Here is a 121,306-nt window from a genome sequence, read left to right on the forward strand (position 1 = left end):
GCTGCTCCACACGGCAACTGTGAACACCCTGACATACTGGATAACCAACTGTCAGCAGAACCTGCTGAAGCTAATTCACACCTGCCTCGCCAGATGATTCCAGATGACTTCACATCAGATCAGCCCATTAATCCAACATCAAAGGAACACAATAATTAACACAGGCACACAACCAGACAACACGCAGACGTGTCCTGTGTCTGTGGATAATGTGTCCCCACAAAGCACAGAGCCCCATGTGCGCGCATTTCCAGGAAATCTAGCACAGTGAATTCGAAAGACACCAATTAAAGCTTTTAAAATGACCTCTCATAAATACAGCCTGTCTGTCTTTCTTTATTTTCTTTCTTTCATTCTTGGGAAAAGGATGTTAATGAATAATATATGTAATATCTGACTGAAGTGTGTGCACATTAGAATATATGACCCAAACCATAGCTCTGAAATATCAGTAAAATAACTTTATTGTGTACTTATAAATCCATTGTGGTGTCCATGGTGCTGAGGAAGCGGACAGATTTATAATTGTGCCTTTTTCTCTCAGGCCAGCCCGACTGTCAGTTGTGTGTTGGATCTATGATACTGTCTAAACTCTATAAATATTAAACTCTATCCTATATTGTAGCCTATGTGCTCTACGAAGTAATGTCACTTTCATGATCAAAGTGACAAGTAGTAGCGTGTAGTCGCGGAGGAGCGGGAGGATCACAGAGACGCACTGCTGCCTGTAGCATTAATATTAATATTTATTTTAAGAAAGTGAACCTTGTTGGCATTGTAGTGAATATAAGCAAGGTATTTTTCTTCACATTTTAAGCTCATGTGCTCAAACAAATAAAATGCTGTTGAACTTCAAAATGTGCACTTTTCATTTCCATCATACATAAAAAAATAATAATAATCTAGCTTCCAGTGGTTCAAGATTAAGTTACAGTTTAGAAGCTCCAAAGAACCTCTGGCATGTTTTCGAATGTGTGGGTGTCCAGAGTTGATATAGACATTGTGCATATGCATCTTGTGCATATATTCCTCAGCAAGAATATCAATTTCTGTTCTTTTTTTTAATTTACCCAGTACTGCTGAAGGTGTTATGTGTTCATCTGCTTGGCTAGCTGTTGTTTATGGCGTATGCTTCTGCTTGTTTGTAGCTTCATTGGTACTATGCTCAGAACAGAGACGTGGGCAGGATTTTGATTACATTTTTAATCTCATATAATCAGTGTAATAGTAGAACTATTAGTGGTAATAAAACTCAAATTCACTACAACCTCCTGTGGTAAAATAAATAAATAAATAAAACTTCAATTGATCTGACTTTTACGGTAGCTATCTTTTAAATTGCATCGCATCTCTCTCACTTATTCTTTTCATATCACTCCCCCCCCCTCTCTCTCTCTCTCTCTCTCTCTCTCTCTCTCTCTCCTTCAGTGTGTGCTGAATTGTGCTCCAAGCAGACACACATATGAGTTCACCTTACTCGCATAAAACTGCTGCATAATTCATGCCTGATATTGTTTTAAACATTGCATAAATCTTCATCATGTCCACACATTTATAAAATGCTTCCACCATACCATACCATATATGCATTAAAACACACTGAGGCTTGACATTTAATAAGTGTTTAGGCATTCATTTATGTGGGAAAGCACAAAAGACTCAAGGAGAAATCACTGAAGAAAGAAATCCATGAGGGTGGATTTGTATTGGTGTGATTATTTTTCTTCAACTTGCTTTAGGAAGAAATATCCCACGACCAGTCTTCTGGGTGAGCAGAGACGTACCTTTTTAATAAATAGGCAGAAGCATTAAAAAGTTCTCGCCAGGGAAATGCTGCCTTTTCTTGCCTCCACTGTGACGTGACAGGACCCCACCCCGTCACCTCCAGAGCAATGCAAAGTAAAGGTAATTAAAAACAGTTGCCTCAGCCCCACCCGTCCATAAACATTGCAGACTGCATGCACTATGCTACATTAATATGCAAATTGCAGTTGGGGCTGTGATCACGACGCTTTACCGAGGCAGTTATTAAATTAATTTCCCCGAAACAACCGGCAGGAGCTGCTGAGGTAGTCAATGGGTTTTCCCTTTATCTGCGCATATTCATGAGCCTTTATCAATTTTGCATTCATCCCGGCAAGAAGATGGAGGGGACGGTGCACACTGGCACCGACGCCCCTGTGGCAGGCCACCCAGCTCTGCAGTCACAGCCATTCACAGGGTCGTCCATCACCAGAGCAACCCCTGGACACAGAGGGACCAGGCTCTCCATATCATCCTGTTGCCGTCCCCTCATAAGCCCACTCTCGTCTGTCTGGCGCTCCTTGCACTGCTATGCACTGGGATGACATGATCAAGTTGTTGCAGTGACAGCAACAGGTGATGTCACACAGCAGCCAAAAATGGTGCAGTCTCTGAGGAGCGGCACTGTCAAGCCGCTGAACGCTGGTGAGAGCAGCAGGCTGCATTTCAGCGTGAATTACACACACACATTATTCAAGTTATTGCCACCTTGTCAATGGACACTGACACATACAAGAAGAAAATAAGTCCCAATTGTACGGCAGTGACACTTTGACAAAGAAAATTAAAATGACAGGCTACTTTTATATTGTCTGACAAATTGTCACAAAGACACACAAAATGGACAACCATTAAACCAACTTTTCACAATATGAAGACAACTGACTTCCAATCATCAAATCAAAAGAGGACAGGAGAGCAGGTGAAATGAAGGTTTTCTGCCGAGTGCTGTGCGGGAACGATTCAATTGTTTGTTTTACATTCCTTCCTTTATTTGTATCTGAAGTGACCTTGGGCAAAGACTAGAGTAGGGGGACATTAGAAAACCAGCAAGCATCGTTACAGCAATTACTAGGAAGCCAGAGGGCCACAGGGAGCAATTATGTGCTTTGTGTTTAGAATTGTGCATAGGAGAGCGATGGGGGGGGCTCAAGCTCAAAAAAACTGAGCTTGCAGCAACTAGGAGAAAGTGAAGCGAGAGTGCAGGATGAAGAGAAGAGACAAAGAAAGAGCAGGCTGGAACATCAGCAGAGGCGGCAGATGAGGAGGTCGGCAGTGATGTTTGCGAGAGGATAAGAGGGGAACAGGAGCGAAGAGGAATTTCAATGGCAGAGAAGTGGGCTCATAAGTGTAATTGAGTGAACACTAGTGAGGAAAAGCGGAGGAACAAAATAGCCAATAGCTCTTCTCCAGTCTCCAGAGCGTACATTTTCTGCCACGGTGATAACTTGGATTTCTAATACGGCATCTTGGTCCTCTGAGGCATAAATTTCAAATGGCTCTGTGTCCCCACTGTGGCTGCCCACACTGCCAGATGTGAACGGTGAAGAGCTGGCCGGGCGACACGGCCAGGCTGAGTCTGGGGCTCGGCTGATAACAGTGAGGTGGAGGAGGTCACTGAGCTCACTGTATTGAGACATAACCGCCGGTCAATTCAATTTCCTTAAGGACACAGGAGTCCAAACTGCAATCAGAACATTTCATATCACAGCTAGGCTCCTCTTGCCCTTTTCCCAATCTCATCGGGGGAGAAAGGAAGAAAGGTAGAGGAATGAGTGAGAGAAAGCATGGAAAAAAGAGAGGCGACAGTTGTCTGCTAGGGTGGGAACTTTGGAGGTTACTGCAATGGCCCAGAAAATCTTAATTTCCTGACTGTTATTGTAACCAGTGATTAAGCTTCAGCTGATCTCAAGAGGGAACAAGGGGAGGGGGAACATCAGAGAACACATTCACAAACAGATTCAGTAAAGCTCGAGTGCTCAGACAAACAGGCTAACACTGGAGGGATGTCGGGTTCTGTAGAAGAGAAGAATCAGCCTCTCCCTGGCGCTTTAATTATTCATATCAGTGTGTGCTTGACTTTCAGAAGAGAGAAGGAGCAGTACACATACAGGCCACCCAGTGGATCAAACACCATGCCGCCTGCAACAGTGGAACCAGCGACAAAGACGCCAAACCACTCTCTGATGCAGAGACAGAAAGACTGCAGGATGAATGGGAAGAGCTGAGGGAAGGACCGAGTGTACACAGCAGCAATCTAAAATTGACTGGAGACTTTCGGCTGCCTGTGGACACCCACGGACCTTGAACAAAAATAAAAGATTTAAAGTTTGCATCCTCTGCCTACTTAGAGCAAACATAGTCAAGATGTTACTAACTCCACTTGAATTGTTAATGGAGGCAATGGTCACACAAAGCTGCAACCTTTAGCACTCATTCAGCGCCGCTAATGATCCTCCAGATGGGATTTCTATTAGGGCTGCCATTATGACTCAATTAAGCCAAAGCTTAAGTTCGAGTAACATGATTAAACTGATGAAAAGCTCAGTGGCAAAGACTGGTTTACACAGGTGCTGACTAAACAAACAATAGAGGTCAAGATCTTGAACAATGGATCTATGAACTCTCTGTGGAAAATGGTGATTTATCACATTTTAATTTAAATATTGAATTTACATAGGAAAGTGCAAGGCCTGATGCATCACATTTCACCAAGAATCTGGTTTAAACGTCTCCTCTGGATGACACCGAAATGATGTGACAGAGTATTTGGCAGATAGATAAACAGTCATTATTTTGGACAAGGAAAATTAGTAAATTGAGGAGATTTCACCGCCTCACCCTCAGTTTATTTAAATGTGTGTGTGCATATGGAACCATTTTATAATGTGTCCTCGTGGACGCACAGAAGACCCACTGTGTACATATGTTCATAATGCATAGCTAAATATGTGTCTCTGTGTGTAACAGGTAGGAAAAGAAGTGTGAGGCACAGTTTTGTTTGCAGTAAAACATTTTCTATCAGCAATCCACCTGTTAAATATTCCAGTGACATTATCTTTATTTCTTAGAAGAATTTTAGTGAAAATGCAAATAAACTGGAGACTCTGAGCGGATGTTCGCCTGGTAATTTGTCATTTCATAAATCATGCAGCCAAGGCTGTTTCTGTGGTTCCTATCGTTTGTGATATGCTGTCAGGCCGGACAAACAAGGAGTTCATGCAAGTGGGCAGCTGAAATGAAACTTGAAATAAAGAAAGCAGATGCTGAGAGAAAGTAAACAACTCCTTTGTTGCAGCAGCAAATTCATCAGCGCTGAAAATGCAGACCATGAGATGAGAGGGGATGAAGAGGTTGTGATGAGCAGCTGAGCAAGAGAAGAGCGACTGATGAAATGATTAGTGTTTAGAGGTACAGAGAGACAAAATGCGAGCTCAATCAAAGGCCGTGGAACCAAAAGCAATCATACTGTATGTCTGCTTATTTAAGCTGATTCAAAAACTCAGCCTCTAGTGGCAGAAATCTGCAAAGGCATTTATCTAAGCAATCTGTTTCCCTTTTCGCATTCTGTGTCCTTCTCTCTATCTACAACACACATTTATCTGGTCAAATGTTTCTGTTTCATAGTAGAGGGAAGCTCAAGGCCGGCAGTTCCTGTTGAGATGCCACATAGATAATGTGTTAAAGATGACAGGCGCAGACACGCGAGGGTCAAAGTTAAGCTTCTGTTGTGTTTCCCGTTGGACTATAGTTTGTCCCAGGGACCATTAACACTGCTCTGAAGTCTGTAGGACACCAAAATGATCACCACTATTAGGCGCAGTGTGTTCCTAGTTCTCACTAGAGGAAAAAATATAAATACAGAGAAAGATGAACAGGATATGAGACAGCCAACAATCTCTAATAGCGTCACTCTGAAGAGAATCTCTGGAGCTTTATTACCAGATTTCAACAGCGACAACTCAACCATGTGAAAGCATACATGCTACACTGGCTTTTCTCATCCGCCTCCCTTTCACCCCATACAACTCTCCTCCCTGCTCTCCTTGTCATCTTTCTCCCATATATATGACTCCCAACACCTACTTCACCCCTGCTTGGCCAGCCCTCTGATTGACTGCCTTATTTGCTCTCTAATGTTGTCGGAAATGCAGAAACCCTTCTGTGGGTCACTGCTTTGAGACTGAATGTGACTCTCACCGGCTGACAGAAGGGGGAGGAAGGCCAAAATGGGAAGCAGGGAAAGTAGCAGGGTTCTTTCATGCCCCACAGGAGGGAAAGATAGAGAGACAGAGGGAACACGGGGGCAGAGGAGGGGGAGAGAAGTTGTGAGTCTCACAGCGCACCTGCCATTTTGAGGTCTTCACAAAGAGAGAAGAAAGACAGACAGAAGGAGACTACTCATACAAAACCACAGCAGGCTCCCGACTCTTTTACACCGTTCCATTGCACCAAAGTGCAGAACCTGACAGCAGCTGATGGACTCCACAGCAGGACGTGTAGCGCACAGGAGCACGCAGCGCATGTTTTCTGTACATATGTCTCGCATGTGCACATCCAAGCATGAAATATGGTTTCCAGCTGCAGACTGAAAACGCGATGTATAATTAAAATGCTGCTGTCATTTAAGATATAATTTGCATTGAGTTTTGTTGACGTCATTTTAAACTGACACGCATGCTCATCTTGTAACTGCTTGTTTGTGTATGCGCATGTTAAGGAAGTCACGAGAGGCGTGACAACTGTCAAACTTTTAAATGCACCCTTAATGTATATGCGGGAATGTATCACATCCATATGAGAGAGGAAATAGAGTGAGTGATGTGGATAGTGATGTGCGAACGGGGAGCTCTCGTGATGAGTGAGAGATTGAGGTCATCCTGCATCCAGATCTTTGTTACAGATGGAGGAGGTCTTTCCAAAGGCTGCCACTTCACAAAGTGAAGCTAGCTATTTAATCACCCCTCTATCTCCCACTCATTTAAAAAGAGGTGACATTATTGGGACAGACGTCATTGAAACCAAAGACCTGAATAATTCCATTAAGAACAATGAGGTGAAAACAACTGTCTTGTTTTTGATCTCTGAATATCATCATTAACGGTGGAGAGTTGCTATGTAAAAGATGCTAAATAGGTTGCATGCTGTTACAATTTCTATTCTGTTTCTGTGGCTCAAAAACAGCATATGGACTAGATCAGTAATGTGGGTGTGGTTCTGAATTATGTCCTCCTAACTCTCAGAGTCACAGCAAAGCACACATTCTGTGCCAGAAGGACAGGAAAAAAAGGGCGAGCTGAACACAAGGCGTTTCCATGTGATTTTGTGCAGTAATTATTTGATTTATGCTCCCAGACCCTAATTTATGTTTTTCAAGAGCTGCACTCGCACCAGAGAAACATCACACCATCCAAATGAAGCTACATGAGTGCACCACTGCAAACTCAGATCTCTAATTATAGACTGGGCTTTTGATTAACATGGCCTCTTTAAATAGGTTTTGTCCCACTTTCTGTACATATATAATATATAGTGTTTCTTATATAAGTATGCAGGAACACGCATCCAGATTCAGCAGGGTCCAGAAAAACAGAGAAATAGATAGCAGGTGTTACTGTATGTGATCTGTGCATCTGTGCCTCATAGGACTCCACAGATTTAATTAACCTCCCAGCTGTCCTGTTTCCCTCTGCACATCAGGTCATTCCAAACATCGTGCATGGATGCATGCCAATAAAAGATGTCCACATTTGTTTTTCTCTGCCATTAATTTCAAATAGTTTGCAACTAAAATAACTAAAGAAGAAGAAAGAAAAACAGATTAAAGTTGCCGGTTGCCAGTAATTAAGAACAAGTACAAGGTCATACCATTAGAAAAAAAACACCCAGGTGAATTTTAATTCAAAGTGGACATGAATAATAGATTAAATGGATCCTTGAAATTCTGCTTTTGTGAGACTTAATGCAATTGAAATGAATACAAAGCCTTATAAAACTCCTCTTACGTGATTGTTCCTCACTTTGGCCATAAAACCAGACCATTCGTGGAAAAAATAGGAATAAAGGTGTCTCTGCAAATGCATTGTGGGAACTATGCAGGAGATCCTTGGCAATGAAGCAAAGACCACTTATCCAGTTTTCAAGGTATACTGTTAAAAATAAAACCAGACATCTGTATCTGTAATTGTGCTCTACATCAATTTCTCCCTTGGTTCAAAAGCAGTGGAATTCCAGACTCTCTCTGAAGCAATTTGTGCCAGCATCAGATGTGATGTCAACAGAAGAAATAAGGAAATGATTTAGCAGAAATACACTGAAATGTTCAAACAAAAACACTCTGCCACTAAATGGATATGTGATGTTAAACTTTCATTTTATCTCATCTTCACTTTTATAATGTTTGTTTCAAAAGTGTCTGCAAGGCGATTTGGCAGACACACATTGTTTGTTGTCAAGCCACTGAGGCTCATTTGAATTTCAATTTGGTATGGACGAAGGCAATAAGAAACGGGAGAGGGAGAAATGTAAGGTAGTGAAGGGCAAGGCAGCAACAAGTCCAATCACTCATAGATGAGAGCCATTTGTCTCAGTCTGAGGGGCACTCATTCAATTATTCTTTAACTGTTTGCTTTGAAGCAGAGCAAAGTATTGATTCACTTCTCTTTACACCACATCAAGAGAGCAGACTCGCACATTGAATAAAATGTTATCCCAAAAGCCTCTGCAAGAAAATTTTAAAAGATCATATTCTGTACTAATACAAGAGTAAAACGATTAGCGGTGTAAGATCTCACATCAGTCACAACTCTAAACTCTATGGCTGACAGTCTGAGCAAATTTACCCTACTCTTTTATTTTAGATGGAACAGGTTTAATACAAAAGCTACCAAGAAAGACCCTGCTATGATTTCATCAAAGCCCAAATACAGTTCAGATTGTGCCAAGAGAGACAAGGTTGCATCACTGACCCTGTCACACTTAAACAAAATCGTGTGACAAGTGGTCGCACTGAAAAGGCACCAACCAAGCCATTTTGGTTTTTACACAGGAGCCGTCAAAGTTATTCAAAGCCTGAAAAATCAGCTTCTGTCCTCTCAGTCTGTAGTGAGCATAATGTGAACAAGTATCAGGTAAACACAGGATGAAAAAGCAACAAAAAGGATTTAGGCTCCCCGGAGCAGGCAAAGCTCTGCTGCAACACGGTTAGTCCTGGAGGATGAGGAGGAAAGGGAGGGTTTATTCATTTCTGTGCAGAAGTGAGTTGGATGCTGGCGACAGAAAAAGCAATGAAAATAATGCAGTTTTTGCTGGTTGTTCCATGTGAGAGCGAGGTGAGTTTGTATGTGCGTGCATGAATTAGACATATGTGTGTATGTGTGTCAGTATGCATTTGTTAGCAGGTAAAGAGTGCATGTGCAATATGCACACGAATGAGAAGAAGGAGAGAGAGGAGAAAAGTGAGCGCCAGCAGAAAAGAATTGCTGTAAATTGTTAACGGTGAGAGCCGGCTGAATTGCTGACTCATGTATGCCACCCAATTACACCCCAGGAATGCCTGGCAACCCCACAGTGATTGAGCTGCTCTTTGGGTTTTTAACAGCTATTTGTTATTTTGAGTATTTTTAATGTTCTCATTTCTAAAGCAAGAATTTCTAGTGCAGAGGGACCAAAATATTGCCCCGTAAAGCCTTATTTTTAATTTTTCAAACAAAGCCATTGTTCATACTGACTTGTTATTTTGCCCCTGAATGCTTTGCTGATTTTGTGCCCTTGTCTCATTTCCAAAATGTTTCCACCATTTCCCATCTGTTGAAAATATAGCAAATCTCACAAAGACCTCCTTGCCTCTCATAAAAAGCTATTAATTTAATGCTTCCCCCCCCCCCCCCAAATATGGAAAGTTTGAGATTTTCTCTACAGAGAAAAATCAAACAGCAGAGGAAATTTTTGTTTGGACCTGGAATCCATGCATTTCAGGCATAATGGGACTACAACTGCAGAGGGACTGTATGTAAATAAATATATAAAATGCTGCCATGTTTGAAATTGAAAAAAAGCACTTAAAAAAATCTCAATTAGCAATAGCTTCAAGCAGCACATAAGTGGTTTCTGGCAGAGAACATGAAGAAAAAAGAGTGGGATTAAGTGTTAACAAAATAATAAATTGTTTTGAGTCATAGCAATGCTATTTAAACGCTGAAGCTTGACAGGTTAAAATATGGATATAATATGGAAGCACTTTGGTCCAGGCAATATATACACAATAACCCCAAGCACAAACTATAAGTTGGAGTAAATTGCCACCGTAACAACACTGCATTATAAGTCAGGCTGTTAAATTGGGCGACAGTCTCCACATATTGTCAGTGTGGCTAGATAACCGAGCTGAGCGCAGTCACCTAAGATGGAGAGGAACGTAATCTGTTGAATGAGACAAATCTTCAAAATAAAACTCAGTTCTTTCCCCTTGGCATTCTGCTTTGTCTGCAAAAATGAGGATTTGCAGTGCCTTCTCAGACACTCAGGGCCACTGGTGAGTGAAAAGAGTTATTATTCACATCACAATAGTCCATACACGCACATGCCCGCGCGCGTACACACACGCACACACACACACACACACACACACACACATACACACACGTACTAGCTCAGAGGTCCCTTTGCTGCACTTTCTTATTCATTGCTATTCACCATCTCCTCCCGCTTGGTCCTTTATGACTCCCTGAGCAGCTCTTTGACTGTGTGCTTACAAGAGGTACAAGACTGCCTAACTGTCCCTGCATATTCAGAAGACCCACATAAAAAGAGGAGCAAGAGCAGTCAGACAGTCTGTGGGCAATTCTGACATTCACACTCCTTCTCGACTCAGTGACTCCTGAACTCCAGACATGGGGGAAAAAAAACAACACCAAAAGAAGAAATTAGGTCCAGATTGTCTGTTTACTGCATCTCTCATGGTTTTGGTTGTTAGTTTTTGCTGTTTCCTGTTTTATGTGGAAAGTTGGCCTCATGTGTTATCTTTTGCTTTACTTCCTGTGTTTTCCCGCCTTTGTAATTGTTGATTTGTTTCACCTGTCCCTCATTTCTCTCACCTGTTCCCTCATTAATCTTCCCTCCCTGTTTCCCCTGTTTGTGTGTCAGCTCCCACCTCTTCTAGTGATTCCCAGTGGTTGCAGTGTTTTCTGGACTTTGTTTGTTTTGGGGGTTTATGGATTTGTTTGCCTGTTTGGACTCTTTGAATCAGCCCTGTTTGAAGTGCACCATATCTGACTCAGTAGCCTGCATTTGGGTCCAACCCCTTACTTTCTTGTATTCCCCGTATGCATAATCATGACAGAGTCACATTATATACAAACAGTAACCCATAGTATTTATGTATATATTGCAATATAACTGCCTATTGCAACTGTTTAACCTGGATTTTACTGTTATTCCTAGACCATATAATTTCAGCTTCAGAAAATTGTCATAATCACAACCTTAAATCCTTTAAAGAAACGCTTTTTGTGGTTTCTATATTTAAACTATGAGATTTTGCTTTTGCAGCCTTTCTTGAATGCATATCCTGTCAGTGTGTGTCCTATTTATCAGGAGATTGGCACAATCACAGAGAATGAAAAGGGCAAGCGCATTCACAAAATCGCTAATAACTTCCTGGAATAAAAAATATATGCTATATTTAATCTGTCATAAGGAAAAGGCGTGTGTGTGGGTGTGTATTACTCAGGTTGTGGGGACATGAATCGGTTTACACAGTAGGGAAGCCCCTTTCTTATGGGGACAAAACGCAAGTCCCCATTATGTAAATCATTACATTTTAGTATGAACACTTAGGTGTGTGTATGGGTGTGTAAAATGGATGAGAATAACAGAAGAAAATGTGAGAGCGGAAAACCAGGAATTTTGATCACCAACCGATATGATATGACTGATGCATTATGATGCAGAGGAGGGCGACTGGCTCTCTAAACCATCTGCAAGAGCTGTTAAGAAGCAGAAGACATGAAGTGATGAATTAGCATATGGGTTTATGGATTAATCCATGTCATAATCAGGAGTAACTTTCAGTAGAGGGCTGTTTAATTAATGTCAAGAGGTTTTTCAGATGAACTGCAATAATTCACATAATTTCAGCTGGACCATTTAGACAGCAGTACCAGCCCCCAGGGCTTCAGGGCCCCCCTTCTTACTAAACTCAACATTATTTAGTGTATTTCTGAGTGAGCGCAGACAAGAACAGTATCACCACGGAAACCACAGTCAGCTGAGAGGGAAAAGTATTACCATGGGAGCTGAAAACTAAATAATTAGGCCTATGCAAAACAGCAGTCGACTAAATATATAAAAAAACTACATGAAGTAAAGCTTCAATGAGACCCAGGTTCTAGGCATCTTTTTGAGTATTTTAGTCATTGTGAAGGTTTTATCTTTTTTATTATCATTATTATTATTACTATTATTATAATTATTATTATAATTCCTTCTTGAAATCTATAAAAATGACTGCGAGGAAGACAAATAATAATTGCAGCAATGCAGAAACTGGAAAATGTGTGTATGGGTGTGTGTGTTTGTGCATATGAGACAGAGCACGGGGGAGAAAAAATGTCCCACACTGTTCGGCATAACATGATGGACCTCACTGGAAACACAAACTGACAGGCGTGTTTAATTTCCTTGCAATAACGGAAAATTGAACATCGTTGATAAACACTGACAGGGCTTTTCATCAACAGTAAATGCTTATGATGAACCATCAGATAAAGCAAAAACATTAGTTTATAGATTGTGGAGCAGAGAAATCACTTGCAATTAATGTACACACTTACATTTATTGATTTTTACACCAAATTATATTGGAATTTATCATTTCAATTTGCAATGATAAGATTACAGTTAAAGGTATGTTTTAAAGTTTAAAAATGTCCTCTTTGAACTTCCATAAAGGATATCCTCGTCAGTGGTGCCAAAGCATGTTTGTAATGTGATGTCCTGTGATGTCATTAAGCAAAGACATCTCTAGAAAATGCTGAAAATCAAACAGTCGTCATCCATTTTCCCTGGCTTTTCTTCCAGCTAAATAGTGAAATGCGCTTAACTACTCTTGAAATAATAACCACTTAGAGTGGATCCTTAACAAAGTTAATCCTGCTGCAGACACTGTCATGCTGTTCACAACCCAAGAGTGATCTATTTTCTGAAAGTGCAAATGTAGATGGATGAAAGTGTTTCAGCTGTTGATGCAGAACACTGAGGAAGATGAATATTTATACAGAGGCACACATGGGAGCACTTCACTATGCAGCTGAAAGCCAAAAATGTAACCAACTCATTCTCCTCCCTTCTTCTGTCAACCCAAACAGCCCCTCAATCAATTCTCCGCTAAAAACCCAAACACACCCGTTTCTTCCTCCGCTGTGAGTACGTTGTGCGTCCCGCTCACGCATCAGAAGTAAGGAGACCGCTCATATTCACTCCGCCTTGAAAACATTCTTTGAAGAGGCCAAAAAGCTCAATCCATCCCTGAGTTTGTGTGAGCAACAGAGAGCCCATGTGATCCGTGGAAATTCACAGCTTGCCGTTTATCCTCAGACAAAAGCGCTGGGCAGAATGAAAGGGAAATTGGAGTGCTTACTGAAGCTGCTGAGAGGGCCCCTAGCCGAGCCACAAATTGCTTCCCTCCTCTTCACTACACAGCCCTAACATGGCTGAAGCCATACATCAATTACCAGCCACCTCAATGGAATATCTGTGCCACTGCAGTACCTTTTCTGGTTTACTGCCAAATGAGTGCCGTCTGTACTTCACATCACAGAAGTCAAGCAGGCAATACCGAGACGGCAGGTGTATTATAAATCTGCTGCCCATCCTGAGGAACTAAGTAGCTGTTGACAGGTGCCGGTGGCATCTCAAGTAGTGAGGGAGAGAGCTGACAAAGGTCTGTGAACCAGAGTCTGACACAGCTCACTGACTTCACATTCTGCCTTCTAATAGTAATGATTAGGTTTTGAGGCTTTTTGAGCATCCAGCTTGCCAAGCAGTTTGCATTTTATGATTGCTCTCTGTGTTCATCAGAGAGAAAAAAAACACATACCCTCACACCAGCCCCTTTGCTTTGAACGAGCTTTGTGCTTTTACTCCAAACCCCCATTCCCAGAAACAACTTAGTTCTGGGCAGCTGTCCATTAGAGTCCAAGCACAGAGTGAGAGAGAGAGGAGAGAGGGGGCACACAAGTACAGCCATTTTGTCCAGCTTGCTACCTCCCAAGCCCTCATCTCTAGCCTGGTTGCCTGCCAGGCAAACCAGCAATCGCAAGACACGTGCTGGTCTGTCCTCTTTCGGTATTAAAAAAGTCCAGTGAACGTACCCTACTCCATTTCATCACAGCTACAAGCTTTATCTACATTTGGACATTTTGTCACTGCCACAAGCTTTGATGAAGTCCAAGCTGGGCAAACAAGAGGAGAGGTTGAAGATATTAAAAATCTGTAATGTATGAGGCAGCTGGAACCAATGTAGGGAGGTAAATGATTGATGGCTCACTCACTGCACACACATTTATGCTAAGTTGGTTTCAATGTTTTTTTGAGCACAGAAGTAATGGTGCTTTGGGCCTCTGGGCAACCACACATCTTGTTCTCTGTATGTATCATGCGTCCCTGCATATCATGCATGAGCATGATAATGGAGCAGCAGAATGTCTGGGGGTCTGACTAGAGGTGGGAGAGCATAGCATATACTGACAGAGAAGCCAATTAGCAATTTCAGCAGTTGCTTGTTGAACCGGCACGGTGCAGAGGTCTCTGTTAAATTAAAATACAAATGCGAACTTGCCAAAAGGGGGCCAGAGTGCTTGTAAATCACATCACAGCCACTTTAAGCAATCAGACAGAAGACAAGGCGCAAAGAAACATTAAAAAAGTTTTATAAAGGAAGAGGAAGACCATGTCTTCCTCAAGAGACACCTAAAATGCTAGCCAAAGGCAATAAAAACATGTCACGATTTAGCTCTCACATTCTGGGGTTTGATCTGATTCCTTCACTGGAGACTTTTGTTTAATTGCCATTCGCATGGGATATCACTCAGCCCTTGGGCCAATGAGCAGGAACAGTGCTCCAAAATTTGGCAGACACACACACAGAGACGCACGCACAAATTCACACCCTCGTGCTCTCATACCGGTGAGCTATCCAGTTCTCACTCAGCTTTCTGATTTGCTTGAACCATAGCCCGAGAGGAAATGAATTTGTGTAATCCAAACAGTGTTTAATCTAATTGTTCTTTTTTTTCCCTGAATGCTGCTATTGCTCTGCAGTTCCTGCGAGTGTGAGGACATGATTGAGATATTATGAGACTAAAGAAAGGCAGCTACGCTGGGCGTGATGCAAGAAAGGCATTTAGCCAAAGGCAAAGATCTAAGCCACTGAATCTGCAGAATGAATTCCAAGAGCAAGCCTAGATTAAGTGAAAAGAGGGAACTAACAGCAGCGGTCTAAATTGTGTTTACCACACTGTTGTGCTTGAATGCTGACTGTTGTCATGCTCTCTGGAACGTCATGTCTCTTTGTGCTGTAATAGGCAAAATCCCAACTGCGACTGTGTTAGTAAACGGCAAGTTTAGTGCCATTTTATGGATAACAATGTGTCTATTTTCAGGATACCATTAAGCAGTCATTTCCCCAATACTATGTACTCACTGAGACTGCATGAGATGGTGGAAAACCTCAACAGCATAGTTGTTCTCAGCTGATAGTTTGACCTAATGCCCTAAGCCAGTCTCACTATGCGTCCATCTATGTACCTTCATATCTGGCTTGTGCATCTGTCAGTCTGCCTGTCTGTTAAATTGTCCTCCCATAAAGATTATGTGCTGAGGATGGAGCCTGCACTAATTTGTCTGACCCATTCTCATATGAAGAGATTCACTGTAGCTCCAGTGGGGGTGAATCTGCTCCAGGGTTGACATTTAATCCATGCCAATTTATCACTACTGCAGCCCACAGCAGTGGATACTACTGGGTGGTATATTGCCTCAGAGTGGACCTCTGGAGCAGACACAGACCAAATGACAGGTGTTTTTTCTTTCATTTGTTTTTGTGCATCTGGATGGGGGGACTGCTTGTGTTGCATAAAGGTGCAAGAAGGGCAGGTTTGTATTTGAATAAAAAATAGGGGGTGGTCATAAAGGAAGCCATTGTTTGCACCTTTTATGGCTGCATGGAAGCTGGCCAAGTTTGCTGTTGTGCAGAGATATAGTCATGAATCTTTCCAAAAGCTTAGGGAGGAAAAGGAAATTACAAAGTTTCTTGAGAGATTCATTACCATATTTGCTGCATTGAGAGAATAGTTAATGATCACTTTGGCTTTAAGTGTGAATGGCCAAGTGGAAGTATTCATTATTTGTTTATGAAAGAAGTTCACATCAAGAAGCCAAGCCTAATAGGAGCTGTCTATGTTCACACGGCTAAACCTGTCAAACATGATATTTTCCCAAAATCATTGCTATTCCTCAGGAGCGTCCCCTGCATCTCCTGTGATAATAAAAACACAGATTATATTATTTTCTGTCAGTTTCCCCACGCTCCCTGTGCATCATTGTGATTGATTTTCAGTTAATTCACTGCAGGAGGATGATCAAATATGTGTCCCTGAAAGGTGGTACACCAATAGATTACAACAAGCGCTGCAGTCTGTCTCCCATACAAAACCTTGTTTAGCGTGATGTTGACACTCAAGCTGTCACGCACTGAAAGAGCACATTGACTTTATTTTCAGGATTCCTGGAGTGAATGCAAAATAATGAGCAGGAACGAGAAGCTGACCAGCATTCGAGCAGAATTCAGCCTCCAGTTTCACGTGTCACGTGAAAGTGAACAACAGGTTTTATTGTAATATTTTTATGTTTGATAGAGAGTTGACTCTCCCAGGTATCCCTTCATCTCAATCTGTGTACTGCGCACACTAATCTCCATCAGCTGAGGTTATAAATGGTTAAAGTTAGGTTAGGTTCACTTCAAATATTCTTTGTGAAGGTGGAATATTTGTAGATTGAGAAGAAGTTTTGCCTGGAAAAGTCAAGCCTGAGTAATTAAGATACCCGAGCGTAAGAAACAGCTATTTCTGGCATGTGTTACTACTTTATGTGGAGCAAACCATAAATCTGATGAGTTCATGCTGATATTCGTGCAGCTCATCTTAAAGAGAAGGAAAGTAGTGTATTCCACCGTAGTCACAGAAAATAATACATAGATATATATAATACACATTTTGCTTTTTCCCGTACTCCCACCTCTGGCTCAGCCCCCTCATCCTTCCCTCCCCGATCTGTCTTCTTACTTCCAGCTCTGGGCTCTCTGAGGCCCATGACCCATCAGTTCTGCTAAGACCTCTAAGGGGCCATCCATCACCAGGGCCACGCTGTAACCTGGGGATAGATTTCTTCTCCCCTTGCCCACTCATCAATCACCAGGGGCTACTGTGCATACCCAAGCAGGCTGCAGAAGGTGGGAAAGGCCAGGCAATGTCACTCACTTGGCCAAGTAGGCACTTGTAGAATGTTGGAAAAAACAAGTCAGGGAAATGACAATATCGCTTTTGCATTTGTACTTCAGTTGAGAAATAAATCTATGAATCTTGGAATGTGTATAAAAACCTAATTACGCCATTCTTGAGGTTTTTCTACAGACAACAGCATTTAGCATCACTATGCACATACTGTGCCCTTCACAGGAAACAGCCAAAACACTTGACTTAGTGGAAGAAATTCACTGAGATTTTATATTGTATGTTTTGTTCAGAAACAAATCATAGTTAATGAGGGAACATTTATGAATAGTCTTGTTGATTTGTACCAGTAATGAGCAGGAGCAGCGAGACAGCAATCATGACTAACAAACAAGAGGGCTGTGTTGGAATGTGCATGTTGGTTCAGGTCGTGATGCACAGTTGTGTGTTTGCCTGTCAGCCTTGGCTGAAACAAGAGCTGCACTCTCCCAGAGGCAAATTGTCATCTCTTGGAGTTCTCTAGAAAGTCATTCAAATATACAAGTAGTTTGTGAATCGCACATCACTAACTTGATGATATTTTAAGGGGGAAACCGGTAACGATTTGTGCGGATGGAGGTTCTGTAAGCAGGGCCCACGGTGACGCAAAACAATGCAAGGAACAAGAGGAGAGACCCCAGAGAGTTGAGTATATGGGGAGGTTAATCACTCACACTACAGAGGAAAGGAGTGGTGATGCAACAGAGAAGAAAGAGTAATAAAGGGGAGAAAAGGGAAGAAAAGCAAAGCTAGTGTTAGAGAGATGGGGTGCAGGCACCTACAACAAACAGCGTTGCATGTCACTAACACCTACACATAGAGGATACAGTGGTGGTTAAGGCTTTTGTCATGTCGATATAGCAGAGGCTGAGCACAGTGGCTGGCGGAGTTGAGTCAGCCGTGCCAGGTGTCCTTTTGACATGGGTACCACTCCCCTTAATGACTGGCTGACAAGAGAGAGAGAGCGCCTGCCACCAACACCCTTCCAATTAAAACCTCTAATTAATCAGAGCTATTTAAAGAAGCCCATTCATCCCCAATGGCAGGAAGCACGCCGACGAGAGAAAAGATAACTGCACATCTTTGCTCTGATTCACCTTTTCTCAAAGCTGCCCTTTGGCGTTGCTACTTTCAGAAAATTTCCATCAAACTGATGAAGAATATATATATTCTGTTTATTTTCTTTTATATGTAATGTGAATCACTATGGACTGATGTTTCATGATGTATGTGATGTGTGATATGCGGCTCGTAGAACAGCTTACCAACCTTTCTCATTAAGACCTAACAATGCAAGCAAAATTTACGTCTTCCCTCAAATATAGTGGTAAGTGAGCAGGTATTTAGTGAGTAAATGTGAGCAATGTGACACTAAATTTACAGACATACTATCAAAACCTTGGTCACAAAAAACAGATGTGTTTTCATCAATATATTTAATATGTGGAGTATTTTTAGGGTTATTTAGAGATAAACATTTGCTGTGACATTTATATACTTGTTTATATCATTCATGCATTCGCAACTCAACATTTCTATGTTTCCGTATGGTTAACTCGTAAGTCAACAAAAAGTTGGTCCAGTATGTAAGAATTGGTCACCTGTCAAATTCATTCTCTAAGCAGATAGGGGGCAGCATAGCACCAGACTAACTGCTAGCGAAGCAGTGAGCAGAGGTGGCACACAGGCTCATTCTGGTGCTACACAATTAATTAATCATTTCACTTGCTCCTACAAAACTTCCCTGTGACTTCCCCACATACACTGCTCGCACAGTGACACCAACTGCAGATTTACTGGTGCTACTGCATAACAATGACACTGGCAATGCGTAATATTGTGCCCTAAATTCTAACTACAATGAAAACTTTCTCCTCATAAACGCATACCATGTAAACACATAGGAAACATACATATATAAACTCTCTTCACTTACATTACATCTAAGAAATTATTCTGTTTAATATTCTGCACATAACCTATGATGCCACACTAACTGCTCTTACTGTAGCCGCTATCTGCAAGCTGTTAGCTCACTTAGCTGCACAGCTAGGGTCCTATTAGCAGACTCTGCCCAAATAGGGCATTAAATGGTAAATGGACTGCTTTTCTAGTCTATTGACCACTCAAATTGCCTTATAACACATGCTACATTCACCCATTCACATATTCACATGCACACACCCAAGGAGTAATGAACAAATGATGTTCTGTAACCTGTAAGCTGGCATTTTCAGCTCACTGTATAAAAGCAAGGAATCCAGTGTTAAAGTAAAGCAAAACAAGTAAAGAGCTCGTCAGAGGTGATGACCCCACCATGTACAGGCTGGTGTCACGCAAAATATTGTGTCTCTGTCAGAATTTCCCTGAGCCCACAAAAGCATTTCATCATAGTCGAAACTATCTGGAACATAGAGGTAAAACATTTTGGCAGCCTGCATTTTCTTTTTCTGAAAGGAGCTCATTAGCTTCTTTTGCCCTCAGTTGAGCTTCCCAGACAGACCTTCCTCTCATGCTGAATACAAATCCCACCACCTTCACCGGCGTTGGGACACCCAAACCATAAACATAGCCATAGCCTGACCATCTTGAACGTAAATCAAATATAACCACTTATTTAGTTGAACATTTCGGGGGCACTGCATGGCCGGGAGGGAAGCTACCTTAGGGGATCAATTCAAGACGGAAACACTCTCTCTGAATGAAAATGTCTCCTTCCTTCCTTTATCTTGGGCTACAAAGCTGGTTATTGCCAAAACGTATTGCAGTAGGTGCTTGTACAAAGTTTTTACAATATCCCATGGGTCAGAAATTCCTGCTGCTCCAGACCTCGATTTAGTCTGCTCACAAACTACAAGAGGCAAGCTCAGACAGAGAAAGAGAGAAGTTTTTGAGGCACATCCCACCATATTGAGAATGTACTCAGAGACAAGTGAAGCCAAAATGTTCAACACAATATGTTTTCATGACCATAAAAACTGGGAAAACATGTATGACTACATTGAAAATGATTAAAATCATGCTTTTAAACTTGTCAGTTTAGAAATAAGCACAGATCTTTCCACCTTATTCAAATGTTTTGGCAGCTAAATTGCCTCCCACAGTTAATCACTCCCATTTGCATGTAAAATCTGAACTCTGTACACATTCATCCATTAAGTACCTGGCAGTTTGACTGAGGAGCGATTAAACTGAATCTCCTCTATTGCACAAAAATGTGAGATGGGATGACCGCTTTTGTGTGTCCTGTTACTCAATTAAGAACAAAAGTAAATGACACGACCTGGCATGAACAGCTTGAAAGCTTCTTGGATCTGAAGCGATACTCAACTCAACATTTTTAAGCAATGACTAAAGGGTCTTCATTTTCTGATGTCAAGTACCGTAGCAAGTACTGCTTATCAACCATTAATTACATTTTACATTATTTAGTGCTCTTATGTGAAAAGTCATCAAAAGAACTTGTGTGATTAACACAAAAAGTGGCTAATTTCTAACTACTCAAGTGCACATGTTCCTTTTCTAAATAGACTAACCAGTGCTGTCATCAGACCCAATTTGAAGGAGAGAATCACGTTTTTTCAAGTGTATCTTAAAACTATACTCAGGTGCCCAAATGCACATTGAAGCAGGTCTTGCTTGCTCTTTGCTCTGCATTAAGAGATCCAGTCCTGATGCTTTCAATGTACGTGATGGGGTTAGACAAAATCCACAGTCCTCGTTCTTTGCAAAAATCCTTTCCTATCAGAAGCTTACATGAGGCTTCACAATTAAATCAAGTGCATATCTTCCACAGTTACATTCTTTTTAGTGCAAAATTGCCTCTTTGTGGTTTCGCAGACGGTTTCCTTGCTGAGCTGCAGTGGAGAGATAGAAACACGCACAGGAAATGTTGTCCTAAAAAGACTTTGTAACTTTATAAGATTTCCACTTGATTTGATTAATTCAGACCGCTGAAACCTCATATTAACCTAAGATATACTTTTGGATATACTTTTACACAGAATGGGGATTGTGGAGTCTCGCCTTGCTTCCTCTCTTTAGATTCTACCATTGGTAGATAATCGGCCATGTGCAAAAATATTGACAGAGCTGTGTGAGATCATATATTATGTACATGCATATGTGAGTCTGGGTAAGGGTCTAACTTTCACATAAGTCTTTTACTGTTTTCAAAGTCTGCTCTGAAATGGATGAAATTTTGTTTTCCACCAAACGGCTGCAAATTCAAAAAAAATCTCAATTGTAATTGTAGTGTATGGTACATGTAAGTGAGTGTTTTGTTTCCATTTAAATGTTGTGAGAACGAGATGAAGTGCATAACCTCAACTCCTTTGATAACATTTGTTAAGATTTATTCATTCAGAGGCAAATCATTTTTAAAAGAAGATGTTTGCTGTGGTGCTGCACTGACTAGTGTTGAATAATAAGACAAAAAAGTTAAATATTATTTCTGTTTGCACAGCAAAACCTTGTGCCAGTGGTACGCTGGCACCTTCCAGATCTTGGTGATGATTATCTGACTTTCTCATTTTTCATCACAATGGTGACTGTAAAAGCTATCTCTTAAGATAAAGCATGGATAAAGATGTTTTTTGTTGTTTTTTTGTGTTTTTTTGTTTTTTTACAATATTTCGGACTTTTCTGAATTAAAAACATATCACCCTAAAATGACACACGAGGTAGTAGCAGCAGCATGATATAGATGATATTTGGATTTTGTAATCATTTTTTTCCATTTTCTGTAGATAATCTGAATGAGGTTGCAAGTCATCATAAGGTCAGATGTAATATGGAGAAGGGCTGGATTGTGATGTGCCGATTGCAAACAAAATGGGATTATCACAATAAATAAAGACACTGTGGTGTCTATTCTAAAGAAGTTTGTTCAGCCAGAATAATGAGTACTTGTGGAAAACAGTTTAATAGAAAAATGTTGTGAATCAAAACATCAAAAGCCATTTTTATCAAGCAAGATAACAATATCATCTACAACAGCAGTTCTGATTGTTTCAATGGAAATGTGATGTTACTTAAATATCCAAGAAGAAAAAGGTCATCTTCTGTCATTTTCATTGGTTTGATTCTCCAGTTTCCAAAGAAAGTCTGGAAACATTGACTAAAACAGATGCATATCCATTTGTTTTCTTAAAATTTTTCATTTCACACAGAAGCAAAGTGAACATTAAGGTTTTTCAGTTTAACATCTGTCTGTCTTGCATGTGAAGTCGATAATCAACCAGGGAGAGGATTGTTGCTGTAAAGGCCTGCAGCACACTGACTGACTGATTGATTCAATGCTTAAAAAGAAAGCGAATCGTCTCTGTTGGGATTTGTTAAATTGGCTATAATAAGGAAATCTGAATCAATCTGGGATTTCATGTAGTCTCAGTTAGAGAATGAGAACGCCTCAATATTACGCTGATCATTATTTACTTGTTCTACATGATCTTCTCTAATGTTAATAAATTAAGTCTAAGTGGTAAAGTTGACAGCTGAGTCTGCAGCAGTGTTGCGTTATTCTTGGCGCTGATGGAGCTGAATACAGCGTTGAAGCTTCAGCAGAATGGCTGTGAGAAGACAGAAGTAGTAACAGACAGAAAATTGGCCTCAAGCTGTGCCTGAGGAATGAACATGAGGCAGTGATTAATCTGAGGGACTTTTATTTCTAAATCTTCAATAAAGTTGCATGAAACGACTTTACAAAGCAGTTGCAAAAGTCACACGGCAGTTTGGTGGGTGCTGCACAAACTCCGAACCTGAAATATTAATTATTCCGTGCCTGTCATACTAATCTTGTGAATTGCCTTTTTGAATGGGTTAACGGTATAGTGAGATCATGAGATGCTACTAGACCACACAGAGGAGCTGAAAAGCTTAAAGGTTTCCCTCCATCTCTGTCTTTTTTCCCGCAGCAACTGCTGGAAGATCAAGTTCTTAAATCTTTAATCACCTGTGGTGCAGCAGGCAGAGAAATAATTGCTTATTTTGTAATAGCAGCACCCACCATAATAAAACGGGTATGATACATGACTTACAGATACAGCTACAGGCACTGGATCCTTTCCAGGCGATGGTTGTTTACAGCGCAGTTTCTATGTCAATTCTACAATAATACTCAACTGACCTTAAAAGGATTGCTAATGATCATTAGGGTGTTGCTCATTAGTGGATCAGCCAACTTGAAGAGCTTTGAAATTAGGTCAGTGAAGTGGAAGGTGAGCACCATAAGCTTTAACACGTACATTTCCTGGAACCCTGAAAGTCTGAGGTCCAGCTTCCAGGTTTATCTTTGGTGTTGGAGACATGTCAAAGGCAGAATTAATCCACCAGCAACCATCACTACACTATGCTCTCAGAGGTATTTCAGCTTTACATTTCTACAGTGAAATCATGCTCAGCTTCTGGCTCTGCAGGGGTGCGTGATGTTTTTTATGCAAGGTGACAGAAAATGTTTTAATTTTCATTGAAGAAAAACCCTAAGCATATCAATTACTGTTTGAAATGTGCATTACCCGAACTCTTTAAAAGTAAAAGTGGCTTATTTCATCCCACTATTCTCACAATGAGTATTCATGCTCATTTGCCGAAAGTTAATGTATATTCTTTATCGTTTTCTCACACAGTAGAAGAAAGTAAATGGCCTAGTCAAATACATTAGCAACACGAAGATGATATAGAGTGACCCTCTGACCATATTAAACATCTCAATCCCATGTAAGAGCTGGAGAAAATATATGAGATGCAGTAAGATGTTATCCTGTGAACGCAATCTTACAACTACGGTACCTACATCTTCTTCCCAAAACATTTTCCCAGACCTTTCTGCAGGATGTATGTTCCAAACCAGCGGAGCAGGTCCAGTCTAATCCCTGCCATTAGGTGTGAGATAACAGATGTTGTTAACAGGTATGGTACCGTGACAGCTGAGGTGAAATTACCTCACCTCTGTTGTCTGTTTTAAAAGGGTAAATCTTCCATGATTCACAAACTGCTGTTGTACCTCTCTGTGTGGGTTCAAACCTCCCAGCATGTTTTTCTGTCTACATCCCAGTCATAATGTGAACAATTGTCGCAGCTTACTGGAGTGTGGCCAGGACTGCAACATGTGATGTATGGCATCTCTGCAGTACTGTATGTTCTGGTGTGATATTGCACATTAACTGCAGTTTGATTGTGCATGTGTGCTGCCATTTTGGCCGGTTCTCTTGAGTGCCTGAGACAGATTTCTCCTAAGTAAGACAATAAAGTCTAATCTAATCTAATCTTAAAGTATGAAGCCTCAGCAGCTTCTGCAGTAGCTGTTTTCTTTTCTAATATAAGCTTTTCAGTGTGGATTTCTCTTTTTAAGTCCCCACCATGCTGAGCTAAGGAGCAAGGATGCAGTTTTGTCTCCCAACTGTAGGCAGGCTAAGGATGCTGGCTGGGTCCAGTATCTTTATTGAAAAGCTGACCTTTAACGCATCTTGAGACTAAAGGCTTTGCATACAAATGATGATCTGCTTCCTCTGTCATCTGACCAGTCAGTCAATGCCACGCCATGCCACTATTGGTTGCTGCCTTTGATGAGCAGAGCTCCACCTTTTCTCCCCAGTGATTTTTAATTTCCATTAGAAATATGACAGAATGATTCAGTTTAAACCTTGTGTTTGACCAAGTTCACTTTCATTGTCTTTCTCTTCACTTGTCTGCTGTTGTGAATAAGGTGAATATGAAAGTGGGGCGCATTCTAATTTGGGGTTATTTAATTAGTCATTATAAACAGTATGGTTTTGAAGCCAGCGCAATTTAATCAGGTATGCAAATGCATGGCCTATATTGAAAACATAATTATGCAGAAAGAGATTGCATATTTATGCCGCTTCCTTAAGGAATGATGCAACAGTGCCACCTACTGAGAATGAGCTGCACATACTCTGATCAGTTAATGGTCAAAGGTGTAGCAGTGAATTCTGGGGCCCCTGAAAGAACTGCCTCATGCTCCTCTTTTTATTTAATAAAAAGACACAATATCATCGTGCACCCCATACCCTGAAACAATGGCAGCCTACAGAAGAGGATGCTGATGCAAGTTAAATTCATCAACCCCGTTCAGTGATAAATTAAAATGCATGAATATAGTGTGTGCAATGTCTTTTTCTTAAACTGGATTCTCGAGCAACAGTCACGTTTTGGTGCCAAAATGCACCCAGCTCACTGGTGAAATTTTGAAATTCAGCTATTGATGTGTTGAGGTGTGAAAACATGTCAGGGGGGACAGGGTTGGTACTATAAACTCTCAAAATCATGTATCACAACAAACTTTTGTCATTAAACAGACTGTGTAAATGGAAATTTAACCTGTAGTGATAGTGGATGAGTGTGGATGATTTGTCTTATGATAAGAGATTACAAAAATTCTGAGGTGTTTACAGCATCTAAAATTGTACCCAAATCATGGAGAAAAAGCATCTTTGAAGTTATTTCTCTGCACACAACAGCTTAAGCATTTGTGAGCTTGCATGACTGAATCTAGAAATCCATCAAGTATCTGAAGAGACAAAGAAAGGATTTAAAAAATAAAGATTTCAAATATGAAAATCATGTTTCATTAACAAGAGTGAACAGTCAATCTATGTCAATGCTCATTAAACTCTTAACTTGAATGACTTTTTAGATCTCAAATAAGCAAAATTCATTGAGATATTGTACAAAATTTGACGGTTTTGTTTCACGTATTTATTTCAGAAAGAAATGACATGACCACTTCTAAATTTGAAATGTGTTTTGCATTTATTAAGTCTTGAAAAAAAAAAAACAACATGCAAAAATGATATATACACAATGCTTTTAACCAGAAAGGCACCAAAGACACAAGTATTTACTGCTTCTTGCTGGCTCCATTAAAAACATGACAAACAGAACGTGTGAAGTACATCCAAACATTATTAGCAACATACTTAGAGATTTTAGTTCTCTCTCACGATGTAACAATCTTTATTTGAATGCTTAAAAAGCTAATAAGACAATAGTGGTGTTGTGATAGCTAAAATATATATTATTTGTTACATAAATACAATAGTCTTAAAGAATGTAGCACATTTTATGTGTGCATTATTTACTCCCTTTTGTGACTACAGACTGTCCACTCTGTGTGCAAGGGGAAAACAACAATGTGAGAACATCCTTAATACAAAGTACACCTTCTGTCAACATTGTATTTATAGTACACATTTGTAATAAATTATTCTTAGAACAATTTTCAGGTCCTAACTATTAGAAAACAACAGCTATATCCTTGTTATTGCTAAAGTTTGAAAATTAACTTAAATTACGATATGGCTGTGATTGTCCGAATGTGAAGTGTTCGTACGGTTGCGTTCATGTGACTTTCCATGACGAGAGAGCTGTCTACACCTTTGCTCTCGCAAATTGCTGAAAACCAAAAGTGACGCTTTCTCGCCGAAACCTCACACTCAAGATCACAAGTCCAACCATGAGCAAAGTGACAGCGCCATATATCATCACAAGTGCTAGTAAACGAGAACTGCATCAGCTCATATGCTTTAGGTTCAGCGGTGCAGTGGACTGCCATGCGTCAGAGCGGGTCAGTTTTTGACTGGAAAAGGTAAACAGGTGAGGTCATTTCCTCCTAAATGTTACTGGTATTAACACTCAGTGTAAAGATGGCAGCAGCACTCATCTTGTTCCTCCTGTTCTACTTCCTCCCTCACGTTCAGAAGATGATGCCTTACTAGGCTGTGGGACGAGGCAGGAACTCCTACGGTGATGGTACCTAAGATCCACGCAACACTTTTTAACCAAAACCAAAAAAAATTATCGTGACATGATCTCAAAACGTATAATAACCTTGTGTTTTAGGTGGCTTCTGCAACTGGGGTTGTAATAATGTCATGTAAGCCATGAGGAACACACTGTTAGCACCATTCCTCTGCCCATTTGGGGCACCTCTCTCAAGATATCAAAGCACCTTATTTGGATCCCCTTCTGGATACACCAGTGGTCCTGCCAATCGTGCTGTGGCTTCTTTTAGATTGGTCCATTGGAAGAACTGCGTACAGTTTCGGTGAAGTGATCATTTCTTCTTCTCTTGTTCCTCACACCAGTCATTTGTTTAGGGAGATGGTGACATAAGATGTAGGTATGTAGCCTTCATCTCCATTGTTCCTACGGACACGGGTCCAGCCATCCCCTTTGTCCTCCTCTACCACGGCCAGCACCTCCCCCTCCTGCATAGAGATGGTCCCTTCACTGGCACCTGAAAGAGAGACCAGCTAGATGGTAGAACATATCACTGCAGTAGATTCTGCATACAAGACTGTACAAGATTCACGGAGTCTGACCACAGGAAAAAAAACTCATCAACTCATGATTTTCTGTCCATAAATGGTTGTGATCGCCCTCCTTTTGCAGGTTTTCCTCCTGAAACGTCACTAAAAAAACTCCTCCACCCGAGGGATTCTTTGCCTAGATAACATCATTAATACACTGACGGTAGAAATAATACTTCACAAGCCATATTTACAGGAACGCCACTGATTTCCAGTAGGACAGCCGAAGTTGAGAGAAAACTGATCTCCGTTCATCAGACATTCTGTGCTTTTCAAGAATAAGAAGAAAGGCAGTCAGCCAAATCAGCTTGTGACATACCAGGGAAGTTGTACATGGCTGTGCATTTGCCAATAGGAGCAGTTAGTTCCTCGTCCTCAAAGTCATCATCAAATTCAGCGTAGATGGCCTGGGAGGGATCAGGAGTGCTTTCATCGGAGTGAGCTCCATCAGGGCTGCCAGAGAGCAAACACAGGTTTCTTAAACAGAACACACAACACATCGCTGAGCCAAAAACACGCCGACGATCAGCAGAACCGAGCGTTACCTGTGTACATCGTGAGCTCCGTTGTTGTTAAATGTGTGGGCTTTGTAGCGCAACGTCTCCCCTCGACCTCCTGCCTCAGCCAGCCAAGTCTACGAGAGAGACAAAGTAAAGAAAATAGCTTAAATACTGTTTGTTGTGAGATGGCAGATACATCAAGCCATGCCCATTTGTAAAGCCCGGTATCACACAGAATGTCTCAAAGGGCTCTGCAGGCAATGGTTCCCAAACCAGCCCACACAAAGAAAACCCATTACAAAAATGTAAGAAAAGTTTTGACGTGTAATTGGCTGGATGGGTACTCAAATCATGAGTCAAAACTAACATCTGAACGCTGATTATCTCATACTGTTGAATTAATGAGGTCTTTAAGACACAATAATAATAATAACAATATGCTATATAGAACAACATCTGACACCTTCATTACTTTATAATACGTTAGAATTAACAACTAAGGGCCAGGATCCCCTCATAAAGGTTAACGATAACCTCATAGTATGAAAAAACAACAGAGGTCTGGATTACCTCATACTTGTTGAGCTCGCCTCGGAGTCGCTCTATATTTTGGGACGTCTGACTGATCTGGGATGCCAGACTAGCAGGGTCTCCCATTTGAGGATTTTTCTCATAAACATCTTTCATTTTCCCCAGGGCCTCGCTGAGGAGAGGAGAGAGAGAGTGAGAGAGCAACAAGGGAGGAAGGGGGAAAAGTGACTTTCAGTAGAAATTGGTTCCCTGCAGAGCTCAGGGCTGAGTAAACAATTCAAACACTCGCACAGACACCACAGAGCTATGCACACTCATGTGCACCGCATGAATATTACATCCACACTCCCACTTCTAACAGAGATGGTTATTAATACACAGAAAGATACCTGCATAAACAAACAAACAGACTCACCTCTGATCTACTTCCTTTTGCAACTCTTTGCAAATTTCCTCTAGTTTCTGTTGTAACCTCTTCCTGCGCTGCTCTGGTGGAAGATGAGCAAAGTCCTCGGTCACTGTAGGCTACAAGAGTTCACAGGAAGGGAGGGTTAACGCTGGACTTTGTCTCACACTGAACAGCTTAATAACCACTTTGGCCTTGGTAAAAGAAACAAGACACCTGAAGAGGAACACCAAGCCCACGGCCTGAGTTCAGCTCAATGATTAACTGACAACACATTAGCTTCAAATCTCCTTGTTACACATTTCTTAGCCTTGAAATTAATGTAAAGCCAGCTCATGTGCAATGGTGAGCTGAACCCAAAGCCACCACCCATGGACCAACAAATTCATTGTAGCACACTCTACTTACTTTATGGTGGCAGATGCCTTTAACTACAAGTTCAAGAATTAAAATCATGGACTGAAAAGGCGACCCAGGGAAGTGCAGAAATGATTAAGGCCATTTCAAAATCGGACTATGAACTGTTCAGTCTTGTGCTCCCAAGCATCCGTCCCTTGCTCCACCACCAGGTGGCCACCTCTTCAATACATGCAAACTCAAGAGCACAGGCGCTCTGCCACATAACATGACCCTGGATGCTGCATGCTCAGTAGTTTGAAAACACAAACTCCAGCAGAGTTATGTGTTATTATGCTGTAATGAAAAGGTGGCCATTTTTATGTGTCACACAACTGAGACCCCCACACCAGCTTTGTTGTCCGCATTACCGTGATCCTCTCTGGAGTAAACTTCTGAGGGAAAAAGAAACAGTATGTGTACAGACACATCTCATGATATCCTTACAAGTGGTTCTGCTTTCCACTCTGAGAAGATCTTCTTACATGTTTGAACATTAATGGCAATAGAGCCATTATGAGCAGTGATATCTATGCTACATGTTTAAGCACTGAAAATATTAACAGACTAAGGAATTCACTCCTGCAGAAGCAGGAACACCAGATGATGAGAGGAGGCTCCTGGCACCCAAACCTGTTCCTCTGGTGACTCACCGATCTCCTGAGTGTCCGGAAGGAAGAGATTCTGGGTTTGACTGTCTTATTGATCTCCTTCAAACAGTACGACAGGGGGTCCCGGCCAAACTTGGGGGAAGGGGGTCCATTAGCGGGCGAGGGGGCAGGGGGTGTGGAGAAAGGTGGGAGCGTGGAGGGAGAGAGCTGGGGTGGGGCGAGACCAAAGTACCAGCACCCGAGCATGAGGTATGCAGGCAGAGGGTGGTGTACAGGATTGGGGGGAGAGGGGGGGAAGACAAAAACAACAGGGTGAAAAGGGAAAGAAAAAGACACCATCAACACCTTAAAGCACACCACAAAGCCAGGAAGACAACACTGGAGCAAACCCAGCACACGAGCCCAGAGAGCATGAAAGCACAAACACACATCTCAGTCTGTGGCTCATACGTAAAAAAAAAATAAAATAAAATACAAAAATAAGACAGCGAGCAACCAACCACAGCTCCGCCAGCCGCCCGACAACCGCTGACACTCCAGCCAGGTTGAGGGTAGAGTTGGGCCCAGCGAGGAGCTGAGGCAGGCCAACTAGAATTGATTAAAGATTTTTTTTTCCTGGCTCTTATTCTCATAGTTTTATCCATTATAGGTTTTGATATATTTCACTCCAGCCTCACTGTAGAGATGTGGTGACACTGCAAACACACAACTTTACAACTAATTTAATAGGCCATCACATCAGCCCCCAATTTTCTAAATGAATGACTTGGAAGTGGAAACGACAATGCAACCTAAAAGTATCACCCAAACTGTACTATAAACATTAACTTTATTGAAGCCCTCAGAATGTACACATTTGCAAAGCAATACACGTGTAATATAATTAACATTCATCTGGACTTTTACTGCTAAAATGGGTAAAATTTGGCTTATCTAAACCCTGACGCCTTGTCATTTCTTGTGTTTGCTATGCTGTGAGGGGACAGTTAATGATAAAAATAGGAATATTTATTTATAGCTCCAGTGTGGTCGAAGCATTCCTGTGTGTCTACAGCAAACAGATGATCCATTTTTCATGAATGGCAGGTATAATGACCCAACTTATGACAATAAGACCCGTGCAATAAAGAAAATACGCACTCAAGCCAAATGAGCTAACTCCAGCATTAGGACTCTGTGTGAAAAAACATGTTCGCAGTAATGCTATCCTCTGACCTATATAGATAAAATATCAATTCATATATCAGTGCAGTTGCTATAAATAGCCTAAGTTAAGCACCACAGTGTCAGTTGTGCTTATGTGTGTGGGGGCTTGATGAATGCCCTGTAGGTTAACTTGAAAACATGCCTGGTGTGAACTACAGTAAATTCTCCCAGTGCCTGCTGTATGTCCATGTGGGAAGGCGGGGGTGGGATCTATTAGCTAAATTACTGTACACAGCAGGCTTCTAGTCTTCAATAGCAAACATCGGAAACAGCCCTATAAGGTCGCCTGTGTAAATACTGAGAGCTGGAAGTACAGCACTGTTATTATGTGAGCATCTACAGCGTAGGTGCTACTTTTCTTGAGAGTTATGGGAATCTAAGTACAGGAGAGTAGTTAAGAATGGGAATGTTTGGAGGCCAGACATAAACCAAAAGCTCAGTCAAGCCAGTATAGCCAGCCTCCTATTCTTACTGCTTCAGTCCTAATTGGGAGAGCATGACTGATGACACAGAGCAGTGTGCCACACACATACACAGAACAGGAAGAGTGCACAGCCGAGCACAGCCAGTAAGACATGCGTAGGGAAGAGAGGCGCTGAGCAAGCAAACACTGCAGGGAAGAGAGAAGGGATCATTTAGTGCTGGGGCAGAGGAGGGGGACCGTTAGCCGGTTAGTGGTCAGCTACTCATATCACCAGCTCAATTTTGGACCTCAGCAAGAGTGCTCCTTTGGGATACGATCCATGAGACAGATTCTTAAGACCAAATACAAAAACAGCAATGTTGACATCCATAGCGTTAATTTGTGTTTGGACGCGATACAATTTTTCTGACCTGGCGAACCTGGTGTCATCCCAACTGCTGGTACAAAGATTTTATTGTGATGAGAGACATAATGCTAGGTTCTGGGCAGTATAATAGCATCAGTGTGTTTGTGGATGCCTGTAGAGGAAAATTCAATGTTGTTTGGGCCCCGTGCTGATGAAAGCACAAGCACAGCAGAATGCTGACTGCCAGATGACCTATTGGAAACCACGCTGCAGAGAAAGGGAGGGTGTGTGGGCAGGGGGCAGGGGGCAGGGGGCAAGGTTTATTCACTCACAGCCAGGAACAGTCATGCAAAGGACCTGTTCTAGAAGTGTTGGCGGGGTGTGAGTTCATGTGTAAACAATGAAAGAGGTTCATGCATTATCACACTGAGCCTTAGAGATGGGAAGGTTGTGCGTGTGTGTGTGTCTGTGTGTGTGTGTGTGTGTGTGTGTGTGTGTGTGTGTGTGTGTGTGTGTGTGTGTGTGTGTGTGTGTGTGTGTGTGTGTGTGTGTGTGTGTAGCGACCACCACAGGTCCATCATGAGTGCTCTCTGTAGAGGGGACTTCCTGGCTCTGCAGCTCAAACGCTAACATTTCCTTTGCCTGCTGCCCACCTGTAGATTTTCAAGTCTGCTGCTGCTGATCATTAACGGGGGTGTTGCTGGTATGTTTACGGCATGATTTCCACAGTGCAGAAAAAAAAACATCTCTTTTAGTGTGAGGTCATGTCACTAGGCTAAATTAGCCTCATGTGCTCTGCCAGCGTGGAATGTCCTACCTTACTCCTTTTGCTGAAAAGCCAAAAGTTTTTGCTCTTGTTCTTTCCCAGGAGGTCCATGGGGCCTTTAGGCGTGCCCAGGCTACTGTCAGACGAGGCTCGGTTGATTCCCTGACTGTAGTCCTCAAACTCCAAATCTCCGGGCCGTTCAAAGCCTGACTTGTTCTGCTCTATTACAACCATGGAGTCCTACATTAGATGCAATTATGGATAAGAGCAACAATAGTCATTTTCAAACAGAAGTAAAGTTAAATCAAGCCAGCTGCTTAGCGCTGCACATCAAAATCCATTTAGTGTTTTTGTGACCAACTCACATTCCTCTCATTAACATTAGTGCCAGCTTTAGTAATGCCTTCCAGGCACTTGCCAATGATAGGCATCACATGCTTCTCTGTGTCTGAGAACAAGATGTAGCCTTGCGCCAACTTCCGTACTCGCCTCTCGTCCAGATCCTGTATTTTCTGGTGAACACACAACAATGGTTGCTCAGACACCGCCATTATTGGGGTTGATACAATAAATAATACACAGCCCAGAATACAATGTGTATCTCAACATCAAACAAGACGTTCAGTTCATTTGTGATTAGAAAATATATTTGTTAATGCTCTGATGACAGCTTTAAAACTGAAACAAACACTGAGGGCAGGGAGGTTGCCCCGCTGCCACAGATGATTCACTTACATTGAAAATGAGTGGCATGTCATTAAAATAGAACTGGTTCTGCTCCTTGTTGTACTTCTGAAGCTGAGCAGCGTAGTCGTTCTTACATTCCTCTGCTACATGTGCTCTCATATGAGCCTGCTGTTTGGCCTGAAACCAGACAGACAGCCAACAGGTTAACCAAGTGCACCCGATTCTGTTTTTGATAATGATGGCAAATAGCCCTTAAAATGTAGATTTATTTCCCCCTTGTTACTTTTTCAACATCCGCCTTTGTGGCATTGATGTCTTGATCAGTCTTCTCTGCGTACTGTGCTGCACGCTCCGCTTCTCTCCATTCCCTCTCAAAGCGCTTTTTACTCTGCAGAAAGAAAAGAAAAGAAAGATGGTGAGGAAAAAAAAAACATGTTCAGTTCATTCAGCTGAGTGAGGCCATTGCCTGAATGAAATATGAGGAGGTTCTACTATTTTGAGCTGAGCATTTTTCACTGACTTTCTAAAAACACGGATAAGGGAGGTTGGGGGCGTTGGGACCGCATCATCTCCGATCATAACTAAAGAGACCTTGGATGGACAATGGGAGTCTGAAATAGGGAATTGCTTTCCACTCGTTCCATCTCTTTTTACTATAGACAAATAACAGTCACCTGACCAACCACACTGAACTTGCGAACATTTGCTTACAATAGAAAACACAATCATGAAACATCAAGAATGACGGACGCCTCCTTTTAGACTTACACTGTCGAGCTGCTTGTAGGTGCTCTCCAAACTCTGCTGGGCCTTCTTGGCCTCCATCAGATACTGCAGACATTTCATAAAAATAGACCAAGTGAGAGGAGGGGGAGGCGGGTCAGATGACAGAGAGAGGGAGACAGCCATGTGTAGGGGCAGACACAGAATAAACAATGACCTCCAAAAAGCCACACGACATAACAGACGAGAAAACAAATACCAGTGTGTCTGTTTGAGACATCACGTCTGCAGTGAGAGCCTGAACACGGCTGCAGTGTTCTGCAGTCCAGTGGGACAGAGCCAATGCATTCCTCATAGAGAAAAGGCACACCACCGCTCAGACCAAACCTCCCCCTGGAGACACTAAGTAAGGCTTCCTTCCTGCCACAACACTGAGGCCTCCACTCCTCCCTCTATTCTCCTCCCACCCTGCAGGCACAGACTCATATCTGCACAATAAGTCATTCAGCAGAAAATTAACCATTTTGATAATTGACTAATCACTCAAGCAAAGTGCTACAAAATGAGACAGTTCCAGTTTTTCAGAAGAGACACTGAGCTGCTTTTCTAGGTCTTACATTATAGTAAATTGAATATTATTGAGTTTTGAACTGTTGGTGGCACAAAACAAGAGATCTGATGAAGTCACCTTGGGCACTAAGATATTGCGATGGTCCTTCTTTACAGTTTTCCGATGTTTTATGCTGTCCATACCAGATAAAGGAGCTTGCAGCGAAATCAAGTAAACAATTGAACTATTTACACTATATCAAAGTAAAGCAAAACCCCATTACAACAGAGGTGAGAGCTACAGATGAAGGTGTGTTAGCGTCTAGTCTCAAACACACCGTTTTACTTGTGAAAACATGGCAAATTCCATTTATTTAGTATAGCCATGGCTGCAAAGATGGACTTTAATCAGCCTGATACAATGCTCTCCTGGTCCGCTCCACATCAAGCTCACCGTCTTTCGTTCCTGCTTTAGATCTTGCAGGTACTTGGTGAGATCGATGCAAATGCTCATCATCATGTTCTCAGCGATTAGCTCCCTCTGCCCGGCGTAGTCGTTCATCTCATTCAGGATGTCCAAAAAAGACTGGTAGCTGGACAACCTACCATTTAAGAGGAGGAGAGAGGAAAGGGTGGAGAAATGTGAACACAGTGATGGGACCACTGATAAGACGATACATACACAGGTTCAAAGAGAAGTCAGCAGTGGTCAAAGACATAATAAGAAGCTTGTGACTTCCTTATTCCTGCTTCCTTCTAGGGGTATTCAAATGGCTCCAACAGCAGCTCCACACCACAGCATGGAAGACACGAAGGATAAAACAATCGCTAACAGTTTGAAGCATGGTGTTGTTGGGTTTGTTTACTGCTCGGTTCTGTCTGAGGCCGAATAAGTACAACTTTAGCTGGCAGTGTTTTGCAGCTAAATGTATTTCCTGAAAGAAAAAGTAAATACTGAGCCTCAAAAATTCAATAACCTTTGCAGCAAAAACCCACGATGGCTCACCTGCACTCTGGCTCATCTTTGCTGCTTCGTTTTAGGTTATATTTCTTGGACAGGTTCCTGTGGAGAGCGAAAGCACATCAAACAAATGTGTAACGAAACTCTTTAAAAAATTCTCAAGATGGAGGGCAGTAAGGGAAAGCTCAGCTAAGTAAACTATTCTTGTGCAACCACTGGCTGCTTTATACAATAGGATTAAAAACATCAGTCCACTATGAACTTATTAAAATAGCTGTTGTTCCTCCTTTCACTCTCCCTCTGACCACATCCTGTCTATCATGTGCCAGTCTGCTCCCACTTCCTCTCCTCTCCAGCAAAGCTCAGCAATACACCAGATGTGGGCCTGCGGACTGGGAGACAACTGGGAGAGGGGGAACCGTGGATGAGGAGAGAAAGAGAGGGAGCGCACGAGCACAGTGCGGCTGGAGAATGAGGCCAGTGTTTCAGAGACAAGTTAGATTCTGTCACAAAGTAGTCATAAGACTCCGCAAACACTCCATAAACAGCCTTTTAACATGTACCCATGCAAACACAAGAAAACACACACAAACTGGCACAAGCTGCTTTGAGCGTGTGAGGCAGACAGCACAGGAGAACAATGACAAAAAAAAGCAAGGCCTACCTCAGCTGTTTGGCATAGTTTTGCTCAATCTCTGTCCTCTCCTTCACAAATTTCACATACTTCTCCACCAGCTCCAGGCCAGACTGTGTGTGCTTCTCAATGATGTCATATTGGTCCTGGGGAGAGGAGCATGAGAGACAAATAAGGAAAAGATATTAAGCCAACGCTCCCCAGGATGTGGAACATGTGTTAACTTCTGGGTAATAACTGGGATGTTCCTCTGGTTGAGTTTGAGGTCATCTAAATTAATCTTGAATGGAGGGCAATAAACCAAGCGCATCAACGTTTGTTCCTGCATGTCGGATTCCACGAATGCTCTCCACATGTGCGCAAAATCTTGGCAGTGGTCTCTAAACTTCCGGCTAGCTTTAAATCAAAGGGCACCCATGTTGTTCAAAGGACACGCAGTTGTAGCAGGAGTCACGGGCAATTCATATACCTCCGGAACAGCACAACCAAATTTGCTGACTTTTCCTGTTGATATCTCACAGTCTGAATGAGTAACATCGTCTGTCTCATCCTCTTTTGTTCTTTGTTTGGCAGAGCACTTTATGACACCTTCAAGCTCAGACAAGTCTGTTAAGAGCGAGAGATGATATCTAAGTCAATCTTGTCTCACTCTACTCTCTAAACAATTCCCCCGAGCTTTCTTTGCTGCTGCCTTTAGTATTGAGGAGGGGGCATGTTGAAAAGGGATTCCTGACAAGCTGGGCCATGTTCTTCTGTACCCTTCAGGTAAAACAAAAGAGACAAAAACCCAAATGAATGAGACAGTGTTCAGCCTAATCACAGAGCACAGGTAAAGGCCAGGACAGAGACCTGCAATCCATCACAATAACATCTAACCAATAGGCAGTGTTAGGGGTTTAATTTAAAGTCATTAATTACGGAACAGAAGTAATGATAGTCAATACAGCCAACTTACAACTACAGATTTTCCAATTTCCTAAGGTGCTTGTGTTAACAACAGATTTTCCTCCCAGACGTGGAAAATAATTGCCCTCTATTTGACTTGCAAGTGGAAATGGTTCAGAGGCATAGTAGCATAACAACCAATTGTCGGGGTTTTAGGTTACTTTTCGCTGCTTCTTTTGCTCAAATGCAGCCTGATAAAGTTTGGAAAGTGATAATTGAATTATTTATGAATCATTTAAATGCAAGCAGTGCATGCATCCAGTACAACCTCACCACATCAACAGAACAAAAGATTGTAGGCTGCAACTGTCTATACTGGCCAAGGCTGAGCAGCACAACCGAAGGGTCTAGGACTGCCATGTGGAAGTACACTACAATCAAATACCATATTCACTGCCAGTTTACTCCCAGAGTTATAGATTCATGGTCAAACTTTGCATCTTTTTTTTTAGGTCTGATGATAGCACAAAAGGAAAGTTATATCCCACACTCGCATAGATAAGTATTATTTGCATATTCGGTCTGTGAACCACTGATCAGTCTATGACAGTGTGTGCACAAAAGGTCAAGTACTGTGGAGAATGATGGCGTGATCAGTAATTATTAGGCAATCTGTCATTGAAGAAGCATCTGTGAAGGCTGAACAGTGGCGAGGTCCCCAAAAACTAACCAGATTCAGGTAAGATATGCTAGACAACTGAGCACTTCTGTATTAAGGATAAATGCATCACAGGCGTCCTTAAACGGTCTTTATGAGGTATACCTGGCATACCTGACAAGGATGTAATTTTGAATCATTGTAGCTGTAATAATTTTATATTTTTATATTTATTTATATTTTTGGTAGGTGGTCAGTGAAGCGTCTCTCTAGAACTGAAAAGGTCAGATTGATCACAGTGTGATATAACTCTACAGTCATTATATCCTGTCCAAGCATTTATGCTGTCAGGAACATTGTGAGGTAGTTGTGTCCCAGTGTAGTGCCAAGAAACAGGTGTTCAGTCTACAGCTTTCACACCTGAGAAGAAGGGACATATATTACTGGACTGTTTTCCTGTTGCTTCTTGCTCTAATTGTAAAACAGCGTTTCAAAACATTTCACAGGACTACGAATGATGGAAGCAGCTGAGTGAATGGAGCCTTCCTATTTGGCCAGCAAGAAAAGATTTTGTTTGTGATTTTATATCAAACCTGTTGGTACATTGATTTTACAAGGGCATTGACAGGCTACACATTAGTTTATCTGTCACTCATCAAACGCATCACTACTACAGTCATCTTATGAGGCCACACTAACTTAAAATCAATTGAAAACTGACCTAAGCATCAACTGACTGCACAGCTGAAGAGACATAAAAACTCAGTTTTCACACTTTGACATTATGAGAAATGGATACTGTGGACCAAACATTAGTTGAAAATTCAAATTATCTATTGACACAAACTGCTGCTGACTTTAGATTGTGGTAACAAAACAATAAACGTGCCTGTGTATTTGAACTCTCTGATATGTTTGATGATGGTAGTTGATAAAGGACCAAGCTGCCCTCAAATGGTCTACCTCCTACTTAACTGACAGGACATTCTCCACTAAGACTGGAGATAAGATCACTTGTGGAGCGCCTATAGGTTCTATTTTAGGGTCAATATTATTTGTTCTGTATATGCTCCCCTTTGGGCTCTATTTTCCACAAGTAAAATGTCTCCTTTCACTGTTACGCTGATGACATGCAAATATATATTCCACTGAATCCGGGGGTTTCCAACTCCATCTCATCCATCCTTAATAGCCACGAGGATGTGAAATGCTGGATGACAAAAAAAAACTTTCTCTAGTTGAACGATAAAACAGAAGAGATCCTCAGAACAATTGTTTTCAACTGATCCACGATCGAGGCTAGTGGGTAAGGGAGATCGTTCCTTTGTGGTGGCAGCTCTTAAGCTTTAGAATAGCCTTCCACCATTGGTTTTAGTATTTCAGTATTTTACAATCTTTCATTTTATATAACTTGATTTTAGAAGTTTAATTCTGTTTCTGCCTTATATTGGTGCACATATTTTGATATTGCCTTGTAACATGAACACCTTAATGCCTTTACATCAATAGTAGCTAGCCTTTTTTGTTGTCGTTGTGCCTTTTTTTTTGCTACTGGTGCTATTTTACTAGCTTTGTCATATCATTCATTTTAATTTGTGTAAACATTGCTACATAAAAACACTTGCAGTAAACTAAGCAGAAAAAGAAATTGTCAACAATAATGGCAGGTGAGACCCATCAATTCATATATAATATACTGTACATGTATGGTTGTATGTTTCCTCTACGGTTGCACATCATATGAATCTCAGGCTCAGTGCAGCATTGCTGATTAAAAAAAATGAGCCTTGGATGAACTCTTAACTGTGCTCTTTCATAAATGGCAGAAAAATTACCATCTTATCATCTTTGTTAATTAACTGTGACTGCTTGATTCAAAACAAGACTGCCCCAATTAGAAAAAAAAGCCAACCTCATTAAAACTGCCTTAAAATCCATCAAAATAGCTTGCAAGGACATAATCATTCTCTTGTCAAACACCAGCGACTGTCAGACTACTGAAATTTATGACCATCCTAAGCCACAGTCAAAATTATCTTTATAGGTCCCCATAGACTGGGTTTGTACTGAACTGATTTGTATAAATCATAAACAGTTTGCTCCTGACAACTTTCAAATCATGCTTTGCATTGAACAGCAAATGACGTGTTTGTGGCCTGCATCCGTAGCATCTTTCCCACCTCCACTCACTTCACCATTTTAATGGGTAAGCTAAATATTATAGTTCTGTCCTGGTAATTATAGAACTTCCAAACAAGGAAAGCCATAATCTCTTTTTATGGCACAGATTTGGGCTGGGAGGTGCAATTAAAGACTGATAGGCTCCACTATGCTTCAAAACTGAGGTCTTCAAAGGTCTTATCAAAACTTAGCAAGCATCTAGCATGACCTTTACATTCCATCTTCTGTGACTTCCAGTAATACCAGTGAGAAAACTGGCATCAAGTGAATGACACATAACTTCTAAAGGAGTCACCCTGAAAGTCAGCGACCGACAAGGCTCGGATAGATGTTTCAGCCCTGAGTCACTCTGTCTTCAAGAAAATTATCGGCCTGGCCCGGCGAGACCTGCCACACTGTAGTTCTCAGGATTGGCCTGGTAGCGCTCACTATCACAACTAATGCCTAGACACTGCTCTTGCACTCTGTAAACTTGTGCCTTAAAATAGCCATTGGATTAACAACAATCAGGGGACAGATGCCACAGAGCTGACTTGGCCCAAGGGATGACTCTAAAGGCAAACATGAAGAGAACCAATTATGCCTGCAGGGTTTCTGCAGACAGGTGAGGCTGCACCTACTGTACAAAAACAGAAGTCAATATTTTCTCAACTTTGAATGAAATCATTTGTGCTTCACTTTGACTAAAGACAAAATACTGGCTTTTGTGCCGAGTTTCCCTACAACCAGGAAAACAGCTTCATGTGATGAACAGGAAAGACTATACAGAGATGAAGCCTCTGATTAATACCGGGGTACGGATGTTTCTCTGACTCAATCAAAGTAGGGCAAAACTAATTAGGCTGTTGCACCAGCACATAGGATGGAAAAGGGACGGGGGAAGAGGCCTAGGGGGAGATTCTGTAATGAGGTCACAACCTCCCTATCCTCATCTTTGCAATGCTCCATTTTACATATTCAGGTTCCCCGAGAATGCGCGTGTGTGCGTGGCTTCATCGCTGCGGTACGGTGCGCTGGCACAAAAACTGTGGCAGCCACCAGCATGTTGCATGGTGGGATTTTTCAGGAGGGTTTGGTTAGATTCTAGATATTGTCACGCGCTTGTTCACAGCACATCCAGGAAGTAGCATCTTGATTTGTTATGACCTAGAAAACAGCCCTGTCTTTTAAAACTACCAGCTTGAGCAGTTCATTTAAATTTAGTATATCGGTCAACTGACTGCAATTAAAAAAAAAACATGTCCTAAAGGATGTATTTCTAGGCTATAAGCACTCCAACGCATAGCCCTGTCACAGATTATTCTCTTTAAATCAGCTGTTTGTTGATTAATCATGTCACTCAGGTGAACACATGAGGCACTTCATCGCTAATGAAAGTTGTTGTCAAGGCAAGTGGCAGCATCTGATTTCATCTCTACGGAAGCAAGGAGTGCCAGACTGTAAACACAGAAACATCCCACTGGGTACAACCCACCTCAGCACAGCAGAATAAATAACTTTCTGCCACAATTTTCAGCCTGATGTCGATTGTTATTGTTAAAAGCGAAACCATAAAGATCCTCAGTGATGATATCTCGAAATACTCAGACTGGAGTTGTTTGTTGTTCGAGTTGCTACTGATAAAGTGCATCTAGATCAGCAGATTGTGATAACAGCACTTCTGTCTGAAATCAGGGAGAGCAGTTTGAATTTAAGTAACTTTACAGCTGTTTGCCTCGTGCAGCGTAAAGTTACACACAGATCCAAACAAAAGCCAGACATCCCATCGGTGTGCAATCCGAGATTACCTGCACTTTATGAGCCACAAGAGCAACATGTTGGCAGTGGGCTTCAGCTCGCCCACCCTTTGTTTCAACTACCAAACGCTCAAGAAACATGTCCGAAAATGGAACCGCATTCGTGAATGCACCGTTTTGCAAACACGAGCCTGCAGCCGCGGAGCCGACGTTACACCGTCTCCTCAGTTCAGACATGTATCCCTCACCACCAGGCGAAACGCGACTTTCTCAGCCAACACTGTGCAAGAAACCGGATTACTGCCGTCCTGACAGTAGCTTTGAACGTTACCACCAAAAGCGAGCCAGATGATGGACTCACCCAAAGCTCCGTGCCCCAGTCCATGTTCAGCTTACTGCCCGAGCTGCCTGACTCTCCCGAATACAAAGAACTTCTCCAAAGTTATCCCAACAGCTCGGAGGACGGCCCTGGAAAGTATAATCCCGAGGTGATAAATCAGTCGCAACCAGCTCCGCACTCCGGTCTGGGAGCCTTCAACAAGTACTGTGATCCAGCGTCATAATTATCTAGGCTAATTAACCAGGGATGGTAGTCGCTGGTCTAGTTCGTCCAAATATTTTTCATAGCGAAGGAAAGAGGGATAAACTAGCTTTCATATCCGCGTCACTCCCAAATCCTAAATCTTAAAGGGGCCGCGCACTGATCCGCACGCGGCTCGGGCCTCAGGACTGTGCCACATCCCGACAGTCAGCGCAGCCTCAAAGGAGCCTTTTCTGCCCACCTGAGTTGTTCTTTATCCTGGTTTACAGGTGTGCGTGAGCAAGGCGCGTACAGGCCTGACGGAGCATGATCAGTCTTTATACATGATGTCTTCAGAAACTGATGCTCTGACACACTGAGTGATGCTGGCAGATAAACCAGCTCACAGTGTCAGACAGGATGACGAGGCTTGTTTCTTTACCAACACTCAGTTTAATTGACTTCTTAAAGAGTTATTTATCTGAAGTTAGAGTAGTAGTACTGACAGGGATGGCAGTCACACCTGTAGTTTTTCCAGTTTATTATGCAGCTGTACAATGATGTTATAAAAGGCGTATGCTAGTTAACATAATTAACATTTTCGTTGTTTTAACACACCCAACATTTCAAGAGGATTACAGTACAAAAACAGTATTCAAGGATACATTGTGAAAGCAAAAAATACCATAAAGATGATTATTGTGAAGTAAACAATGGAGGGTTTCCACCTAAAAACGCATTATCACAGGCTATGGTGCAACTTTATTAAGAATAAAAAAGAAAGCTATATGTTACACTTTAAACCCCACAAATACAAACCCACGTTATAGTACACCTGCTTCCTTACTGGCAAGTACCAACTCACTGATGTAAACCTAAGATTGTAGCTACCAGACACGAGTCCAAATGAAAATACAACATTTACAGGCCATTGTTACCACTCAAGACAAATGACGTACCTGAGTGAGTTTTCAGTCCCCAGGTTGATTTAATCTTACCTATTCAGTAAGTAATAAGCATCCTAAGCTTGCACACCAGTAGACTTAGTAGTCATAGGGATATTTGAACCATTTACGTTGTCAGGGACAAAACTATATTTTCTTTGTTTTTTACGGCGGTTGAAGTAAATGATCGTGCCGATGATGATGATGATGATCAGTACAATTAGCACCACCCAAATGATTCCCGCGAAGGACGCTTTCATTGTAACTGCAAGAAAAACAAGATAAAGAAACATAAATTTAAAGTCACTTCTTGATGCTTTTTTTTTTTTTCTTCAACCTATGTAATTATCAACATCACTGTATACACTTCGCACTTCGGCACATAGTTTACAATGATACCTTGCATAGTCAGTGAGACATTTCTTGTCACGGTCCCAACTTCATTCGTGGCAACACACATGTAAACACCAGCGTTGGTAGACGTGGCTCCTGTGATGCTGATGGTCCTCTGGTGCCCCCCTGTGGTCTCCTTCACATTCACCGCAGAGGCGTACACCCAACGGATCACAGGGCGAGGGTTGCCCTCAGCACTGCAGTTAAGAGTCACATTCTCACCCGGGGTCACCCCCACGGTATCATTTCTCTCCCTGATCCATGGGACATCTGTGGAGAAGAGGGTGAGATTTGAGAAGAAGAAAGAATGTGTGTTGGGGGGGGGGGGGGGGGGTTAGAATCCCAAATCAGTCCCAGAATATTCACTGTCAAAAAAAAAGCACCATTCAAAGACTCTTTAACTTAAAAAACTTCAAACTTACACAAAACATTAAGATATAGGCTGTGGTTGGCTGTTCCATATTTATTGGTTGCTCTAAGTAAGTACTGTCCACCATCATGCCTTGTCCAGCGCTGTGGGATTTTCACCTCTTTTCCATCTTTAATCAAGGTGAGGACAGGCGGAGGCATTCCCGTTGGTTCACACTTACTTTGGAGCTTATCATCCTTTTGAACATCATAGCGATCTTTGCAGGTAAATGAAGGGCTGTCTGTGAACAATGCATCAACATGTTTCTCAGAATAAATTATGGAAAAAGAAGTATTAACATTATCACAACACTTTGTTACAGTGCATGTTGGAATCACAGAAAAAATATGTTTTTATCTACATTGTAATGAATTATACAATCAAGTAAGTGTGATGCACTCACATTCGATTGTGATATTGATAGCAGCAACAGTCCTGCCAAACCTATTTCTAATGTCAGCTGTGTACTCTCCTGAGTGATTCCTGGTGAGAGGCTCTGATGTACTGATCGGTTTGCCCTCATAGTACCACTGAACAGTGGGTGGAGGGTTCCCATCAGCCTTGCAGGAGAGCATATCCAGACTGAACACATTCTCCACAACAGTGTAATGGCCTGGACAAGCCTGGATCCGTGGCTTATCTACAATTAAACATCAGCATAAATGAATCAGAAATGCATTGTTGGATGTTTAGAAAAATACAAGAGATAAGTGGAAAACTCACAGAGCACAACAGCAGTGTGCAGTGATGAATTTACAGTAGGGATGACCTCTGGCCCTTTTGGCCCAAGGTGCAGCTCAGCCGTGCATCTGAAAAGTTCTCCGTTGTAACCTCTCTCAGCAGTGACTTTCAAGTCAGAGGACACACTGACTGGGGTCACACTGGTGCCATTAAACGTTTCTGATTGCACCACTTCACTGCCTCGGTACCACTTCACTTTGAGCTTCTGCACAGGAGCCACATTGATGATGTCACATTTCAGCAGGTACTCTTCGCCCTCCACCACTGGATCACGGGCAGAGACTGACACAATGTCTGGAGTCTCTGTGAATGAAGCAAGGGATATGAATTAGTAGGAAAAATCAAATGTAATGATACTCTTAAAACTAATGTTTTTAACAAGCTTGTTGTTATTTTGACCCAACCACATTTCATTTCCACATAAAAATGGCAACACTTGGATCGGTGCTATTCCAGGTTGTTTTGCACCATCATTGCTTCCATATTACTTTGTGAAGTGGAACTCTGTAAGACAGAAGATAGTAGAGTCTTTAAACTTGTACTAACTGTAAAGAGTGACAGCTGCAATCCGGTTGCACTGGTTGTCCGTCAGAGTCACAAAGCACTTTGGTTCTATGAACCACTCTTCCAGTTTTTCGACCGCCCAGGTGATAGTGGAAACATTTTCAGTCCCAAAGCCTCCAATTACAGCCTCCCAGCCCATTTTCCAAACATCTGTGGCTGATGTGCTGCAGGTCACTGAAACCGGATCTCCATATCTCACCACAACTTCAGCAGGTGTCAGTATTAGGGGGCAACCTGCCGTTCCAAAGCAAGCATATTGAATCAGAGCTTCATTTTGGCACACAATAGATATTAGTGTAAAGTAATGTAAAGCACACAAGGATGTATACCTCCTCGTGTTGATGCCTCAGGGGCGGTCGTGTCTGCAGGCTTTGTTATGGTAGTTCTTATCGCATGAACATTGATTTGCTTAGTTACGTTTCCCAGATAATTGCTAGCTGTGCAGTGGCAGGTTGTGTTGGTTATTAATTGGGCAATGCTGAGGTTATTCATGCTCTCCGTGATATTCAAACCATCACAGTTCCAGTTAAAGACAGGAGGAGGGTTCCCCTCAGCTTCACAGGTCAGGGAGACATCAGCACCCTCATCCACGATGACATCATCAATATCTGTATTGGTCTTGAGCTCAGGAGCATCTGAAGAAGCAAATGTGGTGTTTACAAGGCAGAGAACAACATTAAGAAAATGTGAAATTTAAGAAAAGAGGTTTTACTCACAGTGCACAGAAACGTGCTGTGTGTCATACATAACAAGAGGCTGTGGTCCGTGTGGCCCGAGGTCAAGCTGAGCCTCACATCGAAACCAAGCTCCACTTTCTCCTCTGCTGATGTTGACCGTGAGAGTGGAAGACACATTTCCTGGTGTTTCGGTGGTGGTGGTGCTGGTGACAGAGTCTGCCATGATGGTTTGGTTGTTTTTGTACCACCTCACAATGAGGTTTTGAACAGGAGCGACATTTAGGACATCACAGCGCAGCTCGTAGGGTTCCCCTTCCACCGCAGCGTCTACATGCTTTACAGGAAACATGGAAACCTTCTCTGGATTTTCTGTCAAAACAAAATTAAATAAAGGAGTTGCTTTCCTGTTTTGGATGTTTCCTCCATTGTGTAGTATTTATTTATAATTCAACTTACTGTATATAGTGATTTCAAGGTCTTTGCTGCATCCAGAAGACTCATTCAGCTGTATTCTGCACTCAGCTGTTAGATTCCAGTCCAACAGTGTCACTGACTGTACGAGAAAATTCTTATCTTCAAAATCAAAGTTTGTGTCTCCAACTCTCAAGTCAATCTTTTTGGTATCCTCATATGTGGTTGTGCAGTTTACTGAGACCGATGTTCCATATTCTCCTACAACCTTGGGAGGGTCGAACTCTACCGGGCATGTGCTGTCTGCATCTGCTGATAGGCAAATTGAGATGTTTTTATTAGTGTTTAAAAGCAGTTTTGAATGCACTCTGAGGATTTCTGATGCGCTGCCACGTGCAGTTTTAACAGGCTGAATTCTAGCTGTCATGTTTCCAGTACTGACAGCAGCACTGACACATTGTACACCTGTATGATAACTGAGAGGTAAACTGCACCTGGTCTTCCTCGGATGCAAAAACATTTTGATTTTAAGCATAAAAAGATAAATATGATCCTCTGGCATTGATATACTGTCTGTAAACCGCCTGTGCTGAGACTGTAGTTGGCATGCTAATACTTTTTGATCTTAAAATTGAACACACCCACGCTGGGAACAAACACACAGCGCGGTTTACACAAGCCAACTGTCACAGATAGTGCAGCGGAAGTTTTTACCAGCGGCCTCTTAACACCTGCCTCTCCCACTTGACATCTCACAGTTTCATTTACATTTTAAGAACTCACACTTTTTTTTATGTTGCACTTGTTGCTTAAACACAGGCTGCATATGACAATTTCCACTCTTTCTTGTCTTCCTCTATCTTTATTATCCCTAACAGCAGCTCACTAATCGGAAATAAATTATCATATAAAATCTACTTATGTAGTATACATTTTTCACTCTAATATGTTTTATCCCCAGCCACAGCATAAAATGATGTACAATACTAGAGAGCCACACAGAGCTATTATCGAGCATCATTGTTACTCACCACGCAGTAAAAACATGAGCATGAGAAGGCCCAACATCCTGAGATGCAGCGTGTTGGTCAGCACACGGGAGGAAGGAGGTGGATGGAGGAGGTGAGGTGTTGTTCAGGGCTGTCCAGCTTCAGTGCCTGAATAAGATGAATCCTGCTGCTGGCAGTTACACGAGCTCAGAGGGCAAAAGGAAAGAAAGAAAGTATACAACTCACAACGCCCTGATGAACAGGAAACAGCCTGTAAAACGGAAATGTGTCACCACAACCAGCTAGCTCTTTGTGGAGCAACCACAGATGATATCCCTATCGCCTCCCGTAGTTTGTGTGCGAACATTTGCTTTATCTTTTTTTAAGCGGCATAGTTTTATTGAACAGTACAATGCAAATTGGAAAACATCACATTTTGTCAAGAAGTTGCAACACAGAAGACAGACATGTCAACTTGGTACATGTTAGTCATCATCTGATAATTCACCGACAGCCTATACAAAAGTACGACTGGCCTCTAATAAATGTGTGAAGACATTTTTTATTAAACTGGAGCGTATCATTGAAGGCCTCTACATATGTCTACATCAGTCCATCATCATTCTTTCACATGTCCATAGATATTTTATGTAGGTTTGATCATCATGGAAACTCGTTTCAGAGAGTAGGACCCTCCGTGGAACTCTGCCCAGTAGACTCCGTCCTGGTAGCGGCTGCGATAGTGTCCCCCCCGATACCACACTCCGTTCAGGTTGGAGTGGGCACACATGTGGTACCACCAGCCTCCTTTTTGGTAATGAGCGCAATTACCTGGTGACACAACAGAAAACGAGCTGATTAACAGGGAAAAGTCTAAACACCAACAGGGGGCTGACAAACAGGGCGAGCGGGGCGTGCAGACCTGTGTAGCTGTCCTTGTCTCGATCCAGAGTGGTGAAGGCTTTGTTGTTGTGCCACGAGAGCGAGTCCCCTGCGTTGCCTTGGTACTGGCCCAACCGCAGTCGGTACCAGTCACTCTCCGGTTCCAGGTGGAAGCTGTCATACTCAGCAAACACCTGCCGGCCCTGCCAGTCCTCCAGGGCCACCCGTAGCTTATACTGGGCCTGTTTGGTCATCCAGTAGAGGTGTTCAAGCCCGAGCCAGTATTCTCCATCTAGGTTCCCAAAGCCTTGCTGTAATACACCAACACACCGGTTTGAGCTCATGTGTATAAATTTTCATATTCATGGCAGCAGCGTTGGCTCTAGAATTTGCATGTCAGACAACTATTAGACAGATTGCCATGAAATTCTGTAACACATTCATGGTCCCCAGAGGTTGAATCCTACTTTTGGCAAAAAGCGTGGATTTCCTAGAAGTTTAGCAAACACAATCATGCCCCCATCAGGATGATTTTTTATCACAGTAGGGCTCCCCTGAGTTTTCCTCGCTATCATCAGGTCAAAATTTCAAATACTGTAGTTTATAACTGAACATCTGCAAACTGACAGCATTCCCGTTAGCCTCAACTGTAATTTTGTTCCAACCATCAAACATTAGCATGCATTACCGCCAGTGTGTTTTTGCAGACTTGCAGACGTGTGGAATCACCTTATACTGCTCCCAGGTCCTGAAGAAGTTGACGGAGCCATCCTGTCTCCTCTGGATGACCGTCCACCCTCCCTGAGCCTGACTCTGCTCGCACCAGGCCTGCAGGAGCCGGTTGGCACTCTGTGGGCGCAGCAGGTAGATCCCACTGGTGGTCTCGCCTGACTCCAGCACGTGCTGGCAGTCCTGCCATGGCCCTGAGGTGGGAGAAAAGGTTATAGCAGCCAAGTGAGAGATAATAAGCAAAATGCAGATATATGTTGTAATTATAATCTACATCCCATTTTGAAATTCTTGTTACATTTATAGATAATATTCTGCACTAACTAAGTAGCATGCATATCAGCTCTTTATTAGTCATTACAAAGGACTTATTCATACCTTACTCTGGGGGTTAGGGTTCGTAAGGGTTGGGGTTAGGTTATTAAGGTCATAATTCATCTACAGCAACTTCCTTCCTTACTATCATTAAGCAGTAATTAGGAAGTCATTGAGGAAGAACTCTTAGTTAATGGCCTTCCAGTTGTAGAATATGGTCATGCAGATTAATGCATTAATAAAAGCTTTATAATGACACAGAAAGGGCTAATATGCAGTTTTTGAGGTGTTGAGAGTCGAATCAAGACAGAATGGATCTTATCAACATGCAGATTTCATTTTTTCATGGTAAACCTTTGAAATGGACTCGATGGTGGATGGATTCATTTTGTGTCAACCTCATTGCTTTAAGTCAGTCATGGCAGTTTTGGAGACGTAAAAGAGTGCCGCTCACAGAGGGTTGTGGAATTCTGCTTGTTTCAGTGTCAGGAAGATCTCAGATGCACAACAAATCCAGCTTATCTTTTCAGAGCTGAAGAATTTTTCCCCAACACATGTTCAGTGTCTCGTGTTGCAGTGATAAGATGACCACTGGAGTCTGCACGGAGAAAATGTATACATGGAGGAAAATCTCCCTCACAGAGTGATAATGTCTAATGGTGTTGTGGTCTATACTCGTATTCACACAAACAGCATGTGTCAGCGCATGCTCTTTCATCAGGCTGTCTAGGAAGTGGTGAGTAACTCACATGATGGAGTCACTTTATTTCTGCTGACATGTTGAAAGGACTGCACAAATCCTCTACTTTGTCATTTCAAACATTCCAGTTGTCCAAGTGTAGGGTAGAACTGTCATTAAAAGCTTCAGCAAACACTGCGTGCTTACAAGTGCGTCTTCACGATAAAGTCCTCTCTGTCCTGATAAGAGCTGCTGGCTGTTTTTGACATTGTTTAGGCGTTCCCAGAGAGAGAGGGCTCCCACCAGCAGGTCACTGACTCCTTCGGCTTCTGCTTATCAGAGCAGCTAAATAACTCTGACAGAAGATTGATGCACTTATACACACAGGTTTTGGTCTAATCAAGCACTTCTGTTATAAGACATGCGTTACACTGATGTACCTGGAGTCTGTGTGACAGGGAAACTAATGAAGGGAGGCTCTGTGGGAGTGCTGGCCGCAGTGGTGGGGATGGAATGAGCTGTTTTTTCCTGCAGTGGTGGAGGAGCACTTTGATCCCTTTGAACGTCGTTGGTCATTTCGTTGGCTTCAGAGCTGTAATTAGGATGCACGTTAGACCGGCTTTTTGGTGGGGCAGTCGTCACCTGTGCAGGCCAACACAAAAACAACACAATAGTCTCAGTGCCTGTGTGAAAACCCAGCGTAACTTTGCAACATGAGACCACAGTTTGGTCCCTACCAGAGAGGACTGGGTGGAGTCCCCGCACTGGCACTGCTTCTCCAGCCGAGCAATGAGCTGGTTCTGGGAGCTCATCATGGAGGTGAGGACTCCATATTTCTTCTCCAGCTCCCTGTAGTTACTGGACACCTGCAGCGCCTGCGGTGTTCCAGATGTTTGAGCATATTTAGATGGAGCTTTGCTGTGGCATGAATCAAACCTTAATAAGGACTGCAGCTCTCTGCTCACCTGTGTTGTAGCGTTCAACAGGAGGCTCTCCACCCTTCGCTGCTCCACCGCCTGGTCTTTCTTGTGGATGACTTCATGTAGCAGCTGCGCATAGAGCTGGGCAATGCGAGAATTCATGCTGTTGCTCTCTTTGCGCAGAGCTCTTACCTCCATGGCAAGGGAGCCCTCCTGCTCCAGCCGGCCCCGGAGCTTCTCCAGCTGCTCCTGCTGCCTTATGAGCTCCACCCGCAGAGCCGCCACCTCCGAGTGGTTGGCGGTGGCAGACTGTGTGTTCAAACACAGCGCTCCTGTCAGCTTTTGCTGTGGAACAATGAAGGTGTAGGAGCAACGGCCTGCTTTACCATCTGGAGATCGTGATGAACGTTTCTGGGTGTTCTCGCCATGAGCCGCCTCCTTCTGTCCTCCAGCGCCTGGTATGTCCAGACAGAGTGTTAAGAAAAGAGTCAGACCCAGGGTCAGTGTCTTCTCCATGAATCTGTTCAACCTCTGAGGACACCCTGGTAGTGGAGGAGAGGGCATGGTGAGAATTAGGACACTCATCCTCTCTGACCCTACAGAAAAACATCTGACTCCCCGAAACAACTTCGGTTTCAATGAAACTGTGGGTGTTGAGCCTTGACTGTTCACCAGATGTTTCGTTGCAAACCCTGGCAGGAATTTATTAGCAGGTCAACACTGAAGGGACAACAGTCAACATCAATCATCCAGAATCAACACACTTCGGCCACACAGTCAACAGATGAGTCAGCTCCACATCCAAGCTCAACAGCCACGGTCAACACCGTAAACACATGAATCCAAATAGGTCAATACTGACACTGACATTAAAATCTCCCTCAATGGGACACATCAATGGTACCACGAGTGTAATTCTTCAAACAAATACTTTTTTCTGAACCAACCAGAGTCTGAGCTGATTAACAATCTGTCTCATAATGATTCAATGGCCTAATGATTCATTTGGATGCTATAATCAGTGCAAGTGCATTCCAGTCTGCATTAAAGTGGATTAAACTGACATAGCTTGAGACCATTCCCAGCCCAGAGCTTACTGTAGCAGCCGAACAGTGTTTAGGATGTCTTTGATCTGCTCCGGTGTGTAGCTGCAGCTCCCAGGATGCACAGATGTCAAATAAAGAGCAACGCCTTTTAAAAATCACATGTTCAAGGATTATGAAGAGTCGCACAGACGGGCCACTTCGTCCAGACTGAAAGTGGTTTGTTGATGTGAAGATGAAGGCAGAGGATTTTGGCTCACAAATACATCTCAAGGAAAAACAAAAATCAGAGGACGCTCAGCTTTTGTCAGCAGCCAGACTGCCTCTTCTCCGCCCGAGGTTGTGTCTCAGGATCTCTGAAGAGGGAGACAACTAATTACAAACTTCCCAAATGACGCCGCCTCCCAGTACTCGTTTTTTTTCACTGGGGGCTCGGTGCAGGAATCCCGAGACGTCTCCTCCCTCAGCCATCAACCTGCTGTTCTGTCACAGACTCTGCCTCATAAGGAGCTGAACTAGCATTTAAATACAGAGGCTTACACTAGGGAAACAGGTTAATTGGTATTACGTGATAGCATCATGATTAGGGATGAAATGTGCATGTAGTCTAAAAAATGTCAGAATATAATGAAAATAGCTCAGAGCCCAAAGTGATGTCTTCAAATGTTCTTGTTTTGTCCAATCAACAGTCTAAAAAATCCAAAGCTAGAGGCTACAAACCATAAATGTTTGTCTGTTTTACAGAAGAAAATGAGTAAAACAGTGGACATTATGGCCCCTTTCAGACTGTTGTGTCATGAAAGATATCATAACATTAGAAGTACTCATAAAATGGCACATAAGCAGCATTTTAATTTCCGGTTGAGAGGATGCTACTTTTGATTATTTTCTATCCTGCTGTTTTTTAATACTTCAGTCCATAACAATGCATCATATTGTCTGATCATATGTTTTATATGTGAAACTTTATTTGCAAAGTAACCAGTTACTGACAGACAATTGTAAGGGAGTAAAAGGTACAATACTCGTCTCTGAAATGTTGTGAAATTTAAGTGCAAAGTATGTTCAAACGTAAATACTAAAGTAAATTGTTGAGTTGTGAGTGTGACGCATGACCTCAGTGTTTCGACTTTCATTTCTTTGGTAGAGACATCCACAACTCTAAATGCTTGCAGCTTTCAACCTGCAGAGTAGGCTGCAATGGCTTTCTGTTTCATGTGATAACACAGAAAGAAAGAAAGAAAGAAAGAAAGAAAGAAAGAAAGAAAGAAAGAAAGAAAGAAAGAAAGAAAGAAAGAAAGAAAGAGCTCAGCATGGTCTTTTGAACTTTACAATGCTAAAACAAATGTTTGGTGTTGGCATGTAAATCTGGAGCTGCATCATAGTCAGTGGCCAGGTGTGTCCTGGTGAGTGGAAGCGCACAGTTCAAAAATATGCTGAGAACTGCAACTGACTACAATATAATATCCGTCAAGGAAGTGTGTATACCACAACTTGTGGTTGTGTGTGTGTGTGTGTGTGTGTGTGTGTGTGTGTGTGTGTGTGTGTGTGTGTGTGTGTGTGTGTGTGTGTGTGTGACCAGGTGTTAATCACGTTGTGGAGACAAAAATCTGTTTACACACTCAAATTGTGGGGACCCACCTGCTTTATGGGGACAAAATGCAGGTCCCCTTAATGTAAATCTTTAAATTTTAAGGTGAAGACTGAGGATAGGGTTACGGGTTAGGTTAGGTTAGGTTAGGTTAGGTTAGGTTAGGTTAGGGTAGGGTAGGGTAGGGTTAGGGTTAGGGTTAGGGTAAGGCTCCAGGAAATGAATGTAAGTCTATGTGATGTCCCCACAAGTGATAAAATCACAACGTACGTGTGTGTGTGTGTGTGTGTGTGTGTGTGTGTGTGTGTGTGTGTGTGTGTGTGTGTGTGTGTGTGTGTGTGTGTGTGTGTGTGTGTGTGTGTGTGTGGTTTAACAGCACTGGCCCTGTTGCCTGGCCTTCTCTGCCTGCTCTCTGTTGCCGCTCTTACAGTAAATAAACTTCCAAGAGACAGCTCCCCTTCCCTCTCTTTAACCTGGGCTTATAATTACTTTTAAGCATTTAATAATTGAAACTGCTGATCTTTTTTAGTTATGCTGACTTCGCTAAAATTCGCATGTTTGTCTACACACTGTAGCCTAACTAACATAGACCGACTCATTGAATAGCAACAGGATGTGAAATTACGAGCACGCGTGGTGCTTCCCTCTAGTGGCCATAATGAGGAATTGCAACAATAAATTCGTCAAGTACCGTTAATGAGGACATGAAAGCATACTTTCACTTCCTTAGAGACTACTTCAAAATAAAGTGACCATGCCGAAGCAATGGCAACTAAATAGAAATGATCAACATATGATAATGTTTGCTCCCTCTCTGGTGGTGAAAGTTAAAATCTACAGCTCCACACTCGTTAGGAGGAAAATACAGTGTTGGAAACATATTAGAGAAGTGTTACTCCAAAAAAGGACAACGATATTGGTGATACTCATTATCAACTTCTTCAATTTTTTTTTTTTTTTTTTTTTTTTTTTTACATTATACTTTGTAATAATGCGTTTTGTGTTTCTTTTGTTCTGTTACATCTGGCATTACTGTGCTTCAGTCAGGGCACTTAAGCTAATTTGAATTATGTATCCTACATGGTGCAGGGCCAAAGTGTATATTTTTAATACTATTAACATTAGTTAGTAGTTTAGTGAGGAAATGGGTGGGGGTCTGCGTCGTCTTTGGACTGTCATAGCGAAGAAACCAGAGAGACCACCTCCAGTTTCCTCAATAAAATATAATAAAATATCTCCATTGATAGTTAATATTTTATAAATATATAACATATTATAACATTAGAAACAACATTAATATCAGTAAAATTCCACGTGGAGAATGTGAAGTTAAAAAAATCTAAAACTATTTACATTTCAGATCAACTCCTTTCCGATTACTTCCGATCTACATTAACGAATGTTGTTGCTGCAGTTCCTCAATGTGACCACAAGAGGGCAATGGCGACTCGTGATTCTGAATTTACTTGAATCTTTGGCCTGGACCAAATCAATGTTTGAATGTAAGGAGGTTGCAACTTATTAATTAACATACTGTTTACATTGGTACTAAGAGGACCAAAAAATATTAATTATCAATATATCTTTCATATTTCCACTGAAGAAGGGTTTTTTTTGTTCATTAGTATTGCACTTCCTAAATATGGTCACTGGGGGGCAGTAAAAACTCTTGATTATAAAAACACACAGCTTGACTATGGTTCACATACCAGCAGGAAGAAGACAGGCGGAAGACTCTACAGCTACTTTTTAAATACTTCAAAATAAAAGTATGAGAACATCCAGTGACTCTCGTTGCTATGTTCACGGCTAAGTATGTGAATAGAGGTGGACAAAACGTTCACGGCGTGTCTAGTTTTTAATATAGTAGTTTTAGTATTGTAGTCTTTTAAAATTCTTGCATAATTTCAGGAGTAGTAATTGAAGGAAATGCCACTGTTTTACCGTTGTTTGTAATAACTATGAGCACTTTGGGGCGTTCAAGTCTTCTATTAAATATTCATCGACGAACCATTTGTAAGAGAAACGTCAGTCTGACAGATAAAAGACCTTTTTGTAGACAGCTATCAATAAACTATCTGAGACATCTCACAAAACAACGTTAAAGCTCGTTAAATTAGTAAATAAACAATCTTCAGTCTATCGTGAAGCTCGCTTTTATCAAGGTAATCCAATAAGAAAGGTAAAAGGTATTTGATTTTTGACTCTTTATATGTGTGTAGATTGCACAGGTTACAAGAATCTACTGTACATTACACTTGCAGTATTTCCAGCTCCTCTGCCCGCGGAACACTTCTTTTAGGAACTATTACAAGACCTCTTAGCAACACGGAGACATAAGTGTGTGACACACAGATGCAGAACCATGTGGAAGTCTTCGTGGTCACTTCGTAGTTGAACAGTTTTAACTGTCCTAGATTCTTTTGTGGGCATAATGAACGGATTTATGCCTTTGACATCTTAAATATACTGTGGCGACAGTTAATGTTCCTACGTTGACTGAATTCACCCGCTCCACATCTCGCTGAATAATGGGGAAATCAAAGGTAACGTAAAGCAACGGCCTGTGCTAGCAGATTAGCATCAGCCCTGTGAGAACTTCACGCTGTTATTCACGAGACTGTCTAAATGTTGTTGTGTAACAGAGTGATTTATATTAAATGAGAAAATGCAGTCGACCGTCAATTTAACAGTATTTGAGCATGTCGAGCTCCGTGGTTACATCCTGTAATGTTAACTGGCGTGTTCGGTAAATTAGCTGTGATCTTAAATTGTATTTCAAAATAAACTCACGCAGGAATCTGTCAAATGTCACGTCAGTGTTTCTTTCAAGATTATTAATTATTGGATATGGTGCTTTCAGACCAAGAACCAGAAGAAATGCCGTGTATCAGCCAACCATGTGGCCAACGAGACCTATGGATCCGTGCCCCACTCCTTCGTGTTTCATCGGGGTCAGATTGGGAAAAACGCGGGTCAGCTCGTCCTGGACGTGCGGAGAGTCATGGAGCCATACACTGCAGAGTCTCTGAAGGTCAGTGTGCAAAACTAAGAGCAGGACCGTCCATCTTCAACATAGCTGTGTGACCCCATGTGCCTCCAAGTAACAGCTGGATGAGGCCATGATGTTCACTGTAAGGAGAAAGTGGTTTGTGAGATCCTTTGGCAGTTTTGACTTGCATCAATAGTGTAGATCTGTGATCAATATGAGCTTTATTCGGTTGGTGGGTGACCTTTAGTGCTGCAACAATTGATCACAATAGTTGCTGCCTTGTTTGTCGTATCATTGCAGTTTCACGCTCACTGTGCCTGAAACATGTTTTATTTTCTAAACTAGATTAGGAAGAAGAACGTGCTGAAAGACTTTGTGGCTGTCGCAGGACCACTGGGAGTGACACACTTCATGATCTTCAGCAAGACCACCAGCACCCTCAACATGGTAAGTTCAGATCACTCCATTAGCAAACAGGTCTCGAGCACTGGAGGACTTTGCAGTGTTGCCGTATTAAGCCCGTAACACCATGACTTGTGCTTTCAGAGATTCGCTCGACTTCCCAAAGGTCCCACGCTGCATTTCAGAGTGCTCAAGGTAAATATGTGAATGTGTAAATAAGACTCTGGCACCAGTAGACAGATGGGCTCAGATGATGACAGTTTAAGATTTGACTGTCGGTGATGCTTTCAAAGTAAACGCACTGATGTGCCCGAACTGCCAAAGCCATGAAAAGCTCTTAATTATTTGTGTGATTTTTATTTTCCCATTTTTACGGGGACTTTTTTTTTTCAGTACTCTCTCATCAAAGATGTGGTCTCATCTCTGAAGAAGCACAGGATGCACGAGCAGCAGTTCACACACCATCCACTCCTCGTCCTCAACAACTTTGGATCCGATGGCATGCATATCAAACTCATGGCCACCATGTTTCAGCACATGTTTCCCTCCATTAATGTGCACAAGGTGTGTTTTTCCAGTGAAACCGTTGCAGTGTTGTCACTTGTTTTGACTGGAGATTTGCAGCTATGATGACAGTATAGTCTTCTGAGATTACCTTTGAAGATTTTCGAAAAGTAAACGCTTTCTGATTTCTGAATCCTCGAGTCATTTAGCACTGAGAAAGTTTAACTTTGAGTTCAGGCACAAAGAAACAAGGGTGTTGTTGTTTTCCAGGTAAACCTCAACAATATCAAGAGGTGTGTGCTGGTGAACTACAACCCAGAGTCCCAGGAAATTGAATTTCGGCATTAGTAAGTAAAAATATTCTTCAATATAACATCCGGTTGTTTTCTCAGTGTTTGTAGGTATGTAGCTGCTGTTTAACAAAGTACCGAACTTTAAGGTTAGTTTGAGAGCAAAACTATAGACATGGTGTGATGCCCTTCAGGCCACACCCCCCCCCCCACACACACACAGATCTAACCTTCAGTGAATCAGCGATGGCTCAGATGATGACAGATTGTGTTTTGACTGTTCAGTGATGTATGTTCAAAGTAAACGCACTGATGGGCCTCCACACAAATAACCCGGATTTCCTTTCTTATCGATTTTTAAAATGTCTCACTGATCCATCCGATTGTGTTCCCAACCTGCAGCAGCCTGAAGGTCGTCCCTGTGGGCATGAGCCGCGGAGTCAAGAAGCTGATGCAGGAGAAGTTCCCCAACATGAGCAAGTTTGAGGATATCAGCGAGCTGCTGATAAAGTAAGGTTCTTGTTGAGGTATAATTTTTTTAGTTCCGAGGTCAACAGGCATGTAGTTTGGAGGTGTAGCTGTAGTATCTGAACTGTTCTGTGCTCTCTCTCTCAGCGGGGCGAACCTTTCAGAAAGTGAAGCAGAACAGGACGCGGAGCACAACATAACGGTGCTGCCACAGGCCTGCTCTGGCCGAGGCAACATGGCGTCCCAGCAGAGTGCCATCCGTCTGACCGAGGTGAGTGTGCTGTGGAAGTGCAGCTTTTGGAAACAACATGGCGGCATCGCGTGGATGGCGTCTGAACTGTTGCACTGTGTTGACTTCAGATTGGACCTCGCATGACTCTGCAGCTGATGAAGATACAAGAAGGCATGGGAGAGGGGAATGTCCTGTATCACAACTTCAGTGAGTGCACGCTGGTCCTCATTCTTTTATGCTGCTGCTTGGTATGCTCTGGTGTACATGATGAAAGTACTTGTATGAATTCTATGATTTCTCTCTAAAAGTAAACGCTTACTGATACATCTTAAGAGTACATGTTTTTTTTTTTATGTAGATCTGATACGGATTGTCTTGTAATGGGAAATTGTTATGTGCTGTGTGTGCCAGTCTCCAAGTCGGAGGAGGAAATACAGGAGATCCTGAACAGGAAGGAGGCCCAGCTTAAAGAGAAAGAGGATCGCCGAAAGAAGCAGGAGCAGAATGTTGCTCAGAAAAAAGAGAAACAGGAGGAGAACAAGTAATTTGACCTTTTAGATCATTTGACTCTTCTGTCACATCCACTTTTTCACCTGGTTGAAGTGTAAAACAGTTGTTTTTTGTTTTTTTCCCCGCAGGAAAAAGAGCATGGAAGGCATAAAAAGGAAACAACAGCAGGCTGAAGAGGACAGTGAGGTGGAGGATCCCGGGATGCAGCAGGGTGCAGAGGCCGATGTTGAATCTGATGATGAGGTGGAGTACTACAGACAGGCTGTAGGAGAGGAGCCAGATGAAGGTGAATAGAGCTAGTGTGCTGTAAGCCGTCAGCTCTTGGCTCTTGTTTTGAATTTAGTCATTAACCAACGCTTTTTTTTTTTTTTTTTTTTTTTTTTTTTTGTGCAGACATGTTCCCTAGTGCCAAGAAGAGGAGGGTCTCAGAAAAGACTCACGGACCTGCCAAGAAGAGAAAGCTGTCCCCTGGAAAACCTCCAAGGAAAGACAGAGATGCCAGATCTCCAAAGAGAAACGGTCCAGGTGGACAGCAGCACAGAGACCATCCAGGGAAAGGATGGAAGAAAACCAGGGACAGGGAGAAGCCGTTTGGAAAGAAAGCCAGGCCTGGAGGAAAGACATTTGGAGCAAAAAAGGCTGGCGAGGGGGACAAGAAATTTGGTGGGAAGAAGAAATTTGAAGGGAACAAAACATTCAGCGGGAAGCAAAATAAGGACAGAACATTCAAGTCTAAAGGTCAGAAAGCCAAGCCGGGATTTAAGAAGAAAGGAGCAGAGCAGGGCTTTAAACGGAGGAAAGGAAAAGGCTGAGCTCTGCCTCTTCTCTCTGATTTGGACATTGAATGTGTTATTATGCTGAAGCACCAGAGAGCAGCAAGCATCCATCCACCATCAGTGCCTCAGCCCGTGACGGCTGGGAAGGCTCCAGCAGTGAGCGATGGATGCCTGTGAGACTCTTTATTGTTGTAAATCAGCGGAGGGACGAGAGAGAACAAACGTGCTGTATTTTCCACACTGTGTGAATTAATGTTGAATATGTATTTGTTCAATAAAAAGCTTTAAAAATGATCTTTCCAATGTAATTTGGATTTTGTTCTCGTCGATGCTGCCAAATTTCAGGGTCTTTTATCCGTTCCTTCCTGTAAGATGTTTTTAATTTAACATGACAACAAAAAGACCTGATGTTTGTCTAATTCAGCTCATTCAGTTTGTAGAAACTCACTTGTTTTGATGCAAATGTTCGTGACAGATATTTGTATTCAAAGCTAGATTAAGGGGTAAATTAAAAGGATGGTCCTTTTAATTAAAAAATGTCTTTCCCAGCAGATGTCGACAAAAAAAGGAAGAATTTAGGCACTTTTAAGAATTTGCCCAGCAGGTATTTCCCTTTATCTATGATACATCTGAAGTCCTCTCAGGCTAGAAGACCTAGTAACCACCCCCCCATTGTATTTTAGTTTTCGCTTGCTGAAGCTCCTGAGCGGTTCTCCACCAGTGTCTGAGATGTAAGTAGCATTATCTCAGTTTGAATTCATTTGTGTAAAATGCTTGTTTGGTATTCACCAAACAACTGAGTTACATTTATGTGTCGTTGCTAATTGTAGAATTTTTATTTATTTTTTCATCTCAACCAATAGATTTTTGTCAAGGTTTCAACATGATTAGCATATACAGCTTAGAAAAAGGTTTTGGAGGAAATATCCCAAAACCAGAAGCTCAAAGCTATTATTAGCTATTAGTGAAAGACATTGTTTGTTAAATGAGATTTGAACTGCTGCCCTGCATGCTCTGCCGTGACCTACTGTACCTGTACCTGTACAGGAACAGTACAGTTCCTGTCCTTATGTGCTCTGTAAAACCCGAAAAATGAGTGAACTAACCCAGTGTAGGCTATTCAGCGCCCATTTGTTTTGCAAAAGCATGTGTGTCATGAGGGTTTTGTTTCTTCAAATTGTGAAATCTATAAAGAGAGTAAAAGGAAGTGACCATCGGGTTTGTCAAAGTTCACCATGTCTCACTCGCATTTCTCGCTGAAATAGTTCTGATGGTTAAGACGCTTCACACACGTTCTGTATGCGTATCACACAGGAAATGAACTCTCAGGTGATAAGTTTCACCACAGACCAGTTCTCTGCAAGTCTGCCCTCTGGTAAGTGATTGTTGCTTTACTTATAAATAAATTAAGTGTGTTTTAGGAATGTGACATTTTCTAACAGCTAACATTGTATACAGCACTGGCTCTTCAGAAAATTAAATATTGCTTTCTCTGGATAGGTTTCCTAACTTCCCTGAGCCCCTTCAGCATCAAAAATCTAAATACGAACTGTACTTAAGCTTGTGTCAAAATGTGACTTTTACTCAAATGGATGGACTTTATTGAAGGAATATACTTCACTTTACAGATATTGGACAATGCAAATTGAGTGAAAGCAGCTGGATAACAAAATAACCTTGAGCTGAAGTCAAGATGGAGCACAACTTTTCTAAATGTGAGCAGTTTCAAGAGGACCTGCTGCCCTCAATGTATGGGATCGAGTTCCTTGTGGCCCTGGCAGGAAACCTGTTTGCCCTGTGGCTGCTGCTGGCCAGGGAGAGGAAGAACTGGCACACCGGCATCGTCCTGTCATGCAACCTGGCAATCAGTGACCTGCTGTACGTGCTGACGCTGCCTTTGCTGATTGCCTACTACTCACAGAAGAAAGACTGGAAGTTTGGCAACGCGATGTGTAAAATCGAGAGATTCCTTTTCACCTGCAACCTGTATGTGAGCATCTTCTTCATCATGACCATAAGTGTGAACCGATGTGTGGCCCTGGCGTATCCCTTCTTCACCCGATCCCATGTCATGCCTGCCCACGCCAAGGCCGTCAGCGTCATCATCTGGGTCATCGTGGGAGTCACTTCCAGCCCTGTGTTGAAATTTGCTTCTGTTTGTACGCACAATAACACGATTCATTGCGTGTCCTTCTGTGAGACTCAGGGGGATGAAAGCCCTCATTTCGCTTACAAAATCTTTCTTGCTGTGTTTGGCTGTCTGGTTCCCTTCCTGGTTACTTTCACTTCTTATTGTGTGGTTATTCGGGTGGTATGGAGGAACGCCAGCATAACCACACTGGAGAAACGCAAGGTAGCTCTGTTAGTTGCATCAGTGCTTGTGCTGTATGCCATTTCTTTTGTGCCATACCATGTCTTTCAGATCTATCACTTGTACTTGAAGACCAATGGTAAGGGCTATGACTGTGTGGTCTACAACATGTACCAAGTTTCCAAGGGACTGGCCACTCTGAACATGTGTATCCATCCAGTCCTTTACATGGCTGTGTTTGACAGTATACGTGTAGTTTGTTGTGGTAAGAGCTCAGAGGACAACAGCGGGAGAGAGATGAGGAAGTAGAGCTGTTCCTTGACAACTTTTCTGAGAAGCACATCATTATTTCAGGCTGTGAAACTTGAGCAATTTTTCATACCAGACAGTATTTTGTACACAGGAGGCTTTGCTTTAATTTCTTATTCTTGTGACTGCTGAAATGTATTTTTCTTCTAACTTTGAAATGTGACTGCAATAAAGATTCTTTTGTTGCTTTAATGTACAAAATTTGAACTTCCTGTCTGAACCAGTCTGCATCACAACAGGAAGAAAAGTGAGACTGGAGAACTGTCATTCTATATCTGTTGACCAAGTTTAGATTATGATCCAAAATCCACAAATGCATACGTGATATAATCATGGGCATTTTGCTTCACTGTAGAGGAATACTCACTGTGACAAAAAAAAATCATGTAACAATGAGGATTTTGTCTGTAACAGCACAAACATAAACAGATTTAATAAGACACAAGCAAATAACATTCAAGCTGCATCAAGTCAACAGAAAAATCTGTTTTATTAAAGAATGAGGAAGTGGTTTCCAATGTTGTTGAGAGGGTTACAATGTTGAATGTAATCAGCCACAACACAAAGCATGAATTAGTGGAAGGTAACAAAAACAATTCTATGCATCAGAAATTGTTTTTTAAGAAAGATGTATGGACACACTTCAATCACAAGGCGACCCTTTCACTTAACCTCTCTGTCACCCTGTGTCAAACACCCTGTGTGTCAAACACCCTGTGTCATGCACCCTGTGTCAACTCTGCAATGTCGGATATTTTTATCATAATATAGAGCCAAAATACTGACTAATTTGAAACCGTCGGTAAAACGCAGAATACACGGCTCTTATTTTGAAGATAAAAGGTAAACAAATATGATACTTTTATTGCGAAGTTTCACTCCCGGAAGTGTGAGTGGTGGCGGTTTCGCTCGGGTGGTAGTGTTCGTTCTTTGCTGTCCTGAAGCTAAGCTAGCTCAGAGGATGCCGTCAATTGAATACGACGAGTGAGTGATACTTCAAATATTTACAAGTATCGGTTTGTATAGGGGGTCTTTCATCGATCTAATATTGCATATCAATCTCTCTTCTCCAGCTCCAAGCCCAGCTGGGCAGACCAAGTCGAGGAAGAGGGAGATGAAGGTAAATAGCTAGCTAAGTAGTTAGCGCAATTCGCTAATGCTAGCACATCTCTTGAAGTCTAATGCCCGAGCAGGAGGCCGGTTAGGCGGCTTCCTCTTCCACGTGGTTGTCGGGCGTAATACTCGAGTTAAAAATAAACGTACCTGTGATGTTTCAGCTATTTAATCTTTTAAAAGGCTCGAGTTGTAGGCTATTGTGACTGACATAAATTGAGATATAACTGATGAAATATGTTACCGACATATGGTGTGGCCCATGGGCAGTGACGTAGGCACTGCTAACGTTAAGATGGCTAAATGTTAGCAAGCTGAGCGTTAGCAAATTAGCAAGCTATGTTACAGGTGGCACTCAGACTTCAACTTAATAACGTTAATATGGCTAACTGTACAAAATGAAATACTTCTGTCACAAATACACAAATGTAACGCAATACATCTTCGTTTGGTGTGAAGTGAGTAACGTTACTGGAGCCAGAAAAACTGCAGATGTCAAGATGGTCAAGAGATGAGAAATTCTGAAGTTGCTTCATTGACAGTGTTGACGGCCAAATTAACTTAGTTGTACTATCCTTATTAGAATTTGTCCATGGAAATGGGTCTATCGAGCCTTATCAGGCCTTTTGATTGAGCATTTTCTGTCCATTGTGTAGTGGACCAACACAGTCAAAAGATTACCAAAGTTTCTTTGCCTTTCTGGCTTTTTTTTTTAATTTTTTTTTTAATCCTAACTTTTCTGAGTATGATTTTTTTTTTTTTTCAGGCACACTACCATCCCCCAAGGAAACCATCAAAGGAAACATAAAAACTGTCACAGAATATAAAATAGATGATGACGGAAAGAAGTTCAAGGTAATTTGAGTTTCATTACAGTTAATATGTTTCATTGTTTACAGTGTTGGTTTGTATATGGCTGCCTTTGATGAGCTCCTGTGGCTGCTGTGACACAGGTTCAGAAATTATACTAAGTTATAGTGTATGTTTTCCTGTGCTATGATACCAACATTGGTGGCTTGAAAAGCAATAGATGCAGTCAGCCGCTCTTGGGATTCATTTTCTCTGATAACATTAAATGCTAAAAAAAATAAATAAATAAATCATGAGGTCACAGCACCAGCACTGACTAAAGCTTTGAAAAGACTGTTTCATGGTGCTTCTATGTGCTCATTAGTAGCATAGTATTTTAGAAGTACAGTAAATGTTTGGGCATGTTGACTACAGTAAGAAGCTTTGACTCTGTGAGACACAAATGAATTGTGCATCTGCTGCCTTTTTGTCCTCTAGATTGTGCGGACCTTCAAGATCGAGACAAGGAAAGCTTCAAAAGCTGTTGCCAGGAGAAAGGTCTGCTTTTAAATTGAATTTAGTTTACGATGCATTTGATTTGAAATGAACAAGACTTCAGATGTCATGTATTTTATATCTTCTTTGATTTCAGAACTGGAAAAAGTTTGGCAATTCTGAGTTTGATGCACCAGGTCCTAATGTTGCCACCACCACAGTCAGTGATGATGTCTTCATGACTTTCATTTCCAGTAAAGAGGTGAGCATCCATAGTGAGCTTAAGGACTTTATGCTGCTGCTCATTGATGTGTAGCAGTCCACATAATGCATAGAAACATGCTTTACATGTGGCACTGGTTTGTAATTTCCTCATTTAAGCTCGTGACTGAGTACCTAATTTCACCTCTTGCAGGACTTGAACGCCCAAGACCAGGATGAGGATCCAATGAACAAACTTAAAGGACAGAAGATTGTGTCTTGTCGTATTTGCAAAGGCGACCATTGGACCACCCGCTGTCCATACAAGGACACCCTGGGCCCCATGCAGAAGGAGCTGGCTGAACAGCTTGGGCTTTCCACTGCAGACAAGGAGAAGCCTGCTGGCTCTGGTACTATCAGCTCTCCATTCACATCATCAGATTTTGTTCTGTCTTTTATGGTCCACTGTTAGACTTAGTGGACTGGTGTGACCTGCTTTTCTTCTCTTCACCAGCGGAACCAGAGCCTGCACAGCCTGCGCAGAGCAAGACTGGGAAGTATGTTCCCCCAAGCCTGAGGGATGGAGGAACGCGAAGAGGGGAGTCCATGCAGCCCAACCGCAGAGGTGAGTATTAAGTTGTTGTACTTGGTTGCTATATATCCATTTTTTACTTGACGCATCCTGCAGCTGTTAGAGCATTGCTCAATCTAAACAGTATATGTTTTACTTTACAGCTGATGACAATGCCACTATTCGTGTGACCAATCTGTCTGAGGACACTCGTGAGACAGACTTGCAGGAGCTCTTCAGGCCATTTGGCTCCATCTCAAGGATCTACTTGGCCAAGGACAAGAACACTGGGCAGTCAAAGGTCAGTGCTTGTCTTAAAATACAGGGAACTGCACCTTCAGTGTTTAAGACATTAAAAAACTCCAGAAAGGAGGAAGCCAAGCATAGAGGAATTACTAAAGGAGGTGTTTCAGCTTGTAGATAGACATTATTTGTAATTCTTACACAAGTGAAATGCTGTATATTTAGTGTAGTGACTGTAGTGTTTGGTTTTTTTTTCTCAGCTGCTTTTTGCATTAAAGGTTGTACTTTTAAGTTAATGACTATCTGGCAATGCCAAAAATCTAGTACAGTTGATAGAAAACACAACATGGTCTAGTTGTCTCATCCATCGACTTCTTTGTGTCCGGCAGGGATTTGCCTTTATCAGTTTCCACCGTCGGGAGGATGCAGCCAGAGCCATTGCAGGAGTGTCAGGATTTGGATACGATCATCTTATTCTCAATGTTGAATGGGCCAAGTAAGTGATCATCACTTTTGTCAATTATGTGTTAAAGCTTGTTATTTATTGCTGCTCCCAACCGTATTTAATTCTCTTTGCAGACCGTCAAACAACTGAAGAGTCCATCAGAATTTATCCGAGGATGATGCCAGATTTTATTGTGGTAAAATGTGGCTGTTACCTAAATAAAGAAAATCAATGTTGCTACAATTTTTTTTGTCGCTGTTTTCCTTGTAGTTTGCACGCAGTGTTCACATTTCCTGGCAACTTTTATTATGACCAATTCTTTTTTTAATTGGAGCTACTTTGTCACCAGCTTGGAACATAAAGTGTCAACTGATTACAGATCAAAAGCAGAAGTCTTCATGTACAGATATAAATGCAGGAAATGCTCATTGAGCTCCAATAATTCAAGCCACACTGAAGAAAGTCAGGGATGTACTGGTTGTAACAAGTGCATCCTTGATTGCAGTGAATAATCACCTGGTTGCCTGTGGAGTTTCCTTGTACTTCTATATTAGCAAGCAGTTCTGCTCATTGATTTGCTAAAATTCCCACTGACACTATACAATTAGATTTTAGTTGCTCTTACCCCTCTACATTAAAATGTATAATTACTGAAAACCTGTCACTAATGATAACTCCAGACACAGGTGTAAATTGCCATTTATCACTACGAGATTGAAACAAGATGGATCTGAGTTTCTGGGTGTTAACATAGCTCAGTGTTTCTCAATTCCAGTCCTCTGGCCCTGCATGTTTTAGATGTTCCCTCCTCCACCACACCTGATTCAGCTCATCATCAAGCTCTGCAGTGGCCTGATAATGAGCCACTCATTGGAATCAGGTGTGATGGGGCAGTAAACATCTAAAACATGTAGGGAAGTGGGGAATTGAGAAACACTGACATAGCTGAACAATAACACTATACGAGCTTGTAAGTGCAAGGTGTTAATTTCAACACATTAGATTCACAATAAATTTCATAAGAGCTTTATTTGAAACATTACACATATAAAAACTACGTACAATTTATCCCACAGTGGGTGAACATTTCCCAACAACATCATGATTAAAAACACATTTGAAATAAAACATGGAATGGCACTGCACAGAATGTCCATGTTGGCCACTTAGTGACACAGCTGAAAGTCATCTTATTTAAAAAGAATGATTGCTTGACACGTCAGCATCAGGATTTGAAGAACCGATTCTTGCTGGGAAGGTAACCAGGAACTAATCAGAGACCTCCATTTTCTCTTGTTTGATGTTCTCTGTGGAGAGGAGAGGGGGTTACACCATGTTTATGGCTTTTACATATTCAAGTGTTTAATATGAATCAGGAAAATTATAGTCACCTGATGCTTGCTCTGACTTCATTCTCACCAGGACACACTTCTTAATCTCCAGGCCTATGGCCCTTGAGAGTGGAGGGGGCACAGCATTTCCAACCTGGCAGAAAGCAGAAGACAAATTACATGATCTGTGACATCATAAAGTGGACAGTATACCAATGTTATTTGAGCATCCGTGTCTGTCAAATTTTGTAGAGAAGCCATGTTGGAATTGCTTGTATAAGCACTAGACATTATTTTGGCCACTTGAGGGCAGTAGAGACAAGCTATAAACAGTTGCAAACAGCTAACCAATTTCAGTGATATAAAGTACTTTGTCAAACTTTAACTAGCCAACAAAACAGTGATGCACCCCAAAGCATACCTGTCTGTGTTTGTCCAGGATGTTCCCAAAGAAGCGATAGGTGTCGGGGAATCCCTGAGAGCGTGCACACTCCCTCACACTGACCACTCTGTGCTGCTCAGGATGCAGAACACGGCCCTGAAATTAAAATGCCCCGGTTAAGCTTCAAAAGCAGAAAATATGTTCCAGACCATGGCGGCATCAACTGAATTGCTGTCCTATCAGTATACATTTCTATATATTAAATGGTTCAGAAAAAGTTGATGTACCTGCTTGCCCATAGGTTCAGGGTTGGTGACAGTAGTACTGAAGAAGCCGTCCCACTCCAGCCTGCCGTACAGTCCAGCCCAGTGGTTGTGGCGGTTCCCAGTGTGGGGCAGACACCAAGGGATCAGGGTGTTAAACTGCCTGTCTGCAGGGTCACATGGCGTACCTAAAACCACACAAACATGATCAGAGATGCCTCTACTCTAGAAATCCAAATTCTGTCACTGCCTTTATTCACATAAAAGAACTAGACCTACATACCTCCTGCACAAGTGCAAACACCTCTGAGAGCACCAGTGCTGCTGCGTCCATTCTTTTTATCAGAGTGTGTGTATCGCAGTTTCTTGGTCATGGTGCCATCTTTAAGACGAACCTCAATGTTGGGCAAATCCCTCCAGTCGGATCCTGGAGCCAAGGGGATGTGACGCATCCGACCTTCAACCAGCGCACTCATGTCCTGAAGACACAAAGATATGTTATAAAATACATTTTTTGTGCCAACTGGAGAGGAATTGATCACACCACAATCCCACATTAACATCATACATCTACATCATGTTAATGCTACCACCAAGACGAAAAAATGCAAGTATGAGACAGCTCACCTTGCAGATATGATCTCTGAGGATTGGCTGATACTGTGTGCCTCTGATCTGCCTCTGGAACCAAGACTGAGGCTCTCCATTGTAAGAAATCTCCAGTGCAGCTGCACCATTGCGAATCTCTGGCAGGTCAGACATGGTGTCCCTGACAGTGATGGTTCTGTAGATTCCTCCATTACCTCTGTTGAAGACAGACAATTTAGTCTCGTGTACAGGCAGTTCGTGAGCTGAACTTAAAATTTCAATAAATAGTTCTATAGGGTATGTTTAAATTACCGTGTAACATTACTGACGTATTTCTTCTCATCCACCACCACGCTCAGAGAGCAAGCTCTGGGAGCAAACACATGCAATGGCTCAGGATAACGAGGCAGCTCCTCGCCAGGAGCAGCAGCCAGGATGATTGCCCTGCGACGGGTCTGGGCAACACCGTACTGACCAGCCTGATGAGGAGGGCAGCACTGAGCATGTTAGCGGTCTAGCAAAGCAGATCCTAAAAATACTGGCATGTATGACAGTGGAGGAGGGGCGGAGTCACTGGTTAAACTGCTCATCATGTTAATAGAAGTAGGACTGTAACTGTTGTCAACTGGCATACTCACATTTAAGAAATTCAGGGAGAATTTTAATTTGATAACTGGTGTAATTACTTTAATCAAAAAAGGTTTTGCATTTCCATCATGTTTCTCCAAATTTGAAATGGCCAATTCAATTTGATGCCACTGTTCCTGCCACTGCCAATTACTTATTGGTGGATCTGGGGGACATATAGCCTGAAAGATAAGGAGCTTTACCAGGAGTTTCACACATGCTGAGCTCAATGCCATTCGGCCAGATCCCCAGCCAGAAGCATAATCTGGAATAAATACTGGCAAGACTTGTAAAACAATAGTCAGAAGAGTCAGACCCACCTGAAGGACACCAAAAGTACACTGGTAGCCCATGCGCACTAAACAGCGTAGGGTCAGCTTCAGGACCATTGAGTTTTTGAAGGAGACGAAGTTCCTCACATTCTCAAGCAGGAAGAATTTGGGTCTGTAGTAATCACAGTAACTGCAAGAGAGGAAAACCTATTTTACATGTGCACTTAAGGACAGTAGGGTTGATACTGCAGGAAACTTGCAGCATCGTGTTTACAATAAATCTCAAAGGGGTCAACATGACAATCTACTCTTTGCAGACACTGACCTGAGATATGAGACCACAAGGGAGTTCTTGAAGGCGGAATAAGTGCGAGAGTTGAAGCGGTTCATCCCACTGAACCCTTGGCAAGGAGGTCCTCCACACAGCATCTCCACATCACCCTTCTGAGGCAGCTTCTGGCCGAGAGAATTTGTCTTCTCTCCAGACATGACCAACTTCAGCAAGATGTTGCAGTCCTCAGTGAATACCGTGGTGCCAGGGTTGTTGAGCCTGAAGGCCTGTGCTGCAGGCTCCCACATCTCTATGGCCCACAGAGTCTCAGAGATACCTAAAGGCAACCAGCAACCATGTTTTCAGCATTGCATTGAAAAAAAAAGGCATTTGCCCATACCTGTATGCATGTCAACATTAAGCAGCATTTACCAGCCTGGTGGAAGCCTTCAGACAGTCCACCGCAGCCAGAGAACACATCCAGTGTGCGATATTTAGGCACTTTAAGTGTCTGTGGCTCATTCTGGGTGTCCTGTGGTTCCTGTGCAGCAGAAGCCTTTCCTTTGCCTTTACCTTGGAAGAGAACAATAGGATCATTGGATTATGACTTTCGTGGGCCTAAAACCAATAACAGATAAAGAAAGTATTTGTTTTTTTTAGGTCTGCATTTTCACCTTTCCCTTTGCCTTTTCCTTTGCCTTTATGAACAGCCGAGCGGGCGTGATTTGGGGGGTCTTCAAAGCTTTTTGATTTTGCATTATAGGCCTGTGAGAGGAATACGTACAAGAATAAACATATAGATTACATATTCAAGTACAGACATTATGTTCCTCAAGATTTGATCTTTTGATTCACATTGCCACTTTAGATTTTCCACAAGTTTCCATATCAGACAACTAGCATTATCGTCTTCAGTGGCTCTATTTTTCTCCTTATGCAATGTTACCAACTGTGTGCAGAGGTTTTACACAAAACCAACTTATCTAATCTGAAAGTCCTGCAGATACAAAGTATTAACAACTGTACCTCCAGGAAATAGAACCGGTCAGGTCCACCACTGGAATAGTCCTGTACAGATTCATTCAGGTCTTCTCCGTATTCTACTTGACAGCGGCCGAGCACCTCAGTCATGTCAACAGTCACTTCTTCATCACTCCAGTACAGCTGATTGATATCTGTGTGGTAACTGGCTTTGACACCTTTGTGAGTGTTCTCAGGTCTGGGAGATGAGGGAAAAAAGCCAGTTAATTCTGATTCTGAACCATTCATTACAGACAAACCCTGAATGAAAACCAATTTAACTGTAATGTCTTACCTGTAGAACTTGTAGAGTCTCAGTTTGACCTCTGAGGTGTCACTTTTCCCATTGCTCCGCCTGTGACAGAAGATCTCCTTGATGCGCCCGATGCGGAAAGGCTCTGGAGCATCCAGGTTTGACCCCTTGATGTAGTCTGAGGACTTCCTGTAATATTCTGGATATAACTCCTCATCCACATCATCTTTCCTGTGGGAGCGCTTCACTGGACTGGCTGGTTTCACACTGAGACCCAAACACAGAGGCATGAGTTTCATACAATATCTTTAATATTCAAGAATGAGTAAATTTTGAATCATGTCCCTCACCTGAAATTAAAAGCTTCAGGAGGCAGGTAGACACTGTCTCCCACTTTGAACTGCACCCCCTTAAAGCAGGCTACAGCATACAGAGCCTTGGTGTCGTTGTCTTTGTCCCCCAGGGGTTCAAATGAACGAGGCACTTCCTGTTCCTCTCTCTCTTTAGTCCTAACACAGCTGCCACAGAATCTGAAAGCAAAGGGGAGCATAGCCACAAATAGGTTAAAACAAACAAAAGATCACATGTGCGGTACAAATGCATGTGTGGGTGGCGCTCACTTGAACTTGCAGTCTTCTGATGGAGTGGTCTTAGGAGGTGTCTCAAAGCGGGCAAACTCTGTGTCGTACCAGAACTGATAGAAGAAACTCTTCCCATCATCCTCAATCACCTTGAGGTCAACATCCATGCCACCCTGCCATACAGAAGGTAACCATAGAATGAAGAAAAAAAAATAAAATAAAACAATGCAAATGAACCCGCTGTCAAGTTAACTTACCTCCATAAACCAGTTGTTAGATGGGGCCTTATACATGACATTAACTTTGCCTTGCACATAATTGAGCTGCATGTCTTCACACTCATCCACAATGACGAGCTCCAGCGGATCAGAGGACTCTCCCAGCACAGTGTGAATCCCACGAGTGAACCAGTGGGCATGGAACATCTTTCCATGAATGTCCTCCCACAGTGACGTGATCCTGAGAAGGATCAGCTCATTAGATTTCTACAAACCACTGACAACATGTTGTCAAAGATCTAAAAAAAAAAATGTCCCACCTTGCCAGATACAGAGGAATGGTTGGATCCTCTGAAGACACTGAGACACAGTCGCCCACCTCTAGCACTTCATCATTCAGACAGACCTTCCTGTAGTACTGTCTCTTCCCCTCAGTCTGAAAGGCGTTGGAGCAAAATGTACTTTATGTATAAACACACACAATTCTGGCTTCTCATGCATGACAGCAAAACTTCATAACAACCAAGGATGCAGAAAACAAATACCTGAATAGACTCTCCAATCCATGTCAGGTTGCACTGGGTCTGCTTCTTCCTCTTAGCATGAGAAACCTTTTTGGCCTTTGCCACTGCAATATCTTCTTCTTCAATGTTCTCATCATCTTCAGCCTCCTTTACTGCAAGGTTTGGGCACCTAAAAAAGTTGTATGTTGGCAAAAGAGGAAATAAGGACAATAGACATAATACACAAGTGTGCCATGCCCTCCTCACAGTACATGAAATGAGAACTCTTTCAGGTTTCTGTCACATTTAACATTAGTCCTCATCTTTCCTCCTACATTAGAAAAGCATTTACTAAGCACATGTGTTAATTACACAAAAATCAGTTAAACAGCCTCAGACCACAAAACCTTTGCCAACATACATTCAGAAGGATTAGAAACATCTACAGACTGAACTGCCTGGCCACACACTCACCTTCTATGCTTACAGGCCTGCTTGCTTTTGCCACTTCCTCCAAATTTGATCATGTCCTTGCAAGCTGTACACTTGCCACAATCAGGAGACTGGCAAACCTGGAGAGAGACAAAGAAAATGTATGTATTTCAACTGTTAAAGACATACAGATGACAAATCAAAATGCACATCAGATACTGCTGAATTAGTGTTTAAACAGTGAGACATCACTGTCATAACCACTCACCTCACAGACCCCACAGCGTTGTCTTTTGAGTCCAACACTCTCTTTATCATTCTGTTCTATCTGATCAGAGAAGAAGGTATCAAAGATCTGGTAGACCAGCTTTGTAGTGGTCGCTTTAGTTGGTCCCTTACTGTCCTTTTCTATCTTTGTTGGGTGACGAATGGCCTGTCTTCTGGCAGCTCTCCTGTCAACAGAATAAAGATTGTGTTCAGAGCAGAGATCCATTTGGCTTGGCACAAACACCTGATGATATGTGGAGCGATGGCATTATGAAGCCCCTGGCTGTCAACACACCACAGCATCAGGCCATGCAACATAAGAAACAAGCAAACAAAACCAAAAAGACACAGTAAAAATGTACAATGCAGAGTTCCCGTTAGATGCAACTGGTTGATTAAATTCTTCCCAAACATTCTGGCCTGCACAGACTCGAGGTTTAAAGAGTGTGCTTTGCGCTCAGTGATGCTAAGGAGAATCCTGGCTTACAGAGGTCTAACTAACTTTGTTTTATATTTTCTATTACTGTAATTAATCCAGGGCTTAATACATTAAGCCCAAGGTTAAGGGTCAACAAATCAGATTCATCATCAAATAGGGTTAACATCCTTGTGCACTTAATAACTCTCTATGAGTTATTGAGTTTTAAATTGACAAGACAGTGACTTTTCTTTTTTGTTCCAACAGTGATGGTTCACGTCAGTAATCATAACATTAGGACTATCCCACGTTCAAACTTGCAAGTGTAAAACAACTGTCTGTCAAGGGCTTATTGTAGCATGGATTAAGTGCAGTGAGAAAACCCCTCAGGAGACACCGCTGAAGTTCAAGGCTTCAACTGATCTTCCTTTGAGAGAAGATTTCTGTGTGACGATCAATTACCTTTCGGAGTCACTCCAGCCAATAGGACTTATATGCTGTGTTTTTTAAGTGTCACAAGTACCAAAAGAGAGTTTGCATGACTGCAATGTTGAACAAAAAAAAAAAGGGGGGGGGGGGGGGGAATGCATATTTGAACAAAAAAATTTCATGATTGTTAAATCTAGTTTCTTATACTAAGTAAGTCAGTTTTTTTACATGACAATATACATACGGACATCTTAAAAGAAAACTTCTTTTTTGGTAATAAATTCAATGTCAGCAGACATTTTTAATATATAATTTGTATCTATTGTAACTGACTCAAGATAACTTGTGGACACTGGTCCACACAAATGCACACGCACGCACACACGCACACACACGTGTTATATGGCCAGAATTCAAATATGCCAGATAAACTAAAACAAAAACAAAAGGAAAGCCAAGATGTAAATTAATTTAGAAATAATATTCCAGCGTGAACTTGTATAATGCTCTTTTTGTCCATACAGCTTCTAAATGCTTCACACTAACACACCACCATACAAGCTAAGGATGCATTCACAACAAGGCCTACCTACCAGTACAGCAGCATGCTGCATTAGGAAATGTCAAAGGAATGTTAGACATTGGGGAGAACAAGGAGTGAGGAGCAGAAATACAGGGATACAAGCAAAAAAAATAAATAAATAAATAAAAATCCTGAAGCATTTGTGTTGCAAAGGAGCCGCTGCTAGAAAAACTGGGCGAAGCTGAGAATGGGAAGTCTTCGTTTAAGTTATAGAAGTAGCATGTGGTGTACATTTCTCATGTTTTGCTTAGTGTCTATGGAAAGCTTACTTATATGCTGTATGAACAGCACAATAAAGTGACAATTTCAAGTATTTACAGCAATCCTCCCTGAAGGGCTAAAGGGTCTGCAGATTCACATTCCAGCCACCATCTAAACACCCCTCCTCCCCCTTTTAACTGCTAGTGAAGTGAGGAGATGTGATGTTTACATGGGTTTAAGTGTAAACCTGTGTGCTACACCCTCAAAAGGCTCAGGAATCAAAGCCACTTCCAAAGACTACTTCCAGCTGACTCTGCTTCACAGGTAAGAAGGAACCATATTCTGATCTTTCAGCCGTACCTCTTTCCTAGAGTGACTCCTGCAAGCTTGATCAGATCTCTCATGCAGGGAGTAACAATGATGGGCTGCTCATCCGAGTCACCAGCCTCATCGTAGCTCTCCACCTGCTCCACCACAAACTGGGCATGGCGCAGTAATGTGTCTTCAGTGAAGCAGTTGAAGTTTAGTCCTGCAGGAGGCACAGTCGTCTGAGGGTAGGAGAAAAAAGGGGGTCAGTGTCATGTTTTTTTTTACCTCAGCAAAGTTATGCTCACAAAATACCAGTTGTGTATGAGACTTGTCGAGTTTCTGTAAAACATCCTCTTGAGTGATAGCATTTATAGCACTTGATGAATAAGAAAATCTTGCTTTAACAAATCATGCACTCTTCATAGTTTGTGCAGGTTCATAGTGCACTGATAAGGCAACATGTTTTGCCAGTGTTGTATTAATTAGTCTGTAAAGTGTAAAGATTACTCAACAGACCCACCCTACCACAGGCTCTGACTAAAAGTTGGTTAAATGATGCCATTTACTTAAAAAAAATGACTGAATAATGACTTTTTTGTCAATCACAAATTAACATATTGACCAGTCGATTCTACCTGAAAAACATGATTACTTGTCCACGTCGATTTTTCTAGAAAATTACTGGCTCAGAGCTTCACTGATGACCCCTTGAAAAATGGAACCATGTTTAATATGGCAGCGACTGTTGCGGTCAACTAACAAAAGATAGCGCTTTGTTCCATTCACGCAAGTCCTCACCTCAATCTTGTTGAGAAGGTCCTCATATGTAGCATCACGATTCTTTTGGAGGAATTCCACCACAATCTTGCTCATGTAGATCTTCTCCTGCATCAGTGCAAAGATGGGTGCATACTCCTCACTTGGGTGCATCAGGATGTAATCAGCAAAAGCTGGATGATGAAGACAGACAAAGATACAAACCATTAGTACGACATACAGAGTAAAATAAATGAAAATCTGGAGCAGCAAACGTAGAACTTTGCTACCTGTAGTAAAACCAATTAAAGCCTTTTCTCCACCATCAAAACCAGTGATCCACCAGGCATTGATAGGACCAAGTTTCTTGGCAGGAACACCACCTGAAGAGGGGAGGGAGACACCAGACACAAACTAAGATGAACATCTGCTTGGTTGTAGTGGTTAAGAGAAGTAAGAGAGGGAAAACAAACAAAACCACATATACAAGCTTCATTAAGTTTATATTTTTTAAATGTCGATGTTCATACCATCCAAGCAAGGGTTGTCATCATAGATTGGCTTGACAACACAGCTGAAGTAGAGCTCCACGTTCTTCTCAATTAGTCCGGAGTCAAATGGACAAAGGTGGCCACGCTTGTCATACACACTGCAAGATATTAAGAGTTATATGCCATCACTGACAAAACTACACTTGCAAACAGAAACATTTATTAATGACAATATTTTTTACAAAGACCATCATCGGGTTATTTAACATAAGAAGAGAGAGCATCTTTAATAAGTTGGTTGTACACGTGGAGAAATCAAGTCACCCTATAGGCTGACATCACTCATGGAATCATGCAAAAACCACAGACCAATCAGGTCACAAGTCTATGTGAGCAGCCTCATGATGACTTCTGTTTCGTTGTGTCAACACTATGACATACGCAAGAACGGACATGTTTTTCTTCTGAACTAGGCAAACAAGCAAAGTGTCACCTAGAATCACTTACCTGAAGTTTGTAATCTTGTGTTGTGGCAGGTCTTCATAGCTCTCAAATCCATCCTCATTAGAATCAAACAGGGAGAGGCGCTCATCTGTTAACATTTCTGGTTCATCCAGCTGAAGGTGAAGAGAGCACGATTATTTAAAGGTTTCACTTTCTTCTAGTCAATAAGTGATGACATTACAAAAAAAAAATGGTAAATGCAATACCAAAGACAAGTAACACAGGCTTTCATGTGGTACACTGTATTTAGTTATTAGGGTGAAAAGGTGTACGCAAAATAAACTCAATTCAAAATTATTGAGGTTTTTATAAAGAACACACATAATTACAACAAATTTACAAAACAAACCCTCACCGCATTATCAGGATCCCCCTGAAAGAACTTGAGGTCTGAGTCATCCAAGTATTGTCTGCAGTCTGGACATTTGGGGGGTGGTGTCTAAAATCAAAAAATAAAAAAACAGAAGAAAAGAAAAGACTGAATATCCAGGTCATGTCAGTTCGAAGCATTAATGCTTATAAAAATGTTTCCAGCTACGATACTGTGCTGAATGAAACAACTCACTACCTTTGCAGCAGAAACAGGCTTAACAATCTCACTCTTGGATTCTTCTGGAGCAGCACTGCAAAAAGAAAAGTATTAGTATGTTCAGTTGTGTGTGAGCTCCATCGTCGTCATCAGTAATGTTCAGAAGTCAAAAGACGTACTTTTCATCTGAGTCCACTTTGAGACGCTTCTCCTCCCGGGACTACAACAGATTTGAAAGTATGGGCAGTATTGCATATCAAACATTGTAAATTGCACAGACTCCTGATGTCTAAACATCAACAGCACATAATAATGCCTCACCTCTTCAACATCATTTTCCTCCTTCTTCGGCTCATTTTGGCCATTAGAAACATCTCCATTCAAGTCTTCAGACTTGCGCTTTTGACTGTGAGACAGATTCTATTTTAAAACTGAGTACAAACACTTGTAAATACAAAATGTGATTTTTTTTCACCTGTTGAAAATCAATGAAAGAGTCGAGTAAATGACAAAGTATGACACACAAGATAAAACTAATATACGCACACTTTAGAGAACATGGACAAGATGGATGGCTGTTTCCCACTGTTTCTTGTAACTCTGGTGCTGGCAGGAGACTCTACAAAGAAAAACATACTTGTTTCATATATTCAATTTGTGGGTCATTGCCATCTTGAAATGCAACAGTTACATGATTCATGAAATATTTGTGTCAGTGTCAAACTTACTTTTGGTGTCAGAATTTGCCTTGCTCTTGCGTCCACCCTTCCCTTTGGGAGCAGTCGGTGACTTGACGGCCTCCTCTTCCTCCTGTGCGTCCATAGTTACATCTTCGTTGTCCTCATCTTTGTGGGAACCATTTGTGAAGCCATTTGTTTTCCCATTCTGGTCCACACCATCAACATGTGAGCCATTTTCAAGATGAAGCTCTTTTCCAAGCAAAGCCTTTACGTTAGCGATGTAGTCCTCCTGAGGAAAGTACACAGCATACATTGCATGTCAGAGGAGAAATAATGAGAAGAAGACTTCCAGGATCAGTGATGATTCTGATACCATCAAGAGTCACTAACCATTGAGATCTCTGAACTCTTCATCTTTTCCTCCAGGCTGGTAAGCTGGTCCTGAGCATCAACATGCAAGAAGTCCTGCACCAACTTGAGCTTCTCTTTCACATGATCCTGAAATGGCATTTTGAGAAAAAAGGATAAAGTCAGGAAACCTAAGTTTAACTTACGCAGTTGAGGGTCCAAAGCAAAAGTACAGTAAATTCATGATGTACATTTAAAAATAAAATACTACAATACATGTATTGCTTGACTTTTGAGTGCTGTGTTGACTGACATTATTTCCCTAAAACACATTGCATAACAGAATCAGAGAAGCTACTTGCAGCTGGAAAACTGTCAAAATATGATAATTAATACCTGGTCACCTAATAAATCCTTGACAATATATATTTTAATTCATATTTCTGGCATATTAAAACTTGAAATCCGAGAGAATCATCTCAACTGCATCTTTATTGAGATGTTAGCACATGTTTTACATAAAAATTTATTAACTTGAAAATGACAGCATTAAGGCTTGAACGTATATCTTGATTATATCTTCATGACACTTTGGAAAGTGATGAATGTTTGAGATATTAAATCTAAATCAATTTGCAAACATGCCGGGCATCCGTGGAGCAGCCCTGGGACTTGTTTCTAGATACCATCATCTGTACAGTTCACCTCTCTGCTTTGAAAAGTAAAGAGAGATTCATTCATTAAAAATGAACTACACACAAGAGTTTAGTGAAATCCAGTGGAGGGTGGAGCTTGGCAGTGACGTGACTGTATATTGTAAACCCAGATTCATGTTCAATGGTCCTTGGAGCACCAAACTGAACAGTCATTAGCAACACCAATTAGTGAGCAGCTGGGGTAACACTTTAAGAGACTACTTGCAGGCGTTCAGGTGCAATAGGTAGACACAGAACCCACCTCGTCTGAAAATCCATCCTCATCCAGCACCTGCAGCCTGTAAACAACGCACATGTCAAAACAGCACTATAGTAAGTTAGTTAACTGATGTGACGACAGAGTCTAAAACATCTACGAGCACATTTACAACAAAGGTTGTAGCAATTAAACCGGTTAAACGGCGGGCGAGCAGAAACACAGATGGCAAAACTTCCTGAGTGGCGCCAAATCCCACACGCTGCTCCATCCATTGACAGGCTAAGATGCTAACTGGCTAACGTTAACAGGGAGCTAATGTTAACGCTGTATGCAGGATCAACCCTGACAGTCAAGAGGCAACAAGCTAACGCTAGCTGCAGTTGCTAGTGCAAGCAAAACATAAAGTATGGCCCCGCTCACAACAACGATGGTAAGTCCAAAGCAGTTAGTTAGACGGGCTGCAATGTTGTTTTTGTGGCTTGTGGACTAAGACAAGCTGCATGCATGCTACATAATCGGGGCATTTTTAGCATTCACGTTACTAACGTTATCGTACCTTTTCCTGACATCCTCTGGTAGAGACAGGGAAGTCCTGGATGGCATGACAATTAGCTAGCTAAACGTATAAGACAGAGGAGATAAAACAGCTTTAAAATACGTTAAAACAATGTTTAAACCCGCCGTTGGCGACTACAGTGCGGCTCCACAGTGACTGCCTGTCTTGAGCTGTTTCTTGCAATGGATGCTATAAGCAATTCGGGCGCGCGGGCCGTCTTTTCGCGCGGAAACCCGGGTGTTGTGGACTGTACCACTACATTGCTATATGGGTAAACACTTTCAGTGTGGGACGTAATATTTCGGTGCTTAGTGCAACGTTTGATTGCGCAACACATTCTTTTGAAAGGACAATGTATTTAGAGCACAATTGTGATTGTCATGTGGTTGTATTTTTTAAAATTACTATTTTCTTGAAATGAACAACTAATTCGATCTACCCCTACCATTCACCAGATGTTGTAGACAACTGACCAAGCGGAAGCAATCTGAACGTTTACTAATGAGACATATTAGCAATAAATATCTGCATTTGAGATGCTATGTACTTGTACTTTTGAATGAGCGCATTCGATAGATGACACTGTGCTTCTTTTGAATAATAGAGTAGTTGTGTTAGTGCAGGATAACACCTGGAGATGATTCACTTTCCTGTGTTACTGTAATGTATTTTTATGATCCCGATCCTGGCTGGATTTTTCTTTGTTTCTCTCTTGTACATGTAAGCATAGATGCAAATTGGAGCGATTTATATGATTTGATTTCTTAGATTTGTAGCTAGAAAATAATATTAGTAAAGCGTCCTTCAGATCTTGCTTGCTATATGCCCATTTTAGCACAAGGTGGCACTATGTCATTGATAGCCTGAAAAGTCTTCATTGCTTTTTCGGGTCGAAAAATCATGGCTGCGGATCTTCTCTCTGTCATGTTGTGCATGCATATTCAACCTGGCGATACGTACCGTCAGTTGCCTCCAATAAATTCACCCTACACAAATCTATTTAATTAACGCGGCAGTTCATGCACGTGTGTGTGCGTGTGCGCGCGCACACACACACACACACACACACACAATATTTACGTAATGTAATGTAGATTATTTGCAGGTGTGTTTGTTTATGTCCATGTTTTGTTTATTGGTATAAATGAATCCAAACTGTCCTGGTTTGCAGAGACAAAGCCACTCGGGTCTTGTGTGCCGACTTAGATGTTTTTGTGTGTACAACTTCACCTACAGGTTTCTGAGTCTGATGTCATATCCTGCAGGGTACTGGAAAGACTTGGCCATCTTCCCAGCAGTGCAGGCTCCTGGGGCTGATTCAGCCAACATTCCCACCCAGGAATCCTGGACGTCTGACAGGAAACAGGCCCAACTCTCCCAAGGCCACTATAAGTCAGCCTCTCCCCTCACCCCAAGTCTCCCCCCTACCCGAAAACCTCTCCTGGGACCTTCTTTATGCTTCTCTCAGACAGACTAACTTACAAATAGACATTCTTCTTTACCACACCCCAGTTTCACCCTCCCTGCCCTCTGCCCAGCTTCCCATCATAGCCTGGTCTTGCTTTAGCCTTCAAGCAAGTGAACAACTTTATTAGGTAAGAGAGCCAAGATTAATGCCCAGGCAGCATTTGCATGTACAATTCCAGGCTTTCATGTTGAAACTAGTGTTTTCCTGACCTTGTCAGAGCATGTTTGGATTAAATGCTGCATTTTGAATACTCCTCAGCTATAGGCACAATAGAAAGGCATCTCAGGACCTGCAGGTAAGCTACAGCTGCAATTAAATTACAGCTCAGAATTGAACTCAAACACACAAAATGGGTTCTTTCAGTAATTCATTTATTTTTTTAAAAAGGAATGCAGTTAACAATGTTTATGTACCTACATTAGTGTTTCAGATTGTACCAATTTAACACAGGCAGCGTGCTACTGGACACACAAGGCTATTGCACACGAGACGTTCCATACAACACACGTCATACATACTGTACAAAAGATACATACATACATACATACATACATACATACATACATACATACATACATACATACATACATACATACATACTTACATACTTACAAACATACATAGTTATTCATGTATTTATCATAAAAAAAATCATAGGCAACACAATGAAGTGATAGGTACACAGATTAAAACACCTCTCCATCTGAAAAAACTGGGGTAAAAGCAAACATCACTGAAGCTGCCAAAGTGCTTTTCACCATTTCTACTTGGCCATCTAAATACAAAAGTCAATATAAAAAACACTGAGAGAGAAGAGTTTTAAACGTGTGTCTACAGGAAGTAGGTTAGTCTAACCCTGAACAACAGGAACCGGACAATGAAAAACAGGACTTCCTGGATAAAGGAAGTTGCGTGTTGTAGGATGTCAGAACGAGGATGAAGGTGACTTCCCAGGAGGGCAGATCTCCCCCATGCATTTGAAACCGGATCTTCTCCTATTTTGAAGGGGAGGTGAGGGGTCTTTGCTTACAACTTAAGTTGCACGAGGCATATGGTTAGTGAAACCAGGATGTTCACAACATTTTTTTGTTCATGGTGCCATTTAAGACTTCACAGTGAGAGTGACCTAACCTGTTCATCCCATTCTCTGCTTGCCAATGACTTGGTAATGATCAATAATACTGTCAACAATGGGGCGCCTGCCCCAAACACTTCATACATACATTCAGCCTAATTCCCCAAGAGGAAGGCACAAACAGAGACAGCACATTGCTGCTACGTTTCTACAACACTGTCAGGACATTGGTCCCATTAGTCAACGCTGCTGGACAGCTGTCATTGAGTATGATTCATCAGTGCCAACTCACTTCAGGAAATGTGCTTTCTGATGAGGCCTTCCTCTACGGAAACTGTTAAGATACAAAAGACAACAGTAAAAGCAAGTGGGACAGATTATGAGGACAAATGGGGCAAGGGGTGTTAGTGATGGAAGCTGGAGCTGGAATATATCATACACATCAGCGCTTACAAATAAGTTAGAATTTCATGCATTAAATGTATGCAGATTATGTAAGTTTGCTGTAGTTAATCAAATGGTTTAAGCAAGGTTATATAGGGAATATATAGCCCTGGTTTTGTTGAGGGGGCACTCTGTAATTTGGCTTCCGTGGAGTGCAGTGTTGAGTGAAGTTGATCACTGCCTCCAGCTCTGTAAAGACGGAGTGATGAATCTGTAGGCCTAATATATACATATATCAGTAAGTGAGAGTAATGTGGTTAAACCTTACAAGAGGCAAGTGCAACTTTGCAAGCTTTGCACTGATGCATTTCTCGAAAGGCCCAAAACAACTCACTATAACTACGATATTATGCATGTTAGGTTTCTATTTTTGGCTTTTAAAAGGGGTTTACATGTTTAGAAACAAAAACAAGATGACAAACATCGTGTCACAAGCCAAGACAATAGTTTGCAACTCCATATCAATTACTGAGAGTACCCACGAAAAAGCTATTTTCACATTTCTGATAGTTCTCACCTACAAAATCAGTTCCAACATTGTGTTTTTGCACCTGCTGCACAGGTGAATCGATTGAATGCTGATTGTGAATTCACACAATTTTGATTGTAGCAAGAAAAAGTCTGCATTGTAAATGGCTGTCGCAGCCTTGCCAGGCATGTCAGTCCGGAGTGTGCTTGCTTGTTTCTTAGCATCTATCCGCCTCATCACAGCCTCTCTACATGATCTCATATACACATAGGCTTTCCCTCACTCACATACACACACAGACACATACACAAAAGCACTCCAATGTGTTTGCACCATATCAAACACAGGTGGTACAGTCTTGCATGATGGGTGTGGTCTGGTGTTCATGTTTGTTGGTGCAGTGTTCCAGAGAGCTAGAGCTCTTTAGAGGGACCAGACAACGGTCAGAGGGCCGCCCGCTCTGCAACACCCCCCAGCAGCACAACACACGCAGAAATTCTTTTCTCATGTCTTTGCTGCGCAGTGTGTAGATCACTGGGTTAAGTGCTGAGTTCAGAGTGGCAAAGCCAAAAAATATCTCTGCTTTGGAGAGGATAGGGCAGAGTTGTATACTGCAGAATGAATCTAGGAGGAGGATGGTAAAAGCGGGCAGCCAGCACATGATGAAGACACCCAGCACTATAGTGACAGTTTTCAAAAGGGAATAGGCGGCTGCATTGGTTGCTTCCTGGCGACTGGACCGTACAATCAAATAGATTTTCACATAGAGGATGACAATAGAGAGCAGTATGATGCTGAAAATGGTGACAACAAAGAGGATGTACTTCTTTGAGTAGAGTGGCAAAACAGCTGAGCATTCACGGAGGTTGTTGATGCAGTTCCAGCCGATGATGGGAAGTCCTCCGAGCAGGATGGAGGTGACCCAACAAGCTCCTATCAAAAGAAACATGCGGCACGTTTTGGTGGAGCCATACACCTTGACCTTGGTGATAGCAAGGTAGCGTTCCATAGCTATGGCCAGCAAGCTGAAGACTGAAGCTGCCAGAGCAATAAAAGCTGTACCCTCCCGGATGAACCACTGTATAGGCATCAGATCAAAGGTCTTTGACCCTGATAAAAAAATGTTGGCTATGTAGGCCGAGCCTGCCAGCAGGTCAGAGAATGCCAGGTTGCCGATGAAGAAAAACATGGCGGAGTGGAACTTCTTGTTGCGGCAGACAGCAATTAGGACCAGCAGATTCTCCAGGATGATGATGGTGCAGAGGATCACAATGACAATGTTGAGGGTGGTGAGCTGCTTTTTACTCTCAATATGTTTATACATATCCTGGGGTGTCATGTTCTTAGCAAAGGCATAGTAGGAGTGGATCAGAGTCTTATTGTGGTACTGGGAATACTTGCTCTTCATGGTGACAGGGTGGCAGAGCACAGCGGCTTTACGGCAAAGATTCATTCACACAGTGGAGTTGTGGAGAGTGTCTAAGCCGGTAGTCATTCCTTCTAAGGAAAGGACAGGAAGAGGGCCTTGGCCAGGAGGGAGACTGCCGGTCCCACAGTCACGTGTAAAGAGCTCTAAGTGGGTCACCTGCAGACACACAGAAAGGAAGAGAAGACCTTGGTTACTTGTTGCATTAATGAAATGAACTGTGACAAAGCAAACATACATTTTTAGCAAAGCAATGCACTTGTCTCTAGCAAAACAAAGTAACCAGGCAACAACCAGTTTCTCAGTCTGTACAGTAGAAACATTTTTTTAACTTGATGAAAACTCCATTGTAATGCCCCAAAGTCAAAGACTGGAGGCACAGCAATAGACCAGACACCCCTCATTACCAAATGTCCTTGAGGTGGTCTAACAGACAAACAGATTCAAAATAGAAGAGCTTTGAAGTTTACATTTGAAGTAGAGACCAACAATCACACGATAAAATGAAACGCCTCATCGTGAGAGAACACACTGCGCTGACTGCCTCCATTTGTTACATCCCAAACTGAACACCCACGCAGGCAACAGTCGCAGCTTGTTGTGGCCTAAAAGGAATGGGAAGTGATTATCCAAAGGCTTAGAAGGGAGTTGTACATTCTCATAAAGATCTTCCCATTTTCGGATGGCGAACCTGTGCAGGCAGAGATCATCTTCAGGTAGAGTAATAAATACCCTGTGAGGCAGTGTGCTGGTGCTTAGACAAAGGGCTGCACTCACAGTCTGAAGGGGACATTCCACCAACCCTGTCCGAGCACTCGACTGTCAACACACAGCATTGTTGTGGGGAGCGAACCATTCCACTCCGGTGAGCTATCTCTCGAAACTTCAGAATAGCTTGTGGATCAGCCAGACTTCTTCATCCTGACCTGCCCTTTCCAACCCGTTCACAGACATCAACAGCAAATCAAATAACGTACTCAAGAAGGAAAGGTGGCAGTGCCCCGACTGTGTCAGACAAAGCTTTGTATGATTTAATTGCCAAAAATAATAATAAGAAATTCATCATAAACTATTTGCATATGACATTGCAATTAGGGCTGTCAGTTTAACGCGTTAATTAGATTAATTAATTACGCTGCAAATTAACGCGCTATAAAAATCAACGCAATTAATCATGGGTGGCAAGTCAATGCGCAAGCATTTTAAATTTGGCCCTTTGAGTGACCCGTAGGCTGCATCCTACCTGCGCTACTAGTCAAAAGCAGGGTGACAACAGACGTGGATGCGACACCGGAGAGCAAGGCAAGCCTACTTGGACCTTTGAACGGCAAGTTTATTTATAAAAAGAACAAAGATGGGACTATTAACAAGAACGCAGTGATTTGTACCTTGTGTAAAAAAGAATTTTCCTATCACCGTAGCAGCTCCAGCCTGAATTATCATTTAAACGCTGAACATGTAGTTGCTGCTAGTGCCGCTAGTGCTACCGTGAGCTCACTCCGCCAACCCACACTTGCTGAGTTAGGAAAACGAATGAGCAAAGCCACGACAGAAAAACTGACAAACTCAATCGCAAAGTGAGTTGCTGCTGATTGCAGGCCGATTGCAATCGTGGAAGACGAGGGCCTAAAAGAGGCGTTTCAGATAGCGTCATCTGACTCTAATTTCCAGCTACCGTCGAGAACTACAGTGATGAAAAGAATTCACCAGCTGTAATGTGAATGTCAGTGAATTGTAATGTCCTAGAATTCAAATTCTTTATTTGGGGACCTTTAGCAGATATGAGATTAAAATGCGATTAATTAGATTAATTAATTACAAATCCTGTAATTAATTAGATTAATTTTTTTAATCGCCTGACAGCACTAATTGCAATATAAAGTATTCAATACACTATTGATTTTCCACACTGTGTTTGTCTTACTGTGGCCCAGTCATAATAATTACTATACACACAATAACATTATGTCAAATGGTGCTTTGCAGGAATATGTTATTGCAGATTTCTCCACTGTGGGATTTCTAAAGGATTATGTTATTTTACTGTCTGATGTATACGACAGAATACATAAACAAGCTTACTGGTGTGAAATCATGCAGAACACTTTTGACCAAATAAGCTGTAAAGTTTTATAATGACATGCCCCAACCAATTAATAAACACTTTGTGAACCAGCAATGTGGCTTCAGATTACTCTTTTCAAGGAGAAACCTATAAACAAAACAAAGTAAAATGGACTGCAGCTACAGGGCTGAAAACAAAGGAAAGTTGGAGGCTCTGGAAATCTAATTAGAGGTGGAGCTTATGTCTTAAACCTGTCAAAAGTAACAGGATCCCTCTGCAGAGCAGCTCCAGAAGTAATTGAACACTGATGCTTCCACTGCTTGTCTGTGCAACAAGCCTGAACGGCTGCAGCAGCTCTTAACCGGTAACCTTTAATGGAAACTGGGGCTGAACCTCTTCTCCCTTCTGCTGGGCTTTGACTCAAAACCCGAGAGACTGAAAGATGGAGAGGGAACGAGACAAAGCCAGAAAAGAGCATGCATGTGGAACGGCATCTGGACACAAAGGCAGGAATCTGAGACATCACTGTGACATCCACGCACACAAATTCATCCATGTGACGTGTTGCACCACACAGAGCTGGACTCCACACATGCACAGAAATCTACCTTCACACACGGCTGTTTGTGACAGACAAAGAGCAGTGTAGCGGCACATTCCCAGACAAACATGCCGCTTTGACACAGCTGCTATTGGTTGCTGGTAATAACCAGCACACTGTTTCCTCAAGCAGGAACAAAGAACAATAGTCTCCTTCAGTGTGGAGAGCATTGCCCTTCAGCCTTAATAATGGGACGGCGCACTTCCATTTGGCTGCTGCAACTGTATCATAGCAGAAATTTATTTACAGTTGAGCACTTCTTATCAGAAGCGCTGTATCAGGACAGTCTCCACCCCATCCTTTTTAGCTCCATTAATAGACACAAATAGGAGGCTTGAGGCAGAGCACATGTGCCAGCTGCACCAGCGTAATTACATTAGGTTACATTATTGCAGCCTATAATGGTTTTACTATTGGAAAAGTAGGCTGACCTAGACCAGTTCTGTGCCTCCACAGTCTCGTCTGTGAAAAGAAAACACACTGGTTTTGTTTTGCTTCATTTTGGCTTCTCAGCTCTGCCAGGTTGTCCCTGGAGAGTTCTCTCATGTGTCGTGTACACAGCTAAAGGTCCTCCTGTCACCTGCAGTCCCTGTCGTCTGTCATCAAGGGATTTCACTGCGTGTGGGAAACCTGACGGGCTGGTTTGCCTACAGCACCGTCACATCACAGCCCTGCCCTGCCCCTCTACCTGCCGTGTACAATTCCGGTGTTTCCACAGTGATTGGTTGACAGGAGTGCGGACTTCCTGCTATGTAACCCCTCCCGAGCACGTCGTCTAAGTTGTGCCCTGTGCTCGACCCAGACATCACTGTCACACTTCCACAACAGACATAACACATTGTCAAAAACCTTGTTAGGCCATGTCAACCAATGACTAACACAATGAGATAGCAACAGCCACACAAACCTTAAAAACTATACTTCAGTGTACTGACAGAATAGCTTAAGTGCTTTACTAGTAAACTGTCATAGTATATTAAAATATATATATGTTTCATGTTAATATATATGACATGTTAATATTCTAAAAACTGATTAATATTGTAGTAAAATTAAAAGGGTACAAAAATATTAGAATGTTATGCAACCACACTGCTCTAAAGTATGTTAAAATATATTCCTTGTGCATCAAATGTGTTGTAGCATTACCAGTGTACACTTCCAATCAATTCAACTGTATACACTTTTGCAATTAATGCACATGAGCATTAAAGACATATTCAGCGTAATTTAAATCTAATTTGTCTACACTGAGGTTGCATTAATTGCTAATAAAATTAGACCAAAGTATCATTTAAAAACACTACTTTACAACACCATATGTATACATATATAGATGTAGGAAATACTTTAATCAAAGTACTTTTTAATTGGGGGTTTCACAAGGACAGAGAAGATGGAAAATTTTTTTAGTTTACTTGGTTTCATAAACAAATGCGAAAGTAAGTGTGATGTAGGTGATGGTGTAGAGAAGTTACAGAAAGAGAAATAACATAATATCCTGTCTTGATTTCACGGCAAAGCTCAGACGTATCTAGACAAGGTGATGAAAGAAACAAATGTAGACAGAAGGGTAAAACAAGTTTCAAAGAGACGAAGGAAGTCAAATGAAACAGAAAACTTAGACAGGATATCCTATCAGAAAATCTGTGCTGTATCATCACGAAAGCTGTTATCTGTTGCACTTAGGATTTTCACAGCTATGCCTGCTTTTCACAAGCACGGATGAAAACCAAGGCGCCACAGGTGCAAACAGCTGCATATCGAGCCTCCATTTTCTAACGTCCAAAAGGGAGTGATGGTTGCTGCTGAAAGCTGACTCTTGTTTTCTCCTAATCCGAACAAGGGACAGAGTTCTCCTTTCTATCATGGGTCTGACGGCTGCACAAAGCCTCAGGTGTTTTTCCCAGAAACACCTGATAAGCTCCAATTAGCAGAGCGTCTGCTCACTAAAAACCAAGGCAACGCCACCCCATTACACCACCTGCTACCTGTAACACTCTACTTACACCTGGCTCCGCTTTCTCTGGGGTGAAGACCTTGAAATAAAAACAGAGCTCCTCAGTCTGGAAACAGCATGCATGCCCACATTTCACTCACGTGCACAATTTCCCACAAACATTTTGGACTAGATAAGAGCAGTGACGAACCTTGTTATCTTGTTTACATTTAAATTTGTTTACCTAGAAGGATCACTCAAGTTTCGCTGTTAAGCAGTTTGTGGTCTGAAACATCCTGTAACACATTGTTCTCCATTACAGTCCCTGCTCACAAGCCTCTGTAGCAGGTGAAAGAGCACAGCTCCAGTCTCCTTTTTCACAGCATGTTCTCCACAGACTCTGCACTAAAAAGCCAGTAGCATGAGCCTATAACAGACATGTCTCCTTTGTTAGGACTATGATATGAACAAGCGATATATATGTACATTTTCCATTTTAAGGGGATTTAGTGACTTCCTGCGTCCTCTGTGGGACACCAGGCTTTTCTCCTGGAATAGACTCAATTTCTCCTTTTCAGAACACTCACAAGGTAATCCATCATGGATACACAGAACACATCTGCTGCTGTGATTTGTTCTTTCCTGTTCAGTTTAACAGCTGGCAATGGTTATATTAGCGTTAACTCATCTCTAAGAGTGCTTTGCTATAAAGGTTAATGGAATCAGTCTACACCTTTCTTCACCCCTCTGCTCTTGAAACGGACCTACAGTCCAAAAGACAGTCTGTGAGTGCTTCAACCATAATGACCGGCAGAGAAACAGCAATTGCGTGATGCATTCGAGAGCTAGATATTGTCAGCCGAACAACAAAAATGAAGTGAAAACCTCACACAGGATATAATGATCCAAAAAGGTGTTTGAGGTATTTCACCAGCACTTAAAATAAAAGGTGCGAATGTGACGTCATAGAGTGTAGGTACAGTTGAAGAGCTGTACCTACGCTCCGAAGAGGAAAATTCCAACGTCAATGTAGTCAGAACATTTCCCCAATCAAGTGTTGACATGTCAGACTCGCAGCAGAAAACACAACTAATACCACCACATGGTTTCACCACTGCTACCGCAGGAGCTTCAGTTCTAAGGAAATGACTACTGCGAAAGACTGCTTGCCTAAAGAACACACACAATCATTCTCTACACTTTTCCCTTTGCTAAACTGTGACCGATGACATTTTGTACATCCTTGTCTTTGCAGTGGCAGTTCAGTGCTCCTCTAAGTCATCACAAGTCCCTGCACACATGGGCCAGTCAAGGCAGGCCTTTTTTGCATCAAGCAGCTCCATGCCGTCATGCTGTGCAACCGCAAAAAAACACAGGATGGCCCGTCTGGCAGGTGGCTGCTCTATCCATCACTGAGCCCTAGGGCTCTGCGTGTGATATCTTTTCACATCAACACAGCAGCACTATTGATTGTCCGAAGTCAATTTCCAGGAAACAGCATTAACGTGTCATGACGAGGATTCATGTAGCCGCTGTGACATGACTGAGCTGCGTCCCGGGCCTTTAAAGTACCGTGGTCACAGCACAGACTAAACAGTCACGCACAGTAATTCTTATTTAGCAGCATCTCTCTTACAAGGTCAAAATAAATCCTGAACAGTCATTGCTGCCTGAGCATATCTTAAGCGGTCGCTGTTATCTCAGTTTCAAGCCACGCTACAGACAAGTTCACTGATAACACTGGTGCTCAAAACAGTGACGATGAAGATGCACAGCTGTCATGAAGATAAGGTGAGACTAAGCCACAAAAAAACACATCAAGCCAGTCCTACGCTATAAGCGTCACAGTTCCATTACCAGTATAAAAATGCTTTTACTTCAAAATGTCAGGACTCAGCTCACTACTAGATACTACTATACTACTAGAAACTCATAGTTTTCTTTAGCATTCGATAGTCAACATTAAAGCAAAATGTACCTTTTACTTCCATTCTGTCTCATCTATCTGTCTAGATATTTACAGAGGTTCACTGGTATTTCCTAAACACCAGAAATTAAAGTAGTAAAACCCCCGAGAGACAGAGAGTCTGACACATTTTGGCAGTGATTTCACAGACTGGTCTTGTACTCCAGAGACAAAAGCGTGGGCTGAGGATGGAGGAGTGAGCGATACAAGCAAATAAGTCGTCAGGATCTGTTTTGAAACACCAACGGCTCATAAAATTACCAGACAAACTCAGGGTTTTAAGGGGAAGTAAGCGGGCATACAAGAAAGAAGAGAGCCTGTTTCAGTGTCGCGCTCTAACAGTCGAGAAGCAGAACAGACAGAGCGATATGAGATGCAGGCAATATCTCAGTTTCTGTCTTGGAGAGGAAGACAATAGGGGAAACAAATTTAACAGAAAAAAAAAACTTGGCAAAGAAATGTCTGCAACTTGCCAAACCACGTCCAGACATACACAATTCACATCTTCACAGGTTTGTGTCAGTGTCACAATACCTGCATTAGATGAGAGGCAAAGAACAAAACAGTTCCTTTTACTAACAGATTCGACGGTTCCCTCTTGTTCTTTCACTCTGCGTTTGAGGTTTAATTTTAGCTCTAAAAGCAAACCTTCTTCTCTTTTTGTCAGTTATTATGCAAACACAATCACGCTTCATTAAAATGGCATATAAGCTGCAAGATATTAGGGGAGTGGGTGTCCTCAATACATGGGGGTTCATCATATAATTAGGGATTGCCCTTTGGCTCGTCAGACAGTTTGACAGTTTGAGTGCAGCTTCTTCTGAGGGTACCAGTCTGTCAACACAGTTCAGTCAGGAACAAAGACACTTTTTTTTCCCACGTGTTTAATACTGACTTGCTTTGTTTTCTGTCCCTCTCCTCAGTCAGTTCATCTCTGTAACTTTGCAATGCTTTATTTATAGCAGCTGTTCGTGTGCTGCGGCTCTTAAGCGTGGCAGTGAGAGGAGCTGCAGACAAAGAGCTGCGTAAAGAAGGGCATCATACAGCCTCAGGAGCCATAACCCGCATGACCGGCAGACACCCTCCCCCCGAGTCTGCCCCACTGGGGGGTGGGGGATCTCCAAGGGTGGCGCCCGAGAGGCAATTACTGTAATACCTTCACCCTCTGACCATTCCTGTCAACTTAAGTCACTAGCTTCCAAATTATTCATGTTTTTATATCGCTCTATTTTGCAAATTTCCCTTTCATGCTGCTTCCTGATTTGCAGAGCCACACCGACCTCACTCTAACACCCCCTCCTCCCCTCGTATATTTTAAACTTCACCACAGAGATCAAAAGACAAGGCCACAAAGAGGTGATTAAATGCACATCAAGAAGGATTTATTTAGCACACATCTGGGGCAGACATGTTCTTACAGTCCCCTATTAAGGACTTCATTACAGCATGCAGTGTGCCAGCTCTCAATTCAGGAAACTCCGGAGCTCTGCAACAAGAAACTGCTTTCTCAAAACTGTGTATGTGTCGTAAGTCCTCTTGTCAATGCAAAACTGTGTGTGGTTTTTTTTATGTAGCTTTGCTGAAAATAGCACCATTATCATTGTTATCATCAAACACTTGAAGACACATAATGTATTTCTACAGCATGCATGTGCAGACTGCCCTGAGATTTGCTCAGCATGAAAAAGTAATGAAACTGTTCTCAGAATTCACACCTGACATGGAACAGCGGTAAACCACAAATAAAAATGCTTGGCCCGAAAGTGTATAGGTAGCTAGTGTTAACCACATGGTGCATTTAATACAGATGCAGACCACTTGCACACTGGTTGTTGTGACGCAGTAGGAAGTAAGACCAGGTCTGGCTGGTCTGCATCAGAAACCAGGCTTGAATACTTGATTCAAGTTTCAACCATTCTGCCCCTCTCGCACCTTCCCATGTTCTTGTCTTTACAATGAGTTCTCCCCTAATGAATGGCTCTGAACCCTCTTTTAGGTCTCTTTTGTCCTAGCTCCCTGCTCCTATTCTACTCTGTTGCTAGACCTTGAACTCCACCCCTTCTCATGTTCTGTTGCGTCGTTGGGAAAGTGCGAGGTTGCCGTGAGAGAGCTTGTGATTATTTGTTGCATGGCGTGCAAATGAACACCAGGCATGACTGCATACATATATCTATGCACTTGTGCATGCTGGGAGCGTGGAGGGTTGCTGTGACTAAGACACTCGTTTGTTCCACTGATGTTGCAGCGATTTGTAGCGCACTGAACACCATCACAACACAGTCACGGGACAGCATGCTAAAATGAAAGACGCAGCGGAGGAGAGAAGGGAAGGTGCTGGCGACAAAACAAAGCACTGCACAATGGAAAATGATACCATCAACACAGGCTGACACACAGGGGCACAAAGCCACCCTGATTGCTTCTGCCTATAGTACCCACTGATAAGATGATGAATTGATGGAGGCCCTCCATCTCTCCTCGTGGTCCAGCATAAGAAAACAACTCCAGACTCCTCTGGCAAACACAGATCCATTAAACACAGCTCTGTTGTTGGAGAAAAACATGGTTGCCTGGAGAGGGAACATTGTTGTGTCCACAGTCCACAGTTGTTCCTCAGTATTTTATACAATTTAAGAATTCCTTGCTTTGGAGAGCACATTTATTTCTTGAAAAACTCTTGCAATGTCAACATAATTTGGGCTCTCTGGCATGAGGACATCATATCTTAAACTGTGAAAAATATGTGTGCAGGGCCAGTACAGTTACAACCTGCACTAAAAAGACCAGTGAATGGGTGCATGGAAAGAGACTCATGGGTATTTAACATTACAGAGTTTGGAGGGATACAATGTCTGTTTTACTTTCTGGCAACATTACAATATTTAAAAAAGAAAAGGCCCCACTTTAAACAACTTGGCTCTTTATGCAGCTTTGCCAAGCCTTATGCAAGGTTTGGGTACAGTGGTTTGCCAGGGGATATTGTGTAACATACAGGTCAGAAAGTGAGTATTGCTGTGATGTAGCTTTTCAGAGGGTATGAGGCAACAGCTACTTGACTTTGACCTAGACAAGGCCCATCTGAAATGGACAAGTTTGAACAGTTGTCATATTAGTTTGAAGTAAACAGAATCTACTTCCACTCAATCTGTCTGTTGCAATGGAGCAGTCTGGCCTCTGTCATGACCTGGCTTGTGTTCGGCTGGAGGTTAATTCCATTATGTCTTTAAGCCTGGAAAGACTGAAGCTGAGGCCTTTACAGGATAAACAATCTTAATGGCTCTTTCTAACAAAACACCATCACAGTTTGGTATTTTGCCTTATTTTTAAAGTCTGTCAGTCATTAGAAAATCTGAAAGAGCTCATCTGGAGGAGAGACCAAGTTAACTTTCAGTTCCAAAGAAAATGAATGGCTTCAACAGGCTCTCTCTGGCTGCACAGGGCGATTCAAAATCCAAGAAAACGGTCTCCAGCATACTTCTGGATCTGGGGAGGTGGGGTGTTAAAGTAATCCTGTCGAGTTTTCCAGCTGCACAAACAAAGCTCACCGGATAACAAAGGCTTCCAAGAGAGAAGAAGAGAGGAGGAGGAGGTCTTCAAAATCACAGCATCCTCATGTGTACCTGCTCCAAGATCGCTCCAGAGTGAGCACTGAGAATGACCAGAAATCAGGAAACCACGACATGACCACACTGATTAAGCCTGCCGCTAGAACAGACAGTGTGAGGCTGTTCCCATCCAATTCATAAATCACGCTGTATGACCTAAAGAGAGGTTGCAAAGTGCTGCCGATCCTATCCAAAGCCACAGCAGTAACCAGAAACCTTGCATTCAGTCGACTTGTCATTGTCTCTGAAGAATGTGTGATGTTTCTGTCTGTGGAGCACGCTGCGTAATGAAAAATGCCTGTCAGAGCGCTAAAAACCAATTGCAGCTTTAGTTCCAACAGCGTTTTGGAACGGAGGATAGTCCAAGCTTGAAAAGTGACAGAAGAAGAACAGCCTTATCCCTACTCCATAGAGCGTCATGGCATGCTGGTACAAGCATCAGCACCTGATCATGGGGGGTCTTATAGTTTGTTCAAGTCCCTCAAGTGGAAAAGGAATGTAACAGGAGACTTTAAAGCTGATGGATTCTTTCATTGGCTAAGACACCTTCCTAAAATAACCCCAGCCACTATTTCCTCCATCAAATATCCGCTTATGTAAATGTTTATATAATAATCAGAACAGCACTGACACCATCTCCTCGCAACTCAGAAAGATTGTTTTGAAAAGGAGAGACAGATAGAGCAAGTAAGTATGCATGTGCGTTTTTTTTATCTGCCAACAATGAGCAAGCACAACTTTTAGTGACATCGTATCAGTTCTGTTTACAAAAAGGGTAAAAAGCAGAGGACGCCATATTTATTCTCTGATCTCAGACACTCCCAGCTCTTGGCTGTGAATCATAAAGCTACATGATGTCAGCTGTGTGTTGTGACTTGCGCTTCGGCAGCCTGCTAACAGAAGGCGTTTATTTTGCTCCAGCTGCCACACCCTAGGAAAGTGTTTTTCAGGCAAAGAGGGAGTACCAGCTAGAACTCTGAGCCTTAGAACCCAGCTGACTGTCTGCAGAACGCTATTAATATCACAGAGAAAAGCTCAAAAGTCACGTATAAAAACATGCATTGTCTCCTATGATCTGCCAAGGCTCCTATTCTTTCTTGAAAGTTATGTATTGACCTCTGACTGGTTTCATTTAACCAGGTAAAAGCCATTGTGCCTCTGGCTGGTCGCTCCTCTGATCTTTCAGTGCTGTTACCCGCCCGATCTGGCTGAATAAAGTGGTGAGTGTAGTAGACAACAAAAGAAAAGTCAGTCTCCCAAAGGAAAAGCCCTCTCACTGTTTCCTATATGCAGACTGCTCCCAGGACTGAGCTGAAACCCGAGCGTCCGTCAAGGATCTGCACCCCCCCACCCACCGCCCATCCCCGCCTTCAACCCCCTAGTGACCTGCTCCATTAAAAAAGGTCCTGTAAATCCAGTTCCCACCGATGAATTACCATTAATTTATTTATCCGTCCATGCACTTATACATCTATTTATTTTTTCAGCTCATCTATTTGTCTGTATTTCTCACGCTATCCCCGGCAGTCCCCATTGAGAAGGGTCCGATTACAGCAGTCATCTTGCAGAGGAAAACAGGGCCACTGAGCACAGTGAGCTGGGTCAGCAACATACAGATCCTGAACTCATGATGTCATGGGCTGCTAGACTGAGCCAGTCTGCCTGCGCTCTAACATAAAAGATTTTAAAGTCCCTCCCTATAGACTGGTAAGACTAATTCCATGTGTGCTCCATGTCTGCGGAAGGCTTCATGTGCCTGGATCAGTGGAGTGTCTGGCCAATAAGTTGACGCTGTTCACAGCACCCTGGGGTTGCTCTGGCCCAGGCCAAGGATGGTGAAGTGTGTGAAGAAGCCTGGCAGCAGTCAGACCTGGTGGAGTGGCGGGTGTTGTTCTTGTGCAATGAGCCATGTGGTCACATGGGCGAAACACAGACGGCCGGCTGGCTGTATCATGCTTCTGTCTTCAGCCGGTCCAAAGCATGCTGGGAGAACCACCTGAGCTGATAGGCAGGCGTGCACGCCCCAAACAAGCCTAGCTGCTCTCACTCAACACCAGCATCAATGAGCCTGCTGACAGGGCCTTTAACACTTGATAGTACTCTCCTAATACTGCTGAGCGTGTTTCCTCTTCACCCCCTGCTCCTGATGTTATCAGAGCAAGACATTTGCTTAATTCAACAGACTTTGTAGCATCCCTGCACATTTGAGAGTTTGGTTTGTCGTCCTGTTACCTTGGTTGGGGCTTGAGATAATACCACCATAAGCCTTCGCAGTTTCAGACAGCCTGCTAATGAGCGCAACACCGTGCAGACTGAACCAGACCAACCACAGGATAGAGGATGATGGATGGGAGCTTTTATCTGGGCAATAAACATTAGTTCCTCCTCCTTATCATCTTATCTCACCGTGATTTGAGGATTCTCCCACAGCAGGATGCCTCATGACTGGACTGCTAACACCTATGTATCCCTCTCTGTAGGCTTTACTCTTTTTGGGCATGAGGAAACAACATGTAATTGTGTCTGTCTGGCCTTATGGTGATGTTAAGGAAATATAGCAGGCTGACAAAAGATGGCACAGGCCGAAGTCCTGCAAATGTCCAAAACCATTTCAAATTTCACCCACGTCTATAATGCAAATGCATGATATTGTGTGTTAAAAACTAATATATTTTGCTCATTTTAATGTCTGACAACAATATAGGATACTGTAGTGTGTTAAGAGTTTTGTTTGTTAAAGCTCTGTGCTGCCTTCCTCTGGGGAGCACATCTCCAACCCCATGAGATTAACTCCGGTACATGGGGATAATGGGGGCTTTTGTCTTATTAATACATCCTTTCAATACAATGCCTTCTTTAGAGTGACGGATGAACAAGCCTCAACAACATCGGAGGGGTCCGGGGGGGTGAGGGGGGGTGGGCACAGCAGGCTGTACAACGGCTCCTAGGAACTGTGCGTGTGTGTGTGCGTATGAGAGAGAGTGAGTGAGTGAATGTGTGTGTGGTGGCCCCCGCGAGGACGCCTGGGGTGCACGCAGCTCATCTCCAACAACAGCCATACAGACAACGTATGATGCAGCACACTGCACGAGCCCCCCCACCCCCATGATCGACAGCTGTAGCCCTGCGTGTTAATATATAACACCGCACAATGTTATTCATTAAAACACACAGTGTGTTTAACAAACGCAGCTGTCACATGGACTCCCAAATATTCACCTTGGCTGCAGCCAAGTTTCTGATTGTGACAAGAAGAGCAGAGGTGTTGCTTAATGAGGGCGGTCGTGCTGTCATAGGTGTTTGTGGGTCAAACCCACATTTCGAAAATTTAATGGTGAAACGGAGCCTTTCAGTTCATTATTAACCCCTTTGACTGATCACTGGTGTAATGGGGAGAACGGGTATATGAGTGACGGACTTTTTGTTTTTACAGACCAAGAAATGAACTAATTAATGTTAAACTGTATGGCATTTCACAGAAGTGGGGGAGATCCTTTTGTTATGTTGCTGCAGCACAAGCAGACACTCACACTATCAATATTTTGAGAACGTGCCATTACTTACCCCATGAGAGATTTGGTCGAGAGCAGCGAAAAGACGCTCCGACGCATATTTGTCTCCAAATGTCCTCACATGAGTCCACCAGGTCCCACGAATGCTGCGTCAAAGTTCAGCGCTTTCCTCCGCTCCGGGGTCGAGAGGCAACGATGACAATCAAAACTTTGGCGGAGGACTAGACGGCGTGTCTTGTCGCGTAATTGGTAAATCCATACCGGCCTGTGCGCCACCGTGGAAACCCTGCAAAGATCAGCCGAACACGGAACGATTCCAAAAAACGAAAGGCCAAATGAGACTTTTTTTAAAAAAAAAACGGGAGATCGCACTTTCTCTTTTGTTGCTCTAATCCAACAGTCCGTCTGATTGTCCTCCTGCTCTCTGGGAACAACAGCTCCACGGGGCTGTGGAGCGTCAGGGAGGCGCGCGCACAATACGCGGTCACACACACATACACACACACCCACACACGAGAGACAGAGTGTATGGAAACGTCATGTGCCCTTAAAGAGTCGCGAGCTTCAGTATCTAAATAGCAATAAGAAACAGCAATTAATATGGAAAATACCTTTAGAGCCTATTTCTGGAGCTTTTCCTCACCCTGGAGCACACAAATGAAGTCCAGATGTTCCACCTCTTCACTTCCTCTCTCCTAGCATATCCCAGCATGAACCACACTTTGAGTCCGCACTTTTCAACTCATCCTGCTCAGTTTCCACTGAAAGCAGCAGCCAGCTGTAAATGCACATCTACAGCCATATGACCATATACTGAAATGAATACATTCTCCAGTGTCAAAGGAGCATGAAAAATAAACACCAGCATTTGACCTACTCCTACTCATGTGACATTTTCCAAACTACACGGTTTTATTTGTTGTTTCTGATGAGTCATTCCCATATTTTTCACATTTCCCTCTCAGGTCTTGGTATAGGTGTAATAATGAGGGTGAGGTGAAGGTAAGTCTAGGCTTGTTAGTCATCAGGGCTGTGCCTAGACATAGAGTGGGGCAGGTGCTTACTCGATTGAAGGAGCCTCTATCCAACCCCAGAGGAGGTAATAATGTAGTCCCAAGTGGCTATGATGTCATGTGTCTGTGATATGAAGAAGGAGCTGCGTAATGTTGTTATAGTATTTCTTAGTTATCTTACCAAACACCTAGGAGCTCCCCAGCTTCTTTGCTAATGGAGCTTGGATTTGCTTTTGGAACTATGGGTGCACCGTCAAGGTTGGCAAAATGTTCCAAAATTCATGTTTCGTTTCCCAAAACCTCACAATTACACACAGAGCATGTGCTTATGGAAAGAGAAAATCTTTGTTTGTAACAAAAAAAAACTGTTCAGGATGGTGATTCAGTGTGTAAGCAGTAGGTGTATTTCCTAATGAAATGACCACAGCCCAGGAAGCAGGTGGTACTTCTCCAGAGTCACTCATGTGGTCTCAGCTGAATGACATCAGAGCACAACACACAGGGAAAACACCTCACTGCTCATCATAACGTACCTATGGGGGTGAATGAAACATCCACAGCACACCAAGAAACACACCAAGCCGTTCCCAAATGAGTCTGAGGTGCGTCTGGTCTCTACCAAACAGTTTCAACAACTTTGACTCATGTCGTGTCTGCTGATGGTTTACTGGAGGAGAAAGGATCAGGATTGTGCAACAACCACTCTCACCGCACTCATCCCGCCGCCCCCGCGGCAGCAACTGGTATGTGGAAAGTGCTCACTCTGAAGAAAAAGAGAAGAGCAACTTGTGAAAAAAAAAGTAATCAACTTCGCAACACTTCTGTTGGAGTTCCCAAGATCTTTTAACCTGCAGTCTCAGGAGGTGGAAATTTACCAGTTTAATTGTGCATCCTCAAAACTTTTCTTGCTCACTTTCTGTATTGTAAGCTGAAGTGGTGGCAGGTTGAATGAGTAGTGTGTAATGGATGTGTAGTAGTCAGGCTTTATGGACTGACTTCTCACCGTTAGTGGGTTTTATGATGGGACTCTTTCAAGAGCTACTCCACTAAAGCTGCCCCACTGCTGTGTCTCTCACTAGGCTTTTAGGGGAGGGGTCAAGAGCCCTGACCTCACTTCCTGTTGGGGCTCCTCACAAGCATTCCATTGTCTGTGAGAATGTGCATTGGCTCAGGGGACTCTGCACATCTGGCAGCTGTTATTAGCAACCTCCTGTACCCCCACCCCCCGAGGAAGATTACTACATCTGCTGGTGGATGTGCACCTCAAAATAAACTCTCTGGGATAGTATTGTTTCATGAGCCACTGCTGTGTTGCATTTTTTTTTCTCCCTGCCAGCCCTTAAAATGACACTTCAGAAGTCAGTCTCTACAGTAACATTGCATATTGTTGAAGCAATAATTCTACATTTTGGGAAATATGCTCATTTGCTTTCTTGCAGAGACTTAGACAAGATACCACTTTGATGTCTGTCACATAGCAACTGGTTAGCTTAGCGCAGAGACTGAAAACAGGGTGAAACAGCTAGCCTGGCTCTGTGCAGCACTAACAAGAACCGTCTGCCTGCGCCTCCAGTGTTTGCTAATTAACACACTCGTTTGTTCTTGTTTGTTTATTCATCATTTTGCACGGGGTTATGTGTTGAACTGTTTCTTGTCTAGCCAGTAACTTCCTGGAGTCTTCATTGATTTCCTGGCAACTGCTTTTGACCAATGTAAAACCATGAACTGCTGTTTTTACACAGATTGAAACAACTAGACTTAACATGTTAATTGACGAGCTTTAAAGGTTCTAGTAGACAGATTTTGTTTGGACAGAGTCAGGCAAGCTGTTTCAAGTCTTTGTGCTAAGATAACCGGCTGCTGGCACCAGCGTTACATTTATGCAAAGATGACAGTGAAATCAAGCATCTCATCTCACAGTCTGCAAAGAAGAAAAGAAACAAGTTGAAAATTTTCCCTGGAGACGCTAGACAGATGCAAAACTGTCTCATTCAAAGCAGTCAACCAGGCTGTGGCCACCTGACCTAGGTTTGAACTTGGTAAAAGTAGGACAGTAAGTGGGTTTTAATTCAGACTGAGATGAGTGGCGAAGTAGGTAGTGCATCAGACTTACAAAGGGAAGACAATGCATTAGCCACATTATTCATCTTTGTTGACCTTTTTCAAAGAACTCACGACCCAAAAAAGGCAAGGCGGCTAAATATTCTGCGTCCCTACTTTTAGAAACAGGATTACACTGGGGATGTCATTAACAGTACGCTCTAACTGTTCTCAGGCTCTGCGTTGTGTGAGATGGGGACTTTCCATCTGTTGTCTACCCACATTTCCATAGTACATAAAGTTGAACTAGCATTGCAGCGGTCAATATATAATGTATGACATGAGGGCAGCCACTACAGGCCCCACTGTGTGCTCAATGCTTTCATGCAATAAGTCATTGGTGGGTTTCTTGTGTACGTGATTCTATCCAGACAAAACACATCTGAAGATAACAGCTGTTTTGATCCCAAACAGAAAATACACATAGAAAGTAAGTCGTGAGGGAAAGATCCACCATCACTTCCTCATCCAAATACAAAATCCTCCCAGACATGAAAAAGTTTCTGTGAAAACCTTCCTCTTTTCTGCACAGATGCTGGCTAAGATGTGTATTTTTAGCACCGTGAATGTTTGTCAGGTCACATGCATCAGCACTGTCAAAGTCAGTCAGGGCTGATGTGATCCGGATGACATGACTCTCAGAAGATTGTAGCTCACATCAGAGGAGAAGGAAATGAGCACAGTTTGCATCTGAGAAGTTGCCGTCGCACTGTTCCGTGCAACATGACCAGATGCACGTAAGTGACACATCTTCCTCACACTTGAACTGGATCAACATCAAACAATTTTTGCACCAGGTGTGATCGCTTTGCTAGCTCTCCTTTACTTTTACTCACATCAGCATTTGAAAATGCATCTTTAGTTCATAAACAGGAACTGCTGAGGAATAAAAAGTGCTTTGATAAAATCATAACAATCACACAACAATTACAGTTAATATACATACACAGTACTTGTGGCTGCAAAGGTTTGGTTTCCCCTTCTAAGACCGAGCAGCTCAAGTGCTGCCTGGAGTCAGGCGGGCTTATCTCCCTCTGCACTGGGCTTAAGTGCTAGCTGAGCCACATGTCTCTGCTGTTCACAGGTTTAGAGGAAATCCGTCCACCCTGCATTCACTCTTGTGAGACCTGCAGTGTTATCTTACCTTTTATCTCTCAAGCATCTAGCAGCTTTTTTTTTTGTCCTGCACAAAAGAAATTGCATTCTTTTTACATCTGATCTGTTCACCGTGCAGGGATAAAGTCTGAATCACTGTCCACATTCAGGTCACTTTATATCCTCTCACACAAAGGAAATGTAGGCCTCATGTGTCAGTCTTTTAAACACATTGTGTTTTGTGAATTAACTTGTATTGTTTTGGGTCTTTATGTGCTGTATTTTATCCTGGGTGTCCACAACAAAAAACATTTATGTATATGTATCTGTATCTCTGGTGCTTTTTACAATTTTTCATCACTCCACCCCAGTACTGAGGCATCTCTCACAGGAGTATAGAGTTACCTTATTTTTACAACCAGGCCTAGAGAGACTGTTCCCATGGTCCACTGCAGTGGTCTGTGTACTGGTTACAGTGCTTTACTATTAGTATTGGGTGTGTGTTGTGTTCACTGTCCGCTGGTCCACTGAGGAGAAGAGTGTTAGTGGATAGTAAAGTGAGGGGGCCAACATGGTTGGCGGGGAGGGGAGTCATGACTTTTGTGGCTTCCTGCAGATTAGGGCAGTGTTTATAGAGCCTTGCTGAAGTACCCTAAACATAACACATTCAAATCCTCTCATCCATTATTAGAGACTTTTCCATTAACATTAGAACTGTGAGCGCATGTTTTTATACTGTAGCAGGATCCCTCATAGGAGAAGTGATGCAACTTCTGTCAGCTCTGTGGTCAAACAGTCATTTAATGGTTGGAGAGGTGTCTTTTCTGAAATGAAGAAACAGCATTAAGGCCTCAATTTAGCGTTAAGCAGAGTAACAGATTGGATCCCTGTCATTTAATCTTCAGAGGCAGTACAAAAGACAAAAAATCTGTTGTTTTGACCTGAAACCATATGGCAGCCATCAGGGGCCAGAAACCCAACACTGACATTTCTTGCTAATTCATTGACCAGAAAGTAAGTTCAAAAGGTTAGTCATAGGTTATTGCATGAGCGTGTGTGCTTGTGTTTGTGTACATGTTTTTGTTTGTGTTAGTGCAGGGCAAGATCATGGGCACGAATGCAACTCATTCTCAAGGATCAGTCATGTTTTCTCAGTTTACTTTGCTGTGTGCTTCACAACAATGCAGAAATTGCTTTTCGTTTGCTGTTGTGTCACGTCTGTGATAGCTATGCAGCATGTGGTCTCATTCTCTGACCTCAGTGCTGTTTAGTTTCAAAGAGTGCTACGTGCTTGTCGAGGTAAGAAGGCCACTTGTTGCACAGATGTTGCACCGCAATCACTCAGCACAACAGAAAAAACAGACCTGTCCTTCTCTGTCTGCTCATGCAGAACGTTTCTGATGATTTTGAGGGGGAAAGGGAAAGAAGGAGCTGAAGGAGGGGTATGGTAAAGGCGCTGAAAAAGGAAATAGAAAAGGGATGGATGTGAGTTAGTAGAGGAGGGAAGGAAGTGAAGTGAAGTTGGTCAATAGAGGGTAAAATAAGCTTTCAGTAACCAGGTCAAGCGTGCACCTATTGGAATCTTGCCTAGAGAAGCTTGCATGTTGTGCTGCTGAAACAGGGAGGCTGGACTCAATGAGTTGATCTCTGTGTATTTTTGCTTGAGGCAGAGCACTCAGTATTTGTTTGCAAAAGTGTGTTCACAAAAGAGTGTTTGTGCTAACACATGCATCAAAAAGGTCCACATTTCTCTCCTGGAGCAGAACTTATCGACTGTTTCCTGGCACTTGACTGCTGGGGTCAATGTTGGGGGTCATCAGATAAGAAGGATCAGGACCAGGCCATTACTTTAATACAGCAGTTTGTACCAGCCCCTCACGACCTGTACTCCTCTCCATGCTCTCACGTAATTGCCATTGTCTGCAGAACCAAGTTATGTCGTCAAAGTGGTAAAATGTGTACAAAAAAAAGACAAAGAGTGTGAGGAGAGATGCAGGAGGGCAGCGGGGGTTTAAATCTAACACACTCCTGATATAGCCTGAAGCACTCTTCAAAGCTCACACACACATACATACAATGAGCATGACCCAGTCAGGCCTGGATGTGTCCCAGACAGTCACATGGAGTTGGAATGGGAGACCAAAAGTTCAGTGGGGACCATGACAAATTTGCAAACTTGTCATTTTATTTGTTGCCAGATTGACACACAAGGACTTCAGGAAGGCAGATTAATGAAATTCAATTTAATTTTTTCAATTTAGTTTTTTCAATTCAATTTCCTGCTATTAACCAGTGGTTAGGTGAAATTTTAAAAGTTCTGCCGATGGAAGGCTTGAACTGAGGCTGATCTGCATTGGTTGTGTCCTCCCTGGTCCATGTAAATTATTTTAACTGTGTAACGTCAGTAAAGTTTCCATCTGTGTGATATGTATGCCTGATCACTATGCTGTCTTCCCTTTGCTGTCATGTGAGTTTTGTTCCACATGTCGTGAAAAATTCAATAAAATATTATTCAACAAAAAAAACCCTAAAAAAAACAACAAAAAACGAAATTCAATTTAATTTTCCAGTGGCCTAGAAAAAGACAGTATTAAAGTAATGCATGCTTTATGATATTATATCCAAAATAACAGGCAGATAAGAAAGGCTACCTATGTAAATCATTAATAAGAATTAAGAAGAGTCATATGCAATCATATTTTTATTGTGTTTTACAGTGTATTTTATTGTGTCAATCTAAGTCACCTTTGAGCTGGACTGAAACGCTCCAGGTTTTTTGGCTCTGCGCTGTGGCCTCCCCTGTGGTCAAGCTCCACACGCCACCCGGGAAGTGGTGCTTTGATCAGCACACTGCACACATACTTCCCATCATCATCTCACTTCCCTCCCCGGTGTTTGTTATTGGCTGCAGCTGGAACACCTCCAGTCGCTCAGACTTCACTCCACCAAGGTCGTGCTGACAAAATCCCACTCCAGAGAGCTGAAACAGCCCACCTCTGTTTGACTTTAACTCAAGTTAGCATATGCAATCGTGGCAGCATGAAGAAAAGTTTCCATAAAAAGTTCAGATCAAATGTGTCATCATCCCCGCGCTGGTTGTTGTCTCTGCTGAGGGATCATTGTCAATGCATTGCATGTCATGGGAGATGATCTCTTCCCCTTTGATTGCATCTGTTCTGTTTTCTATGACCTCTGACACCTGTATGTGGAAGATGACAGTTTGAAAGAGAGGAGCATCACTTCTCTCTTATAATGAGTACTCAAGTGTGTTACATTCGTTTAGTTTAGAAACATGTGGGAAATCGATGTTGATCACGTGTCAAATGGTTAAAATTGTAACTTTTGCAAAAGAAAGAAAGAAAAGTACATAAGTGGCTCACCAGCCACTTGTCTAACGCATGTGATTGTTGACAGGGAAGTGCTTCTGTCACTTTATCTGAGTCACCTCACGGCCCTGCAATGGTTTAAGTCTTCATCTTTTTTTTTTTTAGCAAGTGTTTATCCTATCTTACAATGCACTGTCCTGTGTAAAGTCAAGGTTCGAATATGAAAGGTTGAGGATTTTTGTAACCAAATCCAAATTTAGATGATGAACAATGCCATCCAAATGGGTTCATTACAGTTTTGGCTTTTCTTTGTCACATGTGTTGACATGCCGCATCATTTCTAAAGACTGTTGTTTGCAGTGGCTTGGTGGGTCATTCGAAAGTGCTTTTCAGGGCAAGCAGCAAAGAAAAGTTATTAGTTGGTTTCAAAAGTGCAGCTTTCCCAATACTTTCAGGAAGCAGGATTAGGGTAGAGGCTGGAGAAGGAAAATGACACCCTGGCCAAGAGAAATTGGTGATTTTGATAAAGCCCTGCTGTAATTGTGTGATGACCTCACTGGCCACATCCAATCAAGTTCAAAATTGCTTATCACCCACAGAAAAATCTGTATAACCTCCACAATTAAAAGAAAGTTAGCATATACCATAGAGAAGGAGCCAAATTGCAAGTTAATCCTTTCATACACATTAAAAGCACTGCTGTAGAGGCACAACGTAAGCAACGCTTGAAAAGATAATTGCAGCTCAAGATTCCACAGACTTGCTCAAGATCTGGATACCCACCCTACATACAATATCACATCACTAAATAATCACTGTGCTTGCTAATGACATCCAGCCGTCACTTTTTCCCCACTGAAGTCCACGATGAGCCATGATGACTAAAGTGCACCACCCCCGATTAGATTTCTCACTGAATAAATTTCAAGGGGCCCTAACGTCAGTGGATCTGGATACACACATCTGTGAGTGAGGTTTTCACATGATGATGACTGTTAGCTCATGCTGCTGCTTGCCAGCTGGGCTGGTTCTGCTTGGAGATTTGTGAGTCATGTCATTAGAGCTTAAAGTCTGTGTAGAGAGACTGTGGCAGCATTACAGCAGGTTTGATAGAGTAGCATCTGCTGTGAAAGAACATATAAAGAATCGTTCCTTCAGGCAGTTGTGGATGATGGAGCAAAGTCAGAGGTGTGCTTTCACATGTGTTTGTGTGTCTGCCTGTGTGTCCACGTTCAAGCGTTCGACCCTAAAATGCAGAATTTGGCTACATCGCAGATGCCACAGGGAATGCGCCATAAAACTGACGAATATCGCTGCTGGATAACAAAAAAAGAAATGTGGCTTTAATTAACCGCTCACACGAATTCTTCTATGACTGGCAGTAATCTCACTAACCTAAAACAGATTGAATTAGACATTCTTCCCGATGATAAAGCTGCAACAGGCCCACAGTTTTGACAAAAATACGAATGGTGTTGCTAATTCAGATCCAGGATTGTCCTCTGATGTTGTGCCCACTCACAAACACACAAACACATGCACGTACATGCATACAAAATATCACTTTTTAAATGATGATTATCTCATTTTTTAGTGACTCTCAGGAGGGTCCCCCATTCTTACTGTTGGCCTTTCATGCACTGTTTCAATGAGCTCCTTCAGCTCCAGCTTTCTTCTTCAACTTTGGGCTTCTTCTGAATGCTAGTTACCTGATGATTCACACCACTGACCAGAACCAGTTCCAGTGACACAGCAAAATTGTCACTCTCCAACATGGAGAATCAGCCCTTTGACCTCTAGGGACCTGGAGAAGCTTTAAGTCAAAGCAACCTGCAGAAGGAAAAGATAGATGTTCATTAGCTCTCTAGCTCGGCTCCTTCTAGAGGTGAATTGATTTAACGGTCTCAGTGAAATATTACTCCTGGCCTTGGACCGCTCTTGCCCCCTGACCCCTTCCTCATCCAATCCCCCAACCCGTCAGAACAGCCCCAAATTCCAGGAAAAGTTACAGCACAGTTCTGGCTCCCATAAATCACCGCTCCACTCCCCAGCCGCTCCCTGCAGAGCACCGAGGGAGAAACATCATCCCCTTTCGTTTCCCTGACCCCCTCCAGCTACACCCCACTCCCCTGGGTGTTTAATGCAGCAAAGAGTGGCAGATGACAACTTCCTCTCCATTTTACCACAACCTCAGCAGGTCTCACTTTGACGCACTCACTGTGCACTCTGATCTTTATGGCCCCGTCTGTAACACCACTGTGGCGTCAAAGTCATGCTGCTTCAATCAGTCTCCCTGCTTTATTTACCTGTTAGTCTTTCTGCATGTGGTCATGGTGTTGTTAGACCTTTATTGCCACTAATTCGGAACAACGGTGCCAGTCAAGTCTGACTGACTGTGTTTTTATGGTGAGCACAGCAACATGCAAACACGACCAAAACTTCCTGCAGAGGAAAGCTCATGTTAAAAAAATTATACAAATAACTGACAAGGACAGAGCTGCAAAAATTTATGTTGGGAAAATGTTCCATGACATAACACAGTCTAATGGAAAAAAATGTGTTACACAAGCAATGCTTTACAGTACTAGCGGAGAAGCTTTTTTTATTGATTGGCCTGTGTTTATGCCTAAAACGAGCGTGTGACTGCAGTGCTGCGGCCCAACCCATGTGAGCGATAGACCTGTCTCTGCATGCCCATTAGACGCTGGTGAGCTGAAGAAAACACAGGGTTAGGTTCACATATGAATGACATTTCCATCACATGGCTCAGTTTCTAGGACAGTAGGGCCAAGGGTTCTGACAGGAACTCTCGGCACAGCTCTCATGAATAGCACATAAACAGAGAACATCCGTAAACAGTTTATAAGACCCATTTGGACTTTGTTCCATAAGGGTGGGTGGAATGAAGGGATGCAGAGAGGGGATGAGGACAGGAGGGGCGAGAGAGTGAAGCACTGCAGCTGATACTCCCTCTATGGCGGCCGGGTTGGGAGGAGCAACATCAGGCTGCCTCTGTTCTCCTTTGGGACGTTCTGCCTGTACAAACAAACCGACCCCGGGCCTCCGGTCTAATGGGAACCAGACCTGCTCAAGGACCAAATCTCCTCTTTCTCCTTCCCTCCTCTTCTTCTCCCCCCCTCTCTGTATGACCAAAGTTCTGCCGACACACACTCCAGCTGAAGGACGCACTTCAATTATCCCAAACAGACCTGAAAATATTCCCCGTTCCTCTCCCCAGTTTTCCCACACAGCAACGGTTCATGACGTTCTGCGTCTCTACATCAGCACTGACCTTCTTGACCCTCAAGCAGCCAGACTCCAGTGAACCGCACTTATCTCCACAGATACACTTTCTCTCACTTTCACATGCTTTCTCTATCACTCCTCCTCTCTCCCACTCTCTTTTCCTACATCTATATGTCACACATGTACACACAAAGTTTTCCACTGACTCATGTCGATACTGACAACCTGTTTTTACTGAACCAATGCCTATCTCTCTATCACTGCAACAAAATCTGATTAAAAGTACATTTTGACCCAGTTTCATATGACAGTAAAGCACATTTTCCACACAAGTAGCAGCATCATTAGATCTCCGCCACATGATGAAAGTGTCCCTAACCTGTGATTCAGGATGCCATGGTGATCTTCTGCACACTGAGTAAGAGCAGCTCATCCCAGGCTACAAAGTCTGAATGTTCTCATTGTGAGAGTTCAGAGTTTATCAGTGAATGTCCTCCCAGTCTCACTGCTGTCTCTCTCTGAATGTTCTGTTTCACTAAAGTATGAATATTGGCGCAGAGTCAGACGGAGGGGAGAAAAGGCTCTTAAAACACATAGAGCCTCCGCATTGACTGCACGTCTGCTGCAGAGAGAGCTGATCGTGACATGGCGTGGTGACAGTGGGCCTCACAGACATGCGGTCGTGTTTGAATTGCATCACTTTATCACTGTGTTCTCTTTCCTGAACGATAAGTCTGAGATAAAAATACATGTTAACACTTCCTTCTGTTACTCTTCTTTTTACTGTGCAATGATGGTGCTTGTAAGTAAGGCCAAAAACGCTCATTATTTGTGCATGCTAGAATCTGCGATCAAGTAACTGACGCCAAGTGCCTGGAAGTACGGCAGATTTATTGAGGAGAATGGACCGTGTCTGAAGAGTTGGAACAAATTCACAAACACTGGATATGACTGTTCAGCTCTGTCTCCCTCCCACACATCTGGGCACAAACCCGTCAATGTTCCCTTCGGCAAAGATCTGTGATGAGCTGAGCTGAGTTGCTGCCCAGCTCACAGTCATTTCACATTAACCCCCCTCCCTACACACACACACACACACACACACACACACACACACACACACACACACACACACACACACACACACACACACACTCCATTGGATTTTTGCCTGATCTCATGTGCTCCTCTTGGATTCTCTGCATTTTGTCTTTCTCTGTGGAACTGCTATGGGCTTTCTGGCAGTGCTCGCATCTTTGTGCTGTGCATGCCAGGAGTGGCCAAGCCCAGACGCAACCCTCTGGAACTGAAGTGATTTTCTGCAAAGTCAGCACAAAGCGAGACCTGCCGGTAACAAACGTGTTGCAACTCACTCACTTCTGGCTCCCTGAAAGAGGTCAGGAGTGGGAGGTGTGCATGGGATGTGAAAGAAATGAATCTCAAAGTGTGTTTACAACTCTGAGTGCTTGGTCACATTGAATGTGTACTAATGCGTATATATAATCTGCTTCTGCTTTTGGGAGCATGGATTTGTGAGCCTGCCTGTTTGCATGATATAGCTCCAGGATACATTTAATTGGTGCGCCATTGATCCACTGTAAACGTGTACTCACATGCCACAGTTCTGATGGATGAGGGGGAAATGGATCAATACTTTAGCACAAAAAAACTCTGAACAAATCATCCAGCAGTTTGAGAGAAAGATAGCTTTGTTGCTATCTTTTGTTTTGAGTATGTATTTCTTCACATGTTGTTATACTGTAATAAAATAGTGTTATATGGCTTAGCCTGTATTAACAAACTCTATCCTGCAACATAATCACAAAGAAACAACACACACTATAATATCCTTGATAAGACCAGGTGGGTGTGTCCATCTATGACTTGAATATATTCCCACTGATGTCATTTGTTGAAGTTGAACTTTAGCAGGAAGGGACTAACAAACAGTCAAGGTCATTGACCCACTTCAGGGAAAAAGCCACCAATCAGTTTGTGTGTCCCTGATGTTTCAAATTAATGATTATTCCCTGATGTAAGAGGGGACAGAGCAGTCTTTGTCTATGAATGGTCATATACGCACCACATCTTTGTCCATTAATGGTTAAATATACAAACGTCTTTCGTCATTTGTTCAAATCTCCCTCCTCTTTGCTCCTTTCTTTTCTCATCTGATCTCTTCCTCCACATTGTTCCACTGCCACGTTGCAACTGCTTGCTGGGGAAGTAGATACCTGGATATAGCTACTTTTCCCCCTGATATTGTTCTCTTTCCCAGAGAGACTTAAGCCGAAGCCTATGGTCATGCGATGACAATGATGATGTGGCATGGTCTGGTAGTGAGAAACCAGTAAGGATGGGGACTCCACACCCCCGTGGCCCCCAGTGCTCTCCCCTGTCCTGAATCAAATGTGCAGAGATGTGTGGGATTACTCTCACAGGAGGAACTTGAACCCTCTGACTTCCTGCCCGCTGATGAGGTCACTGGTCTCGGTGGGAGTGTTTGTGAAAAGCCTGCTCAATAACAGCCGACTGACGGCAAGGCACGGCAGGAGAGGGAGGAGGGACGAAGAGGAGGAATGGGACATGTAGCAAGGGTAGAGGGGTAGATGACAGGTTGTTGGGGGGGACTGTCCAGTGCCTGTCTGTAATGAGCCTGAGGCAGTTGGCGGAGCACACCATGTGTTCATGTTATGGAGAGGACTCAGCTCTCTCTTAAAAAAAATTACACAAAGGGGGTGGGGGTGTGAAAGCTGCACAGCCAGGAAAATCTCACAAAATGGCTGAGAATGTTCCCGTCTGACAAAACTCTGTTTTTCATTAATACATATGCGTCAGTTTGCTTTCCGAGGCAGTGCATGGACCAGATCTTATGTTATTAATCTGTGGGCTCAGATCGTGATCAGGACTCCATATGCCAGAATGCTCTGCTCTGCCCCGAGGCTGGCCTCATTTATGACCAACGAAATGAGGCCTTCAATAAACCAGATGATTGTCTGTTGATCTTTGAACTGCAGTCCTTCCAGAATGAACTGCACAAAACAGAAGAACCTTATGGTAAAAGGTGTGTCTAACTTGTGGTATCACATGCCGCTCCGCTGTCAGCTGGCCTGCCTCTTGCTGGCTCCCGGCTGATGTCAGAGCACTCCTGATTAAAGAGCAGGCTGCCTTCGGTCCCAGTGAAGGTCAGGTTGCACTGAGGTAACTTCTGCAGCAGCAGGACCTGAGCTGCTGTGAGGCTAACGAGGGGGAGCACCTTGTGCCTGAGGCTGCACCCCTATAGGTAGGGGTTAGGGGAAGGAAGGGAGGAGCAGGATGGTGACCGCACATACAAAGCCATCTTGTTTAAGGCCAGGCTCAGATGGAGCTGCTCTGTTGCCAAGGGTCCGGAGCTCTACATCCTGCCGGCTAGTGAAAGACCCAGTCTTCAAACAAGTTGCATGAACAAAGAGCCATACAGGCACTGTGCATGAGCAGCCATACACCACCCCTCCAACACACACAGAAAGAGTACACTGTATTTCCCTATCTCCCATCATCTCTGTTTTTACTTCCCAGTGCCACCCTCATTCAACTCTAGGATTTCTCAAGAGGTCACAGTTTCATACCTTAACTCTCACAAAACAATGCAATTAAGTAATTCTCTGTAAAACACACGCAGCTTGGTCAAAACACACACAGTCACTCCCCCGTCATTGACTCCCTGAGTTTCACCCTCGGGCAGCAACAGCATAATGCCTTCCAGATGTCGAGATGCTGTACTCTCCAGCCCTACCAAACCTTGGAAGTCAGTGCCCCTCTCTCATGGTGTTAATGGTGCCCAGGAGGCCTCTGAGGGGGGAGGACGGGGGTCAAAAGACCTTTCAGGCCCCCACTGAGCCTACAAAAAGACCTCGGCATCCTTTCCCCTTCACAGGGTAATCGCTGATCTGTCTTCTCTTTGGCTTTCAAATGAAAAGCTGCGTGAGGAATGGGTGCGGTTTAGAAAGACATCCTGGTAACGTTTAAGAAAAAAAGGTGTGCTTACAAGCAGCATAATAAAGTCCTCGGCAGCTGTTCGGATGGGTGGTGGTGGTAAATACTATTAGGTTTCATTTGTCTGTGTCCTCGGGTGGGACCTTTGGGTATCTTGTGTCAGCTGCTTCTTATCAACTTATTATAATCCTTTTCTTTCTTCATTTTTGTAAGTCTAGTTCTATGAGCCTCTAGCAAAAAAAAAAAAAAAAGAGAGAGAGAAAAATCAATGGTTACTCTCAAGAGCTAGCTTGTGTTACCATCTTGCCTCCTTTCCCTCCTCGTGACCCTCGCTAAATGATCTTGTGTCATAGTCTCGGATTTATGTTCCATACCATGTTCCAAGCAGTGCTCTATTAATCTGTGAAAGGCCCATCATTAGGGTCCTATCTGTTTCTCAGTATGGATACTAAAACACCCTGGGGCATGGAAGACAGCCACAGTCTCTCAGGCCATGTTTTTTTAATATAAACAATCTCCTCTTTAAAGCCAGTGATGGAGCTCATCTGGCTGCTGTAGAAAACTGTTATTTTTTCACACTCACTTGCAATAGAGTTTTGTGGTGGTCGGATGATGAAATGCAACCGTTAGTGACACAAAACTGCTTCCAAAGTCGTTCTGTGGGGGTGTTTCTGTTCTTCTATTTTGACAAGTTGCAGTATAGAAAGGACAGACTATTTGACATGCTGTATGCTGGCATGGCTGGGGCAAAGGGACATGAAGCGAAACAATACAATGTTCTAGCAGGCCATGGGTGAGACTCAAACCTAAAGAAGAGAGAGTGAGCTGGAGAGAGTAGGAAAAAGCTCCAGGCTGAGGCGCTCTGTGAGAAAGTGTCCATCTGCAGCATGTTGGACACAGCCCAAAACAAACAAGTTAAAATTAAACCACAGAAAGACAGCCAATCTCTGCGTTTAAAGTTCTTACAAGCACAGTATTACCGTGTCACCATTTCAAAGGTCTGAGAAATTGTCAGTTTTGTGGTTTATCCCACCACAACACAACCAATAATGTCTGGAACAGCCACACCGCTGGCTGAGGCACAGCTGGTTGACACATAATGAGGGAAGATAAGGTACGAAAGTTTGAAAGAAAATGACATTTTTACAAGTGCTGTCAAGAAAGTTGTGCAAGTCGTGATATCTTTTCCATTCATTTTTCTGCAGAAAAATGACTCATTCTCAAACTCACTGTGCATAAATGTAGTGGTATGCATATTTTCAGAGAATCATAGAACCCCTTCTGAAAAACATGCTTCTCATTGCAAAACATGATGTCCATTTTAAATGTGACATTCTCCCTCTACTGTATTCTACAAAGTGAAATTATAAATTATATATTGTCCGAACTGAATATATAGTGTTCCTTGGAGATAAAACAAGACAACAAGTCGCTCCCATGTTTGAGGAATTTTGCACTTTAAACTGTGGGTTCACAAAGCGACGTGACGTGTCCTGAAATCAGGTCTTGAATCACATTTCCTGCTAAAAGTGTGTTCAAAGGCAGCATTGCCAGTTTTAAACTTTCAGCAGTTCTTGACAGCAAAGAGACGAATGTGCCTTCTCCTTATGATCAAGATAACTAAACCACAGAGGCCTCTGATCTCAAGTGAGGTGTTCTTCCAGCCATCACAAGCAATGATTAATTTAAATTAAATCTGACTAACGGGAATCCTGCTTTTCGGCTTTGTTGGCTTTGACCTTGCTAAGTAGGTTCCCCCAGAGGCTTTGTTTTGCCTCAGAGTGATCGTATGTGGTCTCTGTGGTCGCCACTGCTGAGGTTTCCCAAATCCATATGATATCCAACTGCCTGCAGCAGCCCCCTCCTCCACCTTCACCGAAAGCCTTGTCTGCCCCACAAATCTCTGCACAGGGAGATCAAATTTGTTTGAAGGTTGAAGAGAGTGTGTTGGAGTTTGATGTTTGACTCGACACTATGCTGCCACCTAGTGGTGACTAACATTCAATGTTGTGTCCTTAAAATACTGCAAAACAAGGTAAAAGTACTGTCACTTAAAAGCTTTATTTTGTCATGCCAACATTATCTCAACAGATAAGAAAAAAACTCAAATCGTTGTTGAATTGAAGACATTTGCTGTTGTGCACTGTGATTTACATTAGAATCACTTTGTTGAATTGAACACGTGGGGGAGCCAGAGATCAGTGACTTCAGTGGCTTCTGTGGTGTAAATACTAAAACAAGCCCCCAGACAGAACAAAGAGCCATCAGATAAACCACTCACATATGTTTCTCTTTGTCGCTGCAGGAACATTAAAGCTCATGAACAGATGTCATTGGTTTGTTCGGAGGATCATGCCTGAAGGGCTTGAAGGAGTTGGAGGACTTCTCCTTGGAGCCATCGCACCCAGATGATGTAGGAGGGTCTGTGCAGTTCAGCTGGAAAATATTTACAGTTTATTATTCCCAAAATGCATGACATCATTGTTCACAGTTTCTGACTGCACATGCCCCTCCTGAACCCAGTGTTCCCACCCTCCCCTGATAAAACTAATCAATCGAGGGTATTGCAAATCCAAATGATCACTTTCTGACTATAGTTTGAAAATAAAAAGAAATAATTTGTCAGCTCTTTGCCAGCCCCCCATCATGAAGCCCCTTCTCATTCCCATATGGCTATGATTTCATGCTTTATGTTGCATAGCAATGATGGCCTCTTGTGACCATAGGGCTCAGGTAGGGTAGTTAGAGGGTAGTTAGACCCCCCAAGGAGGACCTGAAACCCACTGTAAGTGAGCATCATTCCAGCTGAATGACTCTCGGGTGGAATCAGCTAAATGGTGCTTTTTCAGTTTCTCTGGAATTGCTGTAAAGGAGCAAGAGCTGGGGAAAAAATCAGATTTCATCATAAAAGTCAGGTGATTCATAGTTTTCTCAGGAAGCTGTGCACCATTGTGCAAACGTGCCTTGTTTTATTTTCTCCAGACTGCCACAGTTCTTATCAGGTGTGTGTGTGGCAGATCCTCTGACTCATCCTCCCCCAACTGGAAATTTCTGGACGAATCTGATTGTTCTCAATATACAGTTTAGCAAAGGGGGCGCTTGGAAGGGGCAGATTGTTCTTGGAGAGGCCTTCTCCTGTGACTCAGCTGGACAGGAGTGAGACTCCTTTCACAAAACAATAGAAACAAAACAGTGTAATCGTTGTGAAAGGAGGTCTTCAGTCTCTGATGAGACTCTCAGTAGTCACCAGGACTAACACCCCTTCATTTCCAAGTGAAGGTAGCTGTTGCATTTAAAAGGAGACAGGAGAAAGGAGCAGATAAAACAGTAGAAAGGAATGGGTGGGGTATAGAGACAGGCAATGAAAGACAAGAGAAGAGTTTAGGCCGGCAACTGTAGGCTAATTTTTCTATAGGCAGAGATCCAAATGTAATCAGTGCACACTCAAACCACAGGATGTATCATCTTTGTTAATAAACAAAGGTAAAAGTGAGGGTGAAACAGTGGAACAGACCCACAGTGTGATTATTTCGGATAAACAGATGCAATGCAATCAGAAACGGACGGAAAGAGGAGACAGGGATTATGAAGAGAAAGATGAGCCCAGTAAGCAGAACAGGAGGTCATCTGATAAGAAATAAGATTAGGAAAAGAGGCTCATAGTCTGTGCTGATCTTTGGCATCGCTCCACCTCTCACACTGATTTTAAACATTCTTTCTACTTTTCTGGACTCCATAGAATTGTCTGCAGTAAATTGGATATTTCCTGCCTGTTATCTGTTTCCTGCGTGTATTGCACTTTCCATTTCCATCACTAATGATTTAATCATGTGTGATGTTTTTTCTAATTAATTTGTTTTGTTTGTTTTGTGAGAGCGTGCCAAAACAGTCCCAAGAGATGATTTGCAAAGTATGGTTTTCCACTTTTGTTGATAATAAGAGCATCTGCTAAGATGCTACAGATGGCCATGTTGGTTTGTTGGTCAGTCCACCACTTTGGCCAAGACTAGATGGATTGCCACAAAGTCTTTTGACATTCATTCATTCATGCCTGGAAGGTAATCCTCTGACTCTAGGAATGCCCTGACATTTCCTGTTGCGCCACTAGCAGGTCAAACTGGTCACTTGTTTGTTGATTTTTCATGTAAGCTAGCATGATCATATGGTCAAAATCTTAATTTGTCCCTTTGATTTATGATCAAATACCCGCGACACTAATGATATTTCCATCAGCCGGAGCTATACTTTGTGTTTAGTAGTAATTAGCAAATGTTAGCATACCGACAGGCTAAACTAAGATGGTGAACATGGTCAGCATATTCGCATTATTTTGAGCATGTTAGCATGCTGATTTTAGCCTTTAGCTTAAAAAACCACTGTGTCTAAATACAGCCCCACAGAGTGCTAGCATGGCTGCAGGTTCAGTCTTGTTTAGCCTTGTCTCTAGAGGCAAAGTTGTGATTTCTTTTAATAAATTGTGCAAATTGCTAGTAGCATGAGGTACATTTATTAAAATGAAGGTTGTGTGTTGTGAAAGGCTATCAGAGTTATAGCAATATCCTCACATGCAGGTTCTGAATGCACATATGAACCATCAAGCAGGCTTGCATCTGGAATGTTGCAACTTCTGGGAATCTTTCCAGGAAGGTTTGCATGAAATCAGATATACTGCACTTATTTACAGTTTCCCTCTCAAAAGCATACATGCATTCCAGAAATGACCTATGCTCTGTTTAATGATCAAGGGAAGAATGCAATCCTTGGCAGGGGAATTCATCTTACTCAGTGTTGTGGTATGTAGTTTTAACTCTCAATGGGGAGTTTGTGCAGTGTGAGGTCGACATACACAGTGTGTTGAAGCTTAATTCAAACTTAATTTGAATATGAAGACAAATGACTTCTGTTGTGTATCAGCATTTTGAAGGTGGACTACAAGCTGTAGTTTTAATCTGAAATTCCTTTGAGCTTTTGACAGTGTTGGGAGGTGAATAACCTTTAGCGGATGAGTAAGAGATCCTCTTTGGAAACCAGTTGAGTAAGCTGAATCTGTGCTGTATTGACTTGTCATGCAGTTTTCCCACCAAGTAAGGCAAAATTACACTGTGTGCAGAACAGAGCGATATCTATGATTTCCTATGTGTAAAAGGCCATTTTAGAAAATTCAGTCAACAGAGTCTCTCCAGCCAGCCTGACACAAGCATCAGTGCTCTTGCACAAGATAAAGAAAATGATTTCAAAGTGCCAGCAGACGCACAAGGAATCTGTGGACACAGAGGGACCTCTGTTAGACTCACGCATTTTCCATGATCACATTACAGTAAGCGCTGCTTCAGTAAGCAAATGGACAACACTCATATTGTTGCACTGAGAATGTCTCTCCTGTTATTCTCTGTTTTCACATATCTACCAGTTAAACATTACATACCCGCTCAGTTTTAGAGATACAAAGAGGGTGAGAAAAAAGCATCTGGTCAGCAAAGCTGATGAAGGTTTTTCTCTAAAAGTACAAGGTCACCCTATCAGTGTCCAGACAAGTCATTTGTCCCTGGATGATACTGGATCTGCCCTCTATTTTTACATATAGTCAAGTGTTTTTCCTGCTTTTCAGCAGGATATTTTCACAGACATTTCCTCTTAGTCATAGGAAAATGTTTAAAGAAGTAAAATCCCCCCCCTGGAAACACTGAGATCCTTTATTCAGTTTACTTTATATCCAAATGTCTCATTTCTTTCACTCTTCACCGTTCTTGGCATGTCCACAAAGAGCATGTAGATAAGTAGCCAGCCATGTTTACCAAGAATGAGTTACTCAGAGTTTTCATGAGAATCATGTGGTTCATTTCCAGTTTGTTCCTAATATTTTATTCTGTTACTTCCAGTTTTGGTATCATGTTGGCCGGGGACTTCCATTCATTCGAGACTGTGCTGTCTCTAAAAGTGACTTGAGACCATGCACAAACAATGACAAGTTTTGTGGCAAGATTAGGAACTTTTTCCTTGAGAATGGATAAATTTATATGAAAGGTGACTCCACTGTCCACTGTCTTTTAGATTTCTCTATGTTGGTACCTCTGTACACAAATCTAAAATTACCTACCATGCTGCTAGAAATGGATTAAGGTTGTCATATCAACACCACGTGAAGGAAACTATTTATCGTGAAAAAAATAACCTCCTGTGCAAGAGCTGGCATTTTTCACTCCATTATTTATTCTGTGACTCACTTGTGTACACATCTGAGCACAATTAATCCAAATGAGCTGGGAATGCCTTAGAGGTGGACAACGAGACTCTCTGAGGTTGTTCTCTGCGTGTCTTTGGACAGGAACAGGAAGTAGCTGTTGAAAATGAAGATGACAGCGATCACACTGTGTACTTGGTAACATGTAGAAGAGTCAAACACACTCTTGGCCACTTTTGGCAGCATTTTGTGTTTTGTTTTGTTTTGTTTTTTCTTCCTCTGGCTTCGTTGCCATGACACACAGACCCCTTGTCAAGAGATGAAAGCATACTATTGGCATGTGGCCAATAACAATTTATTAAAATTATAATAGCAACCTTTTGAGTCTGATATGGCTGTGTGCAGAAACCTCCTGGAGTGAGAGTGGTGAATTGTGCATGTAATGTCTGTTGTAAGTTTTAGTGAGTAGGGAGTGTTTCAGCAACATGACTGGAATCTCAATGCTTGTTTTCTTAAATGAAGCCCCCTGTTTGTCTTCCAGGGCCTCCCTCGTTTCATATCGTCTTCTATCATCCCCTTCTGCTCCCAACTGATGGACTGCTGAAATAACCTTTGACCCACACTGGGTTAAAGGCATCTTGCTGTGTGCAGCTGTTTATTCTCAGCATTCTCACATTGCCTATTTTAACTATAAACACATTGTTCTGCTTTCAATTCATCATTTCTGTGGGTCACAAGAGCTCAAGGAGGATGTGATTACACTATTATGCACTATACCCTCCTACGAAATCTGTGTCTCAGCCTCCAGATTTGTTACTTAATACTAAAGATACGTCTCCCACAAAGTCATTAACCTAAGGTGACTCATCATTAGCATTCCTACAACCATTCCATCAGTACAAGAGGGGGGTTTTTCCCCATTACAAGGAACTCATATCCTAGAATATCCTGAAGTATCCTGTACTTTTGGAAGTTGAAACAACCAAAAACAGGATGTGACTACATGCAGTGTCGCAATGAAATTCCACAGATCATCATTTTAAGCCCTGTTCATACAAATGGCAATGAAAATGGATCTTAATAAGGACATAAGCCATATCTCATTCCTGAGCCATTATTACATCAAGAAGAAGAAATAACAGTGTTGTTGAATTTTGGTCTTTAAAACATTTGGTCTAAAATATGTAAACATGGTTCTGATAGAGCTGCAAACACTCAATCTGTCTCGAAATGTGGGTGTGAATCTATGCGCTGGTGACCTTAAGAAGTGTGGGCATAATGAATCCTTCCAGCACGCATACAGAACATTTTTTTGACAGTTTCAGCCTGATTGAGAAAAAGAGCATGATACCATCACTGTCATCAAATTTCTTCCCTACTAATATGGCTTTTTAATTTCTAGTAGTATAAGAGAGCTCAAGCAGAGCTTTAAATGTCCATTTCAATCACATGGTGGAATAAAGATGTCTACATTTCAATTTAAAGTCTATTAGTATGTGCAGTAAAGACACACTCAAATATTAAAAGTAAAAGCACTCACGTGAAGAGCAGTTAGTCTCAACGTTACACATCATGCATCACATGTCCAAGCTGACAAATACCTGCACCTTACATTTACACAGGAGAGACTGCATCAAAGCTGCATGACAGAGACATTTTAAAGTTAACCATCCTATCAACTGCTGACAGATTTTAACAGTGCATCATATTTCAGAAGTTTCCATAGATTCAAA

The 121,306-nt window shown here is 42.5% G+C and overlaps 8 protein-coding genes across 10 annotated transcripts; 3 read left to right on the plus strand and 5 right to left on the minus strand.

Annotated features, from left to right (window-relative positions):
- Window positions 1–26,101: 26,101 nt before the first annotated feature.
- trip10a (thyroid hormone receptor interactor 10a) lies at window positions 26,102–42,574 on the minus strand. 2 transcript variants are annotated; one of them, XM_070981020.1, is made up of 15 exons: window positions 42,244–42,574; window positions 36,453–36,568; window positions 35,834–35,890; window positions 35,282–35,429; window positions 34,324–34,386; window positions 33,839–33,943; window positions 33,604–33,732; window positions 33,234–33,380; window positions 32,920–33,108; window positions 30,169–30,333; window positions 29,129–29,238; window positions 28,753–28,885; window positions 28,228–28,316; window positions 28,002–28,135; window positions 26,102–27,609 (listed from the first exon to the last, which is right to left on the minus strand). In XM_070981020.1, exons 1-15 carry the CDS (start codon window positions 42,265–42,267, stop codon window positions 27,458–27,460), a joined length of 1,761 nt encoding a protein of 586 aa, XP_070837121.1. In that variant the 5' UTR covers window positions 42,268–42,574; the 3' UTR covers window positions 26,102–27,457. The 2 variants fall into 2 exon arrangements, with proteins under 2 accessions (XP_070837121.1, XP_070837122.1); XM_070981021.1 differs by lacking the exon at window positions 30,169–30,333 and having other exon boundaries at window positions 42,244–42,557.
- Window positions 42,575–43,423: 849 nt separating this feature from the next.
- Window positions 43,424–47,711, minus strand: LOC139343233 (vascular cell adhesion protein 1). Its single transcript, XM_070980736.1, has 10 exons — window positions 47,573–47,711; window positions 46,587–46,853; window positions 46,170–46,499; window positions 45,783–46,088; window positions 45,436–45,687; window positions 44,872–45,192; window positions 44,552–44,788; window positions 44,162–44,389; window positions 43,815–44,009; window positions 43,424–43,611 (listed from the first exon to the last, which is right to left on the minus strand). Exons 1-10 carry the CDS (start codon window positions 47,607–47,609, stop codon window positions 43,424–43,426), a joined length of 2,361 nt encoding a protein of 786 aa, XP_070836837.1. The 5' UTR covers window positions 47,610–47,711.
- Window positions 47,712–48,176: 465 nt separating this feature from the next.
- angptl6 (angiopoietin-like 6) lies at window positions 48,177–51,571 on the minus strand. Its single transcript, XM_070981475.1, has 6 exons — window positions 51,101–51,571; window positions 50,873–51,010; window positions 50,576–50,777; window positions 49,142–49,335; window positions 48,453–48,723; window positions 48,177–48,361 (listed from the first exon to the last, which is right to left on the minus strand). The coding sequence occupies exons 1-6, from the start codon at window positions 51,569–51,571 to the stop codon at window positions 48,177–48,179; spliced, it is 1,461 nt and encodes a 486-aa protein (XP_070837576.1).
- A 4,454-nt stretch (window positions 51,572–56,025) lies between these two features.
- Window positions 56,026–60,157, plus strand: ppan (peter pan homolog). Its single transcript, XM_070982021.1, has 12 exons — window positions 56,026–56,235; window positions 56,553–56,723; window positions 57,027–57,128; window positions 57,228–57,278; window positions 57,477–57,647; window positions 57,858–57,934; window positions 58,280–58,387; window positions 58,493–58,616; window positions 58,706–58,784; window positions 58,989–59,118; window positions 59,216–59,373; window positions 59,481–60,157. Exons 1-12 carry the CDS (start codon window positions 56,221–56,223, stop codon window positions 59,897–59,899), a joined length of 1,605 nt encoding a protein of 534 aa, XP_070838122.1. The 5' UTR covers window positions 56,026–56,220; the 3' UTR covers window positions 59,900–60,157.
- A 980-nt stretch (window positions 60,158–61,137) lies between these two features.
- Window positions 61,138–62,645, plus strand: p2ry11 (purinergic receptor P2Y11). The gene is made up of 2 exons (XM_070982022.1): window positions 61,138–61,238; window positions 61,492–62,645. Exon 2 carries the CDS (start codon window positions 61,557–61,559, stop codon window positions 62,481–62,483), a length of 927 nt encoding a protein of 308 aa, XP_070838123.1. The 5' UTR covers window positions 61,138–61,238; window positions 61,492–61,556; the 3' UTR covers window positions 62,484–62,645.
- Window positions 62,646–63,372: 727 nt separating this feature from the next.
- eif3g (eukaryotic translation initiation factor 3, subunit G) lies at window positions 63,373–66,583 on the plus strand. The gene is made up of 10 exons (XM_070981085.1): window positions 63,373–63,467; window positions 63,557–63,603; window positions 64,363–64,451; window positions 64,884–64,943; window positions 65,038–65,142; window positions 65,296–65,491; window positions 65,596–65,706; window positions 65,817–65,953; window positions 66,285–66,391; window positions 66,475–66,583. The coding sequence occupies exons 1-10, from the start codon at window positions 63,445–63,447 to the stop codon at window positions 66,488–66,490; spliced, it is 891 nt and encodes a 296-aa protein (XP_070837186.1). The 5' UTR covers window positions 63,373–63,444; the 3' UTR covers window positions 66,491–66,583.
- Window positions 66,584–67,350: 767 nt separating this feature from the next.
- dnmt1 (DNA (cytosine-5-)-methyltransferase 1) lies at window positions 67,351–80,269 on the minus strand. 2 transcript variants are annotated; one of them, XM_070981034.1, is made up of 35 exons: window positions 80,068–80,238; window positions 79,554–79,590; window positions 78,639–78,746; window positions 78,297–78,537; window positions 78,115–78,187; window positions 77,890–77,974; window positions 77,748–77,788; window positions 77,608–77,662; window positions 77,395–77,478; window positions 77,043–77,152; window positions 76,575–76,693; window positions 76,335–76,427; window positions 76,087–76,238; window positions 75,340–75,527; window positions 74,789–74,803; window positions 73,350–73,533; window positions 73,124–73,221; window positions 72,692–72,839; window positions 72,467–72,582; window positions 72,186–72,387; window positions 71,968–72,101; window positions 71,698–71,877; window positions 71,390–71,614; window positions 71,101–71,293; window positions 70,749–70,839; window positions 70,507–70,647; window positions 70,129–70,411; window positions 69,852–69,993; window positions 69,217–69,383; window positions 68,944–69,121; window positions 68,600–68,795; window positions 68,341–68,504; window positions 68,093–68,209; window positions 67,732–67,825; window positions 67,351–67,647 (listed from the first exon to the last, which is right to left on the minus strand). In XM_070981034.1, the coding sequence occupies exons 1-35, from the start codon at window positions 80,112–80,114 to the stop codon at window positions 67,610–67,612; spliced, it is 4,539 nt and encodes a 1,512-aa protein (XP_070837135.1). In that variant the 5' UTR covers window positions 80,115–80,238; the 3' UTR covers window positions 67,351–67,609. The 2 variants fall into 2 exon arrangements, with proteins under 2 accessions (XP_070837135.1, XP_070837136.1); XM_070981035.1 differs by lacking the exon at window positions 74,789–74,803 and having other exon boundaries at window positions 80,068–80,269.
- A 1,620-nt stretch (window positions 80,270–81,889) lies between these two features.
- On the minus strand, window positions 81,890–99,104 carry s1pr2 (sphingosine-1-phosphate receptor 2). Its single transcript, XM_070981975.1, has 2 exons — window positions 98,690–99,104; window positions 81,890–85,108 (listed from the first exon to the last, which is right to left on the minus strand). Exon 2 carries the CDS (start codon window positions 84,974–84,976, stop codon window positions 83,861–83,863), a length of 1,116 nt encoding a protein of 371 aa, XP_070838076.1. The 5' UTR covers window positions 84,977–85,108; window positions 98,690–99,104; the 3' UTR covers window positions 81,890–83,860.
- Between the last annotated feature and the right edge of the window lie 22,202 nt (window positions 99,105–121,306).

The sequence above is a fragment of the Chaetodon trifascialis genome, chromosome 15, assembly GCF_039877785.1.
Source record: "Chaetodon trifascialis isolate fChaTrf1 chromosome 15, fChaTrf1.hap1, whole genome shotgun sequence".
NCBI lineage: Eukaryota > Metazoa > Chordata > Actinopteri > Chaetodontiformes > Chaetodontidae > Chaetodon > Chaetodon trifascialis.

Bases quoted from the DNA above. Each gene is read 5' to 3' on its own strand.
- trip10a (XM_070981020.1), bottom strand. From the start codon at position 42,267: ATGGACTGGGGCACGGAGCTTTGG. The intron at 36,569-42,243 runs GTGAGTCCATCA...TCCTCTCCCCAG, and splicing joins ACTGGGGCACGGAGCTTTGG to GACCAATATGACATCATTGA. The intron at 27,610-28,001 runs GTATGTCACAAG...TCTCTCTTTCAG, and splicing joins AGCCATGTACAACTTCCCTG to GTGCCAGTGAAGGGACCATC.
- LOC139343233 (XM_070980736.1), bottom strand. From the start codon at position 47,609: ATGTTGGGCCTTCTCATGCTCATGTTTTTACTGCGTG. The intron at 46,089-46,169 runs GTGAGTAAAACC...TTGCTTCTTCAG, and splicing joins ACAGCACGTTTCTGTGCACT to ATGCTCCTGAGCTCAAGACC. The intron at 43,612-43,814 runs GTGTTTACATGT...TTTTTCTTGCAG, and splicing joins AGCCACGTCTACCAACGCTG to TTACAATGAAAGCGTCCTTC.
- angptl6 (XM_070981475.1), bottom strand. From the start codon at position 51,571: ATGGAGAAGACACTGACCCTGGGTCTGACTCTTTTCTTAACACTCTGT. The intron at 51,011-51,100 runs GTGAGCAGAGAG...GGAACACCGCAG, and splicing joins TGTTGAACGCTACAACACAG to GCGCTGCAGGTGTCCAGTAA. The intron at 50,778-50,872 runs GTAGGGACCAAA...TGGCCTGCACAG, and splicing joins ACTCCACCCAGTCCTCTCTG to GTGACGACTGCCCCACCAAA.
- ppan (XM_070982021.1), top strand. The intron at 57,129-57,227 runs GTAAGTTCAGAT...TTGTGCTTTCAG, and splicing joins CCACCAGCACCCTCAACATG to AGATTCGCTCGACTTCCCAA. The intron at 57,935-58,279 runs GTAAGTAAAAAT...CCCAACCTGCAG, and splicing joins GAAATTGAATTTCGGCATTA to CAGCCTGAAGGTCGTCCCTG.
- p2ry11 (XM_070982022.1), top strand. From the start codon at position 61,557: ATGGAGCACAACTTTTCTAAATGTGAGCAGTTTCAAGAGGACCTGCTG.
- eif3g (XM_070981085.1), top strand. From the start codon at position 63,445: ATGCCGTCAATTGAATACGACGA. The intron at 64,944-65,037 runs GTCTGCTTTTAA...CTTTGATTTCAG, and splicing joins AAGCTGTTGCCAGGAGAAAG to AACTGGAAAAAGTTTGGCAA. The intron at 65,954-66,284 runs GTCAGTGCTTGT...TGTGTCCGGCAG, and splicing joins AGAACACTGGGCAGTCAAAG to GGATTTGCCTTTATCAGTTT.
- dnmt1 (XM_070981034.1), bottom strand. From the start codon at position 80,114: ATGCCATCCAGGACTTCCCTGTCTCTACCAGAGGATGTCAGGAAAAG. The intron at 79,591-80,067 runs GTACGATAACGT...CGTTGTTTACAG, and splicing joins CCAGAGGATGTCAGGAAAAG to GCTGCAGGTGCTGGATGAGG. The intron at 72,840-73,123 runs GTGAGTGTGTGG...CAACTTTTTTAG, and splicing joins CAGGCCTGTAAGCATAGAAG to GTGCCCAAACCTTGCAGTAA.
- s1pr2 (XM_070981975.1), bottom strand. From the start codon at position 84,976: ATGAATCTTTGCCGTAAAGCCGCTGTGCTCTGCCACCCTGTCACCATG.